Here is a 115,772-nt window from a genome sequence, read left to right on the forward strand (position 1 = left end):
ACCCCGCAGTCAAAAGCTCTCCAGGCTAAAGGGGCCCCATCCACCCTTACAGCCCTTCAGGGACGGCTCTTCACAACTTTTTCGGGAACCGAAATTAAGAGAAGGAGAAACAGAGCCCCACCCAAGGGCAGCTCCGCGATCAAAAGTATGTTGAGTCATCCAGCCTGTTATATAACCACCTGGCAGAGGCACCTACGTGATTTGAGGCTGTTGGCATGATGCTGAGCGATGCAGGTGGGCGACTTTCCACTAGGGGGCAGCGTGGCTCTAGGGATCAGCCTGTATCAGTATCATGTTGTTGTTTAGTCGTTTAGTCGTCCGACTCATTGTGACCCCCTGGCCCAGAGCACGCCAGGCTCTCCTGTCTTCCACTGCCTCCCACAGTTTGGTCAAACTCATGCTGGCAGCTTCAAGAACACTGTCCCACCATCTCATCCTCTGTCGTCCCCTTCTCCTTGCACCCTCCATCTTTCCCAGCATCAGGGTCTTTTCCAGGGAGTCTTCTCTTCTCATGAGGTGGCCAAAGTCTTGGAGCCTCAGCTTCAGGATCTGTCCTTCCAGTGAGCACTCAGGGCTGATTTCCTTCCAGATGGAGAGGTTTGATCTTCTTGCAGTCCATGGGACTCTCAAGAGTCTCCTCCAGCACCAGAATTCAAAAGCATCCATTCTTCGGCGATCAGCCTTCTTGATGGTCCAGCTCTCACTTCCATACATCACTACTGGGAAAACCAGAGCTTCAGTATCATAGCTGTCAACTGTTCCCTTTTCTGGCAAGGAATCCTATTCGGAATAAGGGAATTTCCCTTTAAAAAAGAGAAACAGCTATGAATTCTGTATCTGTATCTCTCGATCTACCTGGCAGGACAGAGGCTCAAACAAAGGTGTTCTCTCCCAGTTCCAAGTCCGCAGCTGGGATAGCTCGGTCAAAAGAGCATGAGACTCTTAACCTGAAGGTCGTGGGTTCGAGACTCGGATTAAGCAACAGATTCCTGCATTGTGGGGGGTTGGACTAAATGACTCTCTAGTGTCCCCTTCTAACTCTACAATTCCGTGTTTGCACTCCTGCCTCAGAGATGCTGGCTTGGCCATGTGCACAGAATGCAAAGGTAAAGGTAAAGGGATGCAGGTGGCGCTGTGGTCTAAACCACTGAGTGTCTTGGGCATAGGTAGGCAAACTAAGGCCCGGGCACTGGTTAAACCACAGAGTCTAGGACTTGCCGATCAGAAGCTCAGCGGTTCGAATCCCTGCGACAGGGTGAGCTCCTGTTGCTCGGTCCCTGCTCCTGCCAACCTAGCAGTTCGAAAGCACGTCAAAGTGCAAGTAGATAAATACCTTCCGGCGGGAAGGTAAACGGCATTTCCGTGCGCTGCTCTGGTTCGCCAGAAGCGGCTTAGTCCTGCTGGCCACATGACCCGGAAGCTGTACGCTGGCTCCCTCGGCCAGTAAAGCGAGATGAGCGCCGCAACCCCAGAGTCGGTCACGACTGGACCTTAATGGTCAGGGGTCCCTTTACCTTTACTTTACCTTACCTTACAGAAGGGGAGATGCCAGGATCCCCCAAGGATCTGTTCTTTGGGGAGCTGGCTTTAGGCCCCAGGCCAACTGGTGAACCAGCTCTGCATCACAGAGATGTTCTGAAAACGAAACACGATGGCTGGGAGCCTCAACCCTGCTGTGTGGGGGTTTCTTGAAGGTGACCACAGCACCTGGAGACAGAAAGACAGAAAGACAGACAGACAGACAGACAGGTCATGTATCCACAGCAGAGACCATAGGAGAAATGATCGCTGGAAGGAGAGCAGAGAGAAAAAACAGCACAACCAGATGCCTTCATCTGCCCCAGCTGCAACAAAACATGTCTCTCCTGTATCAGTCTCTTCAGACACAGCAGGCGCTGTTAACTTTCCAATGGCTTGACTCCGCCCCTAAGGCGCACTCCTCCATTGTCTCCCGAGACAGGCAGATGCCAATCATGTGTATATACGTGTGTAAGTGAGTATGTCTTCTGCCAAGCCAGAACTTTAAGGCATGTTTGGAATGCACGCCCCCTGCCCCTCAAATAATTCTGGGAACTGTAGTTTGATAAGCATTGCTGGGGATCGTTTCAAATTTTTCAAATTTATCTGTCGTAATCGACAAGGAGGTGAGCTTAGTTGTTCATCTTTATTTATAAAAAAATAATATAAGAATTATACACGGCCAGATTGTTTCTTTTTTATTTTATTTCATTTTTAAAAACAAAACCTTGGAACAGTCTACAAAAAAGATGGAACAATAAAATCATCCGTAAGGGAAACTAGCAATAATGGAAAACTTTCCAAAAGTTGACATAACAGTAAACTAGGAAGAAATTAAAACTCACCGCAGCTTTCTAAGCATCTGGGTAGGCTTGTCTAAACAAGAATGCAAAAAACCAGCGCAAGGACAAGGAGTTCTGTTTATTGTGACATTTCTGACAGCTTCCCATTTCAGCCTCACAACAACCCCATGAGGAAGTTTCGGCTGAGAGAAAGGGTGGCTAGGCTCCCAGTGAACTTCATGGTTTCATCATCATTTGCTAACATTTTGTGGATATTATTCCTGCCATATTATATGAAATCCATTATATTGGATTTTGCTAATTGCTGACTACTTGTTGGGTTTTGAAATGCTTCTATGTTGACTGTGGGACATTTTTGGAGGATAGAACCGTATTAGATATTTTTTAGAAACTGTTTCAGCTATCCTCTGGGATAGCTCAGTCAGGAGAGCATGAGCTTCTTAATCTCAAGGCTGCGAGCTCGAGTCCCACACTGTGCAAAAAGATTCCTGCATCGCAAGGGGTTGGACTAGATGACCCTCGTGGTCCCTTCCACTTCCACAATTCTGTGAGTCTATCCTTGCCAACAAAGGTCCGTATAGTTAAAGCTCTGGTTTTCCCAGTAGCGATGTCTGGAAGTGAGAGCTGGACCATAAAGAAGGCTGATCGCCGAAGAATGGATGCTTTTGAATTCTGGTGCTGGAGGAGACTCTTGAGGGTCCCATGGACTGCAAGAAGATCAAACCTCTCCATTCTGAAGGAAATCAGCCCTGAGTGCTCACTGGAAGGACAGATCCTGAAGCTGAGGCTCCAAGACTTTGGCCACCTCATGAGAAGAGAAGACTCCCTGGAAAAGACCCTGATGTTGGGAAAGATGGAGGGCACAAGGAGAAGGGGACGACGGAGGATGAGATGGTTGGATAGTGTTCTTGAAGAGACCAGCATGAGTTTGACCCAACTGCGGGAGGCAGTGGAAGACAGGAGTGCCTGGCGTGCTCTGGTCCAGGGGGTCACGGAGAGGCGGACACGACTAAACAACAACAACAGCAATCCTTCTATAGTGCCCTGCAAATGGAGAGTTTTTAGAACTGGGTGCATCGTTTAGAAGTCCAAAAATCTCAGCTAAAAGTCGTCATTTTTCTAGTCTCTTAAGACGGGTTTGGTTTTGGTTTTCTGTTGCAATTAAAAAGAAAACTGTGTTGCAACAACAGTGACACAACAAGGTTATGGCTCTTGGTGTCCCATGGTCACCCACCTCCCTGAGCCCCCTAGAGGTCAGGAGGAGGCAGCGCACCAGAAGGCAAGCGTGACCAAGAGACATAGGGGGAAATCGATCATCATCAGACATGGAATATTTCACAACAAGCTCTTCGCGCCTTGGAAAGATTTTGACCGATTGCCAAGAGCGTTGTTTAGGAGGAAGCCAACCAGAGTTGGGAAACATACAACTTCAAACGCAGGACGGAGGGAGGGAAGACGGATCACCTGCCTTTAAACCGGGCGTCTCCCTCGTAGGAGTGGGAGAGGGTGTCGATTTCAGAGACAGGAGTCACTCCAGATTGGCACGCAGGGCAGATAAGCACCTTTGCAGACCTGGGCTCAGTGGCAACACAGCCCTGCAATATTCAAACGCCCATCTTGGCCCAAGGGCAACTACTTTGCGTAATGCGAGTGAGATTCACCTCCATCCCGAAAGACAGAAATGCAGGGGTTTTTTTTAAAAAAAGAAAAACTAGATTGGGACTCCCCCCCCCAAAAAAAAAAATCCAATTGCCCACATGCGAAGGTGGATTTATGCAAGGAGATTCCGGGCTGTTGCCATGTTCGGATGAGAGTCAATCACATGCCGGAAAATCCAGGTGGTGCAATTAGAGCAGACTGGATAGTTGTGGCGCCACGAAACCTGCTTCTGCAAAAGAAGGGATGTTTTGCTGTAAGGAAAGTGATGGGGAAACACAATGGAAACAGAACTTGCTTTGATGCGCCGTCGTCCAGCCTCCCCACAAACAAACCAGAATGGGTGATCGACCCAGAGCCAAAGTCGAGGAGGAGGGTGATGCAGGAGGAGGGTGATTGATTGATTGATTGATTGATTGATTGATTGATTGAATCAAGGATAAGAGTAGAAAGGGACCCTGAGGATAATCTAGTCCAACCCTCTACAATGCAAGAATGTGCAGCTGTCTCTTATAGGGATCAAACCTGTGAACTTGGTGTGATTGATTGATCGATTGGATTTCTCTCCCGCCTTTCATTCGCATGGTTCGCAAAGCAGCTTGCAAAATTTCAATGACAATATTGTATTAGAACATCACAAACCTGTATCATACAGAATAGCAAGCAAATGTCAGTAAAAACAATTGCCATCTATAAAACACGATTAAAATAACTAAAAATAATTATACAGTGGTATCTCCGGTTACGGAGGGGATCCGTTCTGGAGGCCTGGCCGTGTCCCATAAAGTCTGTAACCGGAGGCGCCCTTCTGTGCACGCACACGGTGCAATTAAGCGCTTCTTCACATGCGCGCATGGTGAAACCCGGAAGTATACACTTCCGGGTTTGCCATGTTCGCAACCTGAAGTTCACGTATCCAGAGGGATACGTAAGCAGAGGTACGACTGTACTTGAAACAGCACAATGACAACAAGAGTCATATTACAGGATTCAGAAAGTGTCCCATAAACAGGCTTTCTGGGAGTGCCAGGGTGACACCCAGAATTCCTTTTTCTTCTTGGATCAACCGCCTGAGCAAACATATCCCTTTTCCGAAGATTTTGACCTGTTTGGGGAACAGTTATCACAAACCTCCCCTAACTGCAGAGCGACACAATCTTTTTCTTTTCTTTTCCCTCTTTTAAACTTTATTTCAAAACCGAAAAAGAATTACAAACATCAAATTCAAAATCCATATTCGTTTTGTAATATAAGTCTATTACATAGTTGACTAGATTAAAATATACCCTTTGCTGTATATAAATGCAACACAATTCGAAATATTACATTAGTATTTTTTATAAATTCCCCTATACCCCCACTCCCTTTCACCCATGTGTGAGCTCAATTTTTTTTTACTTCTTCCATCTTGTTGTATTGTTGTAGTTTAATAATTATTCAATTGATTCTTTTTTTTCCCCCTTGCTTACCCCTGCAAGTTTTACACATTTATCTATTAATATTCAGGGTGACACAATCTTTTGGGATGTCCCAAGGCCCCTTGAAGGCCTTACTAGTGAGTAGCCAGCTCTTATCTCATGCCAACCGGACAGGGCATAGTGATATCTTAAGGGAAGGGGGGCATTAATTCAGGGATAGTAACGAGAAAGACACATTAACTGAAGGACAGTGGGCTGCGCGAGTGATCCTTAATGCGCTTCGAAAGGGAGCATGGGGTCTCAGGTGTATCTGTGAATGAGTGGAGAATGAATAGGCAGAGCTGCACCAATTCTGAAACAGTTCCCCATCCCTGAAGGTTTTAGAACCAGGCACAACATCCCCCGCTCCAAATCTCTTTAAAAAGAGAATCAAGTTTCCGGTCCTCAAGAGAGCCTTGGGAGCCCACAAGTTTTCAGAAACCAATGGTGGGCATTGTTGTTCTTGTTTTGTTTTGTTTATTTTTGCTACCCCACCCATCTTAAAAGGGTTACTTTTAGGCAAGCACACATGGAGGAAATAATAATAATAATAATAATAATAATAATAATAATATTTCCATTAGTCTTCTCTGAGTAGGACTGAGTAGGACATTCACAACCCAACATTTAAAGCACTGTGATGCTACTTTATAAACTGTCATGCCCCCCCCCAATAATTCTGAGGAACTGTAGTTTGTTAAGGTTGCTGGGAGTTGTGAGGAGACCCCCCTCCCAGAATTACAATTCCCAGAGTTCTCTGGGAAGAGACATCATTTAACAGCTCTGGAAATAATAGCTCCATGAGGGGAATTGAGGGGGGGTGTCTTCTAACAACTCTTAGCACCCTTAACAAACTATGTCTCCCAGGATGCTTTGGGGGAAGCCGTGGCTGTTTAAATGCATGGTGTGAATGTGGCCATAATCATGTCAACTATTATTATTATTATTATTATTATTATTATTATTATTATTTTATTACTTATACCCCTCCCATCTGGCTGTGTTTCCTCAGCCCCTCTGTGTGACTTCCAACAGATATAAAAGCACGAAAAAACCTTAAACATTAAAAGCTTCCCTAAACAGGGCTGCCTTCAGATGTCTTCTAAAAGTCAGGTAGTTGCTTATTTCCTTGACATCTGATGGGAGGGCGTGCCACCACCAAGAAGGCCCTCTGCCTGGTTCCCTGTAACCTAACCTCTCGCAGGGAGGGAACCACCAGAAGGCCCTCGGAGCTGGACCTCAGTGTCTGGGTAGAACGATAGGGGTGGAGATGCTCCTTCAGGTATACTGGGCCGAGGCTGTTTAGGGCAGCCATAGGCAAACCCGGCCCTCCAGATGTTTTGGGACTACAACTCCCATCATCCCTGACCACTGTTCCTGTTAGCTAGGGATGGTGGGAGTTGTAGTCCCAAAACAGCTGGAGGGCCGAGTTTGCCTGTGCCTGGTTTAGGGCTTTCAAGGTCAGCACCAACACTTTGAATTGTGCTCGGGAACGTACTGGGAGCCAATGTTGGTCTTTTAGGACCGGTGTTATGTGGTCTTGGCAGCCGTTCCCAGTCTCACCAGTCTGGCAGCCGCATTCTGGATTAGTTGCAGATTCCTTTAACCTTCTGCATGAAACACAGATCCTCTAGCACTGAGCTATGGTCCTTCCATAAAAGAACCAACATGAACACAATGAGGATAAGGCCGATTCTGAACAATTCAGGGAAAGGCCAATTTCAGAGGCTGAGTTCCTGCTCTGCAGGCAGAAATTCCCCACTTAGATTCCAGGTGTCTCCACGCCATAGCTGTCAACCTTCCCTTTTTTTGCAGGAAATTCCCTTATTCCAGCGCCGTTTCCCACTGCTATCCCAGATTGTTAGATATCCCATAGACTGTCCCCGGGACAGGTGAGGCTGCTGATCCCTTATTTTCAAATCTGAAAGTTGACAGCTATGCTCCACGCAGGGCTGGGCAAGGCGCCCTGGAGAGCAGCTGCCTGTCCGTGCAGACATTACTGAACAAGATGGGCCAAGAGGCTTCCTAATCTGGGAACTTCCCTGCCTCTCAGCCCCGCACATTGCGTCAGCCAGCCCTTAACAGATACGGCGTTGGCCAAACTGCACCTGTGGTACGGTTGTGCCGGTAAAAGCTGCACCTGTGAAACTGTGGTGCTCCCCGTCCGCATATCGTTGGTGAGGAATTAGAAGCGCCGCCAGAGCCCTTCTGGCGATGAGAAGGAGCGAAGGTGGCATCCTGCCTGGGCGAGTTGTTTTCGAAGGCTCAGCAACACCTGGCATTGTCAGGGAGCCAGAAGCAGCAGAGGGAAGGCAAAGCCCGGGGGCGGTGGGCAGGATTGGGCCCCTCAGCCCAGCCACGCCCTGTGCTCTAGCCACTGAGTGTCACTGTCCACGTGAGGCCCCAGGTGTGGAACCATGTGTCTCCGAAAGTCATCCCGGTAAACAGTAATTATCCCTGGGTCAAGCAACTGGGTGTGTCCCATAAGGAGAAAGGGGTTGGGAATTTTTAATGGGGATGTCGCCCAATTTATGCATTTATGGCCTCTTTTTTTTTTTCCTCCAAGGAGCTGAAGGTAACTTTTAATCCTCACAACGACTCTGCGAGGTAGTTGAGGCTGAGGGGGGTTTTGACTGGCCCCTGAGGTCACACACCCAATGCATTTCATGCGCAGGGCTGGGCCTTGACCCTCAAAAGATGTTGGTGCCCCCACAGATATCTAATTCAAAACAGAAACAACAATAAAACGTAAAATAAAATTTGGTTGTTGTTTTTTTCCGAAATGTAAGATGGGAGGTGGTGTTTAGTTTTGTATACTTTCACTTTATTTATACATGAACATAATAATAATAATAATAATAATAATAATAATAATAATAATAATAATAAATTTTATTCATACCCTGCCCTCCCCAGCCAAGACCGGGCTCAGGGCAGCTAGCACCAGATATAAAACAATTGATTGAAATACAACTTAAGAAAACAAGATTAAAATACAACATTAAAATGCAGCCTCATTTCATCAGAAACTCAAAAACTTTTTGGGGGATGAAAACGTCAAGTCTTCACCAAGGCTAACTATTCAGACTGGTCCTACATGGGCCAGGAAAAAAGCCAGGGAAGTCCCCAAATAGGAGTTCCATCAGTTCCTCCTACTTTTTCTGATGGCAAAGTCTTTGATCAGATCTTCAAAACAAATCTTACGTAACGCATCGGCTTCTGTGCTTAGCAGAGATACGGCAACCGGCCGGCCTTGCTGCAGAGTTGTGATTTTTGATACACTTTGACTAAAAAAACGAATGCTCAGCTGAGCCATTTGGGACCATTAACGTTAAAAATCCGCCAGTGGAAATTTCTGTGGTTCTCCCTAAAAACCCAGGCTTATTTTGCTTAATGCAGCCCTGTTCATGTGGCCGAGTCAGGATTCGAACCCTGGTCTCTCCTAGGTCCTAGCCACTACACCACCCTGGCACTTGACGGTGTGCCTTGCAAGGCTACAAGCTGCAAATGCAATAAATAGAATTGTAGAGTTGGAAGGGACCACAATGCAGGAAACCTTTGCCCAGCGTATAACTCGAACCCACAACCCTGACATTAATCATACTCTACCAGTGGAGTTCTCCCTTGGACAGAAAATAAAGGAGCTCACTTTCCCATTAGCACTTATTGAACATCAATTTTCCCATCCTTCCCTGGTTGGGGCAGGGGGCTATTTAGAGGTGCATATCCCCCCCCAAAAAAATCCTGACATATTTGATGGCCTCTTTACTGCCCCCTAGTGCCGGATCTCAGTCTCTCCAATAGGTGTTTTATAACAAGAGTTTCTGCTTGGCGTTCACAGGTAGACTTCCTCGGTTCACGGAGGTTGTGGTTAGACGCTTTGAGGTCCTCACCTTCGTATGATCACACCTTGCTCTAATCACGGGTATTTAAAATCAGCAAAGGAATAATTACATAAAGAACATTACATTAAGAACATAAGGAACAGGCTGGCTGGCTGGTTGTGGCCAAGAGTCTGGCATTCTGCTGGCACAGGGGCCAAATAATAATAATAATTCTTATTATTATTTATTATTTATTATTTCTACCCCGCCCATCTGGCTGGGCTTCCATAAGAACCTAGGAATTATTATTTTTTCGCACTATTTATTTATTATTAATGTTGCAATACATATACGGAATCTTTACATATTGATACATGTACATTGTATTCGTAAATTCACATTTCATTATGTACCAGCATTTATCCATTTCTTATTCCTTGACCTGTGTCTTCCCTCCACCTAGTTATTATTTTGTAACTTTATTATTGAGATTGTAATTTTGTATCTTAATAATTAAACATTCAATCTTATATACCTGCTTAGCTTTTGTTATTGTTCTTTAGTCGTTTAGTCGTGTCCGCCTCTTCGTGACCCCCTGGACCAGAGCACGCCAGGCACTCCTGTCTTCCACTGCCTCCCTCACGCTCGCTGCTTCGAGAACACTGTCCCACCATCTCGTCCTCTGTCGTCCCCTTCTCCTTGTGCCCTCCATCTTTCCCAGCATCAGGGTCTTTTCCAGGGAGCCTTCTCTTCTCATGAGGTGGCCAAAGTCTTGGAGCCTCAGCTTCAGGATCTGTCCTTCCAGTGAGCACTCAGGGCTGGTTTCCTTCAGAATGGAGAGGTTTGATCTTCTTGCAGTCCATGGGACTCTTGAGTCTCCTCCAGCACCAGAATTCAAAAGCATCCATTCTTTGGTGATCAGCTTTCTTTATCGTCCAGTTCTCACTTCCATACATCACTACAGTACTGGGCAAACCAGAGCTATAACAATACAGACCTTTGTCGGCAAGGTGATGTCTCTGCTTTTTAAGATGCTGTCTAGCTTTGTCATCGCTTTTCTCCCAAGAAGCAGGCATCTTTTAATTTCGTGGCTGCTGTCACCATCTGCAGTGATCATGGAGACCCAGAAAGTAAAATCTCTCACTGCCTCCATTTCTTCCCCTTCTATTTGCAAGGAGGTGATGGGACCAGTGGCCACAATCTTCATTTTTTTGATGTTGAGCTTCAGACCATATTTTGCGGTCTCCTCTTTCACCCTCATTAAAAGGTTCTTTGATTCCTCCTCACTTTCTGCCATCAAAGTTGTGTCATCTGCATATCTGAGGTTGTTGATATTTCTTCCAGCTTAGCTTAGTTTAGCTTAGCTTGACTTTGTGATATCAGTCTATACATATCAATATGTTCGTGTTGGAGCATCTTTTGGTCATGACAAGTTTCCATTCCTGTTTGAGATTTTGATTAGATTGCAATGCAATCTAAAAAAGCAAGCAATCTAGATAGATTGCTCCCGGACCTGGAGGCTCCATAAGAAGATCAGAAGAAGCCCTGGTGGGAAGAAGAAGGTGGAAGGAGAGGGAGAGAGAGAGAGATGGAGAGAAGGAAGGAAGGAGAGAGAGAGAGAGAGAGAGAGAGAGGGAAGGAAGGAAGGAAGGAAGGAAGGAGAGAGAGAGAGAGAGAGAGAGAGAGAGAGAGAGAGAGAGAGATGGAAGGAAGGAACAGTGGCGTAGCGTGGGTTGTCAGCACCCGGGGCAAGGCAAGTAATTTGCGCCCCCTAACCCATGGATTTGCGCCCCCTAACCCGAGGATTTGCGCCCCCTAACCCTAACCTCCAGATGTTGCACCCGGTGCAGCCGGCCCCCCCTGCACCCCCCACGCTACGCCACTGGGAAGGAAGGAAGGAAGGAAGGAAGGAAGGAAGGAAGGGAGGGAGGGAGGGAGGGAGGAAGGAGAGAGAGAGAGAGAGAGAGATAGATGGAAGGAAGGAAGGAAGGAAGGAAGGAAGGAAGGAAGGAAGGAAGGAAGGAGGGAAGGAGAGAGAGAGAGAAAGAGAGAGCTGTAGTTGCCAGAAACATCTGGTTGGACTGAGAAGCTACACTAAATAGACGTAGCCATTTTGGCCAGTAGCCATCCAACAGTGGAAGTAGCCTCTGACAGCTGCTGACCAGTCTCCTCCATATATTTGCCAAGCCTTTTGCTATTTAAACCAAGCGGCAAATTTCCACATTTCTTCTCAGCACTGCACCAGTTGAACTTCTGCCTGCGGCGCAGCTGTTTAGAGTTTGCTTCTTTAACTGCAAGAGAGAGAAAAGCTCAATGCCTTATTATTTTACATTTTTGTAAACAGCTTCCTCAACCTCGGCCCTCCAGATGTTTTGAGACTACAATTCCCAGCATCCCTGACCACTGGTCCTGCTAGCTAGGGATCATGGGAGTTGTAGTCCCAAAACATCTGGAGGGCCGAGGATGAGGAAGCCTGGTCAGAGGGCTTGGTAATTGTTTCTTGCTTTTATAATCAACCAGCAAATAAAGTGTTATAATAATATAATTGAATAATTATTCAATAATAATTTTTGAAGCAGGTCTGTCTGATTCTGCTTTAAGTTTGCAGACCAGCATGCAGAGGAGGTGAGGTTTAGGGAAGGCTGGCCTAGTAGGTAGAGCTTATGCAAGAAGGGTCCAGTTCAGGGTAAGGCCCTCATGAAAAATGCAAAGGCTGCAGTCCTAACCTGGGAGCAAGCCATGGCAGGCAGAAATACTACTGGTGCAGCTCCCACTGCCAATTTAATACAGAGCTCTCAACTGTCTTGGTGTGGTTTTTCCTGCGGATCTGTTCCCGACCAGGAAAAAGGCGAGTTTTCTAAATGCAAAAAAAAGAAAGAAAACAAAACAGATGAAAAGCATTGGTCTTCCCGCAAAAAAGGGGAGCCATTCTTCCAACAGAGACAGGAGAAAAGTCTTTTAAATGGGAATATAAAGTTGGGGGGGGGGGATTTTAAACAACGCGCAACAGGAGGAGGGGATTCTTCTCAATGCAAAAATCAAATATAAATTCGGGACATTTTAAAGGCTTGACAACAGGGAGAGGTGATTCTTTAAATGCAAAGCAACCATATGAACTTGACTGTTTTTAAAAGATGGAACGAGTGGGATTCTTTCAATTGCATATGAAATGCAAAACGTTTCAGGAACTAAGAGCCTTATAAGAGAGAGAGGAGGAGGAGTTTTGAAATAATAAAATAAAATAAAATAAAATAAAATAAAATAAAATAAAATAAAATAAAATAAAAAGGAAGCAAGCCCATGCCCGGCTCCACGTGACGGGTGGGGAAGGGGTGGGCGGGGCCGAGGGGGATGATGGACAGGGCGAGTCACGCGGCCTCGGCGTGGCTGCCTGCGCGGCTGTGTTTACCGCGCGGAGTTTGGCGAGGCGCTGCTGGCCCCGATCCAGCGCCCGGGCTGGAATGACACGGAGCAAGAGCTCGTTGTGTAATGTGGCAGAGCAAAGCCCAGCCCCGGCTAATCGAGTGCTGCTGGTCGGAGCCGCTGGGTACCAGCCGGGCTCGCTCTTTTTTTCATGGAAAAGGGCCCAAACCCGTGGGTTTGGGCGTGCTGCACCGGTTGGATTTCGGCCTGTCGAGGGAGATGTTAAAGAGGGGGAGGCAGTTCGGCCGCGAAGGGGGATTGCAAGTGGCATCCGCTGGGAAATGATTGGCTAGTGGGGGTTGCGTGCTCGTGGGGAGCTGCACCGGTTGTGTTTCTGCCTGTCAAGGAATGAGATGTGCCGAGAAAAGGGAACACAATGCAAAAAAAAGCAAAAAAAGCGAGGGGGTTATTTCGTAGGGTTAGGGTTCCCGTGCCTCGCAGGGGAGCTGCACCGGTTGTGCTTCTGCCTGTCAAGGACTGAGATGTGCCGAGAAACACAAATGCAAAAAAGAGGGGGGGGGTATTTCGTAGGGTTAGGCTTCCCGTGCCTCTCAGGGGAGCTCTACCGGTTGTATCGCTGCCTGTTGAGGCAGCTGTCAGAGGGAGGAGAGCGGGCGGCCAGAACGGGACGTTGGTCGGATAACAGAATGGGAACGGGGTACCCCAAAGGTCATCTACTCCAACCCACCGGAATGCAGGCATCAAAATTGGAAGAATCCCTGACAGATTTAACCTCTGCCCCCCCACCCCGCCTGTTAATGCAACAATTAAAGGAAGATACCGCAGGGAAACGTATGGAGGGTGGGGTGTTGGAGCTATACCGGTTGGATTCCTGCCTGCCCCCGTTAAAGTACCGAGTGGATTTGAGGAGAAGAGGGGATAACCCAAGTACTGTTGGGAGGAGAGGCGCCCCGGTTGCATTTCTGCCTGAGAGAAAGATGGGGAATTGGGGGTGGGAGAGGCAGCCAAAGACCAGCTGGGGAGAGATAGGGGGGCTGGGGGATAGGAGCGGGAATTGCGTGCGCAGGGCGCTGTACCGGTTGCATTTCTACCAGCTGTGCAACTTTTACGCATAAACAAGAGGAGGAGAATGGCAACCGCTGGGCAATTCTTTGTGAGGCTGCGCGATTTGTATGCCTAGAAAACTGCTTTTGTTGTACTTGTGCCTGTCAAAGAAGGCGTTTAAGGAAGGAGACATTTGCAGGACACATCAGATAATACTGCAAGGGCAGGCGGCGTTTCATACCCAGACAACTGCACCAGTTGTATTTCTGCCTGTCCGGCAGTAGCTAAAACCACCACAGCCTCACCAGGAAAAGAAATAAAGAAAGAAATAAAAGATTGCAGGTTTCAAGTGGAAAGTACGTTTTCAGGGTAGGGATGTCGAAGAACAGCACCAGTTGGATTTCTGCCCGCCGTGGGACATTTCAGTGAGCAGGAGATGAGAGTGTGGGCACTTTGGGGAAAATACGGGCTGGGCCTATGTGGCTTTCCTTCATTTTTCCCCGCAAAATGATTCCTATCCGAAACTTTGTTCCCCAAAATGTAATTCTTTTAAAAGATTGTTTTAACAAATGCCTATGAAAATGTAGCCGCTCTGTTTATTAACTAGATATAATATCAACCTACACAATCCAATAGAGGGGGAGATTGTATATACGGGACTTAATGGCCGTATAAAAACTTTTACAAAGAGGAAATCATTTTATTTATTTGTTTTGCAGACCTCACCCCAGTTAATTTGCAGCGTGTAGTTTGGCAAATGCGCGTTAAAAACACTGATTCCGTTTTTTAGAGGGACACACCACCTGTTGAGTTTCTGTCTGATGTGCAAGCTATTACGCGGGTGTTAAACGAAAAGAGCAGGCCTCGCTGGGACAGCTGGCAAGCCTAATGTTCCATGTTTGCATGCGGAGCGGGGCGAGCAGATAAAGCCCTTTGCCATCCAACAGGTGGAGTAGGGCCGCCCCAGAGGCAGAAATACAGCTGGCAGTGTCTTTTCTTCCAAGTAGGTGAGGTGCTAGTTGCAGGAAAAGCTTCACCTGTTTAATTATGGCCTTGCTGCGATGTTGGTAGGGATAGAGGCCTCATTGGGGCGGGGTGGCAGTCTTATATAACGAGGCAGGGAGGGGCCGAGGGTGGGGCGAGCTAGTTGCGTGGCCAGCAGAAATGCAACTGGTGATGTTTAGGAAAAAGCTTCGTTGGTTTAATGGCAAAGGGTCAGAATAGGGAATGCGGCAGACAGAAATTCAACAGGTAATGCCCCCCTAGATTTTTTTGATGTGGGATTACTGTTCAGTGCTGAAAGGCACAGATGTCTTATGAGAGAGGTAGGGGGGGAGCCTTCCTTGCCAATATAAAGGCGGTAGACCAACAGGTGATGTTTCTTCAAGTTTGGGAGAAGGATAAGAAGAAGCTTCACCTGTTTAATGACAGCCCATAATTGTGCAGTTCTTCAGTATCTAAGCTTTAGAGCTGCGGCAGAGCAAGCGTTTGCGAGACAGACAAAAATCCAACTGGTGAGGTCTGCTTTCCAGCCACGGTGACACCTTCTTATTCACCTGTTTAATTAAAACCTGTTGCCGCAGTTATTAAAAGCTTCAGACGCCTTGTAAGAGAGGGGCGGCTAACAGAACCCTCTCCCTAAGAATAACAACAATAACTATGGAACACCTGGCACAAAACAAGCGCCACGAAGCAGACAGGAATGCAACTGGTGCTGTGCGTGCGTTTCCCCGACCCAAGGTGGTTAGGAAAGCTTCACCAGTTTAACGACAGCCAGTTTTCCAGTTGTTAAGCATTAAAAAAAACAACTTCAAGCGGCGCTTTGAGTGACGCAGGCAGAAAATTAATAGATTTTTTTCCCGAAGGGGGGAGCATTAATCAGAGAGGGAACGCTTGACCGGTTTAATTGCTGCCTGTTGCACGTGGTGAAGGGAGCGAGTGTCTGGTTAAGCACAGGCGAAAAGTCTACGGGTGACAAATCTTTTCCAACGAGGAGGGAGGAGCATTAATCAGAGAGGGGACGCTTGACCAGTCTAATTGCTGCCTGTTGCACGGGGGACGAGAGTTAAGCACAGGCAGAAGGGAAAACAAATCTATGGGTGACGAATCTTTTCCAACGCAGCGCTGGCGAGTGGTGGCGGGGAAGCATCAGGGCGGGGAAGCTTGACCAGACGAACTTCTGCCTGCTGCCCAGACGGGAGGTGTTTGTTGGCGAGAGTTTGGTTAGGCAGAAAGCGCAGGGCCCGTCGCGTGATTTTCCAGCCGGGAGAGTGTCGCGGTCCGGGCGGGGAAGCTGAACCGGTTTAATTGCCGCCTGTTGCGCAGGCAGGCCGCGCGGGGAGGAGCCGGGCCGCGTCGGTGCGCCCCTGGCGGCCGCGCGCGGCCGGTGCAAGCGCGCCACCGCCGCCGGTTCGGAGCGCCACTGCTCTCCCCTGCTCCGCCGGAGCCGCGTCTGCCTCTAGCCAAGTCAGCCCAGCAGGGTCCTCCCGGAGCGCCGGCGGCTGCGCGCTCTTTCCGCGGCCGGAGCCAGCTGGAGAGGCGCAGGGCGGCGCAAACTCCGCGCAGGCTCCATGGACTTCAACGCCAGCCTCGGCAGCCCCGCGGGAGCCAAGCGGGGTAGAGAAGCCGCCGCCGCCGTCTCAAGAGGTAAGCGCGCAAAGCTACCCACGAATGCGCCCCTGTGCGCCCTGGTGCGTCCTGGAGGCGCGCTCTGCCCCGCTGGGGTCCAGGCGGTGGGGAGGAAAACACCCCCCAAAGGGAGGGGGCGCGGGGCTTTTTCTGGTGTTGGGATGGAGAGAAGGAAAGCTGTTTCCTTCCCCGATGGGAGGGACAAAAAGTGAAAAGGGGGTCCTTGAAGATGGGCGGGGGGGAGGCGGGGTGAACGCGAGGTGGATTCCGAGGCGAGGTAAGTTTGTCAAGTGGGTATCCGGTGGGGAAAAGTGGGTGGCACAGGGAGAGGGGGGTTGGCGTTGGACACACCCACCCTTCCTGATCCAGGGGCAGGAGGGTTATTTGGGGAAAGGCATAGTTATTTCGGGGAGGAGGGTATCAAAAGAGAATTAAGTTGGGAGGGGGCTATTTGGGTGGGTGGAGAAAGGGGTGGTTGCATCTCAGCAAGGGGCATCGGTGACTCCGGTGAGGGCGGCAATATCTGGCAGAAATATGGAGGGGTCCGCAAAGTAGGGCTCTTTTCCCACCCTCTTTTAAGCAACCCTATTTAGAGAGTATCGCTGTAGGGACTCAGCTTTCCCAAAAATTGTGGGAGGGGGCTAGCCAGAGGGGTTTCTAACCCTTTTGCAATCACTTCGAGATCGTTGAGCACCAGTGTGTCCTCTTCTACTGCTGTCCCCCCCCCCTAAAAAACACACACTCCCCTTAAAATGTTGCCTTTCCATGATTTTCCACTATGCTTTGCAAAAATCAGATTTGTTTTGTTGCTTTTTTGGTGAGAGTGATTTGCAGTTATATCCCTTCAACCAAACCAGCGGTGGTTATTCTTTGCCTTCACCTCCGAGAGAATTTCAGAAGTGCCATGGATTATTTCCTCAGTCTGTTGGGATCAGGCTGTGCCCAATGTGTGGGGGTTTTGGGGGTGGGTATGTTATATTCTCTCTTCCAGAGCTTTTTCCCCCCAGGGGGAACTCACCGGAACTCAGTTCCAGCCCCTCTGAGGTGTGTGGCGTTGCCACTCTAAAAGAAGGAGGGAATTGTTCGAGGTGAATTCCAGCACCTCTTCTTTTTAAAAAAACAGCACTGCCGTCTTCCCTCTGTATCAGGCAATAAAGACATTGGATAGGGCTGTGTGATCTGGCATCCTGTTCCGAACAGTGGGCAAAAATGCCCCTCAGGACCCAGGAGTGTGGATAGACTGCTGCTGGACCTGGAGGTTCCATCCGAGCCTCAGAGGACAACCACCAGATTCCCCGCTTGGGATTCCCAAAAACTGGGATTGAGAGTCAAATGTGGCTCCGACAGGAGAGGCCGATCATAGGTGTCATGGCCAGTAGCCCCTGATAGCCCCCTCCCCTGCGAGACATGAGTGGTTGCATTGTTTACAAAATATATATATATCTTCTGTCCCACATCTTCCCTTGCAAAATGACCTATTGGCCATCGGAACCACCTCTCCAAAATAAGGAGAAGCCACGTTTATGCCTCAATGTCTTTTATTGCTTCCTCCCTCCTCCTCCTCCTCCTCCTCCTCCTCCTCTATTTTTGCGGGATTTCAGTTTTGACATGCTCAGTTTTCTGAACAAAAAAAGTCTCTTGGGAGTGGGGCCCATTTCACAGGGAGGAAAATTGAGGCAGCTCTGTGAGGCAGGTGCAAGCTCCTCTTTATCAGTGTGCAGGAAGAGAACTAGGGTTAAAGCAAGTTAAGTGTGTTGGAGAATTGTTGTTCTTGGGGTTGGGGAGAGTTGGGTGGCATGTGCAGAATGAAATTCCTGGTCCCCGGAACGTCAGCTTGCTCTGCTACCTTTGACAGCCACCCAGTTCTTCCTCTGTCCTGGCTACCATAGAACCAGCTCTGCAGCGACCCTTAGCTGTGATTACGCTCCCACCCCAAAAATAAAACTTTGTTGATATCCATGAAAAGGATGCATTGACTGTATGAAGGCATCTTGTTTATTCTCATTTAAACCAGGCCTTTGTGCATAACTTAGGTGGACTAGAATCTTAGTCCTGGACCTTGAGTACAGGTCCTGGACAGTCGGGGTTGACAGTCCTGAATTCGAGGAACCGATTCCACATTCCTGCGTTCTTTTGACACTGTCTCCTGTTTCTTTCTCAAGGGAGAGAATCTTCACGAAGGCACATTCTCCCCAAATAAGCCCCCAAAGGAAAAGTATCCGAAATGTGCTTGCAAACACCCTTCGCTATTAAGAAGGGTAAAGGCATATAGTTCATTCTCTAGATGTCTGCTTTGCAGGTGGAAGGTTGCAGGTTCAAATCCTGGCATCTCCAGGTGAGGTCAGGAATGTGCCCTGCCTGAAAACCAGGAAAACTGTCAGTGTAGACGAGGCTGAGCTGGGTGGACTAACAGTTTCACATGGTACACAGCATTCTGGGGTCAAAGGTGAGACTGGGACATTTTCCCTGCGCATTTTGACACCAACCCCCAAACCTTTTAGGATTATCTCTCTCTAGCCTGATCACCTGTTGAGGCACCTTCCTGGGGGCATGCCATACATCTGAAGCACATTTTCCTTCACCCCAAGAATCCTGGGAACTGTAGTTTTTTGGGGGTGCTGGGAACTGTAGCTCTGTGAGGACTAAACTACAGTTCCCAGGTGCCTTTTATTGGGGGGGTGGTGCTCTAATCTATGGTGCTTACACAGGCAAAGGGAGCCCTGGGCTGAAATCCTGGTAGGATTAATTATTCTAAGGCCCAGATTGCCACCGCCACCCCTTCGCTGCGGTTTTGTTCTACCCTCTCTTTTTATTTTTTATTTTTGTCCCCTTTGGGGTTGTTGACAAAACCTGCCTCCCATCTGAGAGAGAGCGAGAGAGAGAGCGCCCCAATTAAGTCATTTGCATGGTGGTTACGGCACAGCGGCAATCTCGAGTCCTTTGCTCTCTCCGGCAGAGAGAGGAAAAGAGATCGTATCTCTCTCTCTCTCTCCGAGGCAGAGAGAGAGAGATGAGTTGTGAACGCGGCTTGGCCAGTTTCAGAGTGAAGCTGGGTTTCGTTCCGCAGCGTCTTCTGCCTCCCTAATGAACACCTTCGCTCTCCTGTTAAAGCCATCTCCTGCCACCCCAGAGGAGACTCCCTATCTCCATCTCTCTTGGGACTGAGGTGGCCCAGAACCCTTTGGATTCCCTGGTACAGAGGGTGCACCCGGCCTCCTCCTCCTCCTCTTCTTCTTCTTCCTCTTCATCTCCCCCCCCCCAACTGCTCCCCAGCCGTCACGAACCCCGGCGCTGTTCTCATCTCGCCGAAATCTTTTTCAACCTCCCCACAAAAATACTTACAAAGTTTTCAGCTCAACATCTGGCTTCCGTTTTCACTCTGCAATTTGACATGTTTTGTCTCCAGGAGTTTGGTGGGGGTGTTGTTAGAGGAGAGGGGCTTTTTCTGCCTTTATTATTATTATTATTATTATTTTAAAATATATATTACTTTGCTTTTCAATGTTCCCGGGCACTCCACGAAGAACCTTCTCCGCTTAGGGCAGAGGCTTAAATTTGCATCTCTGCGTGTGCGAATCAGCATATGCAAATTGGGGTGCAGGTTAATTACTTCATTTATTTAATGAAAGCACTTGTGTGCCGTAAAAAGAAATCGAGGCAGTTCGTGGGAATCAAAACATATTCAGCCAACCAAACGGCGGGTTGGACTACATGGCCTCCCGGAGTCCCTTCCAGCCCTACAATTCTTTGATTCTATTTTTCTATTTTAAAAAATGTTTAAACATTTGTTTCACAGGGTGAAGCCCCTGAGACTTAAAAAAGCCACAAGTATGTAGTCCGTCCCTGTTGGCCTTCTCAGTAATGTCTAGCTCCTTTATTTATTTGGTTTTTCTTCCAGAAGTTGTGTTCCTCATATCAGAGCTTCCTGAATAGCAGGCTGTTTCCTACCCCATACGTTTAAAGCCTGCAACCTTCCGCCCAACACAAGAATCCTGGGACGTATAGTTTTACCAGCTCACCGAACTACAATTCCCAGCACCCTCTGCAAACTACACTTCTTCCAGAGGTTGTGTTCCTCATATCAGAGCTTCCTGAACAGCAGGCTGTTTCCTACCCTGTACATTTAAAGCCTGCAGCCTCCCCCCCCCCAACACAAGAATCCTGGGAAGTATAGTTTTGCCGGCTCGCCGAACTACAATTCCCAGCACCCTCTGCGAACTACGCTTCCCAGAAATTCAGGGAAGCTGTGCGCTTTGAAGATGCGGTGAGCACACAGTGCAGAGTAGACCCATTTCAAATGAATGACCTGTGTTAATCAGTTATTTCCCCTTTCCACTGATTTCTAATAGATTTGCCTTTTTGGCTCCGTACTATAGTAGCCTGTTAGCCCAAATATTGTCCACAAAGTAGCCTGGTTGTTACCGAATTGTAGCCCTGCACCCCAGTAGCCTATTTTCTCCGTAGTCTGATTTCTTCTCCCAGCTAACAGCTGCCAAATATTTACATCTGGATCTCGCGTCTTCCCCAATTTTTTATCTCCTTGCAGAGCTAGCAGATGAGGATGGTCTTGGGTTGTTTGCCTGGGTGCTCAGTTTGGGGTTTGAAAGCAGAATCCTACCATATTTTCCATCCTGGCTCCACAACCATGATGATTAGGAACATTGGGGGAGAGTGCTTGGCATGTCAAGTTGCTGGGATTTTTATTCCCAGTTAGGGTAGTGATGCCTAACAGTCAGAGCAGAGGTTTTTGGCCAGTTCTGGAAAGGACGTGGTGTCTAGTCTGCAAGTCTCAAAGGATGAGGACTAGATTCCTTGGGAGGGTGTGCATTGTGGGACAGTGGAAGAGGCACCTAATGGCTTCAGGTAGCTAGCATGGCAGAGCTTCATGTGGCTGCAATGCCGTTCATTTAACTGCAGTGTATCTGTTTCTCTCGTTGACTTCCAAAGGATTATGAACGTCTGTTTGCGTGTAGAGAGTGTTATCACAATGTCCCTTGAGGCCATCTTCTAACCTAGGCACCCCCAAACTCGACTCTCCAGATGTTTTGGGACTACAATTCCCATCATCCCTGACCACTGGTCCTGTTAGCTAGGGATGATGGGAGTTGTAGTCCCAAAACATCTGGAGGGCCAAGTTTGGGGAATGCCTGCTCTAACCCTAATACTCCCCTCTTTGCCAAAATCCTAAATTTGGTCCAGGGGTCAGCAAACTTTTTGGTCCACTGTCCCTCAGATCTTGTGGGGGGCCTGGACTGTATTTTGAAAAGAAAAGAAAAATGAATGACTTTCTATGCCCCACAAATAACCCAGAGATGCATTTTAAATAAAACCACACATTCTACTCATGTAAAAACATGCTGATTCCCGGACTGTCCACTGGCCAGATTTAGAAGGCGATTGGGCCGGATCTGGCCCCTGGGCCTTAGTTTGCCTACCCATGATTTGGTCTGCTTGGAAGAAAAGCTGGGTGAACTTTGCATCTGCTCAGAGATGCTCTTTCCATTCTTATTAGATGCTCCCAGTGGGCTTCAAGACAAATTCTTCGGGCTCTGGTCCTGAGCTGGGTTGGAGCCCCCATCAAAAGCCCATTCCCCCCCACCCGAAACAGAATGCTGGGAACTGTAGTATATTCCCCACACATAGCTACAGTTCCCAGCACCCAGTATTCTTTCTTTGGATGTGTGTATGGAAAACCATGCTTTTGATGTGCTTCGAATGTGTAGCGCGTACTTTGTCTGTGGTCACAGTGCCTCTGAGCATGTACAGAGTGGGGGACCTTTTCAAGCACAAGGGCTCCATCAGTCTAGCAGCTGGCCCACATAGTGTTTAGGGAAGCTTTTAATGTTTGATGCATTACTGTATTTTAATATTTTGTTGGAAGCCGCCCAGAGTGGCTGGGGAAGCCCAGCCAGATGGGTGGGGTATAAATTATTATTATTATTATTATTAGGCTCTCCTCGTTTAATCCCCACAAGAACCCTGTGAGGTACGACAACCTCAGAGCCAACCACTGTCGCCAAGTGAGTTTCATCTGGCAGAGTGGGGATCCGAACACTGGTCTCTCCCAGGTCCTAGTCCGCCACTCTAACCACTACACCACCGCTGCCTCTCACCTAGTGCTATTCCCAGGAGACTCATTGAATTGGAAAACATACCTAACCTGGGGCCTCAGTGAATTTATTCTAAGTGGAATGTAGTTGGAAAGGAAATGACTAAAGGTATCTAAGGACCCTCCGGAGACCTCACAATTTTACCGGCTGATTGGCGTCCCAGGAGTTGGACCCGGGCAAACTCTGTTCCTGCTCCCTTCTTGTAAGCAATTGCTTTTATTTTTAACCGCTTAGGATTTCAGCTAATATGTTAATGCGCCGGGCAAGGGCTCTTTGCTGGGGGAACAGCTGATCTCCCTCAGACGTGATTCTTAAGCTGCTGGTAATCTCTGCCCCACCTCCCAGCTCCAAAATCACCCCCCCAAACGGGCTGGCATGGCCCCCTCCTGTCAAGCCAGCCGTCAGGTGGGTTTGCTGCATCTTTCGGGGCGGGGAGGGCGCTTTCAAGAAACCGGCCGCCTTTCCCTCGCGAGAAACTTAAATTTTCTCCCCTGCGTAGGTGGAGAGACTTTTGCTACATAAAGTAAAGCAAAACAGAAAAACCCTCTTTGTTTGAGCTTTGGGCCTCGGCTCTAGGGAGATGAGGAATTTCAGAAGCTGCCTTGTACCCAGTTAGACCTCCCTAGCTTAGCACTGCTTACACTGACCGGCAGCAGCGACGCTCCTGGGTTTCAGAAGGGGAAATCTTTCGCAGCCTGGCGACAGCGGTGCTCCACTTCCTTCCGAAGAACCTGCGGTGGACATGAAGGGATGGATTTGACCCACCAGCCCCACCCAGAAGGGCCGCTGGTCAGGGGTGCCCCGCCCCTGATCTCTCCCCCCAGTAGTGAGGCGGCACTTCTCCTTTGGAACTCTCTGCCACTTGACATTAAGTTGGTGTCATCACTGTTCCCTTATAGACCCCCACGGAAGACATCGCTGCTGTAACAGGCTTAGATCCAGACATCTGATTTGGTTTACATTTGCGGGTTTTCGTTTTGCTTGCTTTTAAAGCGATTTGTCATGCTTAATTGTTTTCTCCGTGTTTTTAGCAGTGGTTTAAATGTTATTTTTAATTTAAAAACCAACAAGCAGGTGCGTTTGCCACCCAGGGCTCCTCTGGGAGCTGTGTTCGAATGCTACTCAAGGTAGACCTGTGGAAATGAACGGAACTAAACTAGTTGTGTCTGTGAACTGCCCTGAGCAGGGCTAGCATTGAATAAGGAGGTTGAATACAGTGGTACCTTGGTTCTCAAACGCCTTGGAACCCAAACACTGCAAACCTGGAAGTTAATGTTCCAGTTTGCAAACCATTTTTCAGAAGCCGAACATGCTCCGTTTTGAGTGTTATACTTTCGTCTTGAGTGTTACGTTGAAGTCTGTCTGTTTTTGCTATTTATTTTGAGTTTTTGTTTTTGCGACTGTGTGGAACCAAGTTCAGCTATTGATCAATCGATTGATTGTGTGCCTGCAGTACATTGCTTATTGCTTTCATTTTATGGATCAATTGCTGTTTTAGGGGTTGTTTTTAAAAGTTTGGAACAGATTAATCCATTTTGCGTTCCTTTCTATGGGAAAGCACGCCTTGGTTTTGGGACGCTTTGGTTTTGGAACGGACCTCCGGAACGGATTAAGTTTGAGAACCAAGATACCGCTGCAAAGGCATTTTTAAAAACAGTTTGCTCCTGACCGACAAATGGTGTAGAATCTCAGGATTGGGGCCCCAAATGCACCCATCCGGTGCACTAGCGAGGGGGATGCAGCAAACTGCTTTTTACCGCTGTCGCACAATGTTCAGCGTTGCCGAGACGGCCCGGCAGGGTTGCTGGAGCTGTGGGAGCCTTTCCCAGCCCTGCTGGTGGATCCCAGGGCTTGAACCCGGGATCTGGTGCAGGTGAAGCCAGTGCTCTCCCCCCTGAGCTGTATCCTTTCCCCATGGGAGGTGGAGGCCCAGCAACTTCCTGGAGGGACCACAGATTCTCTGGAGAACGCACTTTTCTGGTGGAAAAGGAACACAAGGAGAGTTGGGGGATAGAAGCTCCAGGCCAATTCAAGAGTTGGAGTTAGCAGAGCGGGAGATACTCAGCAGTACCCCCAGGATCCTGGCTTGGGGCTAGCTGAAAGTTTCACAGCAATTAAGGAGGGTAGGGAGACTTGGAGAGTTGAAGGCAGCAGCAGAGCAGAGCAAAGTCCAGGGAGATGGAGAGGGCCCCCCCCCACAAGCACCCAGCGATTCATTCCCACCTGCCCAAGGGTGATGCCGATTTTGGACATGCAAAATTTAGCAGAGGGAGAACGCCAGGGCAGGATTTCGGTTCAGCAGCTGGCCGGCCCTGCCTTTTCCGCCTCGGTTTCCCCATCTGTGAAATGGGAGGGATGGTCGGCAGCGCTTTGAGCCGCGAGTCTCTCCACTCAGAAAGTGGCTACTGAACGTAAAGGCTTTGGAACCCCTATCTCAATCTGCCTGTTTTATAAAGCACAGGGGTACCTTGGTTATCAAACTTAATCCGGTCCAGAAGTCCATTCCGAAACCAAAGCATTCCAAAACCAAGGTGCGCTTTGCCATAGAAGGGAATGCAAAACGGATTAATCCGTTCCAGACTTTTAAAAACAACCCCTAAGATAGCAATTTAACATGGGTTTTACTATCTTACGAGACCATTGATCCTTGACGGGGCTCTTCTTATGCAGCCTCCAGGTGCAGACACAGTCTATCTAGAATTTCTGGGTCCCCGGGGGTGTTTGACCACTGTACGAACAGGACGCTGGGCTGTGACAGACCATTGGACTGACCTTTCAGGGGTTTTTTCCTCGTGTGCTTGTTATAAACAGTAAAAACCACACGGAAAAAGAATTCAGAACATCAGCTAGCGCTTTGCGTAGGGGTGTCAACCTTGAACCAATAGGGACCCCCTTGTTCACCTGTCTTGTGAGCCCGCCACACATTTCCAAGCACTTGCAGTTCCTTAATCCGTTCACCCAGCTAACATTTGTCCTGGGTTGATTTGTCAGGAAAGAGGATATTGGTTTTTTCCTTGTTGGTTAAAGGTATTCCACAGAGAAAACCATAGGTAAAGGTAAAGGACCCCTGATCATTAAGTCCAGTCGTGGCCGACTCTGGGGTAGCAGCCCTCATCTCGCTTTATTGGCCAAGGGAGCCGATGTACAGCTTCCGGGTCATGTGGCCAGCATGACTAAGCCGCTTCTGGCGAACCAGAGCAGCGCACGGAAACGCCGTTTACCTTCCCGCCGGAGTGGTACCTATTTATCTACTTGCACTTTTGACGTGCTTTCAAACTGCTAGGTTGGCAGGAGCAGGGACCAAGCAACGCGAGCTCACCATGTCGCGGGGATTTGAACCGCCGACCTTCCGATTGGCAAGTCCTAGGCTCTGTGGTTTAACCCACAGTGCCACCGGCATCTTTAGACCCTTACAATCCCTTTTCCATCTTCCTGGATGAACTCTTCCAGCTCCAGGCAGTAAAATGAGAAGAGGTCAAAGATTTGATGCGTTCAACTAAGTCCGTTTTGGACTTAGGGATGGGCAGATATGTCCAGTTTCAGTTTTTCCAGTATCAAACTCAGTTCTCCATATTTCCACATCAGCTTGTCTTTTTAAGTCCTTCAGCGTTCAAGTGCAAATCGCTCCCAATATACCCGTGTCTGTGTGCATTTTTGCCTAAGGCACCCATTTTTAACAATGCGGTTCCCGCTATTTTCACTCAAATATTTACCTTTTGCACTAAATGTGAGAACGCTTTGCACTCTTGTTTTTAAATGTTTTGTGTCTGTTCTGTCCTGGGCTCCTTTTGGGGAGGAAGAGGCGGGTGCGAATATAACAAATAAATACCCTGGTATGTGCATTTTTTGGCGACACGTTACTGAACTGGGGAACTTTGCATTGCAACATCTGGAGAAGTTCGTATTTCAAATGAAACGACTTTGTTTTTGATTGTCTACTCCTCCTCCATCCCTACTCAGACCCAGCAAAATCAATGGGCTCAGAGAATCAGTGGGGTTCGGTAGCTGCGATTCCTCTATTCCATTAATTTCCGTGGTTCTGTTCTGCATTGGACTTGGTTGGGTTCTGCTGGCGCTTTCAGCTGCTCCAGAGGGCGTGGCTTGAAGCGACAAAAGAAAGGCACATTTCCTTTTTTATATATATAAATTTTTATTAGTTTTTCAACATATCATTTTCAACAATAATTAAACGTACTTTTACATCATATACAATTTTTTGACTTCCATCAATCACATCTGAACTTTTTTCAATCTATTCACTCTATTTACATTTCTTATTTTAATAATAATAATAATAATAATAATAATAATAATAATAATAATAATTTTATATCCCACCCTCCCCAGTCGAAGCCGGGCTCAGGGCGGCTAACAACAATAAAATAATACAACATTCTAAAATCATTTAATTATAAAATTAATTCAAATCAAATTGATGGCAACCATTGGGCTAGAGTTCTGTGAAGATTGCCAAAGGAGGGGGTCAGACTGTGCCTTGGCCAAAGGCCAGGCGGAACAGCTCTGTCTTGCAAGCCCTGCGGAAAGATGTCAAGTCCCGCAGGGCCCTCGTCTCTTGGGACAGAGCGTTCCACCAGATCGGAGCTTTCACTTTTAAATCTCATAGCTAATATCTCTTTTCTTTCTCTTCTTTGCAATATTTCATATATTTCTCCTTACAAAACTTATTGTAGTCCTACTAGCGTAATTTGTTGATTACAGTTGCTCTTCAAATAGTTCGTATATTTCTTCCAATCTTCTGTAAATCTCTGGTCCAGCAGGTTTTGAATCCTTCCTGTCATTTTATCCAATTCTGCATAGTCCATTAATTTTGTCTGTCGTTTTTCTTTCGTCAGAATTTCTTCTTGCTTCCATTCCTGAGCCAACAATACTCTTGCCGCTGTTGTTGCATATAAAAAGAATTTTGCATCCTGTCTATTAATATCCTCACCTATAACGCCCAGTAAAAATGCTTCTGGTTTTTAAAGAAATGTATATTTCAATATCTTTTTCATCTCATTGTATATCATTTCCCAGAAGTTTTTTACTGTCTTACATTCCCACCACATGTGATAAAATGTTAAGAAAGGCACATTTCAATTCAACATTAGGAGAAAAATATGGGTGGTGGGAACAGTTTGACAGTGAAACTAACACCCTCGTCTAGCGCAGGCAGGCTGGACTAGAAGACCTTTTGAGGTCTCATTCGGTTCCATAATTCTGTAAATGGGCCAATGCAGGGGTACCTTAGAAGCGTATCATTTGTGGGTCTTTATTTCCTGCCTCTGCTGATTTCATTGACCAACACACCATCCCTTTATTTATTGATTATTCTTTTCATAAAATTTGCACATGGTTTGTTTGTTTGTTTAAAAAACCCTCAAAGCAGTTTGCGAAAAGGCGAAAGCGTTAAAATCAAGGGGAAACGTTTACGTTAAAACACGCGCAGGAAGTTAAAATGTTAAAACGAGATTAAACTTGCCCATCGTGTTTCCGAGCATCTGGGTAGACTGGCCTGATTGCTCCTAGCGTCAGGGACTGAAAAGGAAAGGCCCCCTGCCTTGGTCTCAATAGGCGGGGAGTTCCAAAGGTGCTGCTGTAGTAAGCGCTGCCGTTCTTACGAATGCGGGTGTCAGGTGGCGGCTGTGTGTAGCACCAGTCCTGCCAATCAAAGCAGAGTTTGCTGCCACCCCTTCCCGTACACGGGACGGCTCCGGCGATGCTTAGCAGACGGCGTTCGTGCCTCAGAAAAGGGATTTACCCAAGCAAATCTGTGGCGGTTGCCCACCTGCCTTTAAGCACCGCACCCTCGCCTTCCTGCTCTTCCCTTGTCAGGCTGCAGTTATAATAATAATAATATTTTTTTTATTTATACCCCGCCCTTCCCGGTTCAAAAACTGGGCTCAGGGCAGCTAACAACAAATTTAAAACGCTTAATTGTAAAAGCAGCATAAAATACAGCATAAAATCATGAATAACAATAAAATTCAAAGTTCAGAAATCAATTTAGGGGAAATCCATCTAATAAGCATTAGATAGTCACCAGCGCTAGCTGGCTGAATTGGTCCTACTTGGGCCAGTGAGGAGGCCAGGGGAGAATTAGCTGTGGGGTCCCAGAGCGGGTGATCTTCATAAAAGGGGAGGGGGAGGGAAGAGAAGGGAAATGAAAGATCAGGCTAAGTTCAAATTGAAAGCCAGGCGGAATAGCTCTGTCTTATAGGCCCAACGGAAGGAGGTTAAATCCTGCAGGGCCCTAGTCTCATGGGACAGAGCATTCCACCAGGTCGGAGCCATCGCTGAGAAGGTCCTGGCCCTGGTGGAGGATAGTCTGACTTCCTTAGGGCCTGGGACCTCTAAACTATAGTTATTCATGGACCTTAAGGTCCTCTGTGGGGCAGACCAGGAGAGGCGGTCCCGTAAATACAAGGGCCCTAAGCCACAAAGTTAGCCTGGCCCCCTGTTGGCGGCCGTGCAAACTACAACGTGATGCTTGCAAAAATATAATATAGGAGAGACGTTCCCGTTCTGGAATGTGGTGTTTGAGAGAGGGTGGCCCAGGCTGCAGTTTGAGTTTAAAATACAGAGGGCATCTTTCAGACTGGTTTTCTGTACAATATACTCAGGTGGCACCTGCCTGATAGGGGCATCCTCTGGTCTCCGGTGAAAGAGCAGGAATGCTACAGTTCCCAGCACCTTTAACACTAGAGTTCCCAAGATTCTTCGGGGGGGGGAGCCATGTCCATTGAAATGGCAGGAGTCATGTCGACGGTCACATCCACATGCCCCATTTAATGCCCAGCGTGGGGGTGCAGGGGGGGCCAGCCGCACCGGGCGCAACATCTGGGGGGGCGCGCTCACCGCCTCCGGAGTCACCGAAAAGCCTCAGGCGCAGGCTGTAGCAGAGCCCCATGTCTCGCGGAACCGACGAGCTGTGTGCGCGTCCGGGCTGAAGGCGTCCGGCAGGCAGCGGCTCTCAGCACTCGCCGCGGAGGGTGCGCTAGGCAGCCCCTCCTCACGGCGACGGCGCCGCTGCTGCAGCTGCTGGGCCATGTTGCATTTTCCTCGCCTTTCTGCCCTCCTCCTCCTCCGGGCAAGCGGCGTTGTTTGGGCGGCAGCGCCAGCGGCAACTCGCCTCAGATCACCTGACACAGACCCCGCCGCCGCCGTGGCTACCTTACCGTAAATACCCCAGCCCAGGCAGCAGCAAGAAGAAGCTGGCAGCGGCGGCAGGTTAGGGGTTAGGGGCGCAAATTACTTGCCTTGCCCCGGGTGCTGACAACCCACGCTACGCTGCTGACGAAGAATCACGGGAACCGTAGTTTACTCCCCTTGCCGTGCTACGCTTCCCAGCACCTCCAACAATCTACAATTCAGGTGCTTTAAATGAGTGTTTTGGGAATGTGGCCGATTTCCCAGAAAGCTGTTTCTTCTTTCCTTCCTCCCCCACCCACCCCCAGTTTCTAAAGGTGTGTATGGGGGCACATCCCATCAATTAAAGCGTCATCAACGGGAAACTGAGTCACTGGTGAAACTGATACGGCTTTCTCTTGACCTGACTAACAGCTGACACAACAGAAGTTGATAAATCTATATTCCAAGTGTGGCTGCACCATAGATTTTTATAACGCCATTAGGATATCAGCAGTTTTGCTTCCAAGTCCTTTCATAACGATCCCTGGGGTCCTTTTTTTGACAGCTGCCACACACTGGTTCAGCATTTTGTTTATAATTTTTGTTATTGATTTTCCATTTAAACGTATATAATCACATCATTATTATTTACTTCACTTCCTTGGCTCTTTAGAGCCTGTTAACTTCCTTCCCTCCCAACCTCTTGGCTTTCAAAAGTAATCACAGCATTTTATATATTTTCCAATTCTAATATAATTCATTACAAAATACCTCCAAATTTAAATAAATATAGAAGGGGGGGGAATTCTCATTACAGTACTAATCTTCAGATAACCCTACTAGTGGTGTTAGTTGCTTACAACGATCTTTTAAATACTGTGTAAATTTACTCCAGTCTTTTTGGAATACTTGGTTGTGCTGGTTTCGGGTTTTCCCCATCAGCTTCGCCAGTTCTGCAAAGTCCACCATCTTCATCTGCCACTCTTCTTTCGTTGTGGTTCAGCATTTTGTATTATGTGCCACGATCCCAAGGCCTTCCGTTCAGATGCCATTAGTGTAAAACATGGGTAGGCAAACTAAAAACAATCGCCTTCTTATTTCGGCCCACAGACGGTCCGGGAATCGGTGTGTTTTTACATGAGTAGAATGTGTCCTTTTATTTAAAATGCATCTCTGGGTTATTTGTGGGGCATAGGAATTCGTTCATATTTTTTTCTTTCCAAAACATAGTCCAGCCCCCACAAGGTCTGAGGGACAGTGGACCGGCCCCCTGATGAAAAAGTTTGCTGACCCCTGGTGTAAAACAAGGGCAGCCAAAATGATGAATGGGGTGAAGCAACTCTGCGAGGAAAGGTGGCGGCGTTTGGGACTTCTTGGTTTAGAGAAAAGTCAAATAGGACGTGACCTAATAGGAATTTATGAAATGTTGAAGAAAGTGGATAGAGGGGGGGGAACGGTTTTTCTCCCTGTCTCATAGCACAGGGACTTGTGGACTTCCCAGGGAGTATGAGGTTTGGGAGATTTGGGCCAGACAGAAGAAAGTCCTTTGTGCAGTGCAGTTAAACTGTGGAACTCCTTGCCACAGGAGACTGGGTTGGCCCCCAGCTTAAAAGGTAAAGGGACTACTGGCCGTTAGGTCCAGTCGTGGCCGACTCTAGGGTTGCGGCGCTCATCTCGCTTTACTGGCCAAGGGAACTGGCGTTTGTCCGCAGACAGTTTTTCCGGGTCATGTGGCCAGCACGACTAAGCCGCTTCTGGCGAACCAGAGCAGTGCATGGAAACGCCGTTTACCTTCCCGCCGGAGCGGTACCTATTTATCTACTTGCACTTTGACGTGCTTTCGAACTGCTAGGTTGGCAGGAACAGGGACCGAGCAACGGGAGCTCACCCCGTCGTGGGGATTCGAACTGCCGACCTTCCGATCAGCAAGCCCTAGGCTCTGTGGTTTAACCCACAGCGCCACCGGCATCCCTAGACCCTTATAATCACTTTTCCATCTTCCTGGATGAACTCTTCCAGCTCCAGGCAGTAAAATGAGAAGAGGTCAAAGATTTTATGCGTTCAACTAAGTCCGTTTCGGACTTAGGGATGGGCAGATACGTCCAGTTTCAGTTTTTCCAGCCTCAAGCTAAGTTCTCCACATTTCCACATCAACTCATCTTTTTTTTTTTTAAAGTCCTTCAGCGTTTAAGTGCAAATCTCTCCCAATATACCCATGTCTGTATGCATTTTTGCCCAAGGCTCACCCCGTCGTGGGGATTCGAACAGCCGACCTTACAATCAGCAAGCAATTCTTCTGAATATGAGTTGCTAGAAACCGCAGTAGGGGGGAGAATTGCTCTTGCATTTGGGTCTCGTTTTGGGGTTTTCAATCGGGGCATCTGGTTGGCCGCTGTAAGGACTAGATGAGCCACTGGTCTGACCCTGCCGGTCATCAGAGGAGCCCAAAATCGTCACTTTTTTAAAAAAAAATAGGTAGTTGTAATAAGATGATCAAAATATAAAGCCCAGCAACTAAGAATCACAAATCCACGTAATAAAATTATGTTGCCGTTTAGGGTTTCTTTCTTGAAAGCGTCTTCGCCTCTCTTCTCTTTATTGAAACAACGACAACCACTCGAGGTGCGGCTTATCAAAATAACCGAGTACGAAAAGACTGAAATTGAAGTTTCGAAAGGAAACGTGGCAACCACAGCAGAAATTTGGCAGATTGAAAGTTAAGGCCATTGAGAGCGGCAGCTGTCGTTGGTGGGGCAGAGCCCTTCTTGGAAGGGAAGGTTGGAGCTGACTTTGAGAAGGCGGATCGAGACCGGTGGGGAGGGTTGTGACATGTGCCTTCCATGCAGAAGGTCCCCGATTCCGTCCCTTGTCTGAATCCCCGGAGGTCCACTGCTGCTACCGGTCAGTGCTGGCGATCCCAAACTATTGGCTCTGCAGAAGGCAGCTTTCTTTCAACCTTTCTGACGCCAGACTCGCTCCCTGGAGAAGCCAGCCGGGCTCCAGCCTTGCTGGCGGAAACTTTCTTGTTCCAACAGAACATCTGGGACCTGATTACTTTTAATGAAAGGGCTGGTGCCATGATGTTTTTATTATAATTATTGGTATGGTTTAAATACATTTGTGTGTGTGTTCACGTGTGTGTGTAGTTTTAATTCTCTTAATGTTTTGTTGTTGTTTTAATTATTGCTTTCCCCCGCCTGTATTTTTAGCTGGACTCATTTCACCTGTAACCTGCCTTGAGTGTCCGTCAGGAAAGAAGGCGGGTTAATATTATCGTTATCATTATTATTTCCTAGAATGCAACGGGTGGCTTCCTCAGGAGGGTGTCCTGGGGTTCAGCCATTGTCATGGAGAAGGTTGCATCACTGGTCGTACTGAAGAGCCCCTCCAGACTGGGGTTTTTTGGGGGTGGGGGGGGTTGTGATTTGCACAATAATAATGCACCAGTGAGAGCTGGACCATCAAGAAGGCTGATCGCCAAAGAATGGATGCTTTTGAATTCTGGTGCTGGAGGAGACTCTTGAGAGTCCCATGGACTGCAAGAAGATCAAGCGTCTCCATTCTGAAGGAAATCAGCCCTGAGTGCTCACTGGAAGGACAGATCCTGAAGCTGAGGCTCCAAGACTTTGGCCGCCTCAGGAGAAGAGAAGACTCATTGGAAAAGACCCTGATGCTGGGAAAGATGGAGGGCACAAGGAGAAGGGGAGGACAGAGGACGAGATGGTTGGACAGTGTTCTCGAAGAGACCAGCATGAGTTTGACCAAACTGCGGGAGGCAGTGGAAGACAGGAGTGCCTGGCGTGCTCTGGTCCACGGGGTCACGAAGAGGCGGACACGACTAAATGACTAAACAACAACAAATGCACCAGTGATTGGTTGATACCAGACTGTCTGCACTTTATCCTGCTTTCGTAGTTGCCTGGGAAGAGGGATTGATTGATGAACCACTCTGGAGATTATAGCTCTGGGAAGGCAATCTTCCAGCGACTCTCATAACAAACTGCAACTCCCAGGATTCTTTGGGGGAAACCAGGAGTCTTTAAAGTGTTTTCATGGTGCTTAATAATAATAATAATAATAATAATAATAATAATAATAATAATATTTATAATCTGGCTGGGTTTCCCCAGCCACTCTGGGCAACTCCCAACAGAATATTAAAAATAGACTCAAACATTTAAAAATCCCCTAAACAGGGCTGCCTTCAGATGTCTTCTAAAAGTCAGAGAATTGTTTATTTCCTTGACGTCTGATGCTTTCAACCTGAGCTGTCATCTTGGTCTAAATGTGGGCCTAAATCCTAAAGCTGTATTGTTTTTAACACTCGGTTGGGAGCCGCCCAGAGTGGCTGGGGAAACTCAGCCAGATGGGCGGGGTATAAATAATAAATTATTATTATTAATTATTATTATAAAGCCCCCATTGTCCTTTGGGGGGGGGATTCAATTCAGTTTGAGTGGAACAACTAGCTTAACCTCGTCCGTCTGTGTTCTGTAAGACATTCAGGCACGGTTATATCCCAGACGGTTGTCCTTTTTATATTTTTGGTGGTGAAGATATATTTTTAAATTTCATTTTGTGCTGCATTCTGTATGTATGAGGCGGAGGGGACAGTTGGATAGCAGCTGATGGAAATAAAACACAGCTTTAAGCAGGGTCTAGTATGGTTTCAAATTGGATGGGGAGCCCCGAGTTATTACTGGGTTAGGAGTTCCAGCCTTGCCAGGTGTGCTGATGGTCATAGCTGTCAAATGTTTCCCTTTTTAAAAGGGAAATCCCCTTATTCTGAATAGGATTCCTTGCAAGAAAAGGGAAAAGTTGGCAGCTATGCTGACGGTTGATCCCGCACTTTAAATCACAGAACCTTAAGAGTTGGAAGGGGGATCAGACAAAGTTAAAAAAAGGGGAGTGGTTTTTTATGTCAAAGAAAAATGAAACCGCAAGTTGTTGTTTAAGGATGAGGAAGGAAGATACATTGCCGTGGAAATTGCAGCACAAGGCGATAAATATCTTATATTGGGAATTTATGCACCAAATGATGGAAAAGTAGAATTTTTCAGAAATTTGGACTCTAAACTTAATGACTACCTGGAATATAAAATAATATTAATGGGAGATTTGAATGGAGTAGTCTCCACATTTATGGATAAATCACAAGAGCAGAACGCGCAAAATGCAGGCAGACTTCCAAAATTGTTTTTTGATATGGTAGACAAATATGACCTGTCAGATATACACAGAACCTTAAGAGCTGGAAGGGGAACCTCAGGCGACATCTAGTCGAACCCCCTGCAAGGCAGGAACATTATTGAGCCATGCCATGCAGACTTTTTTGGGAAGGGATGGCAACTTGAAGCATCAATCTGGAGAACCGAATTCCTTTAAAAAAAAGAGGGAGAGAAAATGGCACGTTTTCATTTGCCCTTTGGTACTGGGGAGTCGGCTCCCTTTCGGAGCTCCCTGCTTCTCCCAGCGGCAAAATGCGCCTGATTCTGGGGTGGAGCGATGGGTAGTTCAGGCACTCGGGAGAGAAAGCCAAAAAGGAGCTGGAACAACAGCAGGAGAAGGAGGAGGAGGGCAGGATTTGGGAGGGGTGCGTCTCTTGGGGCGAAGCACTTGGAGCAGATCAGGGAGAACAGGCTATATGTGTGTGTGTCTTCACGTATGTGTGCGTTTCAGAGAGAGAGATCGGATCAGCCAGCTCAGCGCTGAGGAATTCTAGGAAGGTGCCACGGAAATCTTGGCTTTCGAACCTTCCTTGCTTCCGGAGGCCTGGGCAAAAAGCTTTGGGGACATTCCTCCCCACTCCCCTTATATTCCGGAAGGCGGCAGCTGGAAGGCAGTAATGTCAACAGCTGCCTTGCACCGAGTCCACCTAGCGCAGTATTTCTGGCACTGGCTGGCAGCAGCTCTCCAAAGGGGAGATATTTCCCCAGCAGCCCTGAGGTGGAGTTGCCGGGGTTTCCTAGACGACTTGCAAAGTTAGAAGGGGCCTTGAGAATCATCTAGTTCAGGCACGTCCAAAATCCGCCTTTGATTGATTTAATCCAGTCCCTGTGGCAGTATATGTCCTGGTGTAAAATCCTAACTATATGTGTGTGTGTGTGTGTGTGTGTGTGTGTGTGTGTGGTGTTGTTGTTGTTGTTGTTGTTGTTTAGTCGTCTAGTCATGTCCACCTCTTCATGACCCCCTGGACCAGAGCACGCCAGGCACTCCTGTCTTCCACTGCCTCCTGCAGTTTGGTCAAACTCAAGCTGGTCTCTTCGAGAACACTGTCCCACCATCTCATCCTCTGTCGTCCCCTTCTCCTTGCGCCCTCCATCTTTCCCAACATCAGGGTCTTTTCCAGGGAGTCTTTTCTTCTCATGAGGTGGCCAAAGTCTTGGAGCCTCAGCTTCAGGATCTGTCCTTCCAGGGAGCACTCTAATTGGAGAACAGCAACCTTGGCATTGTCTGAGCTATCCTGCATTCGAAGCCAGTGCTCTGCTCGCTGAGCTGTGTGGCCTTTGCTCTCATAAAATAAAGCAAGCTTCCAGTCCTCATGACTCTGCATGAACCTGATTTCAGGAGGAGCCTAGGATGTGGCCCAGGCAGACCCTCGGCCCGTCTCGCTCAGGAGCTGCCTGCCTGGAGATGTCGGAGGCTGAGCCAAACTGCGTGGCTTGCCACCCAGGGTTAGCCCTTCCCTTCCAAATAAACCAAGGAGGCAGTCCTCATGGTTCTAGATAGAAGGTAAAAGGTAAAGGGACCCCTGACCATTAGGTGCAGTCGTGGCCAACTCTGAGGTTGCGGCGCTTTATTGGCTGAGGGAGCCGGCGTACAGCTTCCAGATCATGTGGCCATCATAACTAAGCCGCTTCTGGCGAACCAGAGCAGCGCATGGAAACGCCGCTTATCTTCCTGCCGAAGCGGTACCTATTTATCTACTTGCACTTTGACATGCTTTCGAACTGCTAGGCTGGCAGGAGCAGGGACTGAGCAACGGGAGCTCACCCCGTCGCGGGGATTCGAACCACTGACCTTCTGGTCGGCAAGCCAGGAACTTAGAAAACTGCCTTGTATACCCAGTCCGCCCATCAGCCTCTCCAGATTGCGGCTGCCTAATCTAACAGGCAGTTACTCTCCAGGGTTTAAGGCAGGGGAGCCTACCTGCAGAAGCCAGGATCCGAACCTGGGACCGTTTGCGTTCAAAGCAGGCACTCTGTAGCTACCAAGACACAGCCATGCTTCCGGCAGGTGCCAGGAACCATGCAAAGTGAGAGCCCCACTTACGGGGTTTTTTGGAGGTGCCTGGTTGGTCGCTGTAAGAAGGCGGCCCCCAGGACTCCCTGCCTGGCCCTCGGGGTTCCACACTGCCCCCCACAGGTGCTTTTGCCTGGCTGGAATTTGCCCCTGAACTTAGGCAACACCTCTTGCATTCCTGGGAGGAGGAGACCCCCCGCAGATGCTCGACTACTGTACAAATTGTTGAGCGGTCTGCGTGTTGCTCCGCCGACTTCTGCCTCTCTTGCCCCACTGGGTCCCTGGAGATTTCACCCAAAGGGTTTCCCCTGCTTTCAATGGGAGTTTCTCTCCCCGGACACCTTGATCTCCCCTGAGGCAAATGTCCTCTGCCTGTCTGAACCCTGGAACGGTAAGTCCCTGATATAACATCCTAGATTTCAGGGACCGTCCTGTTTCCCTTTGTGCAAAACACAGCTGGATCTTCCTTCCGCTTCTGGGAGACGTAGCTTGGAAGAAAAGGAAGGAGTTTATTGCTCTCGCCTTTCCATCCTTTCGGATCTTCTCTTCCAGATTTCAGAAGCGGGTTCAGGAAACCTAGAATCCCTCACCAACTGTCTGCTCTCGTGGGACATTTCAGAGAGAGAATTTGCAAAGAAGACATTTTGCAGGGGGTGGACTAGATAACTCTTCGGGTCCCTTCAGGATCTGTGGTTGTGATGCGTTTGGGGAGGGCTTTTTCTGTTGTGTGTGTGTGTGTGCTTCGAAGTGTTTCTGAACTAGCCGCCTGTGTTGCATTTTAGAAATATATTCCGAAATGTCCTTCCTTTGAACGTGATTTTCTGCCATAATTGGGGGGGGGACCCAAGCAGCTCAGTGGTTGTTTAATTTTTGCATTTTTAAAAAAGCTTTCTTGTAGATTGCTTTTGGATTTTTAAGCGGGAGCCGACTTCCAGATTTAATAAACCTCACTGTGATGGATTTATACTCAGAGCTGGGTGGTTCTGACCCAGTCTCGTTCTACTAGCATCGAGCTGCCTTGGGTATCAGCAACCTGCGTTGATCTGATTATTATTATTATTATTATTATTATTATTATTATTATTATATTTATATCCTGCCCTCCCCAGCCGAAGCCGGGCTCAGAGCAGCTAACAACATATTATTATTATTATTATTATTATTATTATTATTATTATTATTATTATTATTTTCATAAAACTTTTCTTCCGCTTGATTGTAAAAGAAAGCAAAGAAACAGCTACTTGAAAGAAGCTTACAAAAGAAGTTGAAACACTCAGATAATTATCTATAAGAAAGGCTAACAATAATGAAAAACTTTCAAAAGTTAAAATATCAAGAGACTTAAAACTGATAAAAACTCATTTCAGCTTTCTAAACATCTGGGTACAGCTTGTCTAAATAAGAATGTTTTCATCAGGCTCCAAAAAGAGCACAGAGAAGGCGCCTGCCGGATATTCAAGAGGCAGAGAGTTTAGGTGCTGCCACACTGGAAGACTAGAGTTCTTACAACTGTGGAACGGGTTAGGGTTTTAGATGCCCAACTAGTTAGAATTGAGCTTTCCTTGATACGGAACTTTAAGAAGAAAATAACCGCAAAATTCAAAGGTGTCTGTTTTTTTAATGAACGGCTTGTCTTCATGGGATTTAGGCATTGTAAGGTCCCTTCCCAGCGCCCTTAACTGGCCTTTCCTGATGCCTGTGGAGAAAGCACAGCTATTTATAAAGGCGGATTATTAGCCGAGAGCCGATTTGCTCCGTCTTAACAGAGCCCCTTTCCCCACTTTCGACTCTTTGGCTTTGCGGGAAAGAAATTAGCTCAGAGAAAGGAGTTTACTCGGATTTGGGGGGGGGGAGAGAAAGGAGATAAACGCACTCCCCAGAAATGTTCCCTCAGGTGAGAGATTTAGATTTTCTGTTGACGTGCGTCAGGCAGGGTTTTCGTTTGAGTTTTTAAGTAAGGACGAAGCCATCTTGCAGAGTTTTGCTCCTGGGATCTGCTTCCGCGTTTAGGTTTTTCAGGGGCTGAGTTAATGTATTGTGCAGAAGCTCCTCCCCTCAGAGGCAGTGTCCCCGCCCCTTGAGCTGAAGCCACACCCCTCCAAAGAGGGCGGGGCTTAACTAGCAGTTCCTTAAAGTTGCCAATGTTCTTCAGCCCCCCCCCCAAAAGGAAGCAGAGGGGCGGAGCAATGCAAAAAAGTTGGGAAGCTAGGACAGGGTGGTAGAGCTATAGGGCTCTTCTGATGTCCGTATGGAGCCTCCAGGTCCAAAGGCAGTCTATCCATAAGCTTAGGGTCATTGGGCCCCTGCGAGAATGAGATGCTGGACTCGATGGGCCTAGGGTTGCCATATTTCAAACAGTGAAAACAGGCGAACTATTGCCAGTGTCCTGGAAGAAGCAAAGATCGCCAGTGTCGAAGCAATGATTCTTCAACTTCGTTGGACTGGTCATGTTGTGCGGAGGCCTTATGATCGTCTCCCAAAGCAACTGCTCTATTCTGAACTTAAAGTGTAATGCTGGTGGTCAACAAAAGAGGTTTAAAGACTGTCTCAGAGCAAATCTTTAAAAATGTAGTATAAACACCGACAACTGGGAAACACTGGCCTGCGAGTGCTCCAGTTGGAGAACAGCCTTTGCCAAAGGTGTCATGGGCTTTGAAAACACTCAAACTCAGGACGCAAGGGAGAAATGTGCTAGGAGGAAGGCACGCTTGGCAAATCCACACCGTGATCAACTCCCGCCCGGAAACCAATGTCGCCACTATGGAAGGATGTGTGGATCCAGAATTGGCCTCCACAGTCACTTACGGACTCATTGTTAAAACCGTGTTTATGGAAGACAATCTTACTCGGCTACGAGGGATTGCCAAAGAAGAAGACTTGGGCATAGCTGTCAACGTTTCCCTTTTTTTTTAAGGGAAATTCCCTTATTCCAAATAGGATTCCTTGCAAAAAAAGGGAAACGTTGACAGCTGTGGACTTGGGTCTCAGCTGTCCAAAGGACATGGTTCCAGAAGTCTTGTGGTTTGTTCAGATGCAACTTTGCAAACCTAAGCCATGCTGCCATGTTCTTTTTGGAGAGATGAGGCTTTCTCTTGGCAAACCTTCCAAACAAGCCATACCAATGTCCCTGCTGTGGAAGGACATGTGGGTCCTCCACAGTCACTTACAGACTCATTGTTAAAACCGTGTTTATGGAAGACAATCTTACTCGGCTAGGAGGGATCGCTGAAGAAGAAGAAACTGGACTAGAGTGGCCTAGGCTTCCATATTTCAAACAGTGAAAATCTGGACAGAAAAGTTGTTGAGCTTTGGCCAAGTTGTTCAGATTTGGGGTGGCAAAATCTCCCCCCAAAAGAGAAGTTTTTGAGCTATATTTGAGCTATACAAAATCTACAACTTCCAACATGGGTTGCCATAGAACCGGATTTCCCCAACATTTAAGTGGGGATTTTCCCTGGAAATTGTTTTCGATTCCAGGTGTATGGCAGCCCTAGATGGGCCACCTTTGGCCTCGCCAAACAACCCAGCTCTTCTGATGGTAACATGGCATTGTGAGTTGTCTTCCCAACCCAGAGTCCACCTTTGGGACTGGCTTGAGCTGCCGGCTGCCTCTGGAACTCCTTGCCCCATGTTGCGCACAGAAGCGCGCCCCGAAAATTCCCGGAAGCACCACTGGGTCCACGTGCCCGGGCGCCTACTTGGGCGATGGCCACTTCGACAACAGCTGGCTGAACACCTGAGGGCGGCTCATCTAATTGTCGCCCTGCTGCGTGCCCAGGAGCCGGGATGAAGTAAGCAGATCTGGCAGGGTGTGTGACTTGGGCGGAGGCGCATGCCTCGCATCGGGGCGTTACATAATCTCCTTGCACAGGGGAGGGTGTGCCGCCTGGCGTTGGCACACCTGGGCGCGTCCTTGCCAAAGCCCAAACCGTCTCCACGAATGGAATGTGTTTGTGTGTGTGTGTAATGCCCTTGTTGTGAGCTGCGGGTGGGACGATAGATTGCCGCAATGCTCTCTACGTGGGGCTTCCCCCGCGCCTGATCTTAGAAGCTGCAGCTGGTGCATTGCAGCGCAATTGCTGACGGGAGTGAGGCCGGGTTTGCGTATCTCACCTGCGCTCCGAGGTCTGCGCTGGTTCCCAGTTTGTTACTGGGCCAGGTACTATTAGACCAGGCTTCCTCAAACATTCGTTTATTTTTCAGAAAAGTTTATTAATTTTCCACATTTATAACAAATATAGGGACGCAGGTGGCGCTGTGGGTTAAACCACAGAGCCTAGGACTTGCCGATCAGAAGGTCAGCGGTTCGAATCTCCGCTCCGGAATGAGCTCCTGTTGCTCAGTCCCTGCTCCTGCCAACCTAGCAGTTCGAAAAACACGTCAAAGTGCAAGTAGATAAATAGGTACCACTCCGGCGGGAAGGTAAACGGCATTTCCGTGCGCTGCTCTGGTTCACCAGAAGCAGCTTAGTCATGCTGGCCACATGACCCAGAAGCTGTACGCCGGCTCCCTCGGCCAATAAATGAGATGAGCGCCGTAACCCAAGAGTCGGTCACGACTGGACCTAATGGTCAGGGGTCCCTTTACCTTTATAACAAATATAACATATAAAAGACACAAAACAGAACACATTACAATACTAAAAATAAAATAAACATAAAAACACTTATTACTTCTAAAATCCAACTTAACTTTCATTGTTATCTGACTTTCTCAAATCCCCCCTAACTGAATTTCATTGTGACACCTTTGTGACAGTTCTCCAAGATTATGTTTCTAATACGATTAACTCTTTCCATTTACAATCTTAATCTCTTTTCTTACTAGTTTAAATCCATATTACATTGTTGTTGTTGTCCGACTCTTCGTGACCCCCTGGACCAGAGAATGCCAGGCATTTCTGTCTTCCACTGCCTCCCGCAGTTTGGTCAAACTCATGTTTGTAGCTTCGAGAACACTGTCCCACCATCTCATCCTCTGTCGTCCCCTTCTCCTTATGCCCTCCATCTTTCCCAACATCAGGGTCTTTTCCAGGGAGTCTTCTCTTCTCATGAGGTGGCCAAAGTCTTGGAGCCTCAGCTTCACGATCTGTCCTTCCAGTGAGCACTCAGGGCTGATTTCCTTAAGAACGGATCAGTTTGGTCTTCTTGCAGTCCATGGGACTCTCAAGAGTCTCCTCCAACACCAGAATTCAAAAGCATCAATTCTTCAGCGATCAGCCTTCTTTATGGTCCAGCTCTCACTTCCATACATCACTACTGGGAAAACCATGGCTTGAACTATACGGACCTTTGTTGGCAAGGCAAATTATCACCAAGAAAAACAATTTAAGATGTCGGAAAGGTTAAAGCAATAACAGACAGAACACAGATTTAAACTCTTGCTAATTTTCTAGACGTCCAAGACACATATTACAGTCCTTTGAAACAGGCACCCCCAAACTCGTCCGAAAAAAGTTCGCAAACCGGAACACTTACAGTGGACGCTTGGGTTGCGAACGTGATCTGTGCGGGAGGCACGTTCACACACCGCAGCGCTGCGTCTGCGCATGTGCAGGTCACGATTCGGCGCTTCTGTGCATGCGCAAAGTGCAATTTAGTGCTTCTGCGCATGTGCGAGCACTGAAACCCAAAAGTAACCCGTTCCAGTACTTCCGGGTTTCGGGGCATCTGTAACCCGAAAACGTGCAACTTGAAGCATCTGTAACCCGAGGTATGACTGTACTTCCGGGTTTGCAGTGTTTGGGTTCCTAGTTGTTTCAGTACCAAGGCGTTTGAGAACCAAGGCACCCCTGTACTTATTTTTATGTGCAGGGAGAACAGCAAATGAAGGTTCTGGAGGGAAGGAGCGTTGAAGGAAGTGGAAACTTTTAGAAGAGGAGGGGAAATAAAGCGGGAATTAGGGGGAGAGGAAGGGGAAAACCCCATGGAGTGATTTTGTGTCCCCACGAAATCCTGATGTGGTAACTCCAGGAAACTCCAAACCTGGGAGCGGGGAGATGGGTGGGGGGTGGTTGCATCTGTTTGGGAATCTCTGTATTGCTTCGGGGCGGGGGGGGGGGGAATACTAGGAATATTCCCTATTCCTTTGATAAGACAGGCTTCCCTGTGTCGTTATTTCTTTGCTGCTGAGACTCTGAAGCTTGTGCTGCAACAAGAATCTCTGCACTGGACTTAATTAATGCTCTGCAAAGAGAACTGTTGCTGGTTGCGCAGCGGAAGCGTTTACTGGACCAGTACACAGACTCTCTTGGGGGGGGGATACTAGGAATATTCCCTATTCCTTTCCGCCATCGCCTCAATAAATTCCACAAAATGTCCTGCTTTGTTTCTGGATGTATTCAGAACATAATAATAATATTTTTTTATTTATACCCTGCCCTTCCCGGTTCAGAAAACTGGGCTCAGGATGGCTGACAACAAATTTAAAACGCTTAATTGATGCAACAAAAAAGCAGCACAAAATACAGTATAAAACGTGAATAACAATAAATTCAGAATTCAAAAATCAATTTAGGGGGAAAATGCATCCAATAAACATTAGATGGTCACCAGGGCTAGCTGGCTAAATTAGTCCTATTTAGGGCCAGCGAGGAGAGCAGGGGAGAATTAGCTGTGGGATCCCAGAGCGGGTGATCTTTATAAAAAGGGAAGGGAAGGAAAGGGAAGAAAAGATCAGGGTAAGTTCAAATTGAAAGCCAGGCGGAATAGCTCTGTCTTACAGGCCCTGTGGAAGGAGGTTAAATCATGCAGGGCCCTGGTCTCATGGGACAGAGCATTCCACCAGGTCAGAGCCACCACTGAGAAGGCCCTGGCCCTGGTGGAGGATAGTCTGACTTCCTTAGGGCTCGGGACCTCTAAACTATGGTTATCCAGAGCCTGCCCGCTGGATCAGGCCAGTGGTCCATCTGGCCCAGCGTTGTCTTATCCCAGTGGCCAAATATCCCCAAGAATCCTGAAATTTAGACTCTGGCGCTGGAGGTTCTACAAGAGCATTGGACCTAGTCCAGCATCCTTTCCACACAGTGGCCGACCAGAGCCTTCCCGGCTCCTAGCCATTGATAGCCTTTTCAGTCTGTCTAATCTTCTTTTAAAACCACCCATCTTGGTGTTTGTCACTGGCCTCCTGTGGAGGGGAGTTCCACAGGTTAACTGCTGTGGGGCGAAAAAACCTTTTATTGGTCCAGAATCTTCCAACGTTTGGCTTCATTGGATTTCCACTTCTACAAAGCCTTTCGTGTTTCTAGGTGGTCTGTACGGCAGTATTCAGGTAGCTTCAGCCCCGGGGGGGGGGCGGGATGTGGCCCTCCAGACCCCTCTGTGTGGCCCTTGAGACTTACCCTGGGCCACAGGTCCATGCTCTGCAGCCCCAGTCTGAACTTTCCTCTTCCTTCCTGAAGCGAAGGCAGAGAGGTAAGTATGTCTGTGCATGCGCAGAAGCTAATCTGCTGGATGATGGCGTGATTCACACCCGTTACTCTGCCCCTTTTGCTTCTGGCCCCGCCCACCTCTGACACATAGGACCCAGGAGGTTGGACTGAAGGCAAAGGCAGCCCTTGAGTCCATTCTACAGAGCATAGCTGCCAACGTTTCACTTTTTTAAAGGGAAATTCCCTTATTCCGAATAGGATTCCTCGCAAGTAAAGGGGAAAGTTGACAGCTATGGTACACAGCCACCTGGTGAGGGTAGGGGGGGGGCGACCAGAGAGCAGTGGAAAGGAGAGATTTTTAAATCAGGCTTTATTGCTGTTTGAGGAACTCTCAGACTTCGTTCTCACAGAGTTGCAAAATGATTTGGGGGGCGGTGTTGAGGGAGCGCAGCATGTCGGATCGAGGGCCAGGAGAGATAAAGGGAAAGGGACCCCTGACCGTTAGGTCCAGTCGTGGCCGACTCTGGGGTTGCGGCGCTCATCTCGCTTTATTGGCCGAGGGAGCCAGCGTACAGCTCCCGGGTCATGTGGCCAGCAGGACTAAGCCGCTTCTAGCGAACCAGAGCAGCGCATGGAAACGCCGTTTACCTTCCCGCCGGAGCGGTACCTATTTATCCACTTGCACTTTGACGTGCTTTTGAACTCCCGGTGGGGGCAGCACTCTGCACATGGCTACAAGCACTCTGTACACAGCCCCAAAGCCTGGGGGGATGTCTGCTCTCCCTCTGCATCGTATTTCCCCTCTTTTCCAAAGCGGACCGCAACGTAAGAGCCACCTCCTCCCTTAGGGCCCTAAGGAAGTCAGACTGTCCTCCCCCAGGGCCAGGGCCTTCTCAGTGCTGGCTCCGACCTGATGGAATGCTCTGTCCCATGAGACCAGGGCCTCTGCAGGATTTAACCTCCTCCCGCCGAGCCTGTAAGACAGAGCTATTCCGCCTGGCTTTCAATTTGAATTCAGCCTGATCTTTTATTTCCCTTCTCTTCCCTCCCCTTTTATGAAGATCACCCACTCTGAGACCCCACAGCTAATTCTCCCCTGGCCTCCTCGCTGGCCCAAGTAGGACCAATTCAGCCAGCTAGCCCTGGGGATTATCTAAATGATTTTTGAATCATGATTTTATACTGTATTTTATGCTGCTTTTATAATTAAGTGTTTTAAATTTGTTGTTAGCCGCCCTGAACCCGGTTTTTGAACCACGAAGGGCGAGGTATAAATTAAAAATATATATATTTTAATTATTATTATCCCCCTCTGCCGACTCTCCCAAATTTAGCGCGGATTTACGGGTGCCTATCCCTCCCATCCCTCCTCACTTCCAAATGTATAAATGGAAACTGGCTGGTGGGCTGCTCCACCCCAGAACCGGCCATATCTCCGTGCCAGGCGATCGATTCCTGTTTGCCCCACCTGCCCTGCTTTGGGGCCTGAGTCAGTGGCGTCTGTTGCCACGCTTGAGAGCTGGGTTTTCGGAGTGCTGCACTGCGAGAGCCTTTTGGGGAGGGGGGAGAGAGATTTGGAGAGGCGGTAGGGAGAGTGTGGTTGTTGTTTTTCTACGGGTGATTTTAATAATAATAATAGTAATAATAATAATTAATTTATATCCCGCCCTCCCCAGCCGAAGCCGGGCTCAGAGCGGCTAACAACAGTAAAAATAACAGTTTACATAAAATCACAATCAATTAATTGAAATGCATTCTAAAATCAATTCAGAGTCAAATAAATGGCAACCACTGGGCTAGAGTTCTATGTGTATTACCGAAGGAGGGAGTCAGACTGTGCCCTGGCCAAAGACCTGGTGGAACAGCTCTGTCTTGCAGGCCCTGCGGAAAGATGTCAAGTCCCGCAGGGCCCTAGTCTCTTGGGACAGAGCGTTCCACCAGATCGGGGCCACGGCCAAAAAATCTCTGGCTCTGGTTGAGGCCAGCCTAACCTCTCTGTGGCCTGGGACCTTCAGGATGTTTTTGTTTGAAGACCGTAAGGTCCTCCGCGGGGCATACCAGGAGAGGCGGTCCCATAGGTCTGAGGGTCCTAGGCTGTATAGGGCTTTAAAGGTCAAAACCAGCACCTTGAACCTGATTCTGTACTCCACCGGGAGCCAGTGCAGTTGGCAGAGCACCTGGTGAATGTGATCCCACAGCGAGGACCCCGTAAGGAGTCTCGCCGCAGCATTCTGCACCCACTGAAGTTTCTGGGTCAGCTTCAAGGGCAGCCCCACGTAGAGCGAGTTGCAATAATCATGTCTGGAGGTGACTGTTGCACATAGCTGTCAACCTTCCCTCTTTTTTTGCAAGAAATTCACTTATTCCAGTGCTGCTTCCCGCTGCTATCCCGGATTGTTAGATATCCCATAGACTGTCCCCGGGACAGGCGAGGCTGCTGATCCCTTCTTTTCAAATCTGAATGTTGACAGCTATGCTGTTGCGTGGATCACAGGGGCTAGGTCCCTTATCCTTGCCGCCTCTTTTTGCAGCCGTTTCTCGACAGCCTCCCCCCCCTCTCTCTCTCTCTCCCCCCCCCCTCCCTCTCCCCTTCCTGGCCTGTGCAGGGCTGCAAGCGGGGTGGAGAAGGCGAGAGGCACTCCCCAGCTGGCGTTGGCTCGGCTCGGCTTGCTGGAGAAGCTTCCACCCGCTGGGGCCTGGCCGCTTGCCAAGGCTTGGTAGCTGAGTTATGTAACGGCCGGGTTCGCGTGAGGACAAGCTCTCTCATCTGGCTGCAGGCTCCCCTAGCGACCGGCTCACTTCCTTATTTAAACCTCATCCGTGGAAAGAGAGGGAGAGGGATTTGGCAGAGGGGAAGGAACGAGGACTCGCTTCTCGTCCTCGGATCCATGCGGTTCCTCTTTTCCCCTCCCTCCCCTCCTCTCTTTCTGCTTTGATTTTCCTTCCTCCATTTCTTTCTATTAAATTATTTCAACATATGACAACAACACCATGCAGATCAATGCTCAAACCCAGAAGTTGGGTGTTTAGGCAGTGCTTGCAAAATGACCATCTTCGCCCTCGGATCTGTAGAGTTCCTTTTTTCCTCCTCATCCTATTCTTCTTCTTCCTGTCTCCTCCTGGTTTAATTTTCCTCCCCACCCTCCCTCTTTATAAAATTATTTCAACATATCGCAACAGCATACGTAAAAATTATGGGATATCCCAACCTAGCCTGCACGTTTAGGCAATACGTGCAAAATAACACAGAATGTTCTTGTCGCAGGCTGCTCTTTGTAGAGAAGACAAATCTTTAGCCGTTTTATAACATGAGAGGTTGTCCTTTATTTTCATTTTTTTCTTTTTAATCATGTGCTTTATAAAGCTCTGCCATTCGGTTGCAAAAGAGACTTTGTGCTTCGACCTTGTGCCAATCCTTTTTTTATTATTATTTAAATGTTTCCACAAGTGCTGTGTTTGCTATACTTCGTGGTACCAGTTTGTCAGAGAAGGACCTTCGAAGTTCTGGCAGCGTTTTAGTGATTATGAAAGCTGGCTGCTAGGAGAAGAGAACTCCTCTCCACCCAAAAACTGATGGATTTTGCAGTTTCTTCAGAGAAATCGAAGTTCAGGGGCAAAGGAAGCAAACAGAAATGAAAGGCAAACAAACCTTTGCTGTTTTTCTTATGAAAAATAAAAAGTTCAGATGGGGAGAAACAGAATGCTAGAACACGCCAGATGTGTTTAATTTATTTATCTTACGAGATGTGGCGATAAAACCTCAAAGCGGTTGATGGAAAGAATAACATGGTTAAATTACAGTCGTACCTTGGAAGCCGAACGCCTTGGGAGTCGGACGTTTCAGCTCCCGAATGCCGCCAATCGGTTGCAGCCAATCGGTTGCAGCCGCGCTTTGGTTTCTGAACGTTTTGGAAGTCGAACGGACCTCCGGAACGAATTCCGCTCGGCTTCCAAGGTACGACTGTATTGGCAAAAAAAACCCCAGTTCAAAGCAGCCAGCGGTGGTGTCGTGTTCAGAGAACCCTGGGAGAGACGCGGGTTCAAATCCCGCTGCGTGTGTGACCTTGAACTGGCTACTCACACTCAGCATAACCTACCTCACAGGGTTATCGTGAGAATAAAAGGGGGAGGAGGATAAGCTTGTACACTGCCTGGAACTCCTTGGAGAATGTTTTTTGGGGGGCGGATCCTGTTTCATTTCCAGTGGTTTCCCGGCCTGTAACCTGCTGAAATCCTGTATCTTTTTATATTACGAATCTTCCAGTTTAAATCTCTTGCATTAGAGCACAAGAGACAGCAAAAATGTGTTGCTGTTGGGAAAGCACCTCAGAACAACTAAGAAATTAGAAAGATGTGTGGACAGTCCATTATCTGTGTACAGTCGTACCTTGGAAGTCAAATGAAGTCCGTTCCGGAAGTCCTTTCGACTTCCAAAACATTCAGAAACCAAAGCATGGCTTCTGATCCTGCAGCCCATTGGAAGCCACGCCGGACGTTCGGCTTCTGAAAATAGTTCGCAAACTGGAACAGTTCGGGAGCCGAAACGTTCGGGAACTAAGCTGTTCGAAAACCAAGGTACAGCTGTACCACTAATGCGCTGAGATTGTGGCGATGAGATCTTACAGAATACACGGGCTAAATAAATACAAAGGAAAAGGTCCAAAGGATGCAGGAATTGCAATCCCACCCCTGTCAGTCCTGAGTCTCTCTCCACACCTACCCAGCTGCCGCTGCAAAACGCCCCTGAGACTTCGGCGGGTGCCGTCCTTGTAAAGCGGTCGTCAGGACTAGAACCACGGAGGTCTCTGTTTCTTTTCTGAAAATGAAACCTGGCTAAGTTTCTCAGGAAGGCTAGTTCTGTGCCAGATCGCGGGTCCATGATGCCCTGCTCCCCCAGTTTTTTATTAACATTTTATTATTATTATTAAGGCCACAGAGAGGTTAGGCTGGCCTCAACAAGAGCCAGGGCTTTTTCGGCTGTGGCTCCGATCTGGTGGAACGCTCTGTCCCAAGAGACTAGGGCCCTGCGGGACTTGACACCTTTCCGCAGGGCCTGCAAGACAGAGCTGTTCCGCCTGGCCTTTGGCCAGGGCACAGCCTGACTCCCTCCTTCTGTAATCCTCACTGAACTCTAGCCCAATGGTTGCCATCAATTTGATTTGAATTAATTTTATAATGAAATGATTTTAGAATGTTGTATTATTTTATTGTTGTTAGCCGCCCTGAGCCTGGCTTTGGCTGGGGAGGGAGGGATATAAATAAAAAATTATTATTATTGTTATTATGTTTGTGGAATAGCTCTGCACCCTTAAGGACTAGCGACTTGCTCAAAAAAATAAAATAAAGCGGGAGAGCTGAGTTTCTCGGAGTGGGGTGGGAGAGCGGTGCTCCTGTTTTGCAATGTGCAGAGTGCATGCTGGCCCAATTATAAATAGACCCAGAGATAAAGGAGTGAAGATGAAGAACAGAAAGGGTAAAGCGGCTTAGACGTGGCTTAGCTACTGCAGAGGATCTTCCAATTAGCTCATCAACGGTACGGGGATTTCACTGCCACACGTACGCAGCATGGCTTTGAAGGAAAGGGCGGCCGAAATGATCGAGGGGTTGCAGCCAGCCCCCTATGGGGACTAGCGACAACCTTCGGGGCAGCTTAGTCGTGGGGCACCTTTGTCCCTTTCCGCAGTTGCTGCAGGACTCCCAACTCCCATTGTCCTTGTTTGTTGGCCGTGGCGATCTGCAGGCCAATGGGATTTGGAGTCCGGCAGCCTCTGGCAGTCCACAGGTGTTCGCCACTGATGGAGTTGAGAAAAGGTGCGTAATGTGGAAGAGGTGTACAAAACAGCTCAAAGCGATTGCAAGAACGGCAAGGGCAGACTTTTTCAGAGTGGGGCATAACAGATACCGTATTTTTCGCTCCATAAGACACACTTTTCCCCGCCTAAAAAGTAAGGGAAAATGTGTGTGCGTCTTATGGAGCGAATGCAGGCGGGAGGCAGGCGGGAAAAGCCCCCAAGAGCCGCACACAAGATCCGTGCAGCTCTTACGGGCTTTTGTGGGAGGTGGGGGAAAGGACAGAGGGCAGCCCCTCAGTCCCTTACCCCACCTCCCGGAAAAGACCCCAAGAGCCGCACTCCCTTTCACAAGCCGTGTGGAGCGTGTGTGCGGCTCTTGGGGGCTTTTCCCCAGGAGGGAGACGGACAGCCTGTCAGTGACAGGCTGCCCTTCTCCCTCCTGAGGAAAAGCCTGCAAGCGCCGCACACACGCTCCTCGCGGCTCGTAAAAGGGAGCGCTGAGCAGAGCCTGGGATGCATACAGGCTCTGCTGAGCGCTCTCTTTAAATAATATTTTTTTTCTTGCATTCCCCCTCTAAAAACTAGGTGCGTCTTATGGTCAGGTGCATCTTATGGCGCGAAAAATACGGTAATCTGCGGAACTCCCTGCTGCTGCCTGGATGGCTTTGAAAGAGGATTATTTGTTAGATTTCTGTACCACCCTTCGTCAGAAGCAGAGAGTAGCTACTAGCCACAATGGCTATGTTTTCCTCCACGGTCAGAGGCAATGCAACTCAAAATACTACCAGTTGTTGGGAATCGCAATAAGGAGCGTTGCTGCTCCACTTGGGTTCTGCTTGTGAGCTTCCCTTGAGCTCTTCTTAAGCTCTCCTGAAGCTCCAGGTCCACGGGCAGTCTATCTAGATTCTGAGAGGCAGGAAGCTGGACTACACGGACTTTTCGCCTGGTCCAGCTACGGCTCTTCTTCCGTTCTTAAGTGGCTGCCTCCGCTACACCCAGGGTTCATTCACAAGCACAGCGAGCAGGATCCTTGCCCATTGACCATGTCTGTAATATGGTCCCTCTGATTTGTGGGGTTAGACAGCCTGCCCTTAATTCAGAGGTTCCCAAGTTGTGGTTCATCAGGTGGTCTGCAGTGTGTACGCATCAAATATATTGTCTTTTCAATTCCATTTCAATTACCGTACTTTTCCGTGTATAAGACTAGGTTTTTTTTTTACTTTAAAATAAGGTTGAAAATCTGGGGGCGCCTTAAAGATGGATAGTGCATGTGCCCATTTTCTAAATTTGGGGTCCCCAAAGGTAGGGGGCATATCATACACGGAAAAATATGGTACTTCTTATATTTAGAATCATGGAAGGTGTTCAGAGGGGAATCTTTTGCCCCAAATGGGTCTTGAACGCACAATCCCGAGATTGAGAATCTCGTGTTCTGTGCGCATTTCGTACATTATAGTTTATTGCATTGCAGTCCGGAGTCTGCGGGTGGCCTGGGGCCGGTCTTGCTCTCTCAGCCTGGCCTGCCTCACAGGGTGGTGGTTAGGACGTGGCGGAAAAGGGGGAAAACTCTGTACGCCACCCTGAGCTCCTTGGAGGAAAAGTCGGGGAGCAAATGTCATGGAAGTAGCAAAAATAATTATCCATACCCTTCCAGGTCTGCAATTCTGTGATTCTGTGAATAATAAATCTTAAAACTGGAATGCCTGTTGTCTTTGTCCATGGAGTTTTCTTGGCAGGGATACTGGAGTAGCTTGCCGGTTCCTCCTCCAGAGCTGGACCATCAAGAAGGCTGATTGCTGAAGAATGGATGCTTTTGAATTCTGGTGTTGGAGGAGACTCTTGAGAGTCCCATGGACTGCAAGAAGACCCAACCTCTCCATTCTGAAGGAAATCAGCCCTGAGTGCTCACTGGAAGGACAGATCGTGAAGCTGAGGCTCCAAGACTTTGGCCGCCTCATGAGAAGAGAAGACTCCCTGGGAAAGACCCTGATGTTGGGAAAGATGGAGGGCCCAAGGAGAAGGGGACGACGGAGGACGAGATGGTGGGACAGTGTTCTCGAAGTGACCAGCATGAGTTTGACCAAACTGCGGGAGGCAGTGGAAGACAGGAGGGCCTGGCATGCTCTGGTCCAGGGGGTCGCGAAGAGGCGGACACGACTAAACAACTAAACAACAACAACAAAAACTGGAATTCAAATTGTAATGCAATAGAATAAATATAAGGAGCAATAAGGAATGCAATTGAAAAATCACACCACGTCTAGGACACAGCGTTAAAATTCCTGCACCTGGCAGGAAAATTATTTAACTGATCCTGCAAAACCTCTCAACTATTTTCAATTGGTCTGTGCCAGGGGGTGGGCGAGCATTTGGGAACCATTGCTCCAATGAGAAGGACGGAGTGTGCTGCAGTGAAACTCCAGGGTTTTAGCGAAAAGCAATTGATCGGTTTGATTCTCTCGATCGAAGAAGTTATTTTAACTCTCCTCGCTACCAGGTTGTTTGGGTCTCCCTCTTGTGGCCAAAGTGCAAAACTGCAACACTATTTGAGAATGTTTACTGTCAAATAGAAATCCAGATGTTTGCTGAGAATTCATCCTGATTTGCTTTCCGGGTGTAAGACAGATTCCCATTGGGGGGGGGGAATTGATTCAGTTTGTATTTAACATCGAATTTATGAAATTTGCAAATTTCCGAAACAGTATGAGAACCTTGAAGCAGACATCCGCTGAAATTCGTGCTAATCTGAATTTTGCGATGGAGTTCTTCAGTCAGAGTTTGCAAAAATGCACACATGGGGGGGGGTGAAATGAATATATCTGCGAGGATAACATTTTTAAAATGCCTTGCATTAGGGGGAAGTGCATAAAACGAATACATCTGTGGAAATAATAGGAGGGAATGCATTGTATTAGGGGAAATCGCTTACAAAAATGTGTCCGTTTGTCAAGACAGTGTGTAAAATTCTGTGCATTGGGGGGAGATTCGCACTAAAATGCTGAAGAATTTTCGTCAGGGTTTTTATAGAAAAAGAAGTCACAAACTGATTTGGAAATGTGGAGAAGCGAATTTAAGAAACTGCGACAACTGAAACAGACAAATCCTACCATCCCAACGTTCTGTTAATTGGTCTCCCACCTCACATTTTTTGGGGCTATGCCCTAAAATGGATTTGTTGTGCTAAGATAACAAAGCACTTGAACCCACTCTGAATTATACCATCCTGCCCTTGGATCAGGGGAGACTGCTCCCATCTAGTGGCAATATGGAGCCTAAGGTAAAGGGACCCCTGACCATTAGGTCCAGTCGTGGCCAACTCTGGAATTGCGGTGCTCATCTTGCTTTATTGGCCGAGGGAGCCGGCGTACAGCTTCCAGGTCATGTGGCCAGCATGACTAAGCCGCTTCTGGCAAACCAGAGCAGCACACGGAAACGCCGTTTACCTTCTCGCCGGTGTGGTACCTATTTATCTACTTGCACTTTGAGGTGCTTTCGAACTGCTAGGTTGGCAGGAGCAGGGACCGAGCAACGGGAGCTCACCCCGTCACGGGGATTCGAACCACCGACCTTCTGATCGGCAAGTCCTAGGCTCTGTGGTTTAACCCACAGCACCACCCGTGTCCCTAATATGGAGCCTAAAAACATGGTATTTTCTGCTCCCTGAAAAAGCAATTTTGGTACGTCAAATACCAAACTCTTGACTTCTCTCTTCCACAGACCTCTGCCCTTTTCTGTCCTTACCTCTTGGTTTCTCGGCCACTTTGCCTCTTTGCTGCTACCCCCTAGCTCTGCTTCCTCCTTAATATCTGGGCACCGGACCTCACCTGACCATGCCCCTCTCTCCCTCCTTTCCACCGCTCCATCTCGTTTCCCTTTGACAAAGTTCTTTCCAGCCAAGCTTTCCCAGTCGCTCTGAGCAGGCTTTAATTCCGCAGCCAACCTTTTTGTGGCTTGCCGAACGTTCCGTGACATCACAGCACCTTGGCCAATAGCAGGCCAGGGCTGTGGGTGAAGATATTTCACCAGGCAGGCAGGCAGGCAGGCAGGCAGCTTATGCTCCTTTGGACCATTGGTTTGTGTTTGGCCTCATTTATTTATTTCTTGAAAACGAATGAACCTATCTTAACTCGCCCTCTTCTTGATTCACAGGGTCAGCAGCAATGAAGAAGACACACACGTGTGAGTAGAATTTCATTATTTGTTGGGTTTGGTAGCTTTTTTTTAAAAAAAGGAAAGGTGTTTCAAATCCACGAAATTACCAGATTTTTCCTGCCCCTCGCTCCTCAGCTCACCCCGATCTCTGAGCGAGTGCTGACCTACCCACTACTCAACATCAGGTTAACCACAGCAGAGAACGTAAGCGCTTAGAAAGTCTCTTCCCTGTATCTTCCTGCCAGCTGCTAAGCACTTTGCAACAACTGGTGGGCTCCTTTGCGAGTTAACGATCGGCAGCTGCAAACGCAACGCTCAAATGCTCTAAAAAGAACAGCGTCCTGGGATAATAATAATAATTATTATTATTAATAATAATAATAATAATACCCCGCCCATCTGGCTGGGTTTCACCAGCCACTCTGGGCGGCTTCCAAAAAAATATTAAAATACAGTAATACATCAAACATTAAAAGCTTCCCTGAACAGGGCTGCCTTTAGATGTCTTGTAAATTTGGTAGTTGTTTTTCTCTTTGACATCTGGTGGGAGGAGGTTCCACAGGGCGGGAGCCACCACCAAGAAGGCCCTCTGCCTGGTTCCCTGTAACTTGGCTTCTCGTAGCAAGGGAACCACCAGACGTCCCTCGGAGCTGGACCTCAGTGTCAGGGCAGAACGCTGGGGTGGAGACGCTCCTTCAGGTATACTGGACCGAGGCCGTTTAGGGCTTTCAAGGTCAGCACCTATAAAGGATCTCGCAAGCAGGTCTTGAAATCCATTAGTGACACACAGAGAGATGTCTCACACCAAGCCAAGGCCATTGGCCCATCTAGATCAGGGCTCCCTACACTGACAGGCAATGGCTCTACAGTATTTCAGACCAGGGTGTCCCTTACCTGGAAGTGCCAAGGATCAGCCTTCAGAAACCGGCATTTGCAGGAAAAGTGTCACTGCAGATGGAGGCTCCATTCAGCTGTCGTGGCTTGGCGACCATCTACGGCCCGTTCCTCTGTGTATTTGTCAAATAGGTTAGGGTGCAGCTTTCCCCAGCCAATGTCCTCTGGCTATTGCTGAGCTGTAGCTCCCAATATCCTTGAGAGTTGGCCAGGATGGGAGTTGGAGTCCATAAACATCATAGAACTACAACACCCATCATCCCTGCCTGTTGGCCACGCCGACTGAAGCTGACAGGAGATGTAGTCCAATGGCGTTCTTTGACTCCAACTCCCATCGGCCCCTGCAAACATGGCCAGCAGGGATGGTTGGACCACCAATGTTCTTGGACTCCAGTTCCCATCAGCCCTAGCCAACATGGCCAGGAGTACTAACTTGGCCCCACGACTGTGGGTGCCCAGGGCCATGGGTACTGTGAACCTGGCACCGAGTTGAGTTGATAAAACTTTATTCGCATTAGCCAATGGCCATAGCAAGAGTAAAACATTACAGTATAAAGGAAATTTGATAAAAGAGCACAATTTAAAGTCCTGAATCAGCAGTCATTTAGTGGCCCTTATTCTGATTGCCCCTGCTATGAACCTGGCAACCTTTGCTGTTATCTGCTCATTTTGATCTGATAGACTAAAGGCCATCATGGCAGTGGATGAGCGCCCTGGGATGGTGAGTACGAGTGGGGTGATTATCTTGTTCCTCAGGTCTTTGTAGAGAGTGCAAGACAGGAGGACGTGTGCCGCCGTTTCGGTGCTGCCATCTCCACAGGGGCAAAGACGTTTCTCAGGCGGGATCTTTTGGAATCGACCCTCAAGCACCGCAGATGGCAAAACATCCAGTCTTGCAAGTGTAAAAGCACGTCTGCATTTTGGGATAATAAGTTTGTGCAGATATGGGGCCAGAGAATCAGAATGGAGAGGTGGAAAATGAACATACCAAGGGCAGAATTTCTTTATAGTGGCCAGGTTGTTCTGATGCTCAATATCTTTTAGACATTGAACAATTAGACTGTTTGCTTTAGCAGGGCCCATAGTGAGTAGGTGTTGTGGGGACTGCTCACAAGAGTGAAGTTTTTGATAGACGGTTTTAAGCCAGGCACTGTTATGGGAGTCTTGAAGTACTAGGGATAGTAAACAAGGGGGATTTGAGTTTAGGCAGGGCCAGAAGTTAAGAGTTCTTTGCCAAGTCCATACTTCTACTGAAGGGAGACCTGCCTCCAGTCTCAATGATGTGTTTGGGATGCATGGCGGTACAGAAAAAATCTGCCTTAGGAACTTTGATTGAACAGCTTCCAAAGTGCTAAGGTGGTTACCAGTCCAAATCTGAGCCCCGTATAGTAGCTGTGCTGGGGGTTTAGCTTGGAAGACTTCTAGGGCTGATGGTATATGGTTGCCACCCTTTGTATGGAAAAAGCGAGTCAAAGTCTTGGCACTTTGGGATGCTTTTTTTTTGCACATTTTTGGTGTGCTGCCCATGACCCCGTGGACTGGAAGATAAGACCCAAATATTTGAAAGCGTTGACCTGTTCGATTGGCTGATTGTCCATACGCCAACTGTGGGGCCTCTATTTTCTTGAGTAAATCATAACTTTGGTTTTCTGATAGTTTACAACCAGGTGTTCTCTCTGGCAATACACTGAGAATTTTCTTATCAGTCTTTTTAGGCCTATTTCTGTTTGGGATAAGAGGACCGCATCATACAGAGATTGGTTTTGAGGCCAGCTTAGGGGCATGGATATTTGTGGGTGCCCAGACCCTTCACGTGGAATTTTGTGGATGCTCGGTGTCAGGTGGCTGTTGGGGTTGCTCGAGAGTAACCAGGCAGGATTCCGACCTGTGTTTTACAGGCTTTATTTTGGTGCAAACTATTTACAGTGAAGAGCCCCAAAGCTCATGTCTGGCTCAATCGCTAGCAGAATCCGGGAGTGGTCTTTTTTTGGACCTCCCCCAACATAAGAGTTTCGTTACCCCCCAACCGTCTCCTCCCCTTTCTGCGCCTCAAACTACTGCGCAGGATGGGCGATGGCAATGGCGTGTTTCCCTCCTGTCCAGCTTGCCCAGAAACGGTGTTAAGGCTCCCACCAGCATCCTCTGGTCCTTGCCCCTCTTCCCCACTGGAGGTGGGGCTTTTCTCCTCCCTGGAAGATTTTCAGAGGCTCCCTGTAACACAACTGACCTTCTATTTCTCGCCTCTGAGGCGATGGCAGTTCCCTGAGACTCGGGCACCCAGGGCCCCAGGGAGTTGGCACCTATGAACATGGCCAAAGGTCAAGGATGATGGGAATTGGAGTCCATTGGCTCGTCTAGCTTGGAACTGTCTATTCAGACCACTAGTCCTGCTGGTTGCCAGAGTCTAGCCACCTTCAACAAGGTCGTGCCAATGGGACCTTGTCGTTCCTTGTTCTGTTGCGGCGCCTTGTGCTCAGCTGCTTTTCTCTTGACGCCCCAGGACCTACTTTCTTTTCCACCTCCGGTGCCTCTGTGGGTTGGGGCTGGTAGGGGAGAGAAATGGGGACATTGGCGTATTTCCCCCTCTTATTTGATGCCTGGAACAAGATCTGTGTGGTGGGCCCCTTCCTGTCGCTGTGGGACGCAGATCAGCACCACGGTTCTCTGCACGACGGGATGCGGTTGGGCTTGCCCAAGCGCTGAGCGGGGCTCCATCTCGGGAAACGGAGGGCGTCCTGGCCTGACGTCATGCTTTGCGGTGGGGGTGGGGGTGTTTGACCTCAATAAACAGGGAGGGCGAGGCGAGTCGGCCATGTCAGATGTGTCAAAACAAGGGTGCAGGCCTTGAGTTTTGAGGCCCACCTTGTCTCGCCCCTTGTTCTCACCACGGCCAAATGTAGCCATGGCTGCCATGTTGGGTGGATGGACAAACTTGTGGAGGAGAGGGCTTTGTTGTTGTTTAGTCGTTTAGTCGTGTCCGCCTCTTCGTGACCCCCTGGACCAGAGCACACCAGGCACTCCTGTCTTCCACTGCCTCCCGCAGTTTGGTCAAACTCATGCTGGTAGCTTCGAGAACACTGTCCCACCATCTCATCCTCCGTCGTCCTGTTCTCCTTGTGCCCTCCATCTTTCCCAACATCAGGGTCTTTTCCAGGGAGTCTTTTCTTCTCATGAGGGGGCCAAAGTCTTGGAGCCTCAGCTTCAGGATCTGTCCTTCCAGTGAGCACTAAGGGCTGATTTCCTTCAGAATGGAGAGGTTGGATCTTCTTGCAGTCCATGGGACTCTCAAGAGTCTCCTCCAGTACCAGAATTCAAAAGCATCAATTCTTCTGTGATCAGCCTTCTTGATAGTCCAGCTTTCACTTCTATACATCACTACAGGGAAAACCATAGCTTTTACTATATGGACCTTTGTTGGCAAGGTGATGTCTCTGCTTTTTCAGATGCTGTCTAGGTTTGTCATCATTTTCTCCCAAGAAGCAGGCGTCTTTTAATATCATGACTGCTGTCACCATCTGCAGTGATCATGGAGCCCAAGAAAGTAAAATCTCTCACTGCCTCCATTTCTTCCCCTTCTATTTGCCAGGAGGTGATGGGCCCAGTGGTCATGATCTTCTTTTCTTGATGTTGAGCTTCAGACCATATTTTGCGCTTTCCTCTTTCACCCTCACCGATGGCTATTAGCCACGATTTCTATGTTCCGCCCTCACTGTTGGAGGCAGTTAAGCTTCTGGAAACGGCAGGAGGGGAGAGGACCTCTTGTACTCAAATCCTGGTGTGGGTTTTGCATAATGGGCATCTGGTTGGGCACTTTGAGCACAGGACGCTGGACTAGATGGGCCACCCGCTTGATCCAGCAGGGCTCTCCATACGTTCAGGTGCCCCCCAAAGAACCAAGGAATTGAGATAGACTGGCTCTGGACCTGGAGGTTCCATAAGAACCTCAGAAGACCAAAGAGGACCCATCTAGTCCAGCATCACTGAATCTCGCAACATCCATTGTGTGTTCTCCCCCCCCCTTTTTAATAGTAGTTTTTATTAGTATTTTCCACACAACAACACGAAAAAATAACAATACACAAAACACAAAAACCAGCATACAAAAAAACCCAAATCCATATCTTACAAGTTAATAATATAAACACTAAACAGAAAAACAAATATTGACTTCCGCCAATCCCACAGCACCTCCTTTATCTCTCATTGTGTCTTCCTGTTTCCCTTATCATCTCTATCTTAGCATCTAGATACAAATCCCTCTTTCTTATCCTTTCACTTCACAAGGTTATTCCAGACTCAGCCAGATTTCTGTCCTCGAACCTTGGCTTTTAAGGTATTCATTTAGACACTCCCGTTCCTTTTTCACTTCACTTTTTGTTTTTTGTCTTGTTATATCTGTGAATTTGGCTAATTCTAAATACTATAAAAGCTTACATAACCACTCTCCCCTTGTGGGTAGCTGATTCCCTTTCCAGTACTTAGCCACCAGGATTCTTGCTGCAGACATCGCATATAAGAAAAATTTAATAAAAAAATTTTTCTTTCCAGTAGCACCTTAAAGACCAACTGAGTTAGTTCTAGGTATGAGCTTTCGTGTGCATGCACACTTCTTACCTAGAACTAACTCAGTTGGTCTTTAAGGTGCTACTGGAAAGAAAAAAATTTTTATTTTGTTTTGACCATGGCAGACCAACACGGCTACCTATCTGTAACAAGAAAAATTTAGTTTTGTCTTTTGGAATATCATCATTTAAAATTCCTGAAAGGAATGCCTCTGGCCTTTTACTATATGGTATTCTTAGTATTTTCATTATTTCTTTGTGGATCATGCTCCAAAATTTACCAATTTGGGGGCATGTCCACCACATATGGTAGAAGGTTCCTTTTTGTTTCTTACATCTCCAGCATTTATTATTATATGTTTTATTCATTTTTGCCAGCCTTTCTGGCACCAGGTACCACTGCGTGTTGATGAGTTCAAGCGTCATGAGGGAGGGGGGAAAACTGGCACCACCAGTAACGTTTTCCTTTCTGATCTGAGTGCTGGACAGGTGCGTTGTTGGGGTGCTATTTGTGGGGAGAAATCTCCCTAAATGGGCAGCTACACACTTCCTTTCTCCTTCTTCTCCTTCTCCTTCTTTACTTCCGTATTTGGAGTCCTTTCTTGACACTTCAGAAACGGCTGTACGCTGCGCATCTGGAACGCTTGGTTTTAGCCACATCAACTGTGCGCACGCAGTCAGTGGTGTCCGAAGGGGTCCCAGGTCTGAAGACCTCTTGCTCGAAACTGCAGGAGCGAGGAGAGTTCAGCCGTTGCACTTGAGTCCTGTTGGAAGAGTTTAGATTTGACATCCCGCTTTTCACTCCCCTTCAGTTCAGCCGTTGCGCTTGAGTCCTGTTTGAAGAGTTTAGATTTGATATCCCGCCTTTCACTCCCTTTAAGGAGTCTCAGAGCGGCTAATAATCTCCTTTCCCTTCCTCTCCCACAACAAACACTCTGTGAGGTGAGTGGGGCTGAGAGACTTCAGAGAAGTGTGACTGGCCCAAGGTCACCCAGCAGCTGCATGTGGAGGAGTGGGGAATCGAACCTGGTTCCCCAGATTACGAGACTACCGCTCTTAACCAATACACCACGCTGGTTTCTCTTTGGGGGCCACCGTGTTAAGTCACTGTGGGAACGAGGTGCTGGAGCAATGCATCTCTGGCCTGATCCAGCTTTTGGAACCAGGCATTTTGGGCCATATCACACCGATTCGGCTCCAATTTTTGCCAGTTGCTTACTTGTTTCCAGGCCCAAATCTGGGCGCTGATTTTTAACCCTTAAACATCCTGAGCCGGAGTGTGGTACCTTTGGCCATCCCAGGGACAACATTGCCATGGCGGCCAACCCTTGACATGACTTTCCCCTTGAAACAGAAAGCCACATTCCAGCCTCAGAGTTTTCTGTGTCCTCGCCATCTCCCGCCTCAGACCCTCTCATCCATCCACGTCCCCCCCCCCCAAATGGAAACTTTTCTTGTGGCTTTTTCATCTTCTCTCTGCCTTTCTCTTTGGCCTTTTGTGGGTTTGGAACTTTCCAACTCACTGCTGTCTCTCGCTCTTATCCCCCCCCCAAAAAAATTACAACCGGAGTTTCTGATTCGCCGTTGGGAGCGCCAGTCTGTGGGGTGCTGCGTCACCTGTCAGTCTGCTGATGATGCTGCCTTTTTTAAAAAAGGAAATCTGACTGCACACACACACACACCCGCCCCAAAAGCACTTCTCGCTCGTTGCAGCTGATGCCCAGAGACGAACAGGTGTTGCAGAATCAAACCGCTGGCAGTCCCCTTCCCCACAAGCCATCTTCACCATGAGAGGTATGTGGGGAGAGGGGGGGTTGGGGGAGGCAAAGCAACTGCTTGGGGACCACCTGTTGGCTTGCAGCCGGCGCCCGAGCAATGGGGTGTTTGATGGGGCCCCCAGAAACCCATAAGAGAGCCAGGGCTGCATGATGCCACCTGTGGCTTTAAAGCCAGCTCCAGAGCCCAGAACAATCGGGTTGTGTGTGTGTGTGTGTGTGTGTTTTGCAGTGAATTTTTCAAACGTTTTCACAGTAACTTTCAAATCAAATGCATGTTTCCTAAGTTGACTTTCTTACCTTCACCTCCGCAGTGTTTTTCCTCACACCTTTTCTACTGATTTATATCTTTGTCTATCACAAAAAATGTTTCTCTATTGAAGTTATTTTATCATTTTTCTTCCCCTGCTTTTATCTCAAATACTGCCCACGATTTGACTCTGTGTGTGAATGTGTGTGTACACACACACACACACACACACACACACACACACAACACACTCTCTCTCTCTCTCTATATATATATACACATATATAGTTGTTTAGTTGTGTCCGACTCTTTGTGAGCCCCTGGACCAGAGCACGCCAGGCACTCCTGTCTTCCACTGCCTCCCACAGTTTGGTCAAACTCATGCTGGTAGCATCAAGAACACTGTCCCACCATCTCGTCCTCTGTTGTCCCCTTCTCCTTGTGTCCTCCATCTTTCCCAACATCAGGGTCTTTTCCAGGGAGTCTTCTCTTCTCATGTGGTGGCCAAAATCTTGGAGCCTCAGCTTCAGGATCTGTCCTTCCATTGAGCACTCAGGGCTGATTTCCTTAAGAATGGAGAGGTTTGATTACAACCCATGGGACTCTCATGAGTCTCCTCCAGCACCAGAATTCAAAAGCATCCATTATTCGGCGAGATATATATATATATAGTCCACGAAAGTCCTCTATGAAGAGTTGGTCATTTTGATCTCTAAATTTTGCTGTTTCTGCATAGTCCATTGCTTTCAAAAATAACTCTTCCTTTGTTGAAACTGTCTCTTCTTCCCATTTCTGTGCATGTAATATTCCAGCTGCCGTTGTCACAGACATAAATAGTTTGGTCACCCTCTTTGGGACACCCTATTATACATGTAAGGAAAAGGTCTGGTGTTTTGGAAATAGCCCATTTAAACATGTTCTTCATTATATTATATATCATTTCCTCCAAAACGTTTTGGTTGTGTACATATCCACCACATGGAACAATCGTGTTTTTGATGGGACACCAAAAAGCCCAATCCCTGAGCAGGGCCAAAGTTGTGGCTTTCCTAATTTAAGGGCTGTGTTGCTCAAGGAACCCTCTTCAGAACAATAACAATGCTAATATCGCTGGTGAGCTGATAATGGTGTGCAATGCTGAATTTCTTGCCTTGCCTACATTCCTGGAGTCTGTAGAGTAGGGATTTGGCGAGAAATTTGAATTGTACACACATATATAAACTGTATGTGTGTTTTACGTTTGTCTGATCCTGTTTGGCCGCAACCTGTGTTTGGTTGCCTTGTTAATCAGCTTGAATTCGAACTGGTTCACATTGAAAGGTGATCCGGCCCTAATTTGTACTTTCCTAGCCAAAACTTTGCCGTCCTTTGAAATTCGCACACCTGCGAATTTTGCAGTCTGGTTCTCTGGCCAAGCATCGCATCAAAAAGGAAAAAAAAAGGCATATGCACAATGGTAAAAATGAGATATGCACCCCGCCAACAAAGTGTCATGTTAGGGAATACGGGGAAACGGCTTTGCCAAAATGTGGGTTGGGAAAAATAATTGCCCGTGTGTCTGTTAGGAGAAATTTGCACAAGAAGGCTAGTGAATTTTCATGAGGACATTTCGTTTTATTTTACATCCTAGATTGATGGATTTCATGGTCCTTGGTTAAACATCTAGGTTGTAATTTTAACTCTGGAATTTATGGGTGCAGATTATAGATCCTTCCAATGAATGAAGAAAATGCGACCTCAGATCTCTGTCTATCGCAGGGACGGGGCCATAGGGTTTTTCTGGGCTTTGCAAGAAGGTGAGACTGTAATGGGCTTAAGTTCTCAGCAGTTCAGAGCAATTCAGCAATTGCCAAAAAGGGTTACAGTGAACTCTCTCACCAGAGCTCTTCCAGATGGGCAGCCGTCCGTCAGGGAGGACCTAACTCTCGATATCTGGCATGGAGCAGTTGGTTTGACTAGATGGCTTTTCTCTGGCACTGCCGTTCTTTAAAAAGCAAAAGCAAATACTAATGCGGTCATCACTTTTTTTAGTCTTCGGGATACCTTTCGATGTATCTTGGTCATACAGTCACTGAAAGCCAGTGCAAGTTTGCTCTTATTCTCTCCATTTTACGGATGAAAGGAAACAGCGGTAGTTTAATTTGCGACCTCTTCACGTATCTGTGCTGCTTCAAGATTTGCAATGAGAGTTTGCCTGTTTCTTGCTAGTACTCGGCATTCGACACAGTCGAGAATGACGGGAAATTTAAAACCGTTTCCTTCTGGTAATGAATCACGGGTTGTTTCTCTACACACCCCAGTTAAAATATTCTCACCTTCATAACATGCAGGTATATTTAATTCAAATCAGGCTCATGCATATTCTGTTCTTTCTGGGCGGGGGCATTGCTGAGCCGTGTTACAACATGTTGATTTTCCTGGGTTGGGGGGCAAATATATTTTTCTTTCTCCATTGTCTGGCCATCTAGAAGTTTCTTGAGTCAGCCTCTCCCAGATCTCCTCCTTTCGCAAAGACAACCTGAGTTTTTCAGGGTTAAATGGAGCACCCCCAGTTGGTCAGGTGTGAAACTCTTGTTGGGTAGAATCATGGTTTTAATGCTATTCATGGACTGCCACTGATCTGAATTTGACAAAGTAGAAAGGAGGGACCAGATCCTCTGCCCCCCAAGGACCTGTAAAAAATTGACAGCAGGGAGACGGCAGAAAGAGGTGAAGGTGAACAGAACAAGCTTCTGTGTCTGATTAACATGGACTTAAGGTTAGGGTCAATAGGAGGGTGCCTGCCGTTATAATTTGCCCTTTCAAAACTGAAAGGGCAAACTGAAACTTGGCTATCCTTAGCCATTTGCATTTATCTGAATTTTGCAGTGCAGTCTTCCCTTGAAATCATGTCTCCAAAGAGGCATATAACTGGGGCTACGGGTGTGTAAAAATGCACGTTTGCGACAATGGCGTACAAAAATGTATTAGGGGAAATCGGTTTGCAAGCATTTGCATATTGGACAAAATTGCAAAAGTGTATACGAGGCAAAATCTGCAGATGACTTTAATTGAGGGCTTCTTTCAAAAATTCTCAAACTGATACGGAAATGCAGGAAAATGAACTTGAGACTGGGGGAAAATGAGAGGAACAGAAATGGACAGATTTGCCCATCCCCAGTTTTGAGTGTGTCGTAGTAAGAACTGCCCTACCTTACAAAATTGTTGTTAGATCCATGCAAAGCTTGCAATACTCTTAAAATCAGTATATAACTTCTTTCCAAAAGGTGGTCAGGATCAAGCCCATCCACTTAATTTACAGCCACCCTTTTCTGCATTTCAGTAGAAGATGTATTTCTGATATCCAGCTCTGTCTTATGCAACTGAAGCTATTCATATTTTCTTAGCACTGCCACACTCCCACATGCTTTAATCTTCTTGCATCTGGTCCACAAATATTTCTGTGTTTGTTTTTTTAAAAAAATGTGTCATCTTTAAAGCTAATTGTTTGAATTAACTACTAATTCGGCGTGTTTCTCTGCACTCTGAAAGTCATTCTTAAACTATTTTTATTATTGTTGGCCTCTTCAAAAGGGCTCTTATGAAACAGTTCTATGTTTAGGCAATTAAAAATAAATCTAAAATTAAAATATTTGGCGCTAGTCCTCAAGGTGTTTTAGTGGGGGGGGGGCTCAGATTCAATATAAAGCGGTCTGGATGATTTTGTGGTATTTAGCAAATGCCCAGGCAAGTATCTACAGGCAGGAACTGAAACTTGAATCTTGAAACTGGTTGCCGCTAGTCCTGATGGCGAGGTGACAAATTCAGAAGTAAGCTGGGTTGTTTCATTTTGTCATACTTAGTAATAGCAGCTAGTAAGGAGCTCTGATATACTTGAATGAATGGGTTATCTGTTGTGGTCGCTGAGCGATAGAAGTGAACACACAATTAAAGTATGCAGCTGGTTATAACAACACGGAAATATAATGGTGATGTATCTTTACGAGGACTTGGGGAAAGAAAAGAAAAGAAAACAATCCCTAACTGATGCATAAATTTTGGGAACTGAACTCAAGACAAAGAAATGAGGTAGTCCTCAACACCTTTTTCAGCCTTAAAAACTAGCAATGTTGTTTTTAAACATGAAATCACACAAATCAGCATTGTGAATCTTCCAAAATCAACAGAGCCCAGGAACCGAATGTCAGCAAAATACCGATGGTTTCATCCAGTGAAGCCCCACTCAGAGTTGCACCCATTGAAATTAAGAAGCCTAACTCAGTCGTGTATATGAACTTCATTGGGTCTACTCGGCGTAGGACTAGCATCGAATACCACCTGTACATTCCACCCCACTAGAAACTGACCCGAAAAATTGTCCAGATCTACACTGTGTGTGTTTTGCAGCCATCGCCATAAGACGGGAAGAAGTGTCCCTTAACCAAAAAAACATACCTAATCTATAGAAAGGAGCTCTTAAATTAGGCATCCCCAAACTTGGCCCGCCAGATGTTTTGGGACTACAACTCCCATCATCCCTAGCTAGCAGGACCAGTGGTCAGGGATGATGGGAATTGTAGTCCCAAAACATCTGGCGGGCCGAGTGCCTGTCTTAAATCGAGAGAGAATCGACCTCTCTCTCTGCACTCCCTATACAAGTTATGATGCAAAAGGACTTGATCGGCAGCCTGTTGCTCCAGCTCCACTCAGACAAAAGCATCTGTTAACTCCAGTCTTCTCAAATCGTCCATTTATACAGGAAGCTGCGTTCTAGTGGGTCAGACCACTGGTCTATCTATCTCAGTATTGTATACACTGACTGGCAGCTACTCTTCCAAGAGAAGCTGAAAATAGAATGCTGTCCAGGGTTGTAAAGACTGCAGAGAGAATAACTGGGCGCACTCTTCCCACCTTGGATCAAATCTATGCTTCCAGGTGCCATAAGAAAGCGGCAGAGATAGCGCAGGATAGTGCACACCCCGGAAATGATCTCTTTCAGCTTCTGCCTTCTGGAAGAAGGTACAGGGTTATAAAGACCAGGACCAGCCGCCTGAGAAACAGTTTCTATCCAAATGCGATTTTGGTTCTAAACACAGCATAAGGGGTCTCTATAGTATAGTGTATTTTAAAATGGGGTTTCAGAGTTTTTAGGGGGGTTTGAATGTTTATGTAGTTTTTATGTAGTTTTATGTAGTTTTTCAATTTCATTGTTCTGCATGGGACAATGACAATAAAGATATCTTATAATCATATAATTTCAGGCAGGAGATTTCTCCCAGCCCTACCAGAAGATGCTAGGAGTGAACTGGGAACCTTCTGCGTGCAAAGCAGATGTTCACTCAACTACAACCCTTAAATTATCAATTTCGGAAGGCAGCTCATTGTGACGAGTGAGCACAGACGCATCCTTGTGTTTTGGAGGTGGTTAATTTATGCTACGATGAAGCTCTACTGATCCCATAATTCAGGGATTCCTTGGCTTCAGTGATGCTGCAGATTGTGAGTTTTCTAACTTTCACAGAAGGAAGTATTGGGCCCTGTCTTGAAACCATGATTTCCCAACACGTCTATAGAAAGGAAAATCTTTTCTATCTCTCTTTCATTCATTGACGGAAGTCTTGAGAACTTCCTTTGCTAGGAAGTTAAAGAGCAAAGCAAAGCTCAGGAACATTGCAAAAAAAGAACTATAACCCAAATAGTTTGGGAAAAAGGCAGGATATAAATGCATTAAGTAAATAAAAATAAATTGGATCGGCGGGAGAATATTATTATGGTTCTTTTTATTTTTGCTGCAACATTTTGGGTTGCATTTTTTAAAAAACACAGAGATTTGGAAAAAAAACCAGAAAGGGAATGTAGATTTCCTCCCCCGCTTGAAGAACTATCTTTTTCCACAAATTCCTCCAGGTTCTTTGAGATCTGTCAGAGAAGCATTGCTGACTTCCCCTTATATAACATCTGGAAGGATGGGTCCCTTAATATCACAAGCATGAATATGTTCAGCCCATTATGGCCTCTGCTTTAAAAGCAGCTTCTAATTTTTTTGTTGCTGGGGCGACTGTGGTTGGGCAAAAGTGTCAATTTCAGTTTCTCTCATCTTCTTTTTCTTTTTCATTTTTCCACTGCAAAGTTCAGTTCTGCACATTCCCACACCAGTCTGTGATCGTTATTTTTCAGAAAGAAAAGGTCCCACTGAATATTCGTCAGCGTTTTTGCGAAGGTTTCTTCTAATATCCACAAATTTGTGTGGCACTTTGCCAATGCATCCATTTCCCCCCCCCCAAAAAAAAAAACACAGCACAACTTTGTGTGCCATTTTCACATTCATATGGCTTTCTATGCACATTTTATTCTGGCAACTTCCTTTTTGTATACAAAAAGATCTGCTTTACAAAACTCTGAGAAGGACGGATTTTGGAGGATGGGTTTGTTTTGAATTCCTGTATCGTTTTGCAAAGTTCAGCGTTGGCGGGTCCACTTTTAGGTGTGAAATGGATTGCATTTCTCCCCTCGCTCCTACATACAACATGACCCAAGTTTTACGTCATTCTGATCTTTGCCTTTTTATTTTATTCCTACCTTTGCTCTTCAGACACCTCTTTGAGAGTGTTTTGCTTTCTTGATTTAGCAGTGCAGAGTCGCATTAAATGGGAGTCCTACTGAGAGTTAATGAGCGCAACTACCGTAGGTTCGTTAATTTCAGTTGCTATAAGCTGAGCAATTGGACACAACACTGATAAGTTTGTGTATGATGATGATGATGCTACAAAAGATACCTGATGAAGTGTTTCCACCCCCATCATTCTGCCTGGAAACTGAGGTCCAGCTCCGAGGGCCTTCTGGCGGTTCCCTCATTGCGAGAAGTGAGGTTACAGGGAACCAGGCAGAGGGCCTTCTCGGTGGTGGCACCCGCCCTGTGAAATGCCCTCCCACCAGATTTCAAAGAGAAAAATAACAACCAAACTTTTAGAAGACATCTGAAGGCAGCCCTGTTTAGGGAAGCTTTTAATGTTTAATAGGTTATTGTATTTTAGTGTTCTGTTGGAAGCCACCCAGAGTGGCTGGGGAAACCCAGCCAGATGGGCGGGGTATAAATAAATTATTATTATTATTATTATTATTATTATTATTATTATTATTATTAAATAGGAATTTACCTAGGTCAGGGATGAGGAATCTGGGGGTCTCTATACATTGCTAGGCTTTCATAATCCCTGACTGCTAGCTATGCAAACTGATGGGACTTAGAGTCCAACAGCATCTGTCTCCACCAACACCAACACCACTTGTCTAAGCCCACATTTAAATCTCTGCTAGGACTTCCAAAACCTTCGCTTCGACTCAGCGGTACCCTCTTTCGCTTGCCCCGTCCACAAGTTTGTTCTCAAGGAAACACTTTGCGCTTGAGTTAACAACGTCGTTCCCGCTCCCCACCACTTAAATTTTCGGCAGGCGCCCAGAAACCAGAAAAGTCGTTCCTTTGGCAATCTCCCCAAAGGAGATCACTGCTCACTCTGCTTAAATCCTTTCCGTGCGCAAAACGCCTCTCTCTGGGGCTTTGAAAAGGGTGTGAAGACTTCAAAATTAGTTGCCACCTTCCGTTTTTCTGCGTGTGGTGAAATGGGCACCGTTTTTTTAAGGCTCCCCCCTCCTCTTGCTTTCCTTCTCACCCCCCCCGACCCACACTTTCCTTCCCACTCTCTGTTCTGAGAAATAAATGCCTTTCATCTGTGTCAGATAAAATCTGCTAGGCTAATCTGTCACAGCCTATCTGATGAGAGGTAGGGGATCCCAAGGTTTTGCAAAAGGTCGTGGGCAAGTTTAATTTTAGTGTGTGTAGTTTTAATGTTATATTGCTGATTGCGGCTGTTCTCTCTCCCCATCCCCAATTCCTCATAGTTGTTCCCTACATTGTTCCCTTTACCTTCCTGCACAATTTACAATTGCTAGCTGGTACTGGTGAGAACACAGTGACCCCTGGTGGCCTAAAGGTTCTTCGCAACGGGTGGCCCTGATCCCAAGATCTTCCGCTTTGCATTTGGACAGGGCGAGGGAAAAGGTCTTCCATGGGTGCATGGGAACCTGGATGCTTCCGATTCAGTAGGGCAGCATTCTTATGCCCCTATTTAAATCTGTCTTCCATTCAGAGCCATGAGGACTGGAATCCCACCCCCCGGAATCAAATAACATGCAAATAAGATGCTAAACCTACTTTATAGTCCATTATGTTTGTGGAAGTGGCTTTTGTGTCATAGGAAAGCTCAAATATCATGCGGAATTAAACAGGGAAACACATTTTTAATGGAATCGAAAAACACTGAATCGTATAATTGTAGAGTTGTAAGGGACCCCAGGGTCATCTAGTCCAACCCCCGGCAATGCAGCCATCTCAACTGGAAGCATCCATGACAGACGGCCACCGAACATCTGCTTAAACACCTCCAAGGAAGGAGAGACCACAACTTCCCAAAGGAGACCGTTCCACAGTCAAACAGCCCTTACCATCAGAAATTCCCCTCTGATGTTTAAGCATGTGTGGTAGTCCATTGGTTTCCTAGCATTAGTTTCTGCGCAGTGCGGAAACTCAAATATAACACAGAAATTACTGGTTAGGGAAATGTTGGGGAGATGGAATAAACTGCCCTGGGGGGGTTGCACCCGGAACCGGTCCGGGAGCCACCCATGGGCTCCTTTCAGAGAAGGTTTTTCCCGTTCGCAGGGGGCTGAAAAGAAGGGATGTGGGGAGAAAGCCTTGAGGGGGTTGATGGAACTCGGATGTGGGTTGACGCCATGCGCCAGCAGACCGAAATGTTAAAGCAACAGGAGGGAATTGAGGGGGGAGGCTTGTTTTCAAGGCCTGCCGGAGGAACCAGCGAGCTCCTCTTTGAAGCGTCAGCTCTGTGGCTTAAGCTTCGCATGCAAACCCTCCTCCTCCATTCCTCGTGGCAGTTTTGCCCCCCACCGCACTGCCGCCGCTTATAGCACCCGTCGGAGACCCCCTCAAGTTGCCGTCGGAGACCCCCTTTTAAAGCATGCACCTGCCTGCGGAGAGCTTTGCAGCACCTCTAGAGTCCGGTGGGTTTGTGGTGGCCACAAGCACCTCTGTAGGTTTTGCAGGCAGCCCTGTTTAGGGAAGTTTTTAACAACTGGTGTTTTTGTTTTGTTTTGTTTTTTCAAAAAAAATTATTGGTTTTCCACATTTATCACAAAATGACATGACGAAACACACAACAAAGAAAAACACACTACAATACAATAAAATTAAACACAAAAAAGGAATTATTTCTTCTAATACCTAATTCTCATAACATTGCTAACTGACTTCCTCAAATCCTCTCTAACTGAATTTCATTATATCACATTTATAACAGTTCTCCAAGTTCATATTTCTAATAATATTAACTCCTTTCATTTACTAATCTCTTCTCCTTTATTAATATTCCAATGTTTACTACCACATATCCTTATTCTACTCCTAGGCCTATTTGTTACTTTCAAGGATTTTCTCTTTATCTTATATTACAATATTTAGCTAAATATTCTTTGAATTTATTCCAGTCCTCTTGTGTCTCCTCTTCTTTCTGGTCGTAAATTCTTCCAGTCAGGTTGGCCAGCTCCAAAAATCCAACATCTTCATCTGCCATTTTTCTATTGTTGGTATTTCTTGCGATTTCCAATTTTTGGCTAATAACGACTGATGTTTTAATGTATTTTTAACCTTCTGCCGCCCAGAGTCCATGGGGAAACCCAGCCAGATGGGCAGGGTAGAAATATTATATTATTATTTTTTATTATTTACTCCCCTTGAGAAATGTTAAGCAGATAGATCAGGGGGCAGGAAGCTTCGTCTTTGAACATATTTGGCCCCCATCATCCAGCCTGGACACAGAGGTCCAGCTCCAAGGACCTTCTGGCGGTTCCCTCATTGCAACAAGTGAGGTTATAAGGAACCAGGCAGAGGGCCTTCTCGGTGGTGGCACCTGCCCTGAGGAACGCCATCCCATCAGATGTCAAGGAACAATCTGACTTTTGGAAGACTTCCGAATGCAGTCCTGTTCAGGAAGGGTTTTAATGTTTGATATTCTTTGTGTTTTAATATTCTGCTGGGAGCTGCCCAGAGTGGCTGGGGCAGCCCAGTCAGATGGGTGTGGGTGAATAATAATAATAATAATAATAATAAGTGAGACTGAGGCCCACACTCCCTTCTTGGCAGACTTCCTGAGGGCTGCTTGCCTGTGATGGACAGGGCCAGAGGTTTAAGTGAGGGGGGGGTGACACATGCATTTTCTCCTTTGTATGGTACTCTAGTTTCCACACACACAAACGCACAGGCCACATTCCTCCAGGTAAAGCACTATGGTGCCACTTTAAGCAGTCCTGGCTTTCCCCAGAGGATTCTGGGAGCTGTAGTTTGTGACGTGTGCAGAGAGTGGTCAAGAGAGCCACTATTTCTCTTGGAGAACTGCAGTTCCCAGAGTTCCCCTGAGAAGAGAGGTTGGCTGTTAAATCTCTCTGGCCCCTGCAAGAGGGAGTTCCATAGTTCAACTAAAGAAATGCTTTCTTATCTCTGCCCTGAATTTTCCAACATTCGGCTTCATTGGCTGTCTGCAAGTTCTAATGTTAGGAGAGAAAGAGAGGGAAGCTATTCTCCATCCACCTTCTCCGTGCCACACATAATTTTATAACCTTCTGTCTTGTGGTCTCTTTCTTACTTTTCTTCAAACGTGTTTCTAAAGCCTGTGTCCCCATTCACTGGCTAGAAATGCCGCCGAATAAGATTTCTATAGAGATGTCCTCTGCCTTGAATAATTTCAGGGTGGCTGCTTGCAACGTTAAACCGCTATATTGTTTTGCGTGTTTTATTTGATTCCATTTATGAATCACCTCCGGTGAAATACCTCAAAGCGATTTCTCCGTTAAAAAACGCAGAGAATAAAAACAATGCGCCGAAATACGAGGAAACGGATACTTTAAAAAGACAGCCATCAAAACACAGCAAATGAAGAACGAGAAAAAGAACGAGAGCAGATATCACAGATATACACACACGCAAAAAACCATGACCTTTCTAGCGTTTGGTAATGATGCAAACTTCCTAATTTCACTCTGCCGAATTAATACCTGTAGTTGTGTGGGAGAGGACTGAGCTTTTGGTTGAGTCCGAAACAAATCAATTCAAAAGTGCTGATCTAATTGAGTTCGGGAGTTTGATATCATCATCTTACCTGGTTGGCCCCAGTGAAAACAGGATGCTGGACTTTGAAGGGCGTTGGGCCTGATCCAGCTACAGAGCTCTTCTTATGGAACCTCCAGGTCCAGAGGCAGTCTATCTGGATTTGCAGGTTCTTAAGGGCATGTGGCCACTGTAGGAGCAGAATCCTGGGCTAGATGGGCCCCTCTGGCCTGATCCAGCCACAGAGCTATAGAACCATGGAAGTATAGAATTGGAAGGGACCCTGCAAATCATCTAGTCCCAGCCCTCTGCAATGCAGGAATATGCAGGTGTACCATACAGGGATCAAACCTGCAACCTTGACGTTGTCAGGACCACCCTCCAACAAACTGAGCTCTTCTGGTGTTCTTATAATAATAATAATAATAATTTATTATTTATACCCCGCCCATCTGGCTGGGTTTCCCCAGCCACTCTGGGTGGCTTCCAGCAGAACACTAAAATACAATAACCTATTAAACATGAAAAGCTTCCCTAAAGAGGGTTGCCTTTAGATGTCTTCTAAAAGTTTGGTAGTTGTTGTTCTCTTTGACATCTGGTGGGAGGGTGTTCCACAGGGTGGGGGCCACCACCGAGAAGGCCCTCTGCCTGGTTCCCTGTAACTTGGCTTCTTGCAGCAAGGGAACCGCCAGAAGGCCCTCAGCGCTGGACCTCAGTGTCCTTACTTCTTTGGGGATGGAGTTTGAAAGATCTATTTATTTTGTTGCATTTACATCCTAGCCTTTTCCCCCAAGGAGTTCAAGGTGGCAAGCACAGCTTTCCCTGTCCTTATTTAATCCCCACAACACCCGTTTAAAGTAGGCTGAGAGTGAACGAGTGGCCCAGTGTCACACCCAGTGAGTGGGGGTTTCAGCTCTGGTCCCTCCCAGGTCCTAATCTTACACTCTAACCACTGCACCACCACCAATAGCTCTCTAAAAATAAGCACCTCTGTAGATTTTTGCTGTGCAACTCTCCAGCTAAGGAATGTGCCCAAGGAAAGGCATACGACAGAGTAGAGTATGCCGAGAAACGCATGCATTCGTGAAAATGATGTACAAAACCATTCTACGAGGAGGAATTGTTCGGCAGAAATAGGGGGAATTGCACGCAGAGGTATAAGGGGAAATTTGTCACAAAATGGTTTTTCATGAGGACTGCCTTAAAGAAAAAGGAAAGGAAAGAAATTCGCAAACCAATATGGAGAACGGAACTTAAAATTGGAGATCAAATATTTATTGTTATGGTCAGTGACCGGCCTTAAGTTTGGAGAAATGGGAAACTAGGAGAAAGTGGAATTATCCCATCCCCGTTTGCACCTGTGATTTGAACCCTCCCACTTACATTTATTCCAAGATAGATAGATAGATAGATAATGGTGTTAAGTTATTGGCAGTTTTGCTTCCAAGCCCTTTCCTAATGGTCCATAAGATGGGAATTTCATTTCCCACAGCTGCCACGCACTGGGTCAGCATTTATATTATGTGCTACGGCCCCAAGGCCTTCCGTTCAGACCCCATTAGTGTAAAAGAATGGGGGGCAGCCAAAATGATCAAAGGGGTGGAGCAACTCACCTGTAAGATAAGGGGGCAGCGTTTGGGACTTTTTGGTTTAGAGAAAAGTCAAGAAGGAAGTAACTTGATAGAGGTTTATGAAACGATACTTCTCTAGAGGGTAGGACTCAAACCCGTGGCTTCAAGCTACAAGAAAGGAGATTCCCACTAAACATTCAGGAAAACTTTCTGACGGTAAGAGCTGTTCGACAGTGGAACAGACGCCCACTAGAAGTGGTGGGCTCTCCTTCCTAGGAGGTGTTTAAGCAGAGGTTGGGTGGCTATCTATCAGGGATGCTTTAGCGGAGATTCCTGCATTCCAGGGGGTTGGACTAGATGACCATCGGGTCCCTTCCAATTCTATGATTCTGTGAAAGTGGATAAAGAAAATGTTTTCCTCCCTGTCGTAACACTAGAATTTGTGGACTTCCAAGGAAGCGGAGTGTTGGGAGATTCAGGAGAGATGAAAAAAAAGTCCTTAATCCAGTGCATGGTTAAACTGCACAGCAGGCAGAGATGGCCGCCATCTTGGGCGGCTGTATTTATCTTTTAATAAATTTTATTAAGGTGTGTAGAGGGGAAATGCCAAACTTAAAATCTTTTGCCTTTTTAAAAAACCGAACCAGGACTTTTATCTAGGTACTATAAAAACACAAAGGGGCAGGATGGGGAGAAAGAAATAGAGGAGAAAGAAAGAAAGAAAAAAAGAAAGAAAGAAAGGAGGTTAAAAGAGAAAGATAGAAAAATAAGATTCAGAAACTAAAGAACCTCCAATTCTTCCTCCATCCACTATGCAGAAACAAAATTCACTTCGTCCAATCTGACATATAACACCTCACAAAGCAACTTTCTATAAACAAACATTAATCTTACATCCTCAAACCAGCGCAGGTGTCTTTAAAAGAGGATTAATTGATTGTGATGTTATGTAAACTGTGTTACTTTTACTGTTGTTAGCCGCTCTGAGCCCGGCTTCGGCTGGGGAGGGCGGGATATAAATAAAAGTTGTTTATTATTATTATTGTTGTTGTTGTTGTTGTTGTTATTCGATCAATTCAAAGGCCATCCGTGTCTGGTCGCCACGTTGGCTGGGCTTCCACAGGTGGGCGAAGGGCTGATCTAGTCTTGGTTGCTGCAACTGCGGCCACTTTGTTTGGGTGCCGAGATCACTGCAGTCGTGTTCCTGTTTTGTGAGTCACGATCAAAGGGATAAACGACTGACGGCAGAGGAACTTTTGCTTGGGGGCAAATCGCCGCCGGTAAGGGGCGAGGCAGCAAAGCTGAATCATAGAGCTGTGGGAAGACAGGCTTGGGTCAGAGACAGGTTGCGGGGCGAGAAGCAAGGAAATATGAAGACACACATATTTTCCAAAATAATCCTCCCTGCCTTTTTGAAGCCTGTGTTCAAATCGGGTTCATATTCAGTTTTCGGGTTTCCCATCTGGGTGGCCTCTGTGGAAACAGTATACTGGGTTGATTCAACTGGGGTCTTCTTCGGTCCTTATGGAACCTCCAGGTCCAGAATAGTCTATCTCGATTCTTAGATTCTTCAGGGCATTTGGCCACTGTGAGAATAGGGTGCTGGGCTCATTCAGCACAGCTCTTCCAATGTTCTTCATTTCCTCTATTTTTTAAAAAATATATATTTTTATTGGTTTTTGACATACAAAATTTATAAAACATACCACACAATTTATCGCAAATACATTCTTATTGGACTTCCATCAGCACCTCTGACAATCCTCCGTCTTAATCACTTCTTACGCATTTCCTAACTTAATATTGCCTTTACATTCTTAACATATCCCATCTCCTTCTCCATTTTTGCAATATTTCTAATATTATTCCTCACAGAACTTCTTGCAAACCTACAAACGTCGTCTGGTCATCACAAATACTTTTCAAATAATCTGTAAATTTCCTCCAGTCCTCGGTAAACTTCTGGTCCCACTAGTTTCAGATCCTTCCCGTTAGTTTGTCAAGTTCCGCATAGTCCATTAATTTCATCTTCCATTCTTCCATCGTCGGTAATTCTTCTTGCTTCCATTTTTGGGCCAATAGTATTCTTGCTGCTGTTACTGCATATAGAAAAAGCTTACATTCCTTTCTATTTATATCGTTTCCAACAATACCCAAGAGAAATGCTTCTGGTTTCTTTATAAATGTATATTTCAACATTTTTTTCAACTCATATATTATCTCCCAGAAGCATTTCACTTTTTTACATTCCAACCACATGTGATAAAATGTTCCCTCTTTTTCCTTACATTTCCAACATTTATTACTAACTTTATACATTTTTGCTAACTTCACTGGTGTAATATACCATCTATACATCATTTTCATCACATTTTCTTTTAGTTCATTACATTACATTCTTTTAGTGCAGTAAACTTTAAGCCTTCCTTCCATAATTTTATCCAATCATTCAACGGTATATTATACTAAAAATCTTTGGCCCAATGAATCATAACCGACTTAACCTCCTCATTTCCTCTATTATTTGGGGAATGTTGGTGAAAATCAATTTTTTAAAAAATGACAAGATGGAGTATAATGGGGTGAGCAATAAGTATAATGCAGCAATTAATAAGATGAGAATAAAGATAAGAATAAAAACACCAGGGCGCGAGGGGTGGGAAGTCAAAAAGGGAAATATAAGTGAATGATATACTGTATGTGAGGTAAACTTGTTAAAAACCTTTGAAAAAATGTAATAAAAATTAATATTTTTAAAATGTTTTATGAGACAATCGCACCCCCCCCCAAAAAAAAATGCATTTTAGGAAAAATGGTGTGTAAAATATTGCCACATTTTTGTGAGGAGTTTAAGATAAAATTGCAAACTCGGGTGGAAAACAGGAGAAATTGCGAGAAATGGAAAAGTTTCTCCGTCGTCAACCTGAAGTTCCCAGCAACTGGTACCCAAAAGCATCCTTTCTCTGGCAGTGGGGGAAGAGGCAGGTGAGCTTTGCCCCGCAGGTGAGGTTCTGCTGTGATAGCAACCCTGCTCTTTACGAGAGCAGCCAAAGATTCAGGCAGTTGGTGTACACATCCTGGGCTCAGTGGGGCACGGTCATCATTGGGGCAATAAGGAGGAGTCTATTTCAGTGGGTATACTCTGAGTCAAGAGACGCGGGTGGCGCTGTGGGTTAAACCATAGAGCCTAGGACTTGCCGATCAGAAGGTCGGCAGTTCGAATCCCCGCGACGGGGTGAGCTCCCATTGTTCAGTCCCAGCTCCTGCCAACATAGCAGTTCAAAAGCATGTCAAAGTGCAAGTAGATAAATAGGTACCGCTCTGGCAGGAAGGTAAACGGCGTTTCCGTGCGCTGCTCTGGTTCGCCAGAAGCGGCTTAGTCCTGCTGGCCACATGACCTGGAAGCTGTACGCCGGCTCCCTTGGCCAGTAAAGCAAAATGAGTGCCACAACCCCAGAGTCATCTGTGACTGAACCTAATGGTCAGGGGTCCCTTTACCTTTACCTTTTCCCATGTACTATCTGAAACCAGAATGAACTACACCCTTGTTCTGTGCACCTCAGTATGGTCTACACGAGGCATGTCCAACTCCCAAGAGACTGCGATCTAAAGGTAAAAAAGGTAAAGGGACCCCTGACCATTAGGTCCAGCCAGCTGAAAAAGCCCTGGCTCTGATTAAGGCCAGCCTAACCTCCCTGTGGCCCGGGACCTCCAAGATGTTTTTATTGGAAGACTGTAAGGTCCTCCGTGGGACATACCAGGAGAGGCGGTCCCGTAGGTACAAGGGTCCTAGGCCGTGAAGGGCTTTAAAGGTTAAAACCAGCACCTTAAACCTGATCCTGTACCCCACCGGGCGCCAGTGCAGCTGGTATAGCACCGGGTGAATGTGATCTCGCAGCGAAGACCCCGTAAGGAGTCTCGCCATGGCATTCTGCACCCGCTGGAGTTTCTGGGTCAGTCTCAAGGGCAGCCCCACGTAGAGCGAGTTACAATAATCAAGTCTGGAGGTGACTGTCACGTGGATCACAGTGGCCAGATCAGGGTGAGAGAGACACATTCTCGGAGACGGCTATCAGTGGCTGTTAGTCAAGATGGCTATGATCTGCCTCTGCAATTTCAGGCAGTGATGCTTCTGAATGCCAATTACCACAGGAGGGGAGAGTTGCCCTTTTTAAAAAAAAAAAAATTAAAAATTGACTATTTTCACATAACAAATTATTTCAACAATTGTATTCCCCCCCCCATTTCCCCCCTCCCACCCCCACATATCCCCCCTCCCTCCCCCCTATGACTTCCCTCAGTTCCTCTTTCTGGTTTATTAACATATATTGTTCTCTGCATATTGTAAAAATCTCTAAGTTATCCATCTATTACACTAACAAAGAAATTTGTGTATGTTTATTCAAAGCCTGCCAAGGAGTCCAGCTCATTTTGTTGTTTTTTAAGTACTTTGTAAAAGGTTCCCATTCTTCTTTAAAATCACAGCTGTCCTTATCACGTAGTTTGTGCGTCAGTTCTGCCAGTTCCGCATAGTCCATCAATTTCCCTTGCCACAGTTCTTTGGTCGGGATTTCTTCCATCCTTGTGCTATTAAAACTCTTGCCACCGTTGTCGCATACATAAATATATTCTTCATTTTCCTTGGCAGGTCTTTCCCTACAATCCCTAACAAAAATGCTTCAGGCTTTTTTTTTACAAATGTTAATCTAAACATTTTCTTCAACTCGTTATATATCATTTCCCCCCAAAATTTAATTTCTCTACATTCCCAACACATATGATAAAAAGTCCAGGAGGGGAGAGTTGCACTTGTGCTAGGTGCCACGCTTGCAAGTTTCCCATCTAATGCAACAGGCTCTTCTTATGTTCTCAAGGTGCTATGCATGGTTTCCCCTCCCCCCTCGTTTAACCCCTGCAACAACCCTGTGAGGTAGGTTAGGCCGAGAGGCAGGGACTGACCCACCAAAATCCACTTCCTGGGGGATTTGAACCATGGTTTCCCAGGGTCCGCACTTGACCCGCTACACCACCCTGGCTCCTCTTGAGGTTCTCCATCCCCAAGCCTCGCAGGGCTCTTTCCGTCCCAGGACCCCTGGGATCCTGCCGCTCTCGGTCACGGCAAAGGGAGTTTGGGATTGTTTCCCTCGCACCTTCACTCTTGCCAGAGCGCCCGGGCGGACTGAGTAAGACACGCAAAGCGGGTGGGAGTTGGGTTTCCATCTCTGCTGTGTTGTGCGTCTTTCCTGCTTTGATTCATGTGGCGAGAGTGTCAACGACTCAGCCCTCCTCCAGGCTGCTGCTGCTGCGGCTGCCCCTACGCTGCGAGAGGGGGAAGGAAGAGGAGGGGGGGCCATGAATCGGCAGCAATAAACACACAGTCATCTCGAATGCCTCTTTGCCTTTCATCCTGCGTTGCGGTTGGGCTTTGTTTTGCTCTCTCTTTTATAACAGGTGCAATTTTTGAGCGAGAGCAGATTTCGATGCCATGTCGAACGTGCCGGTGGTAGCCTTTCAAACCTAGAGTTGGCCAGGCTCAAAACCCTTTCCTGGCATGTTGTGGACTTCCCAGATACCAAGGGGTGCGGCAGGGACAGGAAGGCAGGCTGTGGTTGGAAAGGTGCGCTCTTCGTCTTCCCAGGAGGTCAGGAAGTGGTGTCAGCAGTGGGATCCCCTCTCTGGGGAAGGGAGGGCTCTGAGCGGGAAGGTACAAACCGAGTGGGAGCCAGTGACTCAGCCATGACCATAACCCCAACATCAGTAAGAGGGGCGGGGAGCATCTGTGATGTTTTCCAGGTGCTAGGACTCCAACTCCCATCAGCCGCCATGAACGCGAGCAACGGTCGAGGGTAATGGCATCGTAGTTCAGGAACAACTGTGGGAATACGTGTCCATTGTTCCTCCTGAAAGGAGCCGTTTGGCTGCTTGGAAGTACCATATTTCTTGCTCCATAAGACGCACCTGACCATAAGGCGCACCTAGTTTTGGGAGGAGGAAAACAAGAAAAAATTATTTTGAATCCCAGAAGCCAGAACAGCAAAGGGGATCTGGCTTCTGGGATACCGTGTGGCTGTTCTGGCTTCTGGGATAACTGCGCCAAGCCTCTTCGGGGCAACGGGATGAAGGCTCCCCCTGCCCAAAGAGGCTGCGCGCGGCGAAAGCAGAAGCCAGGACAGGTGCGTCGCTGAATGGGCGCTGCACAGTTCTCCCTCTCTGCGCAGCGCCTCTCTTTCTCAGGAGAGGCGTTGTGCAGAGAGGTAGAACTGCGTAGCGCCCCTTCAGCAAAGCAGGAGGAGGAACAGAAGGGGCTCCGTTCCTCCTCCAGCTTCTCTGAAGGGGGCTGCGCAGCTCTATCTCTCTGCACAGCGCCCATAAGACACACTCACATTTCCCCTTACTTTTTAGGAGGAAAAAAGTGCATCTTATGGAGCGAAAAATACGGTATTTATAGGTGTCTAGGATCAGAGCATCAGAGAACAGAAAGTGCCGTTAACATCCTCACATTCAGGCCGGCCGCTGGATGGTTCTAACCTGCAAGGAACAACTTGCACATGCAAATGGGCCGTCACAGATTCAAGTGATTGCATTTACAAAAGTCCAGGCTAGGGTTGTGGAACATCAGAATGCCACTTATTATTCAACTCTACACATGAACATTAAGAAAAGGGGAAAAAACTTGCCCCCAAAGGGAAAATCAGGAAAGGGATGGTTTCCCAGGAACCCGAAGCTCAGGGCTGTTCTGGGTGCCTTGGGAAATGAGGGCAGCAGCGGTCTCAGATTGGTCCAGAGTGGCGCTCTGTAGCTTGTTGGGTGCCTGAGGTATATTCAGCTCTCTCTGTTTTGTATAGAAGAACTAGGTGAGTTTTCTTTTTTATAATCTCCTACCCACAGTCTGTCACAGCTGATGCCTGTGCCTTTGTGACCCCAAATACCACAGCTGGGAGTAGAAATGAGCCCCCTTACCGATCACATTCTCCTCGCCACGGCATCCTCTGATGTTATCAGGACCCTTGGCAGTGCACAAACAGCTATACCGCTCCTGGGTCTACTGACATCTTCAGCCCCCCTTAGAAAACACACCAAAAAATAAAATAAAGTTTAGGGTTTCCTGGAAACCAAACCCACACACCCCAGCCTGGGTCTCTGAAAAGCCAACAGGCGCTTTTCTGCCCCACTCACCCGCTGCCGCCCCTCTCGCCTAGTTCACATACCCCCTCGGCGCCTCTTCCCCATGACCCCAATCAGGGAGGGGGGAAAGAGTTGTAAGCCCTGAAGGGCGAAGGGTTAAACGGCCGCATCAAACAGGTTGTCATCTCGACCGGTTTGGGAAACCCTGCTCTTGTGTGCTGGGAGAGTTGCAAGCGATGGTTTGCTTTGAGCCCCACGCCCAAGCCCTGAGGGTGGCTGCTGATGCGTTCCTTGGCGCAGAGCATTTTGGCGCATGCGCTAGCCAGCAGAGAATCGTCCTCTTCTCCCATGTGCAACCGGGAATGCTCATTTGGCTGCCTCCCCAATCCAGGTCCCTTCTGGATTTGGAAAAAACCAGGGATACTTTCCCCCATTTAATAACAAAAGGAGACCCTGCTGAATCATAGAATCATAGAGTTGGAAGAGACCACAAGGGCCATCGAGTCTAACCCCCTGCCAAGCAGGAAACACCATCAGAGCACTCCTGACATATGGTTCAGAGCACTCCTGACATATGGTTCAGAGCACTCCTGAGTCAGGCCAAAGGAGCCCACCTGGGGCAGCATCCTGTTCTCACAGCGGCCAACCAAGTTGCCTGTGGGAAAGTTGCAAGCGGGATCCGAGTGTCACGGTCTGGTCTATGGGCGATCGAAGTCCCAGCTGGGGACGTCGGGACCGGGGGCAAGATGGCGGGGTGGGAGCAGGAACGGGAGTCCAGAAGCCAGGGGTCCGAGGGTCAGGAAGCAGGGAGTCATGAAGTCAAGGGTCGAGAAGCAAGGAGTCACGAAGTCAAGGGTCCGAGGGTCGAGAAGCAGGGAGTCACAAAGTCAAGGTCTGATGTACAGGAAAGAAGGAGCCAAACGCAGCAAGGCAGGAAACGTGTTGCTGTGGCCAAGAGCTGAAGGGAAATGCTGACCTTATATCCCTTCCCGGCTCTTGCCACCAGGTGCAGCGAGTTACCAATCGGCCTCACCTGTGCGGCTGCGCCTTGCCTCTCCAGAACAAAGTTAGGAAGACCCCCGTCCTGCGAAGCCCTACTGGTCACAGGGCCCGGCTCCTGCACACACTCCTGATACTGAACTCAAGGGCGGCTCTCCCCTCCTGCAACTGGTATTCAGAAGCATTGTAGCCGTCGATGCCCCTCTCCTCCATGAATTTGTCTAATTCTCTTTTTGAAGTTGTCCTAGTTGGTGGTTAGGCTGTGGAATCAAGGTCTACAGTTTCTGCACTGCACAGAGAAGGGCTTTCTTTTCTCTGTTTTGAATCTTCCAGCATTTAGCTTTCACTGAATGTCCCCAAGTCCCAGTGTCATGAGAGGGAGGAATTTTTCTCTCTACCCGTTTTCTCTCGGCCAGGCATAATCTTACAGACTTCTACCACATCACCTTTTCCTCGCTTTTTCTCTGCACTAAAAAGTCCCAAACACGATAACCTTTCCTCCTTAAGAAAGTTGTTCCTGGAGTGATACCGATCTAGAAATCTTCTGCTCCGACCTCGTTTTGATTTCCCCATTTTCTCCAGAGAGCTACGCGTCCCTGCACACTTTGATGCATCAGGCCATGAACTCCACCCCTCAGGTCATGGATTCGCAAATGGAAAGGGATAAGAAATGTGGCCAGAAAAAGAGAATGATCTCAGTGCAGTCATAGGTTGCATCTTTCGTTCCTATGCTTTACTTTTCCTGATGCGCGAGAGTGCGTGGACACATTGGGGGACACACCGCACGAACAAAGAACCCTGCTGTGACTTCATGTGATGCCCAGATTGTGTACTTGTTGTGTTTGTCGGTTCAGATGACACCCGACACATACACAATTCACTCATGCCCAAGGGAGCCCATGTTTTCTGTTCGGGGTAGGGCCTTTCAAAGGCACCCTAGTGTGGTGTCCTTGAGAAACGAAGGCAAGATGGTGTCGGGCCCTGTCCGGTTGCTATAGTAACGCAGCCTGGGGTTGCCATCTTCTGTCAGGCAGGCCCTCCAATTTGCCTGGCGTTCTTGATAGTCAGCAGTTTCACAAGAGGGCAGGGAGTTTTCCTGTAGTTTCTGAGCCTGGAGTCAAACCCAGTGACATTTTTCATCCTTTCTAGTTTCTGTAACACCATTTGGCACCCAAAAATCTCTTTGTCGTTTTCTTTCCACCCCGCTCTTCAATTCCCAGTGGCATTACATTCAAGATGGTGGCAACTGGGGGGGGGGCGAATGTGCCCACTTTGGTTTCTCATTCTTTCAGTTTGAGTTCAGTCCTCCGTGTTTCCTCATCAATTTGTGATATGTGTTTTTAAAGTCCTCGTGAAAATTCATCAATGTTTCGGTCCAAAATTTCTCCCGTTGCACACATTTTCATGTGCACTTTTTTAATGCACACATTTCTTTGCAAAACGGTTTCCCCGGTGCATTTTAAGTGTGTTATTTTCACTGAAAAGCATGCATTTCAATGCACGCTTTACACTAGTATAGTATTTTCATGCACACGACTGGCCTAGAGAATTAGATTGCAAAATTCAGAGCAGTGCAAATTTCAAAGGATACTTCTCTAAAAGTGCAGATTTGAGCCACATTCACCCCATACTTTTAAAGCCCTGTTATACCATTTTAAACAGTCATGGCTGCTCCCAGAATTCTTAAATTTGTTAAGGGTTCTGGGAGTAATTAGTCCAGCCCCACAAAGCTGCAATTCTCAGAGTAGTTTAACAATCAATCCCTCTTCTCAGGGAATTTTAGCTCTGTGGGAGAAATTGAAGCACCACCTAACAGCTCTCAGCACCCTTAACAAACCACAGCTCCCAGAATCCTTTGGGGGGGAGCCATGATCATTTAAAATGGTATTATAGTGCTTTAAATATATGGTGCGAACGCAGCTGAAGTGAAGATTGCTTTTCGCTGCAAACAGAACCGAATCTCTTGCCTATCCTGAAGGGCAACAGAGAATTGGGGAGGGGGCTCTGTTTGTCTTGAAAGAGCGGATTTTTAGCACAGCTCCTCGCCCGAAGCGAATGGGGTCCGCCCTCCTTCCTTTTTCTGCTGACGCAAGCGCCGTTTCCGATGAGGCAATGGAAGCTGTGACGCGGAGCTTAGACGGGAATTAACTCCCCGTTTCCGAACCGCATCAGCACGTATATAAAATACAGATACATATATGAATTTTTTTTGCTTATTTGGTTTGTGTGTTTTTGCTCTCCTCTTCATTTTGCAATCGACCCAATCGTGTGCACCCAGAGCTCTGCTGACCTCGCGTCAGGAGGGCGGATTTACTGGCATCAATCTCTGTATAAAAGTGAGAGTTGTTCTTTACTGGCAGAATCTTCAAGGTGGATGGGCTGACTAATTTAGGGGCTGACTCATGCGGCTTCTTGTGGTTCAGGGAAGAAACCACTGGCCTCCGTGGTTTAATTTCCACCCCCCATTCTATTATTAATATGACATTACACTTAGGTAGCAGCAGGTGATGCAATGCAAAAAAAAGTGTCGTTTTCCCTGCCTGTGAAGACCCAGAGACTCTCACGAAGCAGAACAGTGCTCTGAGGGTCTCCTTGCGACAGCCCTGCAAGGTGGACTAAGGCAGGAATGGACAGATGTCAAATTTTCCACATTGACTTCATTATTATTTTTTAAACTAGACTTCCGGGGGCTGGCAACTTGAGTCAGGCGCAAATGACTTAGGTTTGTAGCCAGCAGTATAACTCCCTACTCAGCGTAGACCCGTTGAAATTAATGAGGGTGTGCCACGTGGTGCATGCTCTGGTTATCTCCCGCTTGGTCTACTGCAATGTACTCTACGTGGGGCTACCTTTGAAGGTGACCCGAAAACTGCAATTAATTCAGAATGAGGCAGCTAGACTGGTGATTGGGAGCGGCCGCCGAGACCACATAACACCGGTCCTGAAAGACCTACATTGGCTCCCAGGATGTTTCCGAGCACAATTCAAAGTGTTGGTGCTGACCTTGAAAGCCCTAAATGGCCTCGGTCCATTATACCTGAAGGAGCGTCTCCACCTCCATCATTCTGCCCAGACTCTGAGGTCCAGCTCCTAGGGCCTTCTGGCGGTTCCCTCTCTGCAAGAAGCCAAGCTACAGGGAACCAGGCAGAGGGCCTTCTCGGTGGTGGCGCCCACTCTGTGGAACTCCCTCCCACCAGATGTCAAAGAGAAAAATAACTACCAAACTTTTAGAAGACATCTAAAGGCAGCCCAGTTTAGGGAAGCTTTTAATGCTTAATTGGTTACTGTATTTCAGTGTTCTGTTGGAAGCTGCCCAGAGTGGCTGGGGAAACCCAGCCAGATGGGCGGAGTATAAATTATTATTATTCTTATTATTATTTTCAGTGGATCTGTTTGAGTAGGACTAAGATGAGGTGTAGCTCATAAGACCTAGCCCTGCAGCAAAACACACCCACTCCAGATCTAATTTCTACCCACACACTTGAGCTGAGAGACAAGGCTTGTGCTCACATTACTCTGGACACGGGTGCAAGCCGCCTCTCTGCACATGGGCAAGGGGTCATGTGAAAGAGTGCAGGACGCTGGACCAGATGGGTCCTTGGGGTCTGATCCAGCAGCCAAGCTCTTCTTAACGTCGTATAAAATGCCGTGACAAAGGGTGGGAAAATAGATTTTCTTGTGCTTCTGTCTCACATCTGGGGGGGTCTTTCGTCCCCCCCCCTTCCCACAGCCACCTGCAGAGGTATGATGCAGCCCCTTTTGTGTGGTTTGCTGCGCCGACATCCCTGCCTCCGCACGGTGGGTTCTCCCCGGAGCCACCCCAGGGTGGTTAAACATTTCTGGTGCAAGGAGCGAGGGGGTCGGTCTGCCTCAAAGCAGCTGCCTCGTTGCTCCCCCTGCCATCGCTCGCCGCAGCTGAGCTGCGGTTATTCAGCGGGGTCAGCAGAGAAATGGTCTCTGCACGCGCTTTGGGGCACTGTTGTCGGCGACATTTGCCACTCGCGGCTCGTGGTCCCGGGGCTGCGCGGTGGCTTTGAAAAAGAAGGTTCTGCAGTTTAGGGACTTGGGAAAGGACCCAGGAGTCCTGGGGCGACTTTTAGCATGATAGCAAAGGCAGAACCATCTCAATTGCAAGCGAAAAACCAAAATGACCCAAAAGGGGTCGAGGGGAAGAAATTCACAAATTCATGGCATATTTTTGGTCGCCAGCATGAAAGCAACAAGAGAGGAACCAACATTTTGGTTCCCTGGGAGTGAGATTTGGAGATATTGGGGTTTATTCCATTTATATTCTCACACACAACACAGATCCTTTTAACTCTGCCCCAAACCTGTGTAGGGGATTTTTTGGGAAATATCCAGGCAGCGGCATTGTGTAACTTACATAAGGCAGGCAGGCAGCCCCAGACTAAGGGCCCTGCTAAAAATCTGTATTCACGCCATCCTTTTCAGTTTGCAAAAGCACTGAGCTATTTCATTGGTCCTAACAGCAACTCTGGGGACCTAGGCCCATTTTCCTGCAAAACTGAGAGGTAATGATTTCTCCGTGGTGACTGGTTCAGGCAGGATTCGAACTCAGGTCCCTGTGAAAGTTGGGGAGGTTTCTTTTGGTTCCTAGAAAGTATGAGCAGGAAGTCCTTTCTCTTACCACCTCAAACCCCTACCGAAAACATGTGAGCTGGTAAGGATTTTGAAAGCAGAAAGGGACGGACACTTGTTATATGCTCAGAGGCTCTCTTGCCGGGTGGTGTTCTGAAAGCCAGCGAGGAAGAATGTAGTGCAAGGATGCCTCCTAGTGGACCAAGATCTGTATTGCAGCTGGTGCTTTTTGCCAAAAGGGGACAAAATGCACCTATCTTTCCTAAACAGTCTGGAAAACGACAGAAGAATAACTCTCTCCTGACAAGCCCCATAATGTCACTCGCTGGGATGTTGGGCTCCAAAGACGTCCATTTCCTCTCTAACTTTTTTGCCTTATTTCCTGGCAGTAGCAAAAGCCAGGTAGCATCTTTCAAGGGCGACGGGGTCCTTTGTGCTCTCAGCAGTGAAGTTTGGAGTTCAAATCAGAACCTGCGAGATCTGGGCCTCGTTTCAGATCCTCACATGTGGGCTGAAAAAGCAGAGGTTCTGCTTCCATTTAAGACCAGAGCATGTTTTCCACGTTATACTCTATATCTGACTTTTCTTCACATTGTTTTATTTATGTTTTCTTGATTTAATATACTGTAAACCGCTTTGAGTTTTTTCTTAAAAATATAAAGCGGTATAGAAATTAAATAAATAAATCCAGATTTAAGTGAGGACACAACCAGCTGGACTCCATATCTCAAAAGCAGGAAGTAACCTAGCATGGGAGTTGTGGTCTTTCAGGAGGTTTTCAAAGAGCTTTAAACAAATTCATGGAGGCGAAGGGTGTGAATGGCTGCTAGAGTTGGAGGCAGTATTGCTTCAATCAATCAATCAATGCCAGTTTCTGAATACCGGTTCCTGGAGGCCACAGGAGGGCGGAGGTCTCTGACTGCACTTGTGGGTTTCCCATTGAGGCAGGATCCTGACCTAGATAGGTCACTGGCCTGATTCAGTAGGCTCATCATCCTGTGCTCATATGGATCTGATGCATGCAGTAAGGCCGCTCCTTAAGAGTTTAAAAACCCGAATGCAAGTGAACAAAACAAATCCAGGTTCGACTAGTGAATAATAATAATAATAATAGTTGTTATTATTAATAATAATACTCCACCCATCTGGCTGAGTTTCCCCAGCTACTCTGGGCGGCCACCAACAGAACACTAAAAACAGAATAAAACTTCAGTCCTTAACAGCTTCCCTAAACAGGTCTGCCTTCAAATGCCTTTTAAAACTCAATTGCTTATTTCCTTGACATCTGCTGGGAGGGCATTCCACAGGGAGGGTGCCACTACCGAGAAGGCCCGCTGCCTGGTTCCCTGTGACCTCACTTTTCGCAGGGAGGGAACCGCCAGAAGGCCATCGGTGCTGGACCTCAGTGTCCAGGTACAACAATGGGGGTGGAGACGCTCCTTCAGGTATACTGGGCCTTTGAGGCCGTTTAGGGCTTTAAAGGTCAGCACCAACACTTTGAATTGTGCTCGGAAACATACTGGGAGCCAATGTAGGTCTTTCAAGACCGGTGTTATGTGGTCTCGGCGGCCGCTCCCAGTCACCAGTCTGGCAGCCGCATTCTGGATTAGTTGTAGTTTTCGGGTCACCTTCAAAGGTAGCCCCACGTAGAGTGCATTGCAGTAGTCCAAGCAGGGCTGAGTGAGATCAATGCCATTTTAACTAATGTGTGATGAAGTGAACCAAGTTTTTAATGACAAAACGAATGCAAGGATGAGTTCCTAACTCCCTATACAGCTCAGAGGCAGGTAAATGGAGAGACCGCTTTAGCCCTTATACACCTAGTGAAAAAGGTAAAGGTAAAGGGACCCCTGACCATTAGGTCCAGTCGTGACCGACTCTGGGGTTGCGGCGCTCATCTCACTTTATTGGCCAAGGGAGCCGGCGCACAGCTTCCGGGTCATGTGGCCAGCATGACTAAGCCGCTTCTGGCGAACCAGAGCAGCGCACGGAAACGCCGTTTACCTTCCCGCCGGAGCAGTACCTATTTATCTACTTGCACTTTGACGTGCTTTCGAACTGCTAGGTTGGCAGGAGCAGGGACCGAGCAACAGGAGCTCACCCCATTGCGGGGATTCGAACCACTGACCTTCTGGTCGGCAAGCCCAAGAGGCTCAGTAGTTTAGACCACAGCGCCACCCGCTTCCCATATACACCTAGTAGAGCGCTTCAATCCATGAGAGAGCCTTTCCCGCAAGCTTCAAAGATCTCACAATCCCCCTCCACAGGAACCCAGAGCAGGGCTTTTAGGGTGGCCGTCCCTGTTCTGTGGAACAGCATCCCTGGCGAGAGGCATCAGAAATCACTGAAGACATTTTTTGTTCCAACAGGCTTACCCAGCTGCACAAATGGGCCTTTGCAACTTGTTAGAGTTTTAGCCTTCTTTTAAACCTATATGTTGCTTTTGTGTTTTTAAAACTGTTCTCTCTTACCTCGTGTGTGTGTGTGAATCGCCTTGAGCGATTAACAAATCAGTTGCAATAACAAAAACAACCCTAATTTCTGCGAGCTCCTAATGAACGCAAGCCTAAAATGGAGGTTTTTTTATTTTAAGCAGATTTTGCCTTCTTTGTTTCTTATTTTAACCAGATTTTGCCTTCTTTGTTTCTCCCTCCTCCCTTACTACAGCCCAGATCGAGGTGATCCCCTGCAAGATCTGCGGAGACAAGTCCTCTGGGATCCATTACGGCGTCATCACTTGTGAAGGGTGCAAAGTGAGTCGGAAGAGGCAACCGCGATCCTGCTATGGGCATAGCTGTCAACCGTCCCTTATTTGGCGGGAAAGTCCCTTATCCCAGCGCCGTGTCCCGCTGCTGTCCCGGGTTGATGATGTCCCTTAAATTTCCCGGGTTTCAAAGGAAGCAGCTCCTCTCCCTCCCTCCCTCCCTCCCTGCCGGCCAGGGAGGAGGGAGGCTCCAACTGTGTTGCTTGGCTGCGTTGCTCACCCAATAAGGAGTCTAAGAACGACTGGGGGGTGGAGCTTGCATGCCTTGAGCCAATCAAATCGGCCGCCTTGCCTGGGGACTCGCCTTTGCTCAGCGCTTCCCAGCGGAGAGGGGACGGTGGTTTTCCTTGCTGCGTCCCCTTTGCCGGGTTGCTGCGCTGTGGGAACCACCGCTGGAGGCTTCGTTTGGCTGCTGGCTGGGCTTTCTGCCTTTGGCTCGGAGGGGCTCAGAAGTTGAACATACCTGTGCCCCTTGGGAAATCCCTTATTTTGGCTGCTGATCCCTTATTTTCGATGCTGCTGGTCCCTTATTTTCAAATCTGTAAGTTGACAACTATGACTATGGGTTCCATGGCACTCATCAGTGCCATAGAAACCCAGATCAGCTAAGGGTGTCATCCTGCAAAGGCCGAACTACAGTTCAATGGGAGTTGTGGCCCCAAAACATCTGATTTTATAAATAAGCTAGGAGTCTGGTAGATCCATTCTAGCTCCATATAAAATGTTTTTGGTCTTCGTAAGGGAAAATAGGAGCTTTGGGCAAATTACAAAAACTGAAATGTGGATTTAATTGTGGATGTTGTTTTGGTTGTGGGTTATGAAAGAAAATCATGACTGCTATAAAGGGGGGGGGGAATAGTGTTATGTATTATGGAATGTTACATTCAACACAATATTCTTAATTCTGTTACTGGAACAGGTGCTACTGGAAGGAATTTTTTTATTTTGTTTTGACTTAATTCTGTTTGTTAGTGTTAGCAGGTAGTGTTGTTAGGAGTTCCTCTTTCAGAAAGCAGCAGTTTTCCCAGGGTGGTTTAACAATCGATCCCTCTTCCCAGGGGAACACTGGGGATTGTCGTTCCGGGAAGACAACATCTCTCAGCATTTTGTAACAGTGCCAGATTTACATATAAGCTAAACAAGCTATAGTTTAGGGCCCCACTCTCTTGGGGGGACCCAAAAAAATTTTAAGGGAAAAAACAACTGGATGTACATTTCCAAAATATAAGATAAAAAGCAAATTTTAAAAACCCCACATACAGCAACAGTGCTTTGTGCTGTGTAGGCTCCTATGATGTAAGTCATGGGCCCCACCTGCTCACCTGCTCCCTAAAATATCACTGGTTTGCTCCTTTCTGTATATAGGGTGCCAACATTCTGCATGGATTGGTTGCAGGGCCACATGTGCAAATGGCTTTAGATACCTATTAGGTCCATCAATTACCATATAGTATATATTCAACCCAAAAAACAGTGACAATTTGTTGTGGACAAAGGACAGCTGGACATAGAAAGGGCCCCATTACCTTCAGTAGCTGAGGGCCTCGTCAAACCTAAATCCGGCCCTGATCCGTAACAAAGTGCAGTTTCCGAGATTCTTTGGAGCAGTGGCTCTCAACCTGTGGGTCCCCAGATGTTGTTGGACTACAACACCCATCATCCCTGAGCTCTGGCCTTGCTAGGTAGGGGTGATGGGAGTTGTAGTCCAACAACATCTGGGGACCCACAGATTGAGAAAGGCTGGTTTGGAGGATGCCGCAATGGTTTAATGTGGGGTGATAGTGCTTTAAATGGGTAGTGCGGATGATGCCCGTATTCTGAGGGGGTCCATGTTATGTACTGAAGTTCTCACCCTGGGCCAGCAGGAGTATACTGTAGATAGTTTTCACTCAGGTCCACATATGCAAATAAGGGATTGAAAGTGACGTTCAGTGATTGGATAGTTACAGAAAGTTATTACAGTTGCGTTGTACTGGAGCTCTATATAAGCAGGCTGGCTGAACCCTTCAGTTCAGTTCTGTTCTGGCCTGTGAATAAACAAGAGCTGTTTGAAGATTCGCTGTGTTGTCTGATATGTTCACCCACAACTTAACAATCCAACTCTCTCTCTTTCTTTTTCGGCCTTCTGCTCTCAGGGTTTCTTCCGGCGGAGCCAGCAAGGGAATGTGACCTATTCTTGCACCCGACAGCAGAACTGCCAAATTGACCGCACCAGCCGAAACCGGTGCCAGCACTGCCGCCTGCAGAAATGTCTCAGCCTCGGCATGTCCCGGGATGGTAAGAGACGGGGTGGTGGCAGGGTGGATAAAAATCGATGATTTTTTTAAAATTTAAATCAGATTTTTAAAATAAAACGCTTTTGGAGGAAAAAAATTTCTAAAGATAGTTTTCTATTTCCAAAGGCTATTCATCAGGAAATAAGGATTTGTTTTAAGTTTTTCATGTGTGCTAAAACTCAGTCTAAGGTGTTTAAAAACAAACAAACCGTTTAACCGCATCAGTTAACAAACGTGGATACATATGCTATAATGTTACTGCTTTAGTTAAATAAATTGCTTAAATTTTTATTAAGGAAATGATTATTTTTCTCCTCCCAATAAAGTACAGCAGAAAAGTTGACCAAACATAAACAGTTAACTATTAAACCTCACAATAATTTCATGATTATCTGCCAATGTATTTCTAATAGTAAAACAAAATCAGTGGTTTTTGATATAACTGTAAAAACTACTCTGGAAATTTATTATTCCAAAAATGAAACCTTCATCTGGTTGTAAAAATATAAGATTGTACCAGCAAGAATGAGTCTTTCTGTAAAAAAAAAAAAAAAAAAAAAAGATTTAAATAAAGTCTTACTGACTAGTGTGAATGTGGCCTTAATCATATCAATAATAATAATAATACAGTGGTACCTCGAGTTAAGTACTTAATTCATTCTGGAGGTCCGTACTTAACCTGAAACTGCTCTTAACCGGAAGCACCACTTTAGCCAATGGGGCCTCCTGCTGCCGCTGCGCCGCCGGAGCATGATTTCTGTTCTCATCCTGAAGCAAAGTTCTTAACCTGAGGTACTATTTCTGGGTTAGCGGAGTCTGTAACCTGAAGCGTATGTAACCCGAGGTACCACTGTAATAATAATAAATATTTATACCCCACCCATCTGTCTGGGTTTCTCCAGCCACTCTGGGCAGCTCCCAACAGAATATTAAAAACACAATAAAACATCGAACATTAAAAACTTCCCTAAACAGGTGTTCTAACATGTTCTGAAAGTCAGATACAGTCATACCTCGGGTTACAGACGCTTCAGGTTATGTTTTTTCAGGTTACGGAACGGACCCGCCAAAACCCGGAAGTACCGGAACGGGTTACTTCCGGGTTTGGGGGGTCACGCATGCCAGAAGCGCCGAATCGTAACCCGCAAGTGTACAGACACACTGTTGCGGGTTGCGAACGCTGCAGGTTGCGAACGTGCATCCCGCACGGATCGTGTTTGCAACCTGAGCGTCCACTGTAGTTGTTTATCCGCTTGACATCTGCTGGGAGGGCATTCCACAGGTCGGGTGACACCACCAAGAAGGCCCTCTGCCTGGTTCAGGCAGGAACATCCGACCGACGAGTAACAAATCTCATTTTTCCTCCCCAGCCGTCAAATTTGGCCGGATGTCCAAGAAGCAGCGGGACAGCCTCCACGCTGAAGTCCAGAAGCAGCTGCAGCAGCAGCAGCAGCAGGACGGAGAGGCTTCGCCTTACTCCCTGGGTGTCGCCAACGGGCAGCTGAAGTTGGCTCCCCCGCCGGACCTCCTGGAGGCCTCAGCTTGCTCCACCACCGCCCTCCTGAACGGCCAGGCGCGCCTCAGCCAGTGCCCGGACGAGACGGCCGCCTTGGCTTACTCCAACGGACTTGCCAAGGCCCAGAGCATTCTGGGAGAGGACCTGCGCGCCCCCTTCACCAAGGAGTACAGCCCCGAGCGCATCAAGATGGAGAGCCGGGGCAGCGTCTATTATGCCCTGGGGACACAGGCATCGCCGGAGCTCTCGCACCCGGACGCCCACGGGGCCAAGCGGCCGGCGTGCGGCGAGAGCCTCGACTTCTACACTGCCCCCAGCTTCACCAGCCTCTTGGAGTCCCCAAACTCGTCCCTGACAGAGATCGGTGAGTGGAGTGCACGGTAGAAGGAAGAGGGTGGCGTTTTCTTAGCTGGGCACTTTTGAGCCACGGCACCGAGGTCAAGTCAAGTAACCTTTATTGGCATCACACAAGAACGTTCAAAATACATTCAGAATAAATAGGCCAGTGCGATCTTGTCGCCATTTCAACAGTAATAATAATAATAATAATAATAATAATAATAATAAATTTCATTTATACCCTGCCCTCCCCAGCCAAGGCCAGGCTCAGGGCGGCTAACAGCCAATAATAAAAACAATAAAAATAATAATAAAAACAAGTTGAATGAATACAGTGGTGCCCCACAAGACGAACGCCTCGCAAGACGGAAAACCCGCTAGACGAAAGGGTTTTCCGTTTTGGAGGCGCTTTGCAAAACGAATTTCCCTATGGGCTTGCTTCGCAAGACGAAAATGTCTTGCGAGTTCCTGCGGGTTTTTTCCCCTCCCCCCCCCCTTTTCCTAAGCCGCTAAGCCGCTTATCAGCTGATCCGCTGATAAGCCGCTTAACAGCTGATCGCTAAAAGCCGCTAAACCACTAATAGCGCTAATCCACTAAGCTGTCAATGGGCTTGCTTCGCAAGACGAAAAAACCGCTATACGAAGAGCCTCATGGAATGGATTAATTTCGTCTTGCGAGGCACCACTGTACAACTTAAAAACAAGATTAAAATAAAACATTAAAATGCAGCCTCATCATAGGAGGAGAAAGGAAAAAAGAAAGAGGGGGAGGGATTCAAATTGACTCCAAGCCGAAGGCCAGGCAGAACAACTCTGTCTTACAGGCCCTGCGGAAAGAGATCAGATCCTGCAGGGCCCTGGTCTCATGAGGCAGAGCGTTCCACCAGGCTGGGGCCAGTACTGAAAAGGCCCTGGCTCTGGTCGAAGCCAATCTAACTTCCTTAGGGCCTGAGACCACTAGGGTGTTGTTATTTATGGACCTTGAGGCTCTCCGCAGGGCATACCAGGAGAGGCGGTCCTGTAGGTACGAGGGTCCTAGGCCATGAAGGGCTTTAAAGGGCTTTAAATCAGAAATTATTGTCAATGAATCAAACCCAGTCTGCTTTCATCGCGGAGACACAATGGCTTGCTCCGTATTTCATAATTCCTCATAGCGATCCCACCTGACCCCCACACTCTGGATATTTGCACCCCTACACATGGTAGCCCTCTCCTCAGTTGAATTTGCCCAGTCTTCTTTGGAGAGCTGTCCAAAGATCAGGTGCCAATCACTGCGAGAGAGAGAGAGAGAGAGAGAGAGAGAGAGAGAGAGAGTGTTCACAGTGCACTGCGCAAATAAGTCTCCCTCTTTTATCTGCCCTGAATCTTCCAACCGTTCCAAAAACCAAACCGTGTAGAACAAAATATCCGCCTGTTTCTGGAATACCTCCCTGTGTTCCGTGTTTGCCCCGGTGGGCGGATGGAAGAACAGGGAATGTGCAGGCTGTGATTTGGGTCGGAAGCACACACACACACACACACACACACACACACACACAAACGCCGCCACTTCCCCTCTTTTCCGGTGGGACAGGGGGAGGAGCCAGAGGAGGAGGGGGAGTGGCTAGCCGAGTCCGCGCAAACCCTGACCTGTTCGCCTCTTCTCCGCCGTTCCCCAGAGCACCTCACGCAGAACGTCATCAAGTCCTACCGAGAGACGTGCCAGCTGCGCCTGGAGGACCTCCAGCTGCTGAGATGGGAGACCTTTACCCGGGAGGAAGTGGGGAGCTACCAGAAAAAGGTGAGGGGGCTCTCCTCAGTGCCGAAAGGCTCCGCCTCTTTACTGTGCGGGGTATTGTCTGTAAGCTGTCTTATTATTATTATTTATTGACTTAATCAATCAATCTTTATTGCGGTCCAGAGACTGGAAGGGGGTGACCGAAGGGGAGCACCTAGTAACTCTGGTTTCCACTCAGTTGGCGTCACAGGTGTGGTGTATTGGTTAAGAGCGGTGGACTCGTAATCTGGGGAACCGGGTTCGCTTCCCCGCTCCTCCACCTGCAGCTGCTGGGTGACCTTGGGCCAGTCCCACTTCTCTGAAGTCTCTCAGCCCCACTCACCTCACAGAGTGTTTGTTGTGGGGGAGGAAGGGAAAGGAGAAGGTTAGCCGCTTGGAGACTCCTTAGGGTAGTGATAAAGCGGGATATCAAATCCAAACTCTTCTTTTGAGCACTCAGTTTTCGAGCAGCTGGCGCTGGGGATACTTTGCATCTGGAATCCGAGAGTATCATTCTGGTTTCATAGAATCATAGAAGAGTTGGAAGAGACCACAAGGGCCATCGAGTCCAACCCCCTGCCAAGCAGGAAACACCATCAGAGCACTCCTGACACATGGTTGTCAAGCCTCTGCTTAAAGACCTCCAAAGAAGGAGACTCCACCACACTCCTTGGCAGCAAATTCCACTGTCAAACAGCTCTTACTGTCAGGAAGTTCTTCCTAATGTTTAGGTGGAATCTTCTTTCTTGTAGTTTGGATCCATTGCTCCGTGTCCGCTTCTCTGGAGCAGCAAAAAGCAACCTTTCTCCCTCCTCTATGTGACATCCTTTTATATATTTGAACATGGCTATCATATCACCCCTTAACCTCCTCTTCTCCAGGCTAAACATGCCCAGCTCCCTTAGCCGTTCCTCATAAGGCATCGTTTCCAGGCCTTTGACCATTTTGGTTGCCCTCCTCTGGACACGTTCCAGTTTGTCAGTGTCCTTCTTGAACTGTGGTGCCCAGAACTGGACACAGTACTCCAGGTGAGGTCTGACCAGAGCAGAATACAGTGGCACTATTACTTCCCTTGATCTAGATGCTATACTCCTATTGATGCAGCCCAGAATTGCATTGGCTTTTTTAGCTGCCGCGTCACACTGTTGGCTCATGTCAAGTTTGTGGTCAACCAAGACTCCTAGATCCTTTTCACATGTACTGCTCTCAAGCCAGGTGTCACCCATCTTGTATTTGTGCCTCTCATTTTTTTTGCCCAAGTGCAATACTTTACATTTCTCCCTGTTAAAATTCATCTTGTTTGTTTTGGCCCAGTTCTCTAATCTGTCAAGGTCGTTTTGAAGTGTGATCCTGTCCTCTGGGGTGTTAGCCATAAGTTTCAGCTTATATCCCACCATATCCAGTGCAAACACAGATCGAGAGCACATGGCGTAAATTCCACAGTTTCCTTTAATGGTAAAGGTACCCCTGACCATTAGGTCCAGTCATGGACGACTCTGGGGTTGCACGCTCTTCTCGCTCTATAGGCCGAGGGAGCCGGCGTTTGTCTGCAGACAGCTTCTCGGTCATGTAGCCAACGTGACTAAGCCTCTTCTGGTGAACCAGAGCAGCGCACGGAAACGCCGTTTACCTTCCCGCCGGAGTGGTACCTATTTATCTACTTGCACTTTGTGCTTTTGAACTGCTAGGTTGGCAGGAGCAGGGACCGAACAATGGGAGCTCACCCCGACGCGGGGATTCGAACCACCGACCTTCTGATTGGCAAGTCCTAAGCTCTGTGGTTTAGACCACAGCGCCACCCGCGTCCCTACAGTTTCCTTTACTCCCTGCAAATTAAGTACCCCAGTTTGCCATTTTACATAATGGGAGATATGGATGGCAGAATAGGCTCAAATGAAAGTCTGGAAATAAAATTCCCAATATTAAGAGATCTAAAGGAAAATAATGCCCTCTTTCTAAACCCACCCCCTTGTAGACATCCGAAAGACTGTCAAATCAACTATGCCGGCTTCTGCCTGAATTTCTTACAAATAAGTCTTGACCTTATCATTGCTAATGGGGCATTCCCTGGGGACAGAGAAGGCAAGTACAGTGGTGCCCCGCAAGACGAATGCCTCGCAAGACGGAAAACTCGCTAGACGAAAGAGTTTTCCGTTTTGGAGGTGCTTTGCAAAACGAATTTCCTATGGGCTTGCTTCGCAAGACGAAAATGTCTTGCGAGTTCCTGCGGGTTTTTTTTTCTTTTCCCCCCCTTTTTCTAAGCCGCTTATCCGATAAGCCGATAAGCCGCTAAAAGCCGCTAAACCGCTAATAGCGCTAATCCGCTAAGCCGTCAATGGGCTTGCTTCGCAAGATGAAAAAACCGCTAGACGAAGAGACTCGCAGAACGGATTCTTTTCGTCTTGCGAGGCACCACTGTACACATTCATAAATACAGATGGAGCCAGCATAGTAGACTACTGCCTCACTAACTGGGAGGCTTTTGAATCAATTAAAAAATTCAACATCAATAATAGGACTGAAAGCTATCACCTACCTCTAATCGTTTCCACTACTGGCCAAAATTCAATTCAGTGCTCTTAGGCAAAACACGAGGAAATAGATAAAGCAAATGATCCAGTATTGCGCAGAAAAAAATGGACACCTGAGATCGCAATTGCAGCTGAGAAGAGATGGATTTCACAAACTGAAGTTAAGACCAATTATAATTAGCAATTTATTTAATAAGCCCTGACTGCTTACGAAAATCTCATTGAGTCCTTTCAGGATGTGGTCTCTGTCGACATAAACTCAGCCGGCAAGCCTGCTATTGAATTTATATACCACCCTATATCCGGGGGGGGGGGGTGTCTCAGGGCGGTTCGCAGAATCAAATCAAGGCTTCTGTGACTGTGCCAGTTCTGCAGATTGAACCAGCCGAGTGGGCAAATTGGGGGGCGAGGCGATCTCACAGGTGAACTAGCCCCAAGCATTTAAGCGCTATTATTTATATACTAATGGTAACACCCGTGCGATTCCTCTCCCTCGCTGCCAACGCCACCATGCTTAAGCATTCTGCTGCCATGCGCTTAATTTGGTGGAATGCCTAAGCCAGTGTGGAATGGGGTGGTTTGGGGCGGGCGAGAAAACTCCCTTTGATTTCAGCCGCTCCCGTAACGAGCGATCCTTTGCTCCATGTGTGCCTTGAATGACTGAACCAGTGACTCAGCCTAGCAGATGGGCCAGGGAGGCGGGCAAGTCACCTCTCAGCGCCAGCCTCAGAGAGCCTTGGGATGAATCCCTCTCTGTGATTTACTGCTGGCTCGTTCCTGTCACTGTACTGGGTTTTCCCTCCCACCCCAATCTCTCTCTCTCTCTCTCTCTCTCTCTCTCTCTCTCTCCTTCCAGTCCATGGAAGACATGTGGGAGCGCTGCGTCTGCCGCATCACCGAGGCCATCCAGTACGTGGTGGAGTTTGCCAAGCGCATGGATAGCTTCATGGACCTGTGCCAAAACGACCAGATCGTGCTCCTCAAAGCAGGTGAGGAACGGAGCTTCTTTGGGCGGGTCGCAGTTGGGCTTCTGTAGTCGCCGGACATTTTATGGAGCGAAATCAGCTGAGAAAGAGAGATGAGAGTCAATGTGGCCCAGGAGCTTAAAATCCTCGTCTCTCGTTCCCATCAATATCACAGACTGACACAGGAGAGAGAGCCTTTTCTTCTGTAGCTGCTCCCAGATTGTGGAATCCCCTCCCAAGAGAATCTATTTTTTTATATACATTTTCATTAATTTTTAACATACTACAGTGGTGGTCCGCAAGACGAATGCCTCGCAAGACGAAAAACTCGCTAGACGAAAGAGTTTTCCGTCTTTTGAGGTGCTTCGCAAGATGGATTTCCCTATGGGCTTGCTTCGCAAGACGAAAACATCTTGCGAGTCTTGCAAGTTTTTTTCCCTTTCCCCCCCTTTTTCTAAGCTGCTAAGCCGCTAATAGCCGCTTAGCCGCTAAGCCGCTAATAGCCGCTAAGCCGCTAATAGGGGTGCTTTGCAAGATGAAAAAACCGCAAGACGAAGAGACTCGCAGAACGAATTAATTTCGTCTTGCGAGGCACCACTGTAATTAACATTCATACAACAGAACTTATACAATATTTTTTGGACTTCCGTCAACACCTCTGGTGGTTTCCATTATTTATCACATATTAAGCATTTCTTAATTTCATATTTCCTTTAGTATCCTTAACTAATAATTCTCCTCATTGTCTTTTTTGCAATATTTCAAATAATTTACCTTACAAAACTTCTTGCAAACCTACTAGCGTATTCTGTTCATCACAATTACTTTTCAAATAGTCCGTAAATTTACTCCAGTCTTCTGAAAATCTCTGGTCCCGCAGGTTTCGAATCCTTCCTCTTAGTTTACCTAATTCTGCATAGTCCGTCATTTTCATCCTCCAATTCTTCTTCCGTCGGTAATTCTTCTTGCTTCCAATTTTGTGCCAATAGTATTCTTGCTGCAGTCATTGCATATAAGAACAGCGTCCAATCCTTTCTATTTATATCATCTCCTACAATGCCAAGTAAAAATGCTTCTGGTTTCTTAATAAATGTACATTTCAGCATTTTTTTTCCATCTCATTGTAAATCATTTCCCAGAAGTTTTTCCCTCCCAAGAGAATCTAGACTGGCTCCTTCTTGGTTATATTTCTGCCTTCTGGCTAAAACCTAAAGACAGACCTTTGGGAAACAAGGAGGAAGCAGCAAAATTTCATTTTCGTTTGGGGAGAGAGCTGAGGATTTAGGCCCAAGTCTGAGATGAGTTTTGTGTTCCTGCTATGGCAACGGTCATGGAAGGGACCACGAGGGTCATCTAGTCCAACCCCGTGCAATGCAGGAATCTTTTGCCCGACCTGGGATTCGAACCTGCAACCCTAAGATTAAGAGTCTCCTGCTGTACTGACTGAGCCATCCCAGCTCACGTCTGAGGGCTAAGGCATTTGTGCTTCTTCCAAGTCTCCTCTTTCCCGACTCTCTTTATCTGCCCTTTAACTGCTGGCACCCAGGGTGGGAGAAATATTCCATTCATTCTGTACACAATCCTACCCAAATCCCAAGAAAATTGCACTTTTACAGCCACTCTCAGAAATTTGCAGCTCTCTGGATTTTGCCGCGTAGTTAAACAATGCGCACACGCACACCCCACAAATTGGTTGTCTACAACACAGTTTTACTTGAGAGTAGACCCACCGAAATGATTGGAACCACGAGCCCACTCTGAGGAGGACAAGCGGCGGATGCAAACCCAATGTATTGGGGAGAAAGTTTGGATTAAAAATGGGTATATTTGCAAAAATAATACAGTGCAGTGTATTATAGTATTAAATTGTTTGAAAACATATTATGTTGGGCAAGGAGAAAGGCAAACATTAATATGCTGACCTGATTCGGTGAAGATACTTTTTAAAATCTTAAACTACAGACAAGAAAAGTCTCCAAAGATCAAAACAAAACAAATTCCTTCCAGTAGCACCTTAAAGACCAACTAAGTCAGTTCTTGGTATGAGCTTTCGTGTGCATGCACACTGCACACGAAAGCTCATACCAAGAACTGACTTAGTTGGTCTTTAAGGTGCTACTGGAAGGAATTTGTTTTGTTTTGACTATGGCAGACCAACACGGCTACCTATCTGTAACTGTCTCCAAAGATCAGACTTTCCAAGAGCAAATTTTGGAATTTATGAAAGATATTAAGCAGGGTTTGCAGAGTCTTGCAATTGAGGTCAGAGCAATGTCTCCAGGAATTTAAAAAAGACTTTGGAATTTTGCGCAAAGACCTCCAAGAGGTTAAAACAGAAGTTGCAGGTTTGCAAAAATGGGTATTAGAGATTGAAAATGTTCATTTAGAAAGATTACAGGAAGAATCGCAATCTGCAATAGCTTTTTTACAGCTTAGGGAAGCTGATTTGGTGAAGATATTTTTTAAAATCTCAAACGGGTGAACGAGGTTGGAGGAATGAAAAACTGGGTGTCCACTAGGGCCACCCTTAGATGATACTTGCTTTGGGGGGGGGGCTCTTCCCACTCTAGTCCTGGGAATGAGGTGTTGGAGTCCCCACTATCTCCCCACCCACCCTGAAAAGGGGTGCCCAGCTTTGCTGCCCCCACATTCCCGCCCCCTTCCAAAGGCAAGGCCGGTTTTGAGAGAAAAGCCTGCACCTTCCTATTTTTGCTTCATCCTTGCCTTTTAAGTCTTTATTTTCGTTTTGTTTCTGCCTCCCCAGGTGCCATGGAAGTAGTTTTGGTGAGGATGTGCCGTGCCTTCAATTCTGAGAACCGGACGGTCTTCTTTGAAGGGAAATACGCCGGCCCAGAGCTCTTCAAATCCCTCGGTACGACGGCAACCGTCATCTCAGGACGATAGACTAAAAAAACAGAATGAGCCCGCTATGGGTCCCAAGGCCGATAGTTGTGCCATCGAAAAGAAGTTGAGGAAAGGGGGATAAGTCTTTGGAGGTGGGGGTTTCCAGGGTGTAACAGGCCGTGCTTTGAGCTCTCGGCTTGGCCTACCTTGCAGGTTTGTTGCGGGGATTTAATGAGGGGGTACACAGACCCACGTATTTGCCACCTTGAGCTCCGGGCAGCGAAAGGTGATATATAAATGCCCCCCCCCAAAACAAATAGTTTAAAAAAAGGAAATGCCCATTAAAGCTAAGTGAAGCTCTCTGATCACCAAACAGGCCGATAATTAACTGAGAATGTATCTCTGCTACTCTCTCATGCGGTGTTTAACTTAGATTACATGGGAGGGGTATTCAGTTGCAAATCTCCATTTTGCGGGAGTTGTCTTTGTTCTCAAGCCGCCTTGTGCTGATGCTTCTCTCTGTGGAGCTGCAGGCTGCATGGAGAGAAAGAACTTTGATTTCAGTTCTGTTTGGAGTAATTTTACATGTCTATGCAACTATTTGAACGTATCGCTATTGTTGTAAGTCTGTTTTGAAGAAAGTTCTGCTTTATTAAAGCTTTGGAACCCAAATAATAAATAAATAGAGATGAGGTAAAGGTAAAGGTACCCCTGACCATTAGGTCCAGTCGTGGCCAACTCTGGGGTTGTGGCGCTCATCTTGCTTTACTGGCCAAGGGAGCCGGCGTACAGCTTCCGGGTCATGTGGCCAGCAGGACTAAGCCACTTCTGGCGAACCAGAGCAGCGCACGGAAACGCTGTTTACCTTCCCACCGGAGCAATACCTATTTATCTACTTGCACTTTGACGTGCTTTCAAACTGCTAGGTGGGCAGGAGCAGGGACCGAGCAATGGGAGCTCACCCTGTCGCGGGGATTCGAACGGGTGACATTCTGATCAGCAAGTCCTAGGCTCTATGGTTTAGACCACAGCGCCACCTGCATCCCTACAGTTTCCTTTACTCCCTACAAATTAAGTACCCCAGATCGCCATTTTAGACCACAGCGCCACCCGCTTCCCTTTATAAATAGAGATATGAACGCACCAATAAATAGGTTGATTACCTTTTTTGCTGTTGTCACTGATCCAAGTCTCCCCGTCTTTCACCTCCAGGATGCAACGAGTTGATCAACTCCATCTTCGACTTCGCTCACAGTCTCTGCGCTCTGCACTTCTCCGAGAACGAAATGGCCCTCTTCACGGCACTGGTGCTTATTAACTCAAGTAAGAGGCTGCCAATTCATCCTGCGCCGTGTTTGAGGAAGTCGCTGGAGGCGGCAGAGGGTGGGGTCCTTGTGGCTGGGAGGGGCCACCTGACTTCAGCTCCCATCATGCCCCGGTGGAGAAGTCTGTGCTGTAAACTTTTTGCTACACTTGCACTTTCTTCCCCTACTTTGCCCCCAGAGGATCCTGGGAGTTGTAGTTTACTTACAATCCTACCTAGACTGCCCTATGTAGCTGCCTTAAATATACCAGAGAGGTCACTTCCGGTCCGCTGCGGGAGGCTAATGGCGGCGAGCTCTGTGTCGTCCAATTAAAAGATGACACGGTCCCGGCAAAATAGGGCTTGAGGGTGCCGCCAGGGCTCGGTGCACCCCCAAGAAACCCCCCACGGAAGAGTGGGGACTCTAGGGTTCCAGTGGAGCGAAGAAACTCACCCCCCCTTTAATATACCAGAGACATCAGACCAAGTGGTTTGATCTCAACCCAGTAATTATACTTATCCACAATGGAGAGGGGCACTGAGAAAATTCAGTGGTGGGGGTGGTCTGGGAGAGTCCTGAGGGCCGGGTAAAGAGCCCTGGAGGGCCTCATCCAGCCCCCAGGACTGAGGTTCCTCACCACAAATGTTGATGTTTGCTTTGAAGAGCCAGTTGATCTGCATGCTCGAAAGAGGTCAGGTGTCGCTTGCAGATGGTTCACTGCTCACCCCAGGCGAATTGTAAGCCGGCCAGCTTTCCCAACAGCCGCAATGGACTCTTTCCAAGTTTTTGTCCTTCCTTGCAGATCGTCCCTGGTTGCAAGAGAAGAGCAAGGTGGAGCGTCTGCAGAACAATCTGGAGTTGGCCTTCAGGCACATGTTACGGAAAAACCACCGGGAAGGCATCCTGGCCAAGGTACGTATCTGCTGGGGACTTTGGTGGGTGCGAGAGAGACCCTCCCCCTGTCTTAAGCACCTCCTCTCCCTCCGTTAAACACTCACCTAGATCACCGGCTACCTGTACTGCTTGCCTGCCTGCTTGCTGGCTGTTCTGTTATCACGCTGGAGTTGATGCTGCCACCTATTGGCAGATACACAGACTGCAGCCTGACGACAACCTTACGTTTTTATGTCTATAGGAAGATATATCAACCTCTCCCTCTTTGCTTGCCTGCCTGCCTGCAATTCTGTCGTCATGCTGGAGTTGATGTGGCCCCCTTTTGCCAGCTACGCAGACTGCAGCATGGCAACAGCCTTACATTGTTATGTATATAGGAAGATATATGTAATCTCTCTCTCTTCTCGCTTCCGACAGTTGCCCCCCAAAGGGAAGCTTCGAAGCCTCTGCTGCCAGCATGTGGAGAAACTGCGTTCCTTCCGCCAGATGTACCCTATCATTGTCCACGCTGTCTTCCCTCCCCTGTACAAAGAGCTCTTCAGCGCAGACTGCGACCCTCTACAAGGAACAGCAGGGGAATAATCCCCCCGCTCCCAGTAGGGCGAGGACCCTCTCTCTCTCTGCCTTTCTCCAGCTTCTCCTCTGCAACCGGCGCCAGAGCAGGAAGGGGCAGGAGGTGGTAACCAAGACCAAAACAATCCTGCTGCCATCTTTGCCTGCCCAAAGCGGAGCAGAGCAGCTGGAGCAGAACCGCCTGGGTTTTGTGTTCGAAAGATCCCCACTTCTGACACCAGCTTTGGTACGCAACCTTGACCGCATCTCTTCGTCCCTGGATAAGCACGGAGTGAGCCCACACTAACCCCTCACAGGAAACCACGGGGCTGAGGGACTAGGCAACGTGTGTGCGAACCGTTTTGGAAAGCATTTGGAAGTCTACCGCTGTGGAAACTTAAAAGTATTAAGTAAGGGGAGGGTCTTGTGGACAAACAGCACTCCTAGCGTGAGGAAGCTCTCGCCATGACGAAGTCTCACTGGAGGGGCAAAGTCCAATTAGCTGCCCACATTGTAACGCTGTGGCCAAAATGGCCGACTTAGGTAGCCAAGAAATACCTCATTTTTGCTGCCTAATGGCACAAGACTCAACCAAGCTGTTCTGTTTGTGTTTTTTCTTGAAACCAAGTTTTTAAGAAATAATATAATATATATATATATATATATTGTGGACAAATGTGGTTCTATAAGATAGATCTCTATTTTTCAGTGTCTGTCCGCTTCTGTATTTGATAACGAAAGAGTCTCTTGTCTTTTTCTCTCACTGTGTGTGTGTGTCGCACACACAGACTGACCTCTCAGTTTAGATTCTAACTCACCAGCAACTTCCAAAAACCAACAACGCCCCCAAACCTCATATCCTGCTGCTTTCGCTTTCTTTTAAAACGAGAGGGGGGGGGGGTGAATATTGGCACATATGCACCAAACCCAAATTCTTTTGGGTAACTTTTGCCCAAGCAGTTTCCCGATGAACCAGAGGAGTTGCCTGGGGTTACTTCACGTCAAATGTCTCGCGAAGCCCATGCCACCTTCTGTCACGCTCCTTCTGTGCTTAAAACAAGATTGGGCACAAAACGGTCGACGGAAGGATGTCGACAGCTTGTGCGGTTTCTGTGAGGGAAGTGAGGAGGTCAGGCTGGCTGGGGAGAAACCTCCCATGTGGCTTAAGCACAGAAGGGGCCGTTGTGTTTGTAGGACAGCAACATAAATGGAAACTGAGGCTGGATCAGTTAGCCCAGGAAGGAGGGGAATAGCTGCAAAACTTGACTGGAATTAACCAAGTCACATTTTTCTGTAGATTCCCCACCACCACCACCAGCAACGTGCTTATCCAGCCCTCACAGCTTTCCTTCACCCCAAACCACACCTGCACTTAAAAACTTTTATCAGTCTTATTCCAGTTTAACATTTGCCTCAACAAATTCTGGGGATTGTAATTTGCACAGAATAAATTCTGGGAATTGTAATTTACACAGAAATGGGGGGGGGCGGGGCGGGCATGTGGAAAATTCCTTGTCTCTTCTTCCGGAAGGGGGTTGAGAAGGGGGAAACTGTTACAACTGGGTGATGCAAACCTACTTTTTTCTTGTATCTTTTGTTAGGACTGTCTCTCAGTTAAAGTACGCTTAGTCGGTTTGTTGTATGGGTTTGGATCGGCGGATTAAATCCGCCTTTGAATTACGTGAGAGGTCAGAAAGCAAAAATAAAAGCAAAATAAAAGCACCAGCATCCGTTTTTTGCCCATGTGTTCCCTTGTTTGATGCGTTCCCTTCATCTGATCTGTGGCCCTCCAAATGTTGTTGGACTCTTTGGGGGGGGGGTTGTGTTGTGTTGTGTTGTGTGTGTGTGTCCCAAAACCTCTCTGAATTTTATTTTTAAAAAGTTCTGCTGGTGACAAACATCACAGGGATGCCAAGTCTTATTTCTGAAAAGGGTATATTTCTATACTTCTATAATAAAAATAAATAATAAAAATAATAATAATAATAATACATTTTTATTTATACCCTGCCCTTCTCAGTTCAAAAAACCGGGCTCAGGGCGGCTAACAACAAATTTAAAACACTTAATTGCTGCAACAAAAAAAAGCATAAAATACAGTATTAAACGTGAATAACAATAAATTCAGAATGTGCAAGAGAGAGAGAAGGGCCGAATTTACACCACACACTTGAAGCACCACAACGCCGCTTTAAACCTTTGTGGCTTCCCCTAAAGAATTCTGGGAGCTGTCGTTTGTTCGGGGTGCCGAGATGTGCTAGCGCTACATTCCCCAGAGTCCCCTGTAAAATGGATATTGTACCTCTCTGTGGGGAATAAGGAAGTCTCCTAGCAACTCTCAGCGCCCTTAAAAAAAAAACCCTACAGCCCCCAGAGTTTTTTGGGGGGACACCATGGCTTTTTAAAGTGGGGTTGTGGCCTAAGTCCCACAGAACCCGATGGAGTTTATTTATTTCACCATGATTTTAAGCTTCAGGCTGGCAGGAGCCGAATGCAAATTATTGCATAAGGCTGTCTGGTGGGAGGGTCAGGGCTCCTCCGCTCCCAATTAACCTCCATCTCTGCAAATCATTGCATAGCTTTCTGTGGGGTGTGCCCTCCACCACAACCACCGCCTCCACTTTCCCAATTAACCTCCGTCTCCTGAGCTCAGTGCTGAGAAGGGCACATCACCTAGGTCTCAGGTTTGGGTCCTGAAGTCTCGGCGTGTGGGGTGTACCTGGCCTGGCAACCATAATGGGGAAACATCTGTTGGGCTGTCCAGAGGGGCACCAACTTGAATAAAATAAAATGTGGCAGGGAGGGACCAGAAAGCCCTGCCACGCATCACTGACATGGAGCACACACATCATTGGAATGGCCATGCACTCCACGCCTCAGAATTGATGACCACACACGTAGGTGATTTTGTCTACCTGGGTTCCACCGTAACCAGCAACCTCTCCATCGATGCTGAGCTGGACAAGTGTATAGTGGTACCTCGGGTTAAGTACTTAATTTGTTCCAGAGGTCCGTTCTTTTTTTCTTTTTTTTAAATAATATTTATTAAGAGTTTAAAGATTACAAAAAGAAAAAAAAGAATTAAACAAATCAATATAATACAATACAAAAACAGAAACACTACATAGAACATTGAATTAACAAAACAAAACAAGAACAATTAAAAACACTTCCAGTATTTTCAAACTTAGCTTTCATTCACTTGTTTCATTGACTTCCTCATGCCTCCCTTTTTGTATTCCACTTCAGTTAACTGTTTCAGCAATTCCTTTCCATCTTCCTCTGTTTTCTGTCCTGTAATTAATCTCAACATATTCTAACCTTGTTATTTTTTTCCTTTTAATACATTAACAATCTATCTGTACCTAGTTCCTTATAACATTTCTGCCAAAGCCATATAACTTCATTCCACCATTTTCCTAAAGCTCATTAATTTTACAATATTTCTGTAAATAATCTTTAATTTTTTTCCAATCTTCTTCCACCGACTCTTCTCCCTGGTCTCGGATTCTGCCAGTCATTTCCGCCAGTTCCATATAGTCCATCAGCTTCATCTGCCATTCTTCCCAGGTGGGTAAATCTTGTGTCTTCCAGAGGTCCGTTCTTAACCTGAAACTGTTCTTAACCTGAAGCACCACTTTAGCCAATGGGGCCTCCTGCTGCCACCGCGCCGCCGGAGCACGATTTCTGTTCTCATCCTGAAGCAAAGTTCTTAACCTGAAGCACTATTTCTGGGTTAGCGGAGTCTGTAACCTGAAGCGTATGTAACCTGAAGCGTATGTAACCTAAGGTACCACTGTATCAGCAAGGCAGCTACAGCAATGGCTCGTCTCTCCGAAAGGGTCTGGTAGAATGTGATGCTTAGCAGCCAATACCAAGGTGAAGGTCTAGCAGGCTTGCATGTTGAGCTGCTTTGTGGTTGTGAGACATGGGGAACTTGAACCCTCCAGGAACAACACATCAACAGCTTCCACATGCACTGTGTCAGGAAGATTTTGGGCAGGGCAGAGTCTCAAAGAAAGATGCTCTCTGCTAAGCTCACATCCGCAGCACGTTCGCACTGCTGTCTCGGTGTCTGTGGGAATGTTCAGGGATGCAGGAGAGGATATATTGTTTGATTATAGCCTTTCCAACTTGCGTGAACAAGTTCACAATTTAGCAGAGTAACATTCCCCTTTTTAAACTCACAGCGGATGCATTTGCTCAGGCTCGCGAAAGCCCCTATAATAACTGTTCTGGTATTTTCCCTTTATTCCCTCATAAAAGATAAGACACGACACAGTCTTTTATAAAAGTATAAAAAGAGTTTACAGTGGTACCTCAGGTTAAGTACTTAATTTGTTCCGGAGGTCCGTTCTTAACCTGAAACTGTTCTTAACCTGAAGCACCACTTTCGCCAATGGGGCCTCCTGCTGCTGCTGCGCAGCCGCTGCACGATTTCTGTTCTCATCCTGAAGCAAAGTTCTTAACCTGAAGCACTATTTCTGGGTTAGCGGAGCCTGTAACCTGAAGCGTAAGTAACCTGAAGCGTATGTAACCCGAGGTACCACTGTACTCACATTCTGTTCACAATCGGATCCCAGAAGGCAGACTTATCTTAGAAAAGTAACATACACCTGGAAACTATCTCATAAAGAGACAGTCCCTTTGTCCTGTCTTGGCTAGAGGCCAAGAGAGCATCTTTGGCTAAGCAGATGTTGCTTCTTCGACGCATGTAGTCAAAAAGAGAGAGGTGGCTGCCCTGCCCTGTGCTTTTGTCGTTACCTGCACAGGTGAGGCCACGCCCACCTCTAGTCCCATGCAGAGGAAGCCTGTCCCAGCCTAGAAGGAAACAAGAAGTTGACCTGCTGGCTGGACAAACATTCCTCCCCATGTGTAAACAGGTTCACTCTAGGAATGTTGTACTTGACTGCTCTTGGGTTTCACATCCCACAATGTCTACACTGGCTTGGCCATGTGCGCAGAATGGAAGACGGCAGGGTCCCCAAGGATTAATTGAATTAATCCAGAATTTGGCAGCTAGACTGGTGACTGAGAGTGGCCACCGGGACCACATAACACTGGTCCTGAGAGATCTGCATTGGCTCCCAGTACACAATTCAAAGTGTTGGTGCTGACTTTGAAAGCCCTAAACAGCCTCAGTCCAGTATACCTAAAGGAGCATCTCCACCTCCATCGTTCTGCCTGGACACTGAGATCCACGCCGAGGGCCTTCTGGTGGTTCCCTCATTGCGAGAACTGAGGTTACAGGGAACCAGACAGAGGGCCTTCTCGGTGGTGGCACCCACCCTGTGGAACACCCTCCCTTCAGATGTCAAGGAAAGAAGCAGCTATCTTCTCTTTAAAAGACATCTGAAGGCAGCCCTGTTTAGGGAAGTTTTTATTATTTAGTGCTGTATTGTTTTTAACACTCAATTGGAAGCCGCCCAGAGTGGCTGGGGAAACTCAGCCAGATGGGCGGGGTATAAATAATAAATTATTACAGTATTATTATTATTAAGGACGTGCTCTACTGGGAGCTGGCTTCAGGCACCAGACTGGTTGTCGGACCAAATCTGCGCTACAAAGACTTCGGCAACATCAACCCCACCATGTGGGAATCCCTTGCAAATGACCAACCTCAGTGCCCAGAGAAGAGTCAGGTTGGTCATCCATAGCAGTGACCACAGGAGGAATGACCGCTGGGAGGAGGGCAGAGAGAAGAAACGCCGTGGGGCACCTGCAGCAGCAAACAGGTGCCAGACGCCTTCACCTGCCCCAGCTGCAACAAAACATCTCTCTCCCGTATCGGTCTTTACAGCCACAGCAGGTGCTGTAACTCTCCAACAGTCTGACTCCCCCCCCCAAAAAGGCGCCGTTCTCCGTTGTCTCCCGAGACAGATGGGTGCCAGCAATTAACTCTCTCTCGCTTCGCCTCTTTTGTCAGGCCACCTTGTCTTGGAACGATGGTGGCTTTGGCTGTTTCGACGACGACGCCGTCTGCGCTGAGTTGTTCAGCACAGAGAAGAAACTCTGGGATGGAACATTCCCTTGGCAAAATGACATCCACGTGGCTGGCGGAGGGAGGGAGGGAGAGAGAGGGAGGTGGCGAAGCGGGGGGGGGGCGGGAGAGAGAAAGAGAGAGAGAGAGAGAGAGAGAGAGAGAGAGAGAGAGAGAGAGAAGCAGGGAAAGAGACACACATGAGACATCATTGGGCAGAGAGAAGGCTCCTTGTTGTGTCTCCCCGAAGCACGTTCCAGGTAAGCCGCCTGGCTCGCTCCCTTGGAGAGCCCGGAGCAGATTTTTTTAAAAAAGGGGAGGGGGATATCGGCAAGCGGCTCGGTCCTTTTTGCCACGGGAGAAAGCGGGTTGCGTGCTTTTTGGACCTTTCGGAAAGCTCAAGGAGGGAGGAAGAGGATGAGAGAGGTTTGCAAAACCATTCACCTTGTTTGCGCATCTCGTTTGCGCGAAGAGCGCTCTCACGATCCTGTCCTGGGATTCCCGGTTTGGAACCGGGTTTTTTTTGGGGGGGGGGGAGGATTTGGGACAGAAGGTGACCTGGGCGTAAGAGCCCTTCTGGATCCATCTGGTCCGGAGTCATGGTTTCTCAGATGCCCCGTGGGAGGAGCGCAACAGCAGGACTCTTGTCTCCACCGGCGAGTCGCTGCCGCCTCCGTCCGTGGCGAGGGAAGGAAGGAATCGTGGCGAATAGCTGCTGCTGCTGCTGCTGCCAGTCCAAGTCGAGCATCTTGGGCTGGATGGACCAATGGTCTGCTCCAGTATAAAGGCAGGGTTCCTAAATTCAGGATGAAAGCATGTCATGATTCCTGCACTTCAGGGGGCTGGGCTAGATGATCCTCGGGGTCTCTTCCAGCTCTAGGTTTCTATGTGCTGCGGAAATCCCAGGTTTACTTGCCGGCAACATCCGTGCGCGTGAGGTTGGGAATGGGGGTCCTTTGAAACAAACCAGCTCTGCTCCACCGTGTCCCAAACTTGAAAGGTCCCTGCCCGCGAAGAGCTTCCAATCAGGAAGTCAACACAGCAGGGACTCCAGAGGAAAGAGAGAAAATTGAGCGGGGGTTCGGGGGGGGGGGAGAGAGAACATCTGCATTTATTTACACACACTCCGTATTTCAGTTACAACTCACTTTTGCTTTTTGCTGCCTTTCATACCTCGTCCTTTACAGCTTTGAAAGAATCTATGTTGCAGATATAAAGATTAGCTGGGTTGTTGTTTTTTTGGAAAATTAGGAGGCGGGATGCTTTGGGTTGTACCCAGTGCCGGTCCTACTCAGAGTAGACTTGTTGAAGTTAATGGGCGCGGCTCACCTAGATTTCTGAATTTCGCTGGGTCTGCTGCTCTGAGCGGAATTTAGAAGGGATAATTATTTTCATTAGAATCACGATTGTGGCTCCTGATCCCTGCAGCTGTTGGCTTACAACAGAGATCCACTAAATCTCTTTCGGTGCAGCTGTGGCTTTTGCCCATTGGGGCTGGCAAAGGGGACCCAAAACGGTAGGCGGAGCCAAAGCCAACAAGAGGCGGAGCCAAATGATTTTAGCTTTGTCCCCATCCTTCTGCAAGGGGCACCACTGAGACTAAGAAAAAAGAGGAGGTTTACTGGCAGGCAGAGGCACCCCTGGGACTGGTTGTGAGTAAGAGAGCTGGCCATGGGGGGCTAGTGAGTCTGTGCCCCATTTGCCCCCATGGACCAGACTCCATTGCCGGAATATGGACCCCCAGACCCGCACGTCTGAAGGGATTTTCCAGCCCGAAAGCATCACAGTTCTCTTCCGTTTCCCCAGTTGTTCATTCATTCATTTTTATTTTTAAAAGGCGGACAGCGAATATGATGCTGCCGGCTGCGTCTGCCAAGATCCAGGTGGCTTCCAGTCTTCGTGGGAAGCTTTTCGCGACATTTGGGAGAAGGGGGTGAGTTTGCGCTTCAGCTGCAAATGCTAACCGGCTTTTTTTTTAAAAGCACGGAGAGATCCACAGCAGACAATGGTAAGTTAACTCCGACTTCACCACCCCACGCCCCTCTCCCTGCAGAAACACACACGCGCGCAAAAACCCCCGCGCAAACTCCCGCGTACTGAAATGGATGTTTCCTGCCAGAACTGAGAAATAAACGATGACTTAGGAACGGAGGCTTGCACACATTTGGGAAATACATCCGCCCCCTCTTCGGAATAGGCTGAGCTTAGCGGGTGGGATGAGGTGTTACATGCGTAATGAGTAGCAAAAGCAGCTTTGGGGAGGAGGAACTGGAAGGGGAAAGCTCTGCGGGGAGGGAGGCTTGACCCGTCGCCGCCCACCGCTTCTCAGTCTCAAATCTCTGAGCGTTGGCAGGCCAGCATTTGGGGTCTCCTGGGCCCAGACTCAAGAAGCCATGGCTACTCGTGGGAGAGACACTCCATCCTCCTTGAGAGGCAGTGTGGTGTAGTGGTTAGAGCCCTGGGAGTCTTGGGTTCAAATCCTCACTTGGCCACAGGAGGCACACTGGGGGGTGGGACAGGGACGGATCTTGGGCCGGCTGCCGTCTCTCAGCCTAATCTACCTCATAAAGTTGAGAATAAAAGAAGGAAGACCCATGTAATCAGTAAATATATATCTCCGTCTAGGGGTCAGCAAACTTTTTCAGAAGGGGGCCGCTCCACTGTCCCTCACATCTTGTGGGGGGCCGGACTATATGGGGGAGATGAACGAATTCCTATGCCCCACAAATAAGCCAGAGATGTATTTTAAATAAAAGGACACATTCTACTCATGTAAAAACATGCTGATTTCCGGACCGTCCGTGGGCCAGATTTAGTAGGCAGTTGGGCCAGATCCGGCCCCCGGGCCTTAATTTGCCTACCCAACTCTGTGGCCTCAGATCCTCATGTCCTTTTGGACTATTTGATGTTTATTTATTGCTCCAAGGAGTTTAAAGTGGTTCTGCACCTCCTCAGTTAATCCCCACAACAACCTTGTGAGGTAGCTTAGGCCAAGAGACTGGCCCAAGCTCACCCAGCAACCTTCATAGCTGAGTGGGGATTCGAAGTCTCCCAGGTCTTAGTGCGATACTCTAACCACTACACCACCGCTGCCTCTCTACACTGGTATACTCCAGCCTTCTCTGGCCTCCAGATTATGCTGCATTACAACTCCCAGCAGCCCCAGCTGCCAGACGTGGCCCAAGGGTCGCAGCTGATGGGAGTTGTAGTCCAGGAAGACTCCAGGGTCATCGTGACAAACCCCTGCTACTGGTCTGCTATGGGCAATGGGCACCACCGAATGAGGGGGATTTCTTAAACGAAAACACTCACAGCCAAAGGGAACCAGTGAAGAATTAGCTCTGAGAAGCTGGGCTTCAGCTCAGCACAGTTGAAAACTCTTTTTCCTCCATGAGGTCTAGAACCCTGCAAGCTCTTGCCCAGCTCGAGACAGCTTTAAAATCCCCTTTTTCCTCAGTGAGAACCCAAACATTCCAGATTGTGTTTTGGAAAGGAGACCAAGGAATTTGGAAGCCCCAAATCTGGAGGGAGCTTCAGATGAGGAGAATTTCAGAAGCCGTCCTACTTCCTTGGTGGGTTCAATGCAGATCTGTGCATCTCTCCTCAGTCCCGTTTAAGTCTCACATCTTTTGCAGGCTCTCTCTGCTTTGCTGGTAGAGGGCAGGGGCCTCGGCCAAAGCGGGGCCATCAGGAGATTGGTTTTGGCAGAAAGCATCTCATATTTCCCCGTGCGAAGCTCCAGACACCTTGTTCCTTCAGTCTCTGGCCTGTATGTGATCGCATTAGCCTGATTAAGTTTCTCCGCTAGGCTGAGGACACATCCTGGCAGCTATTCTCCGCCGTCAGAGAGAGGTTATTTTCCCCGCCTCCTGCCATTCAGGGAACGAGGCCCTTCCCACAACCGCTTTGTCTTTCTTGCCTCCGTTCAAAGCATGATGCTGTTGTTGTTGTTGTTTAGTCATTTAGTCATGTCCGACACTTCATGACCCCCTGGACCAGAGCACGCCAGGCCCTCCTGTCGTCCACTGCCTCCCGCAGTTTGGTCAAACTCATACTGGTCTCTTCGAGAACACTGTCCCACCATCTCATCCTCTGTCGTTCCCTTCTCCTTGTGCCCTCCATCTTTCCCAACACCAGGGTCTTTTCCAGGGAGTCTTCTCTTCTCATGAGGTGGCCTAAGTCTTGGAGCCTCAGCTTCAGGATCTGTCCTTCCAGTGAGCACTCAGGGTTGATTTCCTTCAGAATGGAGAGGTTTGATCTTCTTGCAGTCCATGGGACTCTCAAGAGTCTCCTCCAGCACCAGAATTCAAAAGCATCCATTCTTTGGCGATCAGCCTTCTTTATGGTCCAGCTCTCACTTCCATACATCACTACTGGGAAAACCAGAGCTTGAATTATACGGACCTTTGTTGGCAAGGTGATGTCTCTGCCTTTTAAGATGCTGTCTAGGTGTGTCATTGCTAGCATGGCGCTAATAGATATATAACTATGGGAGCTGCAACAAAATGTTGCAGCACAAAGTGTTTTTGTTCAAGATGTTTTCCTCTCCCTCCTCCCCCCCCCCCCGGCCTGGTTTCCCATTTCCCCCTGCAAAAAAAATATGAATGTCTTAGACTGTCTTAGACTGAGTCAGGCCACTGCTCCATCTATCTCAGTACTGTCAACACTGACTGGCAGCAGCTCTCCAGGGTTTCAGGTGAGGAGTCCCTCCCAGCGTTTACCTAGAGATGCCACCAATAATTGAATCTGGGACCTTCTGCATGCAAAGCAGACACTCTCTCCCTGAGCTCCTGGCAGGAGAAGATGCTAAGTTTGGCAGGAAGGTTCAAGGACAATCAAAGAAACATTTAAACATAGGTGTGTCTGTGTGTGTGTAATTATTTGCAGAATATGGATAGATATTCACAGTGCTTTTTTTCTTTAAAAAAATTTTAAGTGTACTCTCATTTTCACTCAAGAAAACCACCATTTTATAGTTTATAGACACTGGAGGGAAATGAATATAGTAAATGGG

General features: G+C 47.6%; 2 protein-coding genes and 1 long non-coding RNA gene across 7 annotated transcripts in view; 2 read left to right on the plus strand and 1 right to left on the minus strand.

Moving 5' to 3' along the window:
* Positions 1-14,888: 14,888 nt before the first annotated feature.
* On the plus strand, positions 14,889-106,500 carry RORC (RAR related orphan receptor C). 4 transcript variants are annotated; one of them, XM_081841070.1, is made up of 11 exons: positions 14,889-14,937; positions 54,108-54,137; positions 89,705-89,790; positions 91,937-92,078; positions 93,448-93,957; positions 95,591-95,712; positions 99,076-99,208; positions 101,949-102,056; positions 103,241-103,351; positions 104,135-104,244; positions 104,644-106,500. In XM_081841070.1, exons 2-11 carry the CDS (start codon positions 54,119-54,121, stop codon positions 104,806-104,808), a joined length of 1,506 nt encoding a protein of 501 aa, XP_081697196.1. In that variant the 5' UTR covers positions 14,889-14,937; positions 54,108-54,118; the 3' UTR covers positions 104,809-106,500. The 4 variants fall into 4 exon arrangements, with proteins under 4 accessions (XP_081697196.1, XP_081697194.1, XP_081697197.1 ...); XM_081841068.1 differs by lacking the exon at positions 14,889-14,937 and adding an exon at positions 16,142-16,332; XM_081841071.1 differs by lacking the exons at positions 14,889-14,937; positions 54,108-54,137 and adding an exon at positions 61,263-61,360.
* On the minus strand, positions 59,028-59,355 carry LOC309330210. The gene is made up of 2 exons (XR_014151381.1): positions 59,325-59,355; positions 59,028-59,247 (listed from the first exon to the last, which is right to left on the minus strand). It is a non-coding gene; the product is annotated as an uncharacterized lncRNA (long non-coding RNA).
* A 4,398-nt stretch (positions 106,501-110,898) lies between the features above and the next one.
* The window catches only part of LINGO4 (leucine rich repeat and Ig domain containing 4), a 17,492-nt gene continuing 12,618 nt past the window's right edge, over positions 110,899-115,772 (plus strand). The window contains exons 1-2 of one of the 2 annotated variants that reach the window (XM_081841054.1): positions 110,899-111,018; positions 112,596-112,766. The gene's annotated coding sequence lies outside the window, so the exon portion shown is untranslated. The remainder of the gene's footprint in view (positions 111,019-112,595; positions 112,767-115,772) is intronic. The other variant, XM_081841055.1, reaches the window with a different exon arrangement.

This window comes from Podarcis erhardii (genome assembly GCF_964252035.2).
Source record: "Podarcis erhardii genome assembly, chromosome: 15".
In the NCBI taxonomy this organism is placed as follows: Eukaryota; Metazoa; Chordata; class Lepidosauria; order Squamata; family Lacertidae; genus Podarcis; species Podarcis erhardii.

Bases quoted from the DNA above. Each gene is read 5' to 3' on its own strand.
- RORC (XM_081841068.1), top strand. From the start codon at position 16,257: ATGGACTTCAACGCCAGCCTCGGCAGCCCCGCGGGAGCCAAGCGGGGT. The intron at 95,713-99,075 runs GTGAGGGGGCTC...CTCTCCTTCCAG, and splicing joins TGGGGAGCTACCAGAAAAAG to TCCATGGAAGACATGTGGGA. The intron at 103,352-104,134 runs GTAAGAGGCTGC...CCTTCCTTGCAG, and splicing joins ACTGGTGCTTATTAACTCAA to ATCGTCCCTGGTTGCAAGAG.